At 41.2% G+C, this 144,179-nt stretch overlaps 6 protein-coding genes across 15 annotated transcripts in view; 2 read left to right on the plus strand and 4 right to left on the minus strand.

The window, feature by feature from the left end:
- The first annotated feature begins 786 nt into the window (after positions 1 to 786).
- Positions 787 to 22,334, plus strand: stk35 (serine/threonine kinase 35). The gene is made up of 3 exons (XM_061792436.1): positions 787 to 1,689; positions 3,903 to 4,719; positions 19,666 to 22,334. The coding sequence occupies exons 1-2, from the start codon at positions 1,164 to 1,166 to the stop codon at positions 4,643 to 4,645; spliced, it is 1,269 nt and encodes a 422-aa protein (XP_061648420.1). The 5' UTR covers positions 787 to 1,163; the 3' UTR covers positions 4,646 to 4,719; positions 19,666 to 22,334.
- A 17,428-nt stretch (positions 22,335 to 39,762) lies between these two features.
- LOC133486811 (mitochondrial carrier homolog 1-like) lies at positions 39,763 to 49,098 on the plus strand. 5 transcript variants are annotated; one of them, XM_061792509.1, is made up of 12 exons: positions 39,763 to 39,981; positions 42,522 to 42,606; positions 42,693 to 42,799; positions 42,895 to 42,957; positions 43,988 to 44,045; positions 44,494 to 44,545; positions 44,771 to 44,830; positions 44,915 to 45,008; positions 47,182 to 47,229; positions 47,305 to 47,372; positions 47,972 to 48,036; positions 48,108 to 49,098. In XM_061792509.1, exons 1-12 carry the CDS (start codon positions 39,826 to 39,828, stop codon positions 48,227 to 48,229), a joined length of 978 nt encoding a protein of 325 aa, XP_061648493.1. In that variant the 5' UTR covers positions 39,763 to 39,825; the 3' UTR covers positions 48,230 to 49,098. The 5 variants fall into 5 exon arrangements, with proteins under 5 accessions (XP_061648493.1, XP_061648484.1, XP_061648510.1 ...); XM_061792500.1 differs by having other exon boundaries at positions 39,767 to 39,981; positions 42,892 to 42,957; XM_061792526.1 differs by having other exon boundaries at positions 39,768 to 39,981; positions 47,961 to 48,036.
- A 747-nt stretch (positions 49,099 to 49,845) lies between these two features.
- On the minus strand, positions 49,846 to 67,522 carry stk38a (serine/threonine kinase 38a). 5 transcript variants are annotated; one of them, XM_061792448.1, is made up of 14 exons: positions 67,374 to 67,522; positions 63,192 to 63,329; positions 62,528 to 62,579; positions 62,307 to 62,429; positions 60,544 to 60,627; positions 60,347 to 60,470; positions 60,104 to 60,258; positions 59,246 to 59,357; positions 58,782 to 58,843; positions 55,250 to 55,367; positions 55,022 to 55,145; positions 53,558 to 53,653; positions 52,871 to 52,965; positions 49,846 to 51,714 (listed from the first exon to the last, which is right to left on the minus strand). In XM_061792448.1, the coding sequence occupies exons 2-14, from the start codon at positions 63,320 to 63,322 to the stop codon at positions 51,578 to 51,580; spliced, it is 1,413 nt and encodes a 470-aa protein (XP_061648432.1). In that variant the 5' UTR covers positions 63,323 to 63,329; positions 67,374 to 67,522; the 3' UTR covers positions 49,846 to 51,577. The 5 variants fall into 5 exon arrangements, with proteins under 5 accessions (XP_061648432.1, XP_061648454.1, XP_061648443.1 ...); XM_061792470.1 differs by lacking the exon at positions 67,374 to 67,522 and adding an exon at positions 67,168 to 67,347; XM_061792459.1 differs by lacking the exon at positions 67,374 to 67,522 and adding an exon at positions 66,965 to 67,113.
- A 1,631-nt stretch (positions 67,523 to 69,153) lies between these two features.
- Positions 69,154 to 106,924, minus strand: dennd2da (DENN/MADD domain containing 2Da). Of its 2 annotated transcripts, XM_061792550.1 has the most exons (15): positions 106,673 to 106,924; positions 102,870 to 102,936; positions 102,683 to 102,769; positions 88,831 to 88,923; positions 82,186 to 82,361; positions 79,242 to 79,354; positions 79,067 to 79,136; positions 78,918 to 78,995; positions 76,889 to 77,029; positions 72,122 to 72,270; positions 70,281 to 70,452; positions 70,097 to 70,147; positions 69,919 to 70,000; positions 69,594 to 69,839; positions 69,154 to 69,420 (listed from the first exon to the last, which is right to left on the minus strand). In XM_061792550.1, exons 1-15 carry the CDS (start codon positions 106,700 to 106,702, stop codon positions 69,353 to 69,355), a joined length of 1,623 nt encoding a protein of 540 aa, XP_061648534.1. In that variant the 5' UTR covers positions 106,703 to 106,924; the 3' UTR covers positions 69,154 to 69,352. The 2 variants fall into 2 exon arrangements, with proteins under 2 accessions (XP_061648534.1, XP_061648543.1); XM_061792559.1 differs by lacking the exons at positions 102,683 to 102,769; positions 102,870 to 102,936; positions 106,673 to 106,924 and adding an exon at positions 99,094 to 99,461.
- A 9,467-nt stretch (positions 106,925 to 116,391) lies between these two features.
- On the minus strand, positions 116,392 to 128,579 carry igf3 (insulin-like growth factor 3). Its single transcript, XM_061792585.1, has 4 exons — positions 123,038 to 128,579; positions 122,084 to 122,216; positions 119,944 to 120,131; positions 116,392 to 118,226 (listed from the first exon to the last, which is right to left on the minus strand). Exons 1-4 carry the CDS (start codon positions 123,080 to 123,082, stop codon positions 118,035 to 118,037), a joined length of 558 nt encoding a protein of 185 aa, XP_061648569.1. The 5' UTR covers positions 123,083 to 128,579; the 3' UTR covers positions 116,392 to 118,034.
- A 7,641-nt stretch (positions 128,580 to 136,220) lies between these two features.
- Positions 136,221 to 144,179, minus strand: part of lrif1 (ligand dependent nuclear receptor interacting factor 1) — an 18,667-nt gene continuing 10,708 nt past the window's right edge. The window contains exons 2-4 of the mRNA XM_061792571.1: positions 141,823 to 143,278; positions 137,854 to 138,169; positions 136,221 to 137,232 (exon numbers count right to left, since the gene is read on the minus strand). Coding sequence (XP_061648555.1) covers positions 136,964 to 137,232; positions 137,854 to 138,169; positions 141,823 to 143,278 — 2,041 coding nt within the window. The 3' untranslated portion in view covers positions 136,221 to 136,963. The remainder of the gene's footprint in view (positions 137,233 to 137,853; positions 138,170 to 141,822; positions 143,279 to 144,179) is intronic.

Here is a 144,179-nt window from a genome sequence, read left to right on the forward strand (position 1 = left end):
TGCTGGAGCCTATCCCAGCTATCATCGGACAGGAGGCGGGGTACACCCTGAACTGGTTGCCAGCCAATCGCAGGGCACATACAAACAAACAAACAACCATTCGCACTCACATTCACACCTACAGGCAATTTAGAGTCTCCAATGCATGCATGTTTTTGGGATGTGGAAGGAAACCGGAGTGCCCGGAGAAAACCCACGCAGGCACGGGGAGAACACGCAAACTCCACACAGGCAGGGCCGTGGATTGAACCCCGGTCCTCGGAACTGAGGCTGACGCTCTAACCAGTTTTTCCACCGTGCCGCCACCAGTAACCCGAGAGAAATAAAATAAGAAGCAACTGAGTGTGCAGGCTTTCATAAATGTTTTGTTTAATCAATGTTTTTTTTTTTTAAGAGTTTTGTTCTGTGATTGCAGCTCATCGTTTGAAGTTGCATTGCAGGTGTGTACGCACACCTTAGACTTAATTATACTGGCTGTGTAGATGGTAGTCCTTACTCTCTTCCTTTTGTCTTTGTTTAGATATATTTTGTTACTTTTTGAAATAATCACACCACTATATTAAATTGTCAAAGTAATCTTCCCAGCAGTGTTCCCACATTTAGTGCTTGTCATGCAGTGTTGTGAGGGGGCGGGGTCATCATGCCTCTGCGCACGTGCAGCCCAACTCTCGTGTTTTCCCACGCGGCCGCGAAGTTACGTGGATAAAAAGGACGACGAGGACTGCGGTGGACACTAGCAACCCCATTTCAGTATCACTTCAGCAAACTTTGATAGCATTTGAACAAAATAATAGCATCGGCCAAGCTCCACCAGGGCTCTATTTTAAAAACAAAACACTCGCCTGTGCTCCTTGCACTGGCGGAAGCGGTGCGAGGTAGTTTGCACTGTGAACCAATCAGCGTTGACGAAGAGTGGCAAACCACGCCCCTTGTTCTCTGCTCGCTGGAACATTTTGTTTTTCGGAAGCCAATTTACTTGCCACACTTGCTCCACTAATGGCAATAAGCTGACTTCGCAAGATTCACTGCACTTTATTGACACGTTGACGTTAAATCTCCTTGGAACGTGACAAGACGGGCGTCACATTTGATGAGTTTGGAGTTAAAGTAATGAAATGTAAACACGCCTACCATCCGTGCTCATTTTGTACCAAAATTAAATCATGGATGTTTGCGACGGGAAAAAGAAGAGAAAGGTAAGCGGCGGCGGAGTGCGCGTTTGCAGGCGGAATGTGGCCGGGAAGTCGAAACGAGAGGCGGCCAAAGTCCTCCGCTCCCTCACGGTGGAGGACAACAACAACTTCCCGGAGCCCATGGAGGAAGCGAACGAAGAAGACTGCTTCTCTATTAGCTTCCTCCGGACAGGTAGGACAGAGCCTGCCGTTCTGGTGCCGCCACGATACACGCTGATCCGGGAGGTTGGCCGGGGGAGCTACGGCGTGGTGTACGAGGCCATTGCCCGGAAAACCGGAGCCAGATTGGCGGTGAAAAGGCTCCAGTGCGACGCCCCGGAGAACGTCGAGCTGGCTTTGGCTGAGTTCTGGGCCCTGACCAGCCTGGAGAACCGACACCAGAATGTGGTCCAACTGGAGGAGTGTGTCCTGCAAAGGAACGGCCTGGCCCAGAAGATGAGTCATGGCAACAAGAGATCCAAACAATACCTGAGGCTGGTCGAGACCTCACTGAAAGGTACAAAAGCTACAGGCATTTGTTGCCTTTTTGACTGTGGGAAACCTTTCAAAACTACTTTTCCTCCTAAGCCATAATCAAATAAATCACAGTACATGAGTACAGTTAATTTCGCATCGAAATTCAGACGAAAAAAGTTAAAATCATATTAAGCCATTGTTGGTCATCTAACCAAACTATATGTTTATGCACAATGCGTGAAGAAGAGTTGCAGTTTTTTCTTTTTTCTTTTTTTTTTTTGTTAAGCTAAATGTCCCATCGAGACATTTCATCATAATGACCACAAAGAGAACAATTTTCCCCCATCTCTTAGAAGAATACGGTGTACTTGCAGCATGTTGACCCACTTTATTTCTAACACTGAACACTTGCTTGACGTGTCATTTTCACATATTAAATAACTTATTCTATTTGGTATAGATTGTATGTATGTTTATGTGGTACAGGTTGTATGTTATCAGCTTTGACCTACTTATCACTGTGCTTTTGGCCTGGCTCAGCAGCCCCGAATCTCTATACATTGGCTTTTCTTTTAATAGCTTAACTCTTATGTAGAATATAAAATGTATCCCAACATGGCATTCTTTGGATGCATCAAGACAAAATGGATTGAATAAAGTAGGATCACTTTGTAATTATTGGATGATTCTTTTAGGTGTATTGTTGCAATAACAATGTGCTACCACTGCTAAAACTTTGCACAATGAACAACCCCTCTGCCAAATTGATATTTGGTGTACATTTTTCAGTATTCTCTGGTAAGGTGTCAGTGTTTTTGGTGCTATTAAAAAAGTAAGTTGGGCTGTTAGGTATATAGCATAGTTCCATGACACTTAGCCAACCCTGGGTTGAAATGGTCAGTGAAATTACTTGTTTTCATGTGCTTATTTTACAAAGAAATACAATGAAACCTCCACCCAAAACATCTAACACAATCCATTCTGAGACATTGGGTGACTTCCAAGTTGTTCTAATTTCAAAACAAATATTCCCAAAGAAAACTAGGGAAAGTGGAGGAATTTGTTCCAGGTTGAAACTCTCACCATCTTAATAGATGTATTTACTCATCATGTAATATTTGGACTAACATTTGAACAACTGAAGTACAAAGAAGCGTTGACTACTTTATAATACAATTAACAGTAAAACTATTGAACTTTTAACTGGGACATATGGAAAATGTACTTTTTTAATTGCTTGTATATAAATTGATGGGTCTCTTGAGTAACTAGGTGAATTTTTTTGTGAGCTGCCTATTTTAAAAATTGTGAACATTTTGGGTGAGCTGTTCTGAATTTTACCATATTATAACCTAACTGTGGCGCTAATGTACATAATACAGCTCCCACACCGAGTTTCTACGACCGTGGCGTGACTTTCCAGCTCGAAAGGAGTGAAAATATAATACATTTTTGAGTAATTGTTTTGGAAGCCTATGTCATATTTTTCTCAGAATTTTTTTTTCCCGGCGATGAACTCCAAATTGTACTTTTGTAGGGGGCATTCCACTATTTTCTTTTGTTTCCCGTTTGTCATTTGGCTACTGTTATTATACGGATGATATTAAAATCTACGTCTCTTTCAAAAAACTAACCACTTGAATCAGCTATCAATGACAGTTTAGCTTCCTTCAAGACTGCATTTCTTCTGATTTCCATTCTAAACACCAATGACATAGCCATCATTGCTGCTACATGACCAAGAACTACAGTATCCAATTGTATTTTGTTTGTTAGCCCACTTTCACTCATTGCTTCATACAGCAAACTTTCTTCCTGTTTACATTTTCGCGCCAACCACAGACCAATTACAGAAGACTGCATCAATACATTGTGTGTTCTGACAGTTTTTGATTCACTTGGAATCTTTACAGTGTGAAAAAAGGAACTGAATGAGGGCGAAATGCTTTGAGTGTACAACCCTCTCAACAAATACAGACTATTGAAAGCATATTCTAGGTGTGAAAGCAAGTTTAGACTTAATGCAAGTCTGACATTTTATTTTTGTTTATAACATCCAGCTCTTAATTTGTGACCCTTGAAGAGTTTGCCATGACTTCTTCACCTGACTCGGTCAATCTTCTCTGAATTGCACAGTTGGTTCAAATTCAGCGTGGTCTCATGACACCATGTACTCTTTTTGTGTTGGGCTATATGAATTATCTTCGAACTCTTCACTGACTTAATATGCTTTATCTTTTTCTGCCTGTACAGGGGAACGCATCATAGCTCAGCCATCGGAACCGTGTTACCTCTGGTTTGTAATGGAGTTTTGTGAAGGTGGAGACCTCAACAAGTACATCTTGTCTCGGCGACCCGACCCTCAGACCAACAGGAGTTTCATGCGCCAGTTGACAAGTGCAGTCGCTTTCCTGCACAGGAACAACATTGTTCACCGGGATCTGAAGCCAGACAACATTCTAATCTCACAGAAATCGGGTGCACCAGTTCTCAAAGTTGCGGACTTTGGCTTAAGTAAAGTTTGTGCTTCCATGAGTTCTAAGAACATTGAGGAGTTGCCCACAGCTGGTGCTGGTGGCAGAGGGAGCAACCAGAACAACATCGTCAACCTTAACAAGTTATGGTTGTCCTCTGCTTGCGGGTCAGACTTCTACATGGCCCCCGAGGTTTGGGAGGGCCACTACACGGCTAAGGCGGACATCTTTGCCTTGGGTATCATTATATGGGCAATGATCGAGCGGATCACTTTCATTGACGCAGAGTCCAAACGAGAGCTGCTGGGCACATACGTACGACAAGGCTCAGAGATTGTGCCTGTTGGCGAGGCATTGTTGGAGAACCCCAAGATGGTCCTCCACATTCCTCAGAAGGCCAGAAGCTCCATGTCAGAAGGGGTGAAGAAACTCCTCCAGGAAATGCTTGCTTTCAACCCTCAGGAGCGACCTGACGCCTGTCAGCTGGAGGTGCTGATGGACCGGGTCACGTGTGCGGCATGAAGGTCCAACCTTCTCAACCCTTCCCCCATTTCCCCCTCAAAATAGTCAAAAGAAGGGACCTCTTTATTTTCCAGGTAAGATCATCTGCCTTAGCAACTTTATATTGTTTCGCATTTAACAATCAAATTGTATTTGTTACCTATGTATGATGGAGTAAACTAATTTGGCTCAAGACAACTAAATCTCCCTTGTTTTTTAACGTGTGTTCTATGCAGTCCATTAAATAATTACATATGAGGCAATATAAAGAATTCAACTATTCGCTTTGAATAATTTGCTCACGGGCCCTTCTGCTTCATGGTTTGGACAACTGCATCTGTTGAATTCATTGGTCTGTGCTGGTTTAAAGCTTCTGGATCAGACAAGCTTTGTTCTGTCAATAAGCTCACCCTCATTGTTGGATCTGTGAGTGTTGGACAACCTCCAATAGCTGCTGAATTAGCTGCAATTCCTCTCATTGGGTCGCCATAAGAGCTGCAGCTGCACTGAGTGAGCAGCTGATACAACACATTTCATTTGTGATTAAGTCTCAAAGTTCAAATATATACTATGCAGTGTTTAGTACCAGTTTCACTGAAAGGATGGTGTTGCTTTTCTAGTATCAGCGTTCTATGGGCTGCCACTAACACTAGACCAGTAACATCAAAAGTTGACCCGACTATAGTCCTGCCAACATTTTTAAAACCTCGCAGTAGATAGATGCTAACCTTCTTTACACAGAGGAGGAGGAGCTAGTGAAATGAGGTGATGCAGTGATTAGTGAGATTTAAAATCTGCACTCTTCTCTCAACACCACTTGCTTAAAGGGAACATTGACCCCTGTTAACCAGTTTTGGAGAACGACTAATCTTCCTTTGAGCTGGCCTCATCAGCATTTCCTTGACAGGCTCCTATAATTCTCTTATTCATAAACCTTTCTCCTTAACTCTGTAATCAAAAATCAATTATTCTTTGCTTGCCAGTACATGGTAAAATCAACTTAAAATGACACAATTACACATGGGCAAAATACTGCATAATCATGCAATCAAAGGAAAAGGGCTACCGGACTGGGAGACGGTCTGATCCTGACAAAATTGGCTGGGTTTTCATCATTTACACTGGCTAATTTGTGTGTTTGTGCATCCATCTGCACGCATGTATGTTATTGTGGATGTGAGGGATTTTAAGTGAAGCTGGGGCTTTTGCCTTGGTCACTACCCTTTACCTGTGGCAGGTAGGCTTCCTTCACAGTGGAATTGCCAAAGTCAAACATTCTGTTCTGCGAATGGTCGACATTGAATTGGCTCTAATTTTAAAGTTATTTTATACACTGTAATTGAGAGTTTTGTTATTGAGTCAGTCTTGAAAACATTTTATTTAGATGTAAAATGAAGTTAATTGCTGTTATAATAACATTGTGAAAAAATAATGTGTATTTACTACTCACGTATGTCTTAATGACACTCTGCGAACATGGAGAAAACTGTGACACCCAAGCTTCATGAATGCATCCGTTGGAATAAGAATGGAGGAGAACAAGGACGTTCTGTATTTACTTCTAGTTGTTGGCCAAGGTATGGAGGCAAATGTTATTTGAGAGGAGACAGAGGGCTGCATGAAAAATATTCTCTGTAACAAAGTGGAAACGGTGGAGTACAAGGTATGTCAGAAATGTTCCAGGACTGGCGTCACAAAACGTACTGTATATTTCAAATCCAAACTACGAGTTTTCCCCTTTAAAGTAATCTCCCTTGAAGTCTAGCGCACTTCCTTAGCCTTCATGATTTTTTTTGTGATGCTCCATACGACTATCAATTATCACAACTATCTTGATATCGTCCTTTTTTGCAAAAAAGGCCCCTATGCTGGATGACCCCCTCGAGCTTGAGAAAGTCACGTCATTCAGCCACTCTTCTGATAGTGGGTGAATGAATAATATCGAAGAACTTTTAGAACCTTGAAGGTAGAAAAGCGCGAAGAAATCCAATAAACACAGCAAAAATACACATGAAGCAGTTTGTGTCAGTTTCTACAAAATGCTGTTGAGAAAGTGGCTGTGCATTTCCATCTGATTTAAAAATCTAAGTGACAGTTTGACATCTGGAAAAGACACTGTAAATGCATTGTTTTTTAAGATGAACCAAACAGTCTGTTTGTTTAAGCATAAACTAGCGTCAAAGGCCAAGCTTAACTATGTGTGGGACAGTTAGCGCTCAGATCACGCCACGATCCCCGATGAGCCCCTTCTTGTAAAAGCCCTTGTTGCATAACACCTCTCATCTCCCAAATATTCGTGTAGTTGGTGATGCACCCTGAGCACGCCATTGTGTGCTAGAAGCTAGCTGCTCCAGATTAGTTCTCTCACAGCATGATGAGAAAGCATGTTATGCAACGGGCCTGCATATATTTATGTCACATGTAGGTTAACTCGGCGTATAGCTGACAACAGCACCATCACCATTCATAGACCAGTAATGGGATTTAACGGAAGTGACAAAGAGATTGCTACAAGATCTGCACTTGCTGGCATAGTTGCTTCATTGCTCAGTAGTAAGGTTTCCGTTATTTTCAAACATCAATAAATGTATATTGTTGGATTTAAGTCAAAATGAATAGACCAACTGGCCTGGCAAGCTTCACGGAAAACAAACATGCTTTACTGACTGTAAGAATAGCAAAGGAAAGACATGACCGGGGCTAATTTTAACTTTTAATTATCCAAGTATCCCTTTTTTTTGGTCTTTTGTCAGCGGTGTCTGATAAGGGAGATTACTGATCTTTGATGCAGACATGATGCTGACTCTCTTCCCCAAAAGCCCATGATTCCTGTAGTTGAAAGATTGTTAGAAAATGTGTTGTGGTTTCATGACAATAAGTAGGATGTTTTTGGCTATAATTCCAATTGCTACTGCACAGTGCCATAAGAACAACACCATAGCCACAGACCGTTAAAGCATGGTGATGGCACTTCGTTCAAGTGGTACAATAGGGTTAACTCACTAGCAGACACAGCCTGTGTGGGAACATTTTGGTTTCAAACCAAATGAACGCGACCATCCCACTAACACCGACGAGCTGGTATGTTGAATTTGTATGAAGTCGCAACTAAGACAACACAACTTAAAACCTCAAAGTGATAAAATCCATTTTAAACACAACCATCCCACCCAATTTCTTCAGCTGGGTGCAAAAAACACAGCGGGACATTTCCCGTTTCCCGTCAGCTTGCAATAATGGAACTCTTTGCCCAGCAATGCAAATACAAACGTGACAGCATATATGGTGCATGTATGCTAACATTATATAAAGTATAGCATTACTAAGTATTCTAAGAGATATAGCCATTGAACATGTTGACAAAGCAACGTTTAAAGAAAGGCTTCAGACTTTTAAAAAGTAGTATAAATCTTAAATCAAAACAGGTTGGTTTGATCTACTTGTTGTGCTGTTATTAATGTTGCTGTACTTTGTATTTTTGCTTACCAGTTGGAAACTTAGTTAGCACACTGTATTGCCGTTTAAGGCATTAATGTGTGTAATCTGTGCCAAATGTTTAATATTTCTTCAAGTGCAGAGCCTGAGTGTGTTTTATTTATATTTTGTATTTATCAAAGAAATTTCTTGTTTTACATTACAATGCCATTGTTCAATACATTCTTCGAGTTAATTGTTCTCAAAAAGGATGTACTTTCATTCGGAGTGGGCGATGTGGGGAAAAATAAAATATAAAATTTTTTGGGTTGTTATTTTATGATGATCTTGATAATATGACGATATGTTGATAATTAGATTAATTTAAAAAATAAATAAATAATTGATAACAATTCTCGCTTTACTTCCCCGGACATTTATGGATAGACACAGCATTTCAGAACAGCAGCTCTTGTTTATTTTTTAAAATGCTTCATATATCTACTGCAAAACATTGCACAAGAATATGACAAAGATGTGAGATGTAGACGTACTAGAGCGGCTCCAACTACCCGAGACAAATTCTTTGTGTGTCTTTGACATACTTGGCAAATAAAGATGATTCTGATTCTGATATTGTATGGCAATATTTAACAATTAATAACTTCAAGTTATGTCCAGGCTGTATACAGAATAAGCCAAATCAGGTTTGCGCAATAGTATTTTAGTTCACCTTCTGTAACAAAACAAAACAAAACAAAAACAATTAAGATGACATCTAAATGTAAACCTAATAAAATATTTTACACCAAATATATTGTTTTTGTCGCTACAGCATACATTGGCATACAAATTTGGCTAGAACACTGCAGAAAGAAATGTAGTTAATGGCGTTTACTTGCTTCGTCATATACTACGTGTTTGCTAAATGACTCGCTGGGGGTTTTCTGAATATGCTGTGCAGATTTACTTTTATTTAGTCGTGCTTGTGGAATCAACATCAACAACAAAAAAAGAAACCTATACATGCGTTCCATTGAGGTTCATAGCGACCATTGACCTACAGTACTTATAAGCTGCTAAACTCCTGAGAAGGTTGCTCAGTGGGGTCACTCGTTTGAGAGCGAGAGTTTGTTTTGCTTTCCACTGAGTCATGTCCGCTGATTTGGCGAATTAGGACTTTCATACGCTTCCTCCTCTCTCTCGTCCTCCTATGCCGTCCATGCCCCCGCTCGGTTGTTTTCTTTTCGCTAATGTAAAAATTGCACATCATTAAAGCAGCCTTGACGATTATATCAAAGGTGATATATATTGGCCACTCCTAACTTGCACTATTATGCTCTAATATCACTATATCAGTGGCATAAAAACATCAACGATACTATCGTTTGTCGTGATAGTTTTGAGGAAAATATATCCTCCTAAAAAAAGTAATTAAAAAACTAAACATATTGAGAGAGAGTGTTGAATAACAAAAATATTGTACAAACAGTATGAAAAATAGAGTAACAACTGCAATAAAAGTCTGCAATATAGTGGGAAAGCAAAGCAAGGACCGTGATATAAATGTATCTGTATACGGTGATGGTAAGTTGCAGGGACTCATTATTCATTGTTTTCAGACATGTGCATCCTGGGACTCTCATAGTTTCAAGTGTAAAATGATCTACAGTATGTTCATGTGCTGTAGATTTCTCCAAAATGGTCTTAAGTGTGTTCAGTGAACACAGATTTCCCTCGGGACATTGTATAGGAAGATCCTGATATTGTTTTTGTTTTTTTTAAATGCCATGGATTGCCATTTGTAAATGCTTTTAAAGGCAACCACTTTTAAATCACGATTACATGTACCTCAGTTCTGTTTGGTGCACTCACTCATCCTCCCTCGCCCCTCTTCCTCGGACAGTGACAGTGCTGCTCATTATTCCAAAGCTTATGGAGGCCTGTGTCTGGAACATTTTGTGCCCTTGGTGCCTGCCAGCCGTGTGCCTTCTCTTTACAAACCAGGCCAGGGCCACATTTAAGCCCAAGCCCTGTCCACGTGCATGGTTGCCGTTAGTTGGGAATCCTCTTTAAATTCTCAGACAGCAGGAAGAGAGTGGCATCTTTACATTAAATGTCCTTTGTATGTATGGCATGAACGCTTGTTTCATCCTTTTGAAGGCATTCTTTCACCATCTGGTCACCATACCACGGAGCAGCATGCATTTAAATAAGGATAGGACAACAGTATTTTTTCCTGTTTTTTTTTTTTTTTTAACTCTACAGGAAATTAAGTTGTTTTGACAACCGTTGGAAGCCAGGATACAGACACGCAACAGTATGTTCTGTAATAGTGCTCTCAGTTGGAGTGGTTGTTAAATGCCTCATAAAAACCCAACTAGATTTACAAGATTTTGAGAGTAGGTGTGATGACTGGAGTGACAGTTATGCAACAATGCAACGTAGATCAGTTGTGAAAGTAGGCCCAATGGTAGCTAACATTTCAAGGATCTAAATATGTTCCTCGGCCGTCAAACTTGAACTTCACGTACAAAATTGTTCCAGAGGGGCACTCTCTGTATTTGTTGTTTATTAACACCAGTAAATTACATTTGAGAAAAGATGACTAAAGTACAAATCAGTTTAGATGATTTGCCATTGTCTCTTGTAAAGCTGTCATTATAGCTTCCAATACCCTGTGATAAAATCACTCTACATCTGTTCCACCTGCCATACACATTCATGGTGGCTGTGCTGGATCTGATAGCCTGTAAGCTCATAACGCTTTACTAATCCCCCTCATGGTCAATGTGTGTAATTGGTGCCCATGTTAACCATGTTCTGTGCCTATGCAGGCAGAATTCATTTTCACATATGAATTATAGGGCGGCACGGTGGACTACTGTTGAGCACATCTGCATCACAGTTCTGAGGACCCGGGTTCAAACACGGCCTCGCCTATGTGGACTTTGCATGTTCTCCCCGTGCCTGGGTGGGTGTTCTCCGGTTTCCTCCCACATCACAAAAACATGCATTGCAGGTTAATTGAAGACTTTGAAATTGCCCATAGTGAGTGTGAGTGTGAATGGTTGTTTATATGTGCCCTGCGATTGGCTGGCGACCGGTTCAGGGTAAGCTTTTTAAATAATTGTATTCCTCCCACACTTTAATTTTTTAAAAACCTATTAAAACACCCTTTTTCAACACACTGTAAATATATTTGAACACACAAAAAAAAAAACACATTTCAACCATGAAATGTGTAGAAAACATTGTACGTATTGCAATGTCTATGTACATGCATGTGTCTTTTGGGGCAGGGCCTTGTTGGGTGGGGTCTGCTCATTATCTGTTTTTATACTGTTCTCTTGGCATTCAATAAATGGTTAATTAGTGCATTGGAGACTGTGGCTCTCCTTTCCCACATGCGAGGGCATTACAGTAAGTTAGTATACTGTAAAATATAAGGGGCAGTTAAAAAGATCAAGATATAGCGGGGGTACAAATTAAGCATATGTGGGTGAACACGAAGGCAAATAGCAATTAATGTGTATAACCCCAATCTTCCAAAGCCATGCATTTACATTTTCAATGGCATGTAAATCAGAGTGATCCTGTTTTTATTGCTTGTCAGTTGAATAATATCTGCAATATCCTGTGATTAACTGGCAATCTGTGCAAGGTGTACCCCGCCTTGGTTTTCATCCTTAGTCAGCTGGGATAGAGTCAAGCTTCTTGGTAACCAGGGTCCGACATTAATGGTGGCCCAGGGCCACTACACCACTGGGTCGAGCCACCACCTACGTATAGACACGGGCCCACTCGGGCCAGTTCAAATTTCTAAGTCAAAATTTTACCCTGCCAAAAATGGCCCAAAACTGCATTTTCAGTTGCGATCTGAAATACGTTTATCACTCAAACATCCTATCCAAGGCAAGATGTTGTGATGACGCAAGGAGAAACCGCAACCACCACCACCTAACTGGATAAATGGGCATGCATTTGGGTTAGCCTCAAGACTATAGCCGAAATGAATCTAACGCTGCTAGCCTCATGCAGCAGCTTGTACTTTGCAGCCTGTGTAATGTTATTCTGCCCTCCCTGACCATGCTTTAAGCTGTTTACTGACACCCCCAATTTGAGTTAACTGTAAAACTAAGCGCACAACAAAAATAAGAACCCTCATTTTATATATAAATACAAGGCACATATCATTTTAGAAATTGCCAGTTTAATGCTAACAGTCAATGGAAAACCCTATTGATGGGCTAGCTAATATTAGCATTTGTGGTCATGGGAGGAATTTACCTTCAAATAATGAATTTTCACACACAAATGGCATAGTAACACATGGACTGGACCACTACAGCCAAGGTGATCAGAGAGACAGGCAGGAGAGTACTTGGTGTATCTTCTGGTATGATAGGGGAAAAGGAAAATTGGTGTTGGAACGTCAAAGTACAGGAAATCATACAAGGAAAGAGGATAGCTCAGAAGTGGGACACTGAGAGGACCGAAGAGAGGAGAAAGGAATACATGGAGATGCGACGTAGGGCAAAGGTAGAGGTGGCAAACAAGAGGCATATGATGACGTGTATGCCATGTTTGACACTAAAGAAGGAGAAAAAGATTTATACAGGTTGGCCAGACAGAGGGATAGAAATGGGAAGGATGTGCAGCAGGTTAGGGTGATTAAGGGTGGAGATGGAAATGTGTTGACTGGTGCCAGCAATGTGCTGGATAGATGGAAAGAATACCTTTAGGATTTGATGAATGAGGAAAATCAGAGAGAAAGTAGAGAAGAAGAGGAAAGTGTGATGGACCAGGAAGTAGCAATGATTAGTAAGGGGGAAGTTAGGCACTAAAGAGGATGAAAAATGGAAAGGTCCAGATGACATACCTGTGGAGGACTGGAAGCATCTAGGACAGGTGGCTGCGGAGTTTTTGACCAGCTTGTTTAACAGAATTCTAAGAATTCTAGTGGCTGAGAAGATGCCTTAGGAATGGAGGAAAAGTATGACGTGGAAAGAGATGTGGAATGTGGGATGAATTTTCAGAGACTGTGGAAGCTTCAATTGGACGGAAGTGGGATTGATGATCTTGGTAATGGGGAAAGAGACCAATGAAACGCGGAGTGAGTTTCCGGGACTCTGTCTCAGGACAGAAGTGAGTATTTGTGAGCAATAGTTTGGTTTCATGCCGAGAAAGAGTACCACAGTTGCATTATATGCCTTGAGGGTGTTCATGGAGAAGTACAGAAAAAGGTGAGAAGGAGATTTGTAGATCCTTTGAAAGAGTACCTGGACAGAAATTGTGGTACTGCATGCGGATGTCTGGAGTGGCAGTATGTTCGAATAGTACCGGACATGAATGAGGGCAGCAGAACAGTGGCGATGTATGCTGTAGGTGTGACAAAGGAATTTAAGGTGGAGGTGGGACTGCATCAGGGATCAGCCCTGAGCCCCTTCCTGTTTCCAGTGGTGATGGATAGGCTGACAGATGAGGTTAGAGTGGAATCCCCATGGACTATGATGTTCGCAGATGATGTTGTGATCTGTAGTGAAAGCAGGAAGCAAGTGGAGGAACATTTAGAAAGGTGGGGGCATGCACTGGAATGAAGATTAGCAAAACAGAATCTACAGTGGGTACGGAAAGTATTCAGACCCTCTTAATTATGTTTTCACTCTTTGTTATATTGCAGCCATTTGCTAAAATCATTTAAGTAATTTTTTTCCTTATTAATGTACACACATATTGACAGAAAAACTTATCACACAGCCGTAAGTATTCTGACCCTTTGCTCAGCATTTAGTAGAAGCACCCTTTTGAGCTAATACAACCATGAGTCTTTTTGGGAATCATGCAACACACCTGGATTTGGGGATCGTCTGCCATTCCTCCTTGCAGTTCCTCTCCACTTCTGTCAGGTTGGATGGTGAACGTTGGTCGACAGCCATTTTCAGGTCTCTCCAGAGATTCTCAATTGGGTTTAAGTCAGGGCTCTGGCTGGGTCATTCAAGAACAGTCACGGAGTTGTTCTGAAGCCACTCTTTTGTTATTTTAGCAGTGTGCTTAGGGTCATTGTCTTGTTGGAAGGTGAACCTTCGGCCCAGTCTGAAGATCCTGAGCACTCTGGAGAAGGTTTTCATCCAGGATATCCCTGTACTTGGCCGCATTCATCTTTCCTTCGATTCCAACCAGTCGTCCTGTCCCTGCAGCTGAAAAACATCCCCACCTGCTGCCACCACCATGCTTCACTGGTGGGACTGTATTGGACAGGTGATTCATAGTACCTGGTTTTCTCCACACATACCGTTTAGAATTAAGGCTAAAAAGTTCTATCTTGGTCTCATCAGACCAGAGAATCTTATTTCTCACCATCTTGGAGTCCTTTGTGTGTGTGTTTTTATTTTTTTTAAGCAATCTCCATGCGGGCTTTCATGTGTCTTGGACTGAGGAGAGGCTTCTGTCGGGCCACTCAGCCATAAAGCCATGACTGGTGGAGGGCTGCAGTGATGGTTGACTTTCTAGAACTTTCTCCCATCTCCCGACTGCGTCTCTCTGGAGCTCAGCCACAGTGATCTTTGGGTTCTTCTTTACCTCTCTCACCTTTCCTCCAATTGCTCAGTTTGGCCGGACAGCCAGCTCTAGGAAGGGTTCTGGTCATCCCAAACGTCTTCCATTTAAGGATTATGGAGGCCACTGTGCGCTCAGGAACCTTAAGTGCAGCAGAAATCTTTTTGTAGCCTTGCCACAATTCTGTCTCTGAGCTCTTCAGGCAGTTCCTTTGACCACATGACACCTGGACTCCAATGAAGGTGTACAACCATCTCAAGGATGATCAGAAGAAATAGAAGAACTGCATCTCTGGAGATCAGCCACAGTGATCTTTGGGTACTTCTTTACCTCTCTCACCAAGGCTCTTCTCCCCCAGTTGCTCAGTTTGGCTGGACGGCCAGCTCTAGGAAGGGTTCTGGTCGTCCCAAACGTCTTCCATTTAAGGATTATGGAGGCCACTGTGCTCTTAGGAACCTTAAGTGCAGCAGAATTTTCTTTGTAACCTTGACCAGATCTGTGCCTTGCCACAATTCTGTCTCTGAGCTCTTCAGGCAGTTCCTTTGACCCCATGATTCTCATTTGCTCTGACCTCGCGATTCTCATTTGCTCTGACATGCACTGTGAGCTGTAAGGTCTTATAGAGACAGGTGTGTGGCTTTCCTAATCAAGTCCAATCAGTATAATCAAACACAGCAGGACTCCAATGAAGGTGTAGAACCATCTCAAGGATGATCAGAAGAAATAGACAGCACCCGAGTTAAATATGAGTGCCACAGCAAAGGGTCTGAATACTTATGGGCGTGTGATATTTCAGTTTTTCTTTTTTAATAAATCTGCAAACATTTCAACAATTCTGTTTTTTTCTGTCAATATGGGGTGCTGTGTGTACATTAATGAGGGGAATATGAACTTAAAGAATTTTAGCAAATGGCTGCAATATAACAAAGAGTGAAAAATGTAAGGGGGTCTGCATACTTTCCGTACCCACTGTATGTTCATGAATGAGAGCAGTAGAGGTGGAAGAGTGAGGCTACAGAGAGAAGAGATGGCAAGGGTGGGGGACTTTAACTACTTGGGGTCAACAGTCCAGAGCAATGGGGAGTGTGATAAGGAAGTGAAGAAACAGGTCCAAGCAGATTGGAACAGGTGAAGGAAGGGGTCATGTGTGTTATGTGACAGGAGAGTATTTGCTAGGATGAAGGACAAAGTTTATAAAACAGTGGTGAGGCCAGCCATGATGGTCGGATTAGAGACGGTGACACTAAAGAGACAACAGGAAGCAGAGCTGGAGGTGGTGGAAATGAAGATGTTGAAGTAGGAATGAGCAGGTTGGATAGGATTAGAAATTAGCTCATCAGCGGGAGAGCCAAGGTTAGATGTTTTAGAGACAAAGTTAGAGAGAGCAGACTTCAATGGTTTGGACATATCCTGAGGAAAGATAGTGAGTATATTGGTAGAAGAATGATGAGAATGGCGCTGCCAGGCAAGAGAGCTAGAGGAAGACCAAAGAGAAGGTTGATGGATGTCGTGAGGGAAGACATTAGGGAAGTTAGTCTTCGAGAGGAGGATGCAGGAGATAGGCTCACATGGAAAAGGATGACACGCTGTGGCGACCTCTAAAGACTTCTTTATACTCGCGCAGGCAGCGACCGCGATGATGTCACTGCGCCTATCCCGCATGCAGTTTGCCTTTATACTTGCGCGCAACCCACCCATGCAGTTTTGAAAATGTACTGCAGTTCCCCTCCAAGCCGGGGTGTCGCTACGGCTGGTATTGGCTAGGACACCACTGGGTGGGATTTCCTCAGCATTTTTTGTCCATTTCCGGTAGCCATTTTTACTTTCCGTAACAAGGAACAAAGCAACCACAATGGCGACTGTGGAACAGTGTCTGCTAGAACAAATGGACCTAGATGACCAGATGATACGTTTAATTATGCTGCAAAATCGTATGTGTATGTATGGTATGTGGAACTCAGGAAGGCTGAGTACGTCATCACAGCATCTTCGTCATCACGACAGATGATCTCCGTGGCATTCTACGCGCAGCAACAATTTTTTCCGTGTGCGCATCAAGTGAAGGCTTGTTTATACTCGCGTGGGCGGTGACCGCGCTGATTTCACTGCGGCTATCCCACGAACAGTTTGACTTTATACTCGAGCACAACCCACTCGGGCAGTTTTGAAAATGTACTGCAGTTCACCTCCAAGTCGGGGGTGTCGCTACGGCTGGTATTGGCTAGGACACCACAGGGTGGAGTTTCCGCTGCATTTTTTTGGCCATTTCCGGTAGCCGTTTTTCCTTTCCTTTCCGTAACAAGGAACAAAGCAACAACAATGGCCGTGGAAATGCCGGAGTAACACATACAGACATGTAATATAACAATACTCACAAGTTTATTAACGTTATTGCGCAACTTTCTTCTTCTACTTTTTAGCTTACATTAAACGAGTAGCTCCATGCATGCACCACACTGCCCCTAAGAGGCCAAGGCGCACACAGCAGGAACAGCAGATACAGTCATTGACTGTGACATGAAATCAAACGAAACTTTTTTTTTTTTTTTTTTTAAAACGTGTCAGATCACATAGCCAATAGCATTCACTATAAATAAATTGAAACATTTACAGCTAATCTTTACAATCGTATCGGCAGATCTCACTCACAAGATTATCGGTACCGGAATTGGCAGCAAAAAAAAAAACCCTGATCGTACCACTCCTAATTATACATAGTGAGCGCAAAATCAAGATAAATAGATAAGGTAAAGTATTGTTGGAATGTCAGTGCTCAGTAAATATTTTAATAATTTTGTAACTTATTTATTCTTTTTCAGCATTATTATTATTTTGTGCACTTGTAATGCCTTGATTTTAGTGAGGTTAGTACAGAGTCCTCTCTTTGGATGCAATTTTAGTAATAATTTCTTAAAGGGGCTTAAACAGTACAGTTATAAAGTAAATAAAAAAATTAAGTCAGTACGAAATAATCACTAAAACTTATTATTATGTCATGACTATACGGGGACAGTACAGGGCCACCACAACTTGGCTCGGGCCACTTTCAAAAAGGCTTAACGTCGGACCCTGGTAACTGTGATCAGGATAAGCGATATAGAAAATGGTTTGCTGTGGAGAGCACAGTGTTGAAGTGGAGTCTAGTTGAAATTGTTTTAAGCACAGCCTTTATTTGGATTGCTGCTGGAAAAAAAACAACTGCCGTTTTTGCAGCAAGAGGAACATGCTGGCACACACCTGCACTTACATAAGAGATAGTTTAAGGAGAAAGGCATCCTTGAGGAATGTGTTTCTTTGCGTGCCACACACCCACAAATGCACCCTGGGCTTGTAAAAATTCAACACTCCATCCAGTAATCACTGAAAGTCACGCTGTGTCTTGGGCCCACAGGAAACCAGCCCCCACCACTTACCCCAAAATACCAGTCACCACTGGTTTAAACAATGTTTACTTGTGGGTTATGCAACAACAAATAGCTGACATTCAACTTCAATTCAGTTCATTCAAATTCAGTTCAATTCAACTCTCTCTTGAGTATAAAGCGTTGAGCTTTGACAGGTTTTAATCTATTTTGAAAATGTAAAGTAGAAAACAAATGATTGACTTAGAAACTGAAGGAAGATTAAAAGTTGTCAAACCATCTCTAAACCCACTACCAGTTTTCAAAACTTTCTTGGGCAACATAAACTTAACGACCTGCTTTCAAAACACCGTTGTGGAACGTGTGTGACAGGACTGGATGTGTATAGCTCATATAGTGTGTTGTGTACTCGAGCTGACCAACATCTCCATGTAATTCTTATGATGGTGAATGACTTGGGAGTTGCGTTATACAAACACTCAATACAACCAGTTGTTGTCCGGCAACAGTGCGGTCTTCAGGTCGCATCCTAATTGACTTTCATTACGTTTTATGTCACATGACACCTCCTATGTCGGGCCTTTGCAGATGTTCAGAATGTGGGTAATCAGGCTCAAATTAGGCCCGAATGTCAATGTGTATGCACCCTGCTTTTGCCAAGATTGTGAATGGTGCATTGTGTTTACAGCATTAAAATGGCTCCACCTCAGCAGTGATGTAACCACTTTCCCCGCACAGTCCATCATCACCAAGATGTGTGTGTGCTGCTAAGCTGACCCACTTGTGTTTATACCATGTGCTGTTGCTGCATTATGCAACCTAAGAGAAGAGTGACAGACTACTCACTCACTGGCAGCCTGAGCTGTGGCCTACTAGCTTCCGGGCTATTCTTAGAGTGCTGAACAGAACACACATCTATCAGTCAGCAACATGGCCACAATTCTTCCATTGCGCACTTATATTGTGATGACACACTATATAGTGGTACCTTGACTTCGACTTTATCGGCTGATATTAGCCCTTTTTCAAATCGAGCAAGCTTCAGATACGCCGCTTGACTGAAGTGAGGAAAAAAATGAGAGCCACAGTCACAGATGCACTTTCTGCTGTTTATTTAATGGGAAAAACAGTCAAACACGCAATGACACAAATGCAAAATGCAAGCAGCTACAGTAACCCAAAACCGGTTTCAACTCGGCATCTTTCGACATCGCTTATGAGGCCACACCCGTTTAGAGGCACACATACTACAAATGTTGTTGTGACTCGGCTTGTCCCAATGTACAGTAATTACACTTTATAAGGCCAATTTATTTCTTTACCTTTTTTTTTAAACTATGTTTTATGTTTTTTTAATGCAATAGAGTGTTATGGTGGCTTGATTGTACTAGTGGCATTTTAAATTCATTTCAATGGGTGAAGTTGATTTGATGGCCACGGAACAATTAAATCTTAAATCCAGGTACCTCTCTACTGGGAAAGAAAGTACCTCTTAATCAATTAAGAATTCAATTTGATGTTGGAGAAGAACACTTACTCTTATTGGTTCATCTCATCAAGAGGTTTTGTACAATTTCATGCTTCAGATTTACTGTGCAGATTATGGTATGACACCCCAGTGCCCCATACTGTAAAAGAAGCATGTTTTTATTTGAACACAACTGTAGCCCCTTATGCTAACCATCATCATATTTTCTGTCTCTGCAGATTTGTTTTTCACCGCAAGGATGTGGACTCGAGACAGAGAAAGGGAATCCGACAATGCAAAACTGTGAAGAACACAACACCTTCATTTGGTATTGATTTGGTCAGCTGCCTTGATTGAGACCAGTATGCAAACAACTTTTCCAGCGCCACCCTTGAACTATGAAACAATCTTTACTCTGTAACTGTTGTTTTCTTCTTTACTTTTTTCATGGTGAATGTGAAATGAAGATGCTTTCGGTTTCCCAACGTTGTGCCTTAAAGACGGTCTTCTAACACTGTAACAATTAGTCACGCTCAGAGTTCTCATCCCCTGGTCTTCCCATGTGACTGTTTGACTGAGGACAGCCACACAGTGGCTAGCGAGTAGAGGGCAAGTGAAGTGAAGTGAAGGGAAGGAAGAACAAGTAGATAAGCATACAAAGACTGTCGAGGCTTTCCAAAAGATTTTGTTTGTAAACACAGAGTGCTCCACCAATCCTTCACTCTCCATTGTGCATCTGACCAAACCATGATGTAGCATTTCATTTGAGTGACTCTGCAGTAGTGGTGGACTTCAAAGTATTACCTTATGTGGTCTGGAGCTACCTCATTATCAACACTCTTTACCTTTACACACTTGTTTAAAAAAATCCTCAGGTTCTTAGCGAGTTATTCAATACGAAATAAGCGTCTGACTCATTTTCTTATGGGTTTTGGACTTAGACATACGTTAGCGTAGGGCTGGGTGATTCATCAAAATGTAATCGTGATTTCGATTTTGGCTTCTCATGATCATAAAAACGTTATTATCGGGGGTAAAAACGATTGTGCCGCGGCGCGGGTTGTGTATGCAAGTTCCAACGTTGTAAATGCACCCTGTGTTGCTTGTAGCAAGCATGTGACACATGTTCCTTGCCCTCCCTGAGCGTGCTTTAAGCTATTTATTGACACCCCAGATGGAGTTTACTCTAAAAACTAAACGCACAACAAAAATAATTGCACACATTGTATATTTCAATACAAGAAACACATCGTTTTAAAACTCGCCAGCTTATGCTAACAATTAATTGAAAACCCTGTAGACGGGCTAGTGAACATTGGCATTACATCACGGGAGGGACTTACCTTCAGATAATGAATATTCACACACAAGTGCCCTTGTAACACATACAGAGAGACAATGAAACGATACTCACAGACAAATATTCTTCATAATCTGTGAAGAACGACTTTTATTGTGACTTTCTTCTGCTCTTTTTTTATTTTTATTTATTTTTTTTTTTTTTAAATAAATAAGCTTACTGTAAATATGCAGCTCCATGCATGTATCGCACCACATTGCCCCTAAGAGGCCAATGCGCACATAGCAGGAACAGCAGACACAGTCATGGCTTTGTATAAGCCTGACATGAAATCAGACAAAATAATTTCCTGTTATAGGTCAATTAGATTACCAAAATTATTTCTATTTGCTAAATGCCATAATATTGAATGATATATTTTTTCCAGAAAAATATATATAACAGACAATACAGTCACCCCAGGCATGCCAATGTTTTTAGCCATGGCTGTATTTATTTATATTGATCGCTTTTATTTCAATTTTTAAATATATTATTTTACTTGACTAATTTATTTATCTGGTTCTTTTTAAGTTATATTTAAATTTGAGTAGTGGTAGTTACATAAATACTAAGTTTCGAATCAATGTAAAATTCTCTTCATTAATCGTGATTTAAATTTCAATCAAAATAATTGGCGAGCGACTCCAACTACCGGAGACAAATTCCTTGTGCGTTTTTGGCATACTGTGCAAATAAAGATGATTCTGTTTCTGATCATCGTGATTATTATTTTTTACATAATCGCCCAGCCCTACTTCACCGCTCATTAACATCTTTCTTGCCCTCAACGTGGTCACCTTATTGTAATCTCCTTCCTAGAATGTGTTGTGATTGTACATTTTAGCCAATGTGAAGACAATCTCCAAAACTAAATGGAAATACAGTATATGGTCTGTTTCATCGACAACCGTTATGCAAATGCATTCCACACACACACAATCCGGATCAACAATGTAATCATGCTCTATTGATTTACAATGGATTATTTCAAAATCATTATATTGTAATAAAACTCAGAAAGCTCCTTAATCCTTGTAGGATTTTTTTCCAAAATTTCAATCTTCCAAATTCAGTGAAAAATTGGCTTTTGCCTCTTGCTGTTTTTATAAAAATGTAGATCAAAACTTCTTCTAAACATTATTCATTGAGGTTTTTTGTTTGTTTTGTTTTACTTTGCTGTGGTTGATGCAGTGCTCAAGTGTAGGTCTTTAAGGATCATAAAAATAATCTTAAATTTGAGTTTAAGCTTGTTGTTTCTATTTTCTTTCAAACTCATCGTTCAGGGTGGTTCCACTTGAAATAAAAAAAACCTTCACACTATGCAAAATGTTTCACTGCCTCACTGGGAACAATTCACAGATGTGTGTGTGTGTGTGTGTGTGTGTAATAAGTCTTATGTATGAAGATGTTCCTCTTAGTGCATTTTCCCCACTGTATACTGAAATGTATTTTATGTACATCAACAAGTCTTTTGTTACTGAAGTTGACGCGAACCATTTACATGTTTATGCTTTTTGTTCTCTTGTAAATATATGACAGTTTCTTGAAATAAATGTTCCAAATCGAGCAGATGTCTTTTATATTCCTATGAAATAGTACACTACATTTTTATTGCTGGGCGGCAACACCAAACCTTCAACCGCTCCTGGTGATCTACCCTAACACTTAAAATGATACATGAGTACTGTAGTAATTCAACATACTGTATGACCTGGCCTCTTCAATTCACCAGCAGGATGTAGAAGGTAGCAACGGTATACATAGAAGAGACTAATCCTAATCCACAGGTTTTTAATCTACTGTGGGAATACACTGTGGGGCGGATCTATTCTACTATGGTAAATTATAGATTTTTTGCTTTATCATCTAGCTCTTTTTTTAAAGAGAAAAATATTTATTATATACAAACTACACAATTGTTTTATATTTTTACCTATACTGATGGATTGATTTTTAAATAAAAGTTAAAGTCAAAGTAGCATTCTTACGTCCTTCCATTTTTCTGTATGCGGCCCTTGGAAGAAAAAGATGGGCCAATTCATACTCAGATTTAGACACCCTGTTCTTCAGACTATTAGAAGAGGCTTCTAATTTTACACACTTAATCCATAGCTGAGTGTCACATTCACAGTTTTCTTAGTTTTTATTAATTTTTGGCTGTGAATGTGCATTGTAATTCGCTAACTACTTAAATTAAATTCAAGAAATGAAATGTCTTATAAGTGGAATGGGTAAATAAAATGCTTAAAAAAAAATATATTCATAACATACAAATACTGATAATAAGAAATATGTTTAAATACATCAGACTAACACAATAACAACATGCAACATTAATGCTTTATGAATGAATAACAATGAAGGTGTATGAAGATAAATATTTGCACTGGTGTGCGTATAGGACAGCACTCAAGACAAGGAACATGATGTCCCAGCCTGCCAGCTGTTTGCAAGCGACTGAGTGCTCAGTAATAAACTAAGCAGTGCTGCCCCCTGCCGAGCGGATTATTATTATTGTTATCCATCCATCCATTTTCCATACTTCTTATCCTTACTAGGGTATGCTGGAACCCATCCCAGCTGACTGTGGGCGAGAGGCAGAGTACACCCTGAACTGGTTGCCAACCAATCGCAGGGACATATAAACAAGTCTTCACACAGATCTTCAATAAATCTGTGGAACTGTGTAAAGTACCATCCTGTTTCAAATGCTCCACCATCATCCCAGTCCCCAAGAAACTAGCAATCTCGGGTCTGAATGACTACAGCCCTGTCGCCCTGACATCTGTTGTCATGAAGTCCGTTGAACGTTTTGTCCTGAACCACCTCAAGAGCGTCACGGGACGCCTGCTAGCCCCCCTGCAGTTTGCCTACCGAGCAAACAGGGCAACATGGGGCTGCACTTCATCCTAGAACACCTTGACAGCGCGGGAACCTACGCGAGGATCCTGTTTATGGACATCAACTCTGCATTCAACACCGTCATCCCCGAACGCCTCTCCTCCAAGCTTCTCCAGCTCCGCGTCTTGCCTGCCATCTGCCAGTGGATTTATAGCTTTCTGATGGACAGGACACAGCAGGTGAGGCTGGGGGACACTACCTCATCCACACGCACCACCAGCACTGGGGCGTGTCCTCTCTCCGCTGCTCTTCTCTCTCTTCACGAACGACTGCACTGCAACACACCCGACTGACAAACTGCTGAAGTTTGCAGACGACACCACAGTCATCGGCCTCATCAAAGACTGGGACGAGTCTGCGTATCGACAGGAAGTGGAGTGGCTGGAGCTGTGGTGTGGCCAGCACAACCTGGAGCTGAACACGCTCAAGACTGTTGAAATGATCATGGACTTCAGAAAGCACCTTTCGCCCACAGCTGCCCCTCAGGCTGTCCAACTGCCCTGTGTCAACCGTCGAGACCTTCAAGTTCCTGGGAATTACAGGCCCTCAGGACCTAAAGTGGGAGACCAACATCAACTCCATCCTCAAAAAGGCCCAGCTTAGGATATACTTCCTGAGGCTTCTGAGAAAGCACGGCCTGCCACCGGAGCTGCTGAGACAGTTCTACACAGCGGTCATCAAATGTGTTAATCAGAATTATCTTTATTTGCCAAGTATGTCCAAAAAACACACAAGGAATTTGTTTCCGGTAATTGGAGCTGCTCTAGTACGACAACAGACAGTCAATTCATTTACAATTCATCTATCACAGTCTGGTTTGGTGCTGGCACAAAGAACAAAAAAGGACAAACTCCGACTGCAACGGACAATCAAAACTTCTGAAAAGATTATCGGTACCCCCTACCCACCCTTGAGGACTTGCTTGGTGCCAGAACTAAGACAAGAGTATGCAAAATCCTCTTGGACCCTCCACATCCTGGTCACCACCTATTCCAGCTACTTCCTTCACGTAGGCCCTATCGAACAATGCAAACTAAAACTAAATTTAAATAATTATTTTTTTTATTGCTGTGCCTGCACCGCAGAGGCTGAAGACCCCACCCAATCGATCGAGAGGCCGGGTCGGGCCCAGGATGGCAGCCCGGCGGATGGGACATGTCCCACACCAAGGGACCCAGGGTGGTCTGCCGGCTCCACCGATGTGTCCCGAAAACCGGCCACCCGGAGGAGGCCACAGGGACCCAATGCAACCCCTCAAGCCAACACTCCCACCACCACCACCACCACCCCACGCCCCGCCTCTCCACGCCCCCAAGAGAGCCTAACAGCCAAACCCTCTCCACTCATGACCCACCACCCCCCGAGATGGGTGTATGTGGTGCATTAAAAGGAAGGGAATGAGTGTGTGTAATGCATTAAAATCCTGGGGGGGAGGCAGGGCGGAGGGGCAGGGTGCCCTGGACCGGGAAACAGCACCGCCGTACTGAAACCCGGTCCGACACCTGCACCCCCCGACCCCGCATTAGCCCCAAGAAACCCGGAATATGTGTATGTGCCCAGATGTGACTAGTGAAGAAGGAGAAACAATTTACAGTGAGTTGTGTAAGAGTGTGCAGAGTGAGTGATTAAGAGGCATGACTCCTGCAGGTTGGACCCATTAGGCAGGACAACCACAGACAGAGAGGGCTGCCCCACGCAGCCCCGCAGCACCGACCCTGGGAATCTGCCCACATTCCAGCCAGCACCCACTACCCACCCTTGAGTGTGGGAAGCCCGACCGCCCCCCACCAGTAGCCAGAGCGGGGGACCAAGGCGGGCGCCAACTGGGCGAGTCCACCACCAATGCCCTCCTCGAGGTCCATCCAGTGTCCCATATAGCATGAAAATAGGTGTTTGGGGTATTTTTGGTGCATTGTGCGGATATATTAGTTGGAGAGAAGCCCATTTTATGCATAGTGTATTGAGTAAAGTGCGTTCTATGAAGCACTTTATATTGTATAGGCTGTAAATTTGAGTTTTTTGTCATTCTAAACGTATTCTTACAAATCTGTGTCCAGTAATTACGGTCAGCGGACATAGAAAGGTCTTCTTCCCATTTAGTGATTGGTAAGTGCATTGATTTAGTGCATGGGATTAATTTATAAACTTTTGAGTTTTTTTTTTTCCTTTGCGGAAGAAGCTTCACTATTTGCTAAAGAAACTCCGGTGGTTCAATGGTGGTCTGGAGTGTTCATATTATTTTTATTATTATTATTATTGCTGCTTTTAATTTATTGTATTGAAGAAGGTTTCTTCCTGTTATTTGGAATTCTTGGAACAGTTCATCATCCATCCATCCATTTTCCAAGCCGCTTCTTCTCACTAGGGTCGCAGGCGTGCTGGAGCCCAACCCAGCTATCTTCGGGCAGGAGGCGGGGTACACCCTGAACTGGTCGCCAGCCAATCGCAGGGCACACATAAACAAAGAACCATTCACACTCACATTCACACCTAGGGGCAATTTAGAGACTTCAATTAACCTAGCATGCATGTTTTTGGGATGTGGGAGGAAACCGGAGTGCTCGGAGAAAACCCACGCAGGCACGGGGAGAACATGCAAACTCCACACAGGCGGGGCCGGGGATTGAACCCCGATCCTCAGAACTGTGAGGCAGACGCTCTAACCAGTCGGTCACAGTGCTGCCACAGTTCATCATGTGTCCTAAAAATATTATTATTAAATAGATGTTGTAGGTGGTCAATTCCATGTTGTTCCCATGTGCTAAAATAAAGGGTAATATAGTTAATTTTGAAATCTTGATTGTGCCAGACTGGGGAGAGCACACTGGAAGCTAATTGATATCCTGAAGCTTCTAAACCTTTCCACCAAGCCGTTAAGGTCGATGTGATTATTGGGTTCTTGAATCATTTATGCCGTTTAAGACTTGTGGAAATAAATGGGCGTTTTGAGAGTTTAGCAGATTCTAAAGACTAGCAGACATTCCAACAGCTTCTTCTCTCTTGTCATTAACTTCTTAAACAGTTAACTTACAATTCCATTGTAACATGCTGCCAATTTTGTTTTGAGATTGTTGGCACATCTCGGGTGAGGCCAATTATACATTATTCATGCACTCACTGTAGTAGTCTTCCCACTCTGCACTATTTGCATGTCTGTTGTTGACCAATACTGGCATCTCATGTGCATGTGAAATATCTGCGCCATTTGCAGAATGGTCACTGTACCAAATTATTTGTCTATTAGTCATTTCAAAATGACTGATAGAGTCTGAGTCTAAATTGCTAGAGGACGCGGCATCATTTGCACAATAGTAAAATAATAATAATAATAATAATTGTATCAGCATTACCATATTACCGGTAACCTTTCATTGTTCAGTAACTCTCTGTGCTGTGTTTTTATGTCTCAAAAGTATTTTCTGTCAAATGAATGTCTGTTGTCGTACTAGAGCGGCTCCAACTACCGGAGACAAATTCATTGTGTGTTTTTGATATATATGGAAAATAAAGATGATTCTGATTCTGACAACCATTTGCACCCACATTCACACCTACGGGCAATTTGGAGTCTTCAATTAACTGACCATGCATGTTTTTGGGATGTGGGAGGAAACCGGAGTACCCGGAGAACGAGGAGAACATGCAAACTCCACACAGGGGAGACGGGACTTGAAACTGGGTACTCAGAACTGTTAGGCAGATGTGCTAACTAGTTATCCATCCATCCATCCATTTTCTGATCCGCTTCTCCTCACTAGGGTCGTGGGCGTGCTGGAGCCTATCCCAGCTATCATCAGGTAGGAGGCGGGGTACACCCTGAACTGGTTGCCAGCCAATCGCAGGGCACATACAAACAAACAACCATTTGCACTCACAGTCACACCTACGGGCAATTTAGAGTCTCCAATTAATGCATGTTTTTGGGATGTGGGAGGAAACCGGAGTGCCCGGAGAAAACCCATGAAGGCACGGAGAGAACATGCAAACGCCACACAGGCGGGGCCGGGGATCGAACCCCGCACCTCAGAACTGTGAGGCTGACGCTCTAACCAGTCGGCCACCGTGCCGCCTAACCAGTTATTATTATTATTATTAGTAGTAGTAGTAGTATTAGTAGTAGTAGCAGTAGCAGTAGTAGTAGTAGTAGTAGTAGTAGTAGCAGTAGTAGCAGTAGTAGTAGTAGCAGTAGTAGTAGTAGTAGTAGCAGTAGTAGTAGTAGTAGTAGCAGTAGTAGCAGTAGTAGTAGTAGTAGTAGTAGTAGTAGTAGCAGTAGCAGTAGCAGTAGTAGTAGTAGTAGTAGTAGTAGTAGTAGTAGTAGCAGTAGCAGTAGCAGTAGCAGTAGTAGTAGTAGTAGTAGTAGTAGTAGTAGTAGCAGTAGTAGTAGTAGTAGTACCAGTAGTAGCAGTAGTAGTAGTAGTAGTAGTAGCAGTAGTAGTAGCAGTAGTAGCAGTAGTAGTAGTAGTAGTAGTAGCAGTAGTAGTAGCAGTAGTAGTAGCAGTAGTAGTAGTAGTAGTACCAGTAGTAGCAGTAGTAGCAGTAGTAGTAGTAGTAGTAGTAGCAGTAGTAGTAGTAGTAGTAGTAGTAGTAGTAGTAGTAGCAGTAGTAGTAGTAGTAGTAGTAGTAGTAGTAGCAGTACCAGTAGCAGCAGCAGCAGTAGTAGTAGTAGTAGTAGTAGTAGTAGTAGTAGTAGTAGTAGTCCTATGGGGGGCACAAGCCAGTGCAAACTATAGGTCGGTCCCAAGCCCGGATAAATGCAGAGGGTTGTGTCAGGAAGGTCATGCGGCTTAAAACTTTGCCAAACAAAAATGAGCGTTCATCCAAAGAATTCCATACCGAATCGGTCGTGGTTAACAACGTCCACCACCGGCGGCGTCAACCTGCAGGGCGCCAGTGGAAATTCAACGACTGTGGGTCAAAGTCAAAGAAGAGGTGGAAAGCGGGTTCTTCGGAAGAAAGAGAAGAGGAAAGCACAGAGCCTAGAACTGAATGTGGGGACTTTGAATGTTGGGACTATGACAGCAAAATCTCAGGAGTTGGTTGACACGATTATTAGGAGAAAGGTTGATATATTGTGTGTCCAGGAGACCAGGTGGAAAGGCAGTAAGGCTAGAACTTTAGGGGCAAGGTTTAAATTATTTTACCATGTTGTAAATGGGAAGAGAAATGGAGTCGGGGATATTTTAAAAGAAGAGTTGGGTAAGAATGTCTTGGAGGTGAAAAGAGTATCAGATCGAGTGATGAGGCTGAAACTTGAAATTGAGGGTGTTATGTATAATGTCATTAGCGGCTATGCCCCACAGGTGGGATGTGACCTAGAGGTGAAAGAGAAATTCTGGAAGGAGCTAGACGAAATAGTTCTGAGCATCCCAGAAAGAGAGAGAGTCATGATTGATGCAGATTGTAATGGACATGTTGGTGAAGGAAATAGGGGTGATGAAGAAGTGATGGGTTAGTATCCAGGAAATGAACTTGGAGGGACAGATGGTGGTAGACTTTGCAAAAAGGATGCAAATGGCTGTAGTGAACACTTTTTCCAAAAGAGGCAAGAACATTGGATGACCTACAAGAGCGGAGGTAGAAGCACGCAGGTGGATTACATCTTGTGCAGACGATGTAATCTGAAGGAGGTTACCGACTGTAAGGTAGTGGTAGGGGAGAGTGTGGCTAGACAGCATAGGATGGTGGTGTGTAAAATGACTCTGGTGGTGGGGAGGATGATTAGGAAGAAAAAGGCAGGGCAGAGAACCACATGCTGTAAACTGAGACAGGACAAGTGTTGTGCAGCTTTTCGGGAAGAGGCGAGACAGGCTCTCGGTGGACAGGAGGAGCTTCCAGAAGACTGGACCACTGCAGCCAAGGTGATCAGAGAGGCAGGCAGGAGAGTACTTGGTGTATCTTCTGGCAGGAAAGGAGAGAAGGAGACTTGGTGGTGGAACCTCACAGTACAGGAAATCATACAAGGAAAAAGGTTAGCTAAGATGAAGCTGAGAGGACACTGAGAGGACTGAGGAGAGGCGAAAGGAATACATTGAGATGCGACATAGGGCAAAAGTAGAGGTGGCAAAGGGCAAACGAGGCATATAATGACATGTATCAGAATCAGAATCATCTTTATTTGCCAAGTATGTCCAAAAAACACACAAGGAATTTGTCTCCAGTATTTGGAGCCGCTCTAGTACGACAACAGACAGTCAATTGACAGAGAACACTTTTGAGACATAAAGACATTGACAAAAAACAGTCACTGAGCAATAAAGGGTTGCGAGTTATCTGGTAATGCCGGTACATTTCCGGCATGCCGGTATGTCTGGTTGGACAGTAAAGAAGGAGAAAAGGATCTATACAGGCTGGCCAGAAAGAGGGATAGAGATGGGAAGGATGTGCAGCAGGTTAGGGTGATTAAGGATAGAGATGGAAATATGTTGACTGGTGCCAGTAGTGTGCTAGATAAATGGAAAGAATACTTTGAGGAGTTGATGAATGAGGAAAATGAGAGAGAAAGGAGAGTAGAAGAGGTGGAAGTGTGGTGGACCAGGAAGTGGCACTGATTAGTAAGGGGGAAGTTAGAAAGGCATTAAAGAGAATGAAAAATGGAAAGGTAGTTGGTCCTGATGACATTCCTGTGGAGGTATGGAAGCATCTAGGAGAGGTGGCTGTGGAGTTTTTGACCAGCTTATTCAATAGAATTGTAGCGTGTGAGAAGATGCCTAAGGAATGGAGGAAAAGTGTGCTGGTGCCCATTTTTAAGAACAAGGGTGATGTGCAGAGCTGTGGGAACTAAAGAGAAATCAAGTTGATGAGCCACACAATGAAGTTATGGGAAAGAGTAGGGAAGGGTAGACTCAGGACAGAAGTGAGTATTTGCGAGCAACAGTATGGTTTCATGCCTAGAAAGAGTACCACAGATGCATTATTTGCCTTGAGGATGTTGATGGAAAAGTACAGAGAAGGTCAGAAGGAGCTACATTGTGTCTTTGTAGATCTAGAGAAAGCTTATGACAGAGTACCCAGAGAGGAACTGTGGTACTGGAGTGGCAGAGAAGTATGTTAGAATAATCCAGGACATGTACGAGGGCAGCAGAACAGCGGTGAGGTGTGCTGTAGGTGTGACAGAGGAATTTAAGGTGGAGATGGGACTGCATCAGGGATCAGCCCTGAGCCCCTTCCTGTTTGCAGTGGTGATGGATAGGTTGACAGATGACGTTAGACTGGAATCCCCGTGGACCATGATGTTTGCAGATGACATTGTGATCTGCAGTGAAAGCAGGGAGCTGGTGGAGGAACAATTAGAAAGATTGAGGCATGCACTGAAAAGCAGAGGAATGAAGATTAGCCGAAGTAAGACAGAATATATGTGCATGAATGAGAGGGGTGGTGGGGGAAGAGTGAGGCTACAGGGAGAAGAGATAGCAAGGGTGGAGGACTTTAAATATTTGGGGTTAACAGTCCAGAGCAATGGTGAGTGTGGTCAGGAAGTGAAGAAACGGGTCCAAGCAGGTTGGAACGGGTGGAGGAAGGTGTCAGGTGTATTATGTGACAGAAGAGTCTCTGCTAGGATGAAGGGCAAAGTTTATAAAACAGTGGTGAGGCCAGCCATGATGGACGGATTAGAGACAGTGGCACTGAAGAGACAACAGGAAGCAGAGCTGGAGGTGGCAGAAATGAAGATGTTGAGGTTCGCTCTCGGAGTGACCAGGTTGGATAAAATTAGAAATGAGCTCACCAGAGGGACAGCTGAGGTTCGATGTTTTGGAGACACAGTTAAAGAGAGCAGACTTCGATGGTTTAGACACATCCAGAGGAGAGATAGTGTGTATATTGTTAGAAGGATGATGACGATGGAGCTGCCAGGCAAGAGAGTTAGAGGAAGACCAAAGAGAAGGTTGATGGATGTCGTGAGGGAAGACATGAGGGCAGTTGGTGTTCGAGAGGAGGATGCAGGAGATAGGCTTACATGAAAAAGGATGACGCACTGTGGCGACCCCTAAAGGGACAAGCCGAAAGGAAAAGAAGAAGTAGTTGTAGTAGTATATAATTAAGATAGTTTCACGATTATCAGTACTGATGAATTCAGTAATTGGAATAATCATAACACATGAAAATATAAACAATTCAATATATTGTCAAGTGCTGACCTTGACCTGACTGAAATTAGTTGTGAAGGCAGCGGTATTGCTTGAGATAGAACCAATCTGCAGGTCTAGGCTTCACCCTTGTGGTGAACCATCGTTATCAACCCACAGAAGAGAAAAAAAAAGAAAAAAAGGGCTCTCCAAATTTGATCGTGTTTGGAAGGTTTGAATGACAAATGGAAATGGCATCAGGAATTTAAAGAACAAACACGTACCAAATGTTATACAGTACTTATCCATCTGTCTAGCTGTTAGACATTTCATAGGGTAAAGCAACAATTGGCTCCTGTCCTCTGCAATCAGTTTCCTACAATGGAAACATACTGCTACTACCAAACCCACGTTTATAAAAGAAGCATATACAACAACGCTTTTCTGCAACTGTGCCACATTGTTAGTGTTCAGTATTTCTACACAATAGATTTTTATTATCATTAGCTTTCTTGTGTTATTGTATTTTCTTGCATGTCTCTTGTGCGTCTTGTTATTTACGCCGAAATGCTTAACAACTGTGGAGCCATGAATATTACAATGCATGCTGGGAACATATATTATAGTACACTTACACTTGTTGTAAATTCTAAATGTATTTATCATATAACATGCCTTAAAATACTGTAAAATGTTTATACTTTAAATAAATAGTGTTTCCACAGCATCATGGGATTTTGGTTGACATCACACACTAAAATCAGAGTTCCTAAATATGTATATTTTTTTAAATCAATGTTTTTATTCATTGTGGTGCTGATGAGTCACACAAGGAAAATGGAAGCTCTTTTGGCTTGCAGAAGACCATAGATAAGGGTAGGAACATAGATCGACTGGTAAATTGAGAGCTTCGCCTTCCACCTCAGCTCCTTCTTCACCGTGACAGACTGATACAGAGTCCATATCACTGCAGACGCTGCACCGATCCGCCTGTGGATCTCCTACTCCATTCTTCACTTACTCATGAACAAGCTTGAACTCCTACACTTGTGGCAGTGCACCCCATACTCCTGTAGTACCCTCCAAAAGTCTCCCCCAGTGACACAGTCAAATGCCTTTTCCAAGTCCACCGACCCTATGTAGACTGGTTGGGCGAAGTCCCATGCACCATCGAGGAACCTGCTGAGGGTATGGAGCTTGTCCACTGTGCCACGGCCAGGACGAAAACCACACTGATCCTCCTAAATCTGAAATTCGACTTCCCAACGGACACTCCTCTACAGAGCCCGGAATAGACCTTACCAAGGAGGCTGAGGAGTGTGATCAACCTGTAGTTGGAACCCACATCCAATCCCCCTTCTTAAAAAGGCCCGGTCTGCCAATCCACGCAATACTGCAGAGGCGTGTCAACCAGGACAGCCCCCCCCCACATCCAGAGCGGCTCTCTTCCACCTACTACGGGGCCCTGCCACGGGGAACTTTGGAACTACTTCGGCGACCTCAACCCCAGAGAGAGGAGCACACGCCTCAGAGTCCCCAGACTCTGCTTCCTCATCGAAAGGCGTAGACTTATTTATTTACATTTAAATCCATGGCAGGCCACATTCGATTTTTAAACGGATATATTGGCCAGGTCATATGTAGATGAGTTTTTAAATGTGTATGTGAAACAGTTTCAAAAATCTTTTTCAAGTTGTATTATTCATAATTCATACAAATACATTGTAATTAATCAACCACATATTTAATAAAATATATTCATACAATTAATTTCAAATGTTTTTAACTAAAGATTTTTTATATTATCAGTCAATATTTTCAATAAATAAATTATCTAACATGATAAATAAATACAAATAAAGTTGAATAAATACATTTTAGTTTTGGGAAGAAATGTGTAAATTAAAGCAGCTAATATAACAGGACTCTTAATGTGAATGAATTAAAGAAAGGTGTACTTTGATCAACCGTGAGTTAAAGAAATTACTAATATTTTACTGTTTGTGAAACCAGATGTCTGTGAAAGATGACATTCTAGTTATAAAAAGCGGCGGAGCGCAATGTAAAACACTTCTACTGTATATGTTTGAATCTATCATACTGTACGTCACACTATCAAACAATGGAGCCTTTGTGTGTGCAGATCAACAAGGCCCTTTCTAAGTGAATATAAATGGAAGATAGGGTGCCTTCCTCTAATCCATCATGCAGTAACCTTCATCCCCTAGCAAATCAAACAATATATTCGATCCACCTGGAGAGTTGGTGAGTCCTTTAGATTTAGGATGTGGCTAATCTGTGCAGCTCTTTAACAGCTCCCAGTTCAGCCTCTGCATTTTCTTTTGGCTGAGGGATCACAAGAGATGAATTGCACATGTGGCTTTTAAATGGATTAGCTTCAAATGGATGTTCTTGAATGTCAGACATTCAGGTCTGACACGTCAGACCAACCAAGTGTCGTATTTGGACTAGTGGAACGCCTTTTGTTGTGATTGCACTGTCTCCATTTAAATCATGGATGCTAAAGCCTTTTTATATACGCATCCTGGTACTGAGGAATATAGCTGTATTAAAGCCAAAAAAAAAACTCGCAGGAGTTGTTGACATCTAAGCTCAAGACATAAAATCACTAGCGACTGGTGATCCCTGTTTGCTTGGGCCATTAAATGGATTGTCTGAATGTCGCTGCTTAGAACAACCAAAAATAAAGCATTTGGAATCCCACGGCCGGACTGGGATTCTGTTTCTGAATCCTGGATCATATGGTGCTGCTGATGTTGTCTCTCCGCTTAACATGTTTGTGACTCCTCCAAGACGAGGGCACCTTGACGAGCCTACGTCCTTGAGCGCGAGGCACTGTTGATTGGACACGACCAGAAGCGAGGCCTCATCAGCCGCTCTGCTGGACATGAGAGGGACATTTTAAAAGGTCTGATAAGACGACATAATTGCAAGAAAAGCATGATGGGGGTGGTGAGATAATTGCAGCTCAGATGATGAAACAAGACTTCCAAGCTTATGATTGAGAGAAACCTGATTACAGAAACAAATTTAAACATGTAATCTATTCTGTGCTGAACAATGAGGACAAATAAGATTTGAATAACAAAGTGATGTCAGTAGTGCGAACATTTGGCTGGTTCCTTGATCCTGTCTGTGTCCTTGAGACAGACACAGGTCTGTCATAGAATGTGATGCAAAATGACACAAGTCATCAGTTACCATAAAACGTCATGCATGTGAGATGAACAACAAAATTTTCAGTGGAGTCAAGATTATTTTCTTGTTTATACTGGGTCAAGGACTTTCCTCTTTTTCTCCATTTTTCCTCTCCATTCATGTGAAATAGCTGTCTTCAATAAAATGGCCAAATGCACTGTTATGTAGGCCTTTACAATGGATATAAAAAGTCTCCACCCCCTGTTCAAGGCCAGGTTTTTGTGACATAAAAAAAAAATAGACCAAGACAAATCATTGCAAAATTCTGTCCACCATAAATGTGACCTAAAACTTCTACAACTCAATTAAAAGGAAAAGTTTTTCGAGAGGGGAAGTAAAAACACACGGCGACAATGTGGTTGCAAAAGTATGTACACCCTCCTACAGGAGTGAGTCTAGGTCGAGTACTTTGGGTGGGAGGAGCCCATGACTTAATTGTGGAAAACGCCCTCCTGAAATTTGATCAAACCTTTTAGACCTTTAAAAAGACCATTTGTTGGACGACCCAAAATATAATCCATCCATTTTCCGTACCGCTTATCCTCACAAGGTTTGCGGGCATGCTGGCACCTATCCCAGCTGATTCTGGGCGAGAGGCGGGGTACAGCCTGAACTGGTAGCCAACCAAACAAACTCATTATCATGCAATGATAATTTTTTTACAGTCTCTCACCTGCTACCTGCCTGACTTCTTTTTTTAAAAAAATAACATATGTCCATCTATTGAAAAGCAGACATTTTCAAACAGTGTTTCATAAGGTGTCCTGTCGTAGACTAGGATTTAACTAGATTCAGCACATGTGGTTATGGCAATGAAAGCGACCTAATACTGCCAGCATTTTTTTTAAACTGAAAATAAACACCCACACTGCAAAAATTCAAAATCTTAAAAAAAGAAGACTCATCAACTTGTTTTTACACATAGACTTGTTTCAAGCTAATTTTTACTTCTTACTACTTACTTCAAATAGATTTTTTTTGTAAATAATAAAATAAACTATAATGAATAATAAAATAAACTACAATTATATTATTATATTTATATTTAGAAATACTTTAATCATGTTATCAAATAATTGGTTAATTAATTCAAATTAAATGAATAATAAAATTTTCAAATTCCAATGACGTATTCTAACCTTAAAATGAACTATTTTACATATTTTGCATAAAAATTAAAATGTTCCCCCTTTATCCATAAATGACCTGACCCGTATGTCGGTTTTAAAAATGAAATGAAAAAAAGTTTGCCCAGCCCTCTGCTCATATTTACATCAAAGCTACACAACTGATGGACCTAAACATACTATGAAAGCAACTAAAGACATTTTGAAGGTTAACAAGTGGAATTTTCTTCAATGGCTTGATATGGTGTGTTTTTCACAAATGGAAGACATAAGTGAAGGCCTTAACAACCACAAACAAGCAGCAAGTAAAGGCCTGAAAAAGACTCTCCAGTGAGGAAACTTGATGATGTCCATGGGCTCCAGACTTCAGGAAGTCATTACCTCCAAAGGGTTTTCATTCAAATAATAATAATAATAACAATCATTTATTTACAATTATGTTAATTACAACAAAATACTTGTAAATGGAGATTGTCTGCATAAAATGGATATAATTCCTAACTAGTAAATGGCATATTTTGTGAAATATCTTCAATTAAAGTCCACAATTCAATTACCTTGATTGTTTGATTTGGGGCGGCACGGTGGCCGACTGGTTAGAGCGTCAGCCTCACAGTTCTGAGGACCCAGGTTCAATCCCCGGCCCCGCCTGTGTGGAGTTTGCATGTTCTACCCGTGCCTGTGTGGGTTTTCTCCGGGCACTCCGGTTTCCTCCCACATCCCAAAAACATGCATTAATTGGAGACGCTAAATTCCCCGTAGGCATGACTGTGAGCGCGAATGGTAGTTTGTTTGTATGTGCCCTGCGATTGGCTGGCAACCAGTTCAGGGTGTACCCCGCCTCCTGCCCGATGACAGCTGGGATAGGCTCCAGCACGCCTGCGACCCTAGTGAGGAGAAGCGGCTCAGAAAATGGATGGATGGATGTTTTATTTGGTGTAAAAATCCATCCATCCATGTTCTGAATCGCCTATCCTCACTCGGGTCGTGGGAGTGCTGGAGCCTATCCCAGCTATCTTCGGGCATGAGGCGGGGTACACCCTGAACTGGAAACAAGGAAACAAGGAAGCCAGGAAACAAGGAAGCTAGGAAACAAGGAAACGAGGAAACAAGGAAATGAGGACGCTAGAGAACAAGGAAACAAAACAAGGAAATTAAACAAGGAAACAAGGAAACAAGGAAACAAGGAAATGAGGAAACAAGGAAACAAGGAAGCTAGGAAACAAGGAAACGAAACAAGGAAAGGAAACAAGGAAGCTAGGGAACAAGGAAACAAAACAAGGAAAGGAAACGAAGAAACAAGAAAAAGAGGAAACAAGGAAACAAGGAAACAAGGAAACGAGGAAACGAGGAAACATGGAAACAAGGAAGCTAGGAAACAAGGAAACGAAAAAAGGAAGCTAGGAAACAAGTAAGCTAGGAAACAAGGAAACGAGGAAACTAGGTAACGAGGAAGCTAGGAAACGAAACAAGGAAGCAAGGAAACAAGGAAACGAGGAAACAAAGAAATGAGTAAACAAGGAAACGCAACAAGGAAACGAAACAAGGAAATGAAACACGGAAACAAGGAAACGAAGCAAGGGTTAACTTTTTTCTACTTTTATGTGCAATACATTTTTATGGTCAGCGGCACGGTGGACTTCCCTCGGAGGGCCGCTACGACACATTGATGAATAACCAGTTTTGAAATCAGAAGCCTATACAAACATATTTTTCAACTATTACATTTCTTTTCAAAGGGGGATTGGTAACAAAAACATGCTTGCAAATATCTCAATGGTATTACACCAGAACATAATGAGCAATTTTGATTTGCTTTCGCGGGCCACATAAAATGATGTGGCGGGCTGGATCTGACGATTTAGCGCATCTTAAGAACCATCCATCCATCCATTTTCTGAGCCGCTTCTCCTCACTAGGGTCGCGGGCGTGCTGGAGCCCAACCTAGTTATCATCGGGCAGGAGGCGGGGTACACCCTGAACTGGTTGCCAGCCAATCGCAGGGCACATACAAACAAACAACCATTCGCACTCACATTCAAACCTACGGGGAATTTAGAGTCGTCACTCAACCTACCGCGCATGTTTTGGGGATGTGGGAGGAAACCGGAGTGCCCACCGTGCCGCAGTTTAAGAACCATTTTCCATATTCCAATAATTCTCATAATTCCCAAATTCCACACTTCACAATAAAATCCCCAAATTAAGAGATAATCACACACATACTCAAATCCTATCCCACCCCAAAAATAAAAAATAAATAGCAGAATACATGTTCATGTATGTGTATATGCGAGCTATATTTTGTACAATTAAAAAGTTCCATAGAGTACAGATGATCATCGGCATGGAGGAGAGATAACGCTGTCGATGGAGCGGAACCAGGAGAGATTTGACTCATTATGATTTAAATAAGAACCCTGATTCACTCTGATTCATTCACTCGTTTCATTTCCTTGTTTTATTTCCTTGTTTCCTTGTTCCCTAGCTTCCTCATTTCCTTGTTTCCTCGTTTCCTAGCTTCCTTGTTTCCGAGCTTCATTGTTTCCTCTTTTCCTTGTTTCCTTGTTTCCTAGCTTCCTCGTTTCCTCGTTTCCTTGCTTCCCTGTTTCCTAGCTTCCTTGTTTCCTCGTTTCCTTGTTTTCTCGTTTACTTGTTTCCTTGCTTCCTTGTTTCCTCATTTCCTTGTTTTTTTGTTTGTTTTTTGTTTCCTCATTTCCTTGTTTCCTTCCTTCCTTGACTTTGGTAAAAACTTTAGCATTTTCGATTTTGTGGCAAAATGTGGAATGAAAAGTTTGAAGGCCCGCCCCTGTCATAGTTCGACGGCTTAAAAAGCTTTTGATAACTTTTAATGTCCCACGTCTTGATATGATACACACGAATCGGGTGAAAGCTGTAGGAGTAGTTAGCAAAAGTATAAACCCTGAAAAAATGCAAACATTTCACATATTTTTCCTTCAAAAGGTCACAGGTCATTTCCTAGACGCGTTACGATATCGCACGCATTGACTTTTTTGTGCGTCTGGGTCCCCTCTATATGCGTACCAATTTTCAGAGCCGTAGATCATACGGATCACCCAGTTGTCCTTTGATGTACTTTCGGCACGGTTCTAGGGGGCGCTGGGGAGCCCTTTTTTGAAAATCACACCCGAAAACATGAAATTATCAATTTTTTCACTAGGCCAGATGTGCGTGCCAAATTTCGTGGGTTTTCGTGCACCTTTAGTGCCTCAAAAATGGCTCCGTTTGTCCATCCATTATCTGTACCGCTTAACCTCACTCGGGTCGTGGACTGCCGGAGCCTATCCCAGCTATCTCCGGGCGGGAGGCAGGGTACACCCTGAACCGGTTTCCAGCCAATCGCAGGGCACATAGAAACAAACAACCATTCGCACTCACATTCACACCTACGGGCAATTTAGAACATAAATGTAATGTGAGCATTAAATAAGGTGCACATTCAATGAACTGTGGGGAACATAAACACACATTATTCATGTTACGTTAATCCTGATCATTCATGAACATTAAGGATTAAGATCTTTATGACTGCAACAGTTCAACCTTTCATTGTCACAAAAGGACCTCGCAGGTCTACCTGCTCGGGCCCTAATAACAATAATCGTGGGTGCAGAAAAACATAATTGAAATATTGGGAAGTGTCAAAGCGGAAGTGATTTCAACTGTGACAGTGAGTGACTGCTTCCGTCCACTGGCACTTCCGTGGCAGGCAAGCTAGCTTAAAGAATGCTTTCGCAAGAGAGCCTTCCCACGGCGCAGACAGGCGATGTGGAGCAGACGCCGGCACCGACAGGCGCTGATATGGACGCCGCGGTCCTGCTGTTGGGAGCTGGGATGACGGCCGCCACGCATCCGCTGCTTTATGTCAAGCTGCTCATCCAGGTAAACCGCAGATACGAAGACAGCTAACTAGCCGGTGGAGCCATGCGAGCCCAGCTGTCACGTGACCGTCCTGCGGTTTTATTCAAATGGAGCCCCACTTTTAATTCCGCGCAAGATGTGACGTTTCCATTTTGGAATTGATAGTAGATCAACTACTATGCGAGCGCTTACGGTTTCATGTGCTTTCACTTTCTTACCATTAGACTAAACCGAGCAGAAAACATTGTTTGGATCAATTTATTTTAATGTGTATTTCTATGTGAATAAACAATATTTTTAAAACTTGCATCTACTCCTTTGAAAACAATTTCATCATTAGGCACGGTTTACATCGTGCCTAATGATGAAATTATTTTCCGTTTTTTTTCAAATTTAATTACACGGTGGGTACGGAAAGTATTCAGACCCCCTTAAAATTTTCACTCTTTATTATATTGCAGGGCGGCACGGTGGCCGACTGGTTAGAGCGTCAGCCTCACAGTTCTGAGGACCCGGGTCAATCCCCGGCCCTGCCTGTGTGGAGTTGGCATGTTCTCCCCGTGCCTGCGTCGGTTTTCTCCGGGCACTCCGGTTTCCTCCTACATCCCAAAAACATGCATTAATTGGAGACTCTAAATTGCCCGTAGGCATGACTGTGAGTGTGAATGGTTGTTTGTTTGTATGTGCCCTGCGATTGGCTGGCAACCAGTTCAGGGTGTACACCGCCTCCTGCCCGATGACAGCTGGGATAGGCTCCAGCACGCCCGCGACCCTAGTGAGGAGAAGCGGCTCAGAAAATGGATGGCTGGATGGATGGATTATATTGCAGGCATTTGCTACATTCATTCAAGTTCATCCCCCCCATTAATGTACACACAGCACTACATATTGACAGAAAAAAACAGAATTGTTGACATTTTTGCAGATTTATTAAAAAAGAAAAACTGAAATATCACACAGCCATAAGTATTCAGACCCTTTGCTTTGACACTCATATTTAATTCGGTTGATGTCTATTTCTTCTGATCATCCTTGAGATGGTTGTACACCTTCATTGGAGTCCAGGTGTCATGTGGTCAAAGGAACTGCCTGAAGAGCTCAGAGACAGAATTGTGGCAAGGCTACAAAAAGATTTCTGCTGCACTTAAGGTTCCTGAGCGCACAGTGGCCTCCATAATCCTTAAATGGAAGACGTTTGGGATGACCAGAACCCTTCCTAGAGCTGGCTGTCTGGCCAAACTGAGCAATTGGAGGAGAGATGAGAGAGGTAAAGAAGAACCCAACGATCACTGTGGCTGAGCTCCAGAGATGCAGTCGGGAGATGGGAGAAAGTTCTAGAAAGTCAACCATCACTGCTGCCCTCCACCAGTCGGGGCTTTATGGCAGAGTGGCCCGACGGAAGCCTCTCCTCAGTGCAAGACACATGAAAGCCCGCATGGAGTTTGCTAAAAAAAAAAAAAAAACACCTGAAGGACTCCAAGATGGTGAGAAATAAGATTCTCTGGTCAGATGAGACCAAGATAGAACTTTTTGGCCTTAATTCTAAGCAGTATGTGTGGAGAAAACCAGGCACTGCTCATCACCTGTCCAATACAGTCCCAACAGTGAAGCATGGTGGTGGCAGCATCATGCTGTGGGGGTGTTTTTCAGCTGCAGGGACATGACGACTGGTTGCGATCGAAAGAAAGATGAATGGGGCCAAGTACAGGGATATCCTGGATGAAAACCTTCTCCAGAGTGTTCAGGACCTCAGAATGGGCCGAAGGTTCGCCTTAAAAAAAGACAATGACCCTAAGCACACAGCTAAAATAACGGAGTGGCTTCAGAACAACCTCCGTGACTGTTCTTGAATAGCCCAGCCAGAGCCCTGACTTAAACCCAATGTATCATCTGTGGAGAGACTTGAAAGTGGCTGTCCACCAACGTTCACCATCCAACCTGACAGAACTGGAGAGGATCTGTAAGGAGGAATGGCAGAGGATCCCCAAATCCAGGTGTGAAAAACTTGTTGCATCATTCCCAAAAAAACTTCAAAAGGGTCCTTCTACTAAATACTTAGCAAAGGGTCTGAAAACTTATGGCTGTGTGATATTTCAGCTTTTCGTTTTTTAATAAATCTGCAAAAATTTCAACAATTTTGTTTTTTGGTCAATATGGGGTGCTATGTGTACATTTAATGAGGGAAAAAATCAATAACTTAAATGATTTTAGCAAATGGCTGCAATATAACAAAGTGAAAAATTTAAGGGGGCCTGAATACTTTCTGTACCCACTGTAGCTCCATTGCTACACTAATGTAGTGTCTGAGATGAGGACTAACTATTATGTCATCCTTGTTCCTCACTCTCCAGGCATAACTAATTGATTCACACTTAATCCAACTAAGTGTGGCTTGATTGGTCACGCCTGGAGAACGAGCTTGTCAACCACTTTACTGGTGACTGGAAGGCTGTTTCCTGCTCTGTTTCCATTACGTATAAATTTACACGTGGCAGGAGCAAGATAAGAGTGCGATTTGAACTCGCACTTATCATCGGGTAGTTTCTTGCATTTTCTTTCAGGTGGGACATGAACCTCTTCCACCAACTGTAGGCACAACTATGTTTGGAAGGAGAGTGTTATATCTGCCTGGCTTCTTCTCTTATGGTGAGTGGACTTGGCCATCAACGTCTCCCGCGTCTTTGTCCGGTAAGTTGACGGCAGCGCAGAATGAATGTGTGATTTGGTTGCAGCACAGCACATTGTTAAGGTGGATGGAAAGAGGGGACTGTTCCGTGGCCTGTCACCACGTATCGCATCTATTGCCATCTCCACTGTAATCAGGACCAAAGCCAAAAAGGTAAAGATGAAGCTGGATCCCCTCTTTTGTCAGAGAAATCCAAAGATCATGCAATTAAAAGAGCATATTGTCTTCACGTTGTTGTTCTTCAGCAGGGGCAGCCTGTATCCAAGAAGGATGACCTCATGCAAACCCCTCTGAGGAAAGTCATGAAAGAGGTACAGTCAGATGTTCTGAGACATTGTGACAAAAGGTTTACATCTCTGCTATACAGTGAACCCTCGTTTATCGCGGGAGTTGGGTACCAGAAGTGGGCGCGATAAGCGAATTTCCGCGAAGTAGAGACACCATATTGATTTCATTATTTAACGTGTATTTTGACCTTTTAAAACCCTCTCTATCATATTATTCATAGGATAATCATATCATAGGGTATCACATTGTTGCACACTACTTAAAATTGAATTGAAATTGAAAATTGAAGCAAAATTTAACACAAAAGATCACAAACACAGCACAGCATAAAGTACAACCACGCGATGTGAAGGCTTGATGCTAAACGAAAGGCGAGACGCCGAGATGGGACAAGGCGAGAGATGCTGGCCAACAGTCGAAGCGCCAATCACAGCCCCGACTAGAAACGTGATGCTGCGATTGGTCGTCTTCTTCCCGTGGACCAATAGCAGCCCGTATACAATGCGCTCTGTCACCAAGATGTGATGCTTTGTGTTATGCAAGACGCTTTCCATTTCCCCCCCCCCCCCGACTATTTTTCATGTTTTTTTGCTATTTTATTTTATGCTTGTTTTGTTATTTTTACATGAGGAAATACTATTTAATATAATAATTAATTTAAGGGAGAAATGTGGGTTTTCACTTATCTCGATTTTTCTAGATTTTTCCAGAACATTTGCGAAATAATTTCCATATAAATAACTGAAAACCCCCACGAAGTCGTGACTCCACGATAGTCTAACTGCAAAGTAGCGAGGGTTCACTGTATTCACAATTTGTGAATTAATAGTTTATTAATCCATTTTGTCAAAATGATGAAAAGGAAAATACAAAATGTAGAGAGCATCATGTCGTTTAAAAACGGAACTTTTTATTATCATCTCAGCACTCCATTTATGTGTAAATAAAGTGTTTGCATTGTGACCTTTTACCACAAATTTGATCTTTCCTTGTAACTGCTTGTTTGAACGTTTGGTTAAAAAGAGCTCTCTTCATGCCGTTTCTCCTGTGTAGACCTCTCACGAGATGGTCATCCAGTGCCTGTCCAAAATAGCTACTCATCCTTTTCACGGTAAGATGTAATGTGTGCCTGGCTAGTTCTCGTGCTGAAACAAGAGTTTAAAGGCTCAAAGACGATGACTTCACAGTCGGATGTGAATATTTTCAAGTCAACTAAAGCAACCCCATCGGGTATGTGAGCAGCACTGTGTTGCTGTGACATTCCAGCAAGGGTCTCTGACACCCACAACGGCTATGTTGACGATCTTTCAGCCATTCAAACGCGTATAGAACGGAAACTATCCACAACAACAAAAAAGATATACAGTATCACAAAACATGAGAAAAGCTTGCACATGCTGTACACTGACTACTTTCCATTGACATATTGCATATATGCAGTATCGTGTACTGTGTATATATGATATTTTTTTGGGGGTAATGGCGACGCATATGTTTCTATTCTTGAGCATCACTTTTATGTGAACGTTTTGATTGACGACTCTCCTTTCCTCCGCCAGTTATGTCAGTGCGTTGTATGGCCCAGTTTGTTGGCAGAGAGGTCAAGTACAGGTAGGACCTTCCACATAATGTATCATATCAAACCTCTGGGATTTCATTTTGTCACTTACAATGACATGAAAGTCGCACAAGCCTAGCATTTGCTCCACAGAAGCCTTCTACCACGTGACAATGTTTAATCAAAATGGGCTACGCTAACACATTGGGAGCTGCTATCAGCTACTAAATAGCCGTGAATTAAAAGCCATTTTTGTGAATTTGCTGTTGTGTTCACAGTGGAATTTTCAGTAGTATCGGCAGGATTTTTAAAGAAGAAGGAGTCGCTGGATTCTACGTGTGAGACATCCTCATTAGATTTCACTACAAGTCTGTGTGGCTTAGCTAGCGAGCGCTGTGAATTGACCGTTGTTGTGTCCGCAGTGGTTTAATGCCTCACATGCTCGGTGAAGTCCTCTTCTTGTGGTGTTGCAATCTACTGGCTCACTTTATTAACACCTACGCTGTAGACGACAGTGTAAGTTCATTCTCTTCACGTGCACTAACAGCAGTTATTCAGGATTGGCTTTGGTTGGGGGGGGAAATATTGGAACAATGCAAGTTAATGTTAGAAAGTCGACCAGAATGGTGCTGCCCAGCATAAATGTTTTATTTATTGATTTTTTTTTCCCAAAATGTGTGTCTGCGGTGTTTATCACAGCTCCCCAAATGTTCTTAAATTTTGTGTCTGAGAGTTTTTAGGTAAAGGGGCACATGGGACTGTCTATGTTGCTGTTTTATAACATTAATAGTGGAGGATGGCATGTTTTAGTTGACTTCACTTGGTTTTAGAGTATACAGTGGGTATGGAAAGTATTCAGACCCCCTTAAAATTTTCACTGTTATATTGCAGCCATTTGCTAAAATCATTTAAGTTAATTTTCCCCCCTCATTAATGTACACACAGCTACGGAGCCCCTAACGGGACATGGGGAAAAAGAAAAAAAAACTTGTTTCTCATTCCAACGAGAAACTTTCTAATTCTAATGAGAAACTTTCTCGTTGGAATGAGAAACGTCTACCTGTCTGTCTACCTGTGAATCCTATCTTATTTACACACACGCACACTAGCAAATATGGCTCAGCTATTCTATAGCCTATACTGCTATATTCGTGTGATGAAAGTTTACATTTATACTCACCTTATCTTCTTTTAGTTGATCGATGACACTATCAGGTATATTCCTTGTTTTGAGGAAAGAGAGCAAGTCCTCTTCTGTTGCCATTCTGTAAATAAATAAGCTACTGTATGGCTACCCGAACGCAGGAAGCTACCCGCTAGCAGGTAAATAAGATACCACTCACAGGTAGACGTTTCTCATTCAAATGAGAAAGTTTCTCGTTCAAACGGGAAACAAGTTTATTTTTTTTTTCTGGGGAGAAGAGCCTTGGTGAGAGAGTAAAGAAGAACCCAAAGATCACTGTTGCTGAGCGCCGGAGATGGGAGAAAGTTCTAGAAAGTCAACCATCACTGCAGCTCTCCATCAGTCGGGGCTTTATGGCAGAGTGCCCCGACGGAAGCCTCTCCCCAGTGCAAGACACATGAAAGCCCGCATGGAGTTTGCTAAAAAAAAAAAAAAAACACCTGAAGGACTCCAAGATGGTGACAAATAAGATTTTCTGGTCTAATGAGACCAAGATAGAACTTCTTGGCCTTAATTCTAAGCGGTGTGTGTAGGGAAAACCAGGCACTGCTCATCACCTGTCCAATACAGTCCCAACGGTGAAGCATGGTGGGGGCAGAGTCATGCTGTGGGGGTGTTTTTCAGCTGCACGGACAGAACGACTGGTTGCATTCGAAGGAAAGATGAATGCGGCCAAGTACAGGGATATCCTGGACGAAAACCTTCTCCAGAATGCTCAGAACCTCAGACTGGGTCGAAGGTTCACCTTCCACAAGACAATGACCCTAAGCACACGGCTAAAATAATGAAGGAGTGGCTTCAGAACAACTCAGTGACTGTTTATGAATGGCCCAGCAAGAGCCCCGACTTCAACCCAATTGAGCATCTCTGGAAAGACCTGAAAACGGCTGCCTACCAACGTTCACCATCCAACCTGACAGAACTGGAGAGGATCTGCAAGGACGAATGGCAGAGGATCCCCAAATCAAGGTGTGAAAAACTTGTTGCATCATTCCCAAAAAGACTCATGGCTGTATTAGCTCAAAAGGGTCCTTCTACTAAATACTGAGCAAAGGGTCTGAATACTTATGGCTGTGATATTTCTGTTTTCCTTTTTTAATAAATCTGCAAAAATTTCAACAATTGTTTTTTTCTGTCAATATGGGGCGATGTGTGTACATTAATGAAGAAAAAAAAAAATGTAAATGAGTTTAGCAAATGGCTGCAATATAACAGAGTGAAAAATGTAAGAGGGTCTGAATACTTTCCCTACCCACTGTAGCACCCTTATGATATATGGTGTATATGTATAGTAGCCTCTCAATGTTTCCAAAGGTCCAGTCAAATTTTCTGTCATACACACATTACATAAATGTTCTGTAATTGAGTCCATCACCCACCCATGCCTCAGGAAAAAGTCTCATACCCCTTTAATATCCTCTGCAATACATATATAAAAAAAGAATGCACATACATTATTGACATTAGTTCTGGTTGTGTTTTTGTTGTTTTGTTTTGTTTCTACAGTTCAGCCAGGCCTCAGCAGTGAGAAGTTACACAAAGTTTGTGATGGGTGTAAGTTCAACGTTCTTACGGTACACACACACACCGGTTCCCCTGTGCCTCAAAGTCAGTAGTTGTTCTCTCTAGTTTGCAGTGAGCATCTTAACTTATCCATTCATGCTGGTGGCTGACGTTATGGCGGTCAACAATTGTGGGTGAGTCACTCCTTGAAACGCATCATATTCTTACTGTACATGAATTTTTTAAAATGTGAAAATTAAGTGTGATCTTCATCCAAGCTAGAACAATAGGCAAACAGTATTTGGAAACTAAAACCACACAAACAAATGGAATGGTGGAAAAAGTCACGTTTCCAAGAGCTAATCAATGTCACAACAGCAACAGGACAACAGTATATTTTGAAGATGTCAAGCTCGCATTTACAGGGTAACGCAGATGTGCGCTTTTATGTTGCATTTACTGACATCTGATACGTTTCAGATATTTACCCACATTTAGAAGTGAAGTTCTCAGATTCTGTGCATTTTCCCGTTTATGCTGTCATGATGCATATTTCAACTGTGCCACTTGAGAGCAAAAAACACAATTGTGTGAAATGACTTGAATTATGTAGTGTAAATACTACATGGTGTTTTTTCGGGGAGCAGCCACTATCTGCTTGTTGATGGCGGTTAAATCATGTTTGGTCAGGTGGACGATCGGTCAATTGTACTTTTTAAAGCCAGGAAGAAGAAACAAAATAATTAAAGCACATTACATTATTTTGATGACCATTTTGTTAGTTTGACTGCAGGTCTTCCTCCTCACTCGCCCATCTTCACATCCTGGCTGCATTGCTGGAATTACCTCAGCCACAAGGTATTCTATTACTCTGTTCTTAAACATGTAGCTAGTGACTCTATTGACTTTAAAGTTAAGTTCCTTGTCAGGGTCTCTTATTTCGAGGATCCAGCTTCTTTTCTCGCCGCGTGCCTGTGACCTCCATCAACAACATCATCATGTACTGGACTGCCATTGTTGTAACTATTTAAGTGACATTCAAAAAGTTTGATAGTTTTATGTAAACAAAATATGTCACAACGAATAGAATAAGAAGACAGTTGATTTAATGATACATTTTTTTCCCCTTTTTAAGGCACAGTGGACAAGTGGCTAGCATGTCTGCCTCACAGTCATGAGGCTGGGAGGTTAAATCTGGCCTCTTGTCTTCCTTTGTGGAGTTTGCATGTTCTCCGTGTACTTGTGTGGGGTTTCTGCGTACTCCAGATTCCTCCCACATTCCCAAAATATACATTTTAGGCTCAGACTGTTAATTGTCTAAAGGTGTAAATGTGAGCATGAATGGTTGTCTAAATGTGCTCTGATTGGCTGGCAACCAGTTAAGGATGTGCACCACCTCGCTCCCAAAGTCAGCTCGGAAAGGTTCCAGCTCACATGAGTGAGGATGGATGAGGAAATGGATGGATGGGTTGTTTTTCCCTTTAAAAAAAAAAAGGTTCACTGGCCTCGTTTAGGCATCAGTTTCAACCAATTTGTTAAGACAAGCATCTCATTAGCACATCCTGTTGAATTTGATGAAATGCTGAAGGCCTCTTCCATCAGTCCGCAGAAAACCGTCCAATTTCAATATTTTGCATCAGAACAGATATGAAATGTGATTAAACTTGGTGACTTTGAACAGTGTGGGCAATGTTGATGAAGACAAAATATGAAAAAAAATGTTTGAGGAGATGGACAAAAACCCTTGTTAGTTAAAACCGTATCATTGAGCATATGGGACTGTGTCGCCTAGTTTCCGTTGAGGATTTCAAAGGGTTTTGTGAGATTGTTTGTTCTGATCAAATGCCATACTGTATGTCAGAATAAAAGTGTCGTTCTGACATTTAAGTCAGAAATTAAATAAAGAGCTCCTGTCCTGAAGTCAAACTTTCTCCTCCTGTTTTACTTTAGAGTCTCCAGCATTCTTTCCCAGTGGATTTCTTTACTGTATTGACCATATAAAACTGGAATACATTGGCTCATTCAGTAGAGTGCAGACCTCTTCTATGGCCGAACTGTTAAAATGAAAACAAAAAATAAAAAAAAATAATTGTACATCTTCGGAGTCATAATTCTTTGTTCATGGAAGACGAACACAGGGCTACGGTGCCATTTTGATTTGGGTGGAGTGGGATTTGGGAGTATTTGCACCTTCCTTGTGTTTTTTGGACATACTTGGCAAATATAGATGATTCTGATTTAGCCAGATCTTCACCTAAATCTAATGGGTTCTTCCATGGTCCATGCACCACCCATCTATGAAATGGTGTGGAAATTGGAAAGTACTTAAGGATTTATTTTTCAAAATGTTTATTCCACAATGTGCAGACTGGGAGCCAGCCCTACTGTGATGCAACACTGCCACCTAGTAGTCATTAGACTGGCTCGGCAAGCAGAGGTGATTATTACTAACTGCAAATCAAATATTTGAACATCCTTGCACAACATGGTGAGTTTTATTTGGTGACATTCTAAACTAACCTATTTTGAGTTGTCTTGGCCTACGGTATAAAAAAAATATTGTGGGAACTTGTGACTTTAGTTCAATCAGTGTGTCCATCTTTCAGAATGTTGGGACCACTATCTCACAGGGAAAGTGGAGTTGATGCAGTTGAGGAGACGGCATGGTTAAGTGCAGAGTACTTCATTGTCAAATAGCAGAGAAAACAACAAAAATCAGCACAAAGTGGTTTAAATAATAATTATAATGTACATCGCACTTCGAGATGATTACAGAAGCAAACATACACACGCGCATCCTTTGTAACAACACATAGATCGTATCACGGCAACATGGACTCTATTGCTTTGAAGGCGACTGAGCACAATTACTCCAGTAACAGATCACTTCCTTAAAAAAAAAAAAAAAAAAAAAAAAAAAGTACCCTGCCAAAAGGAAAATGTCCACTGAAGGCTTTTCTAAAATAATGTGCTCATCATCTTTATCATATATTACAGGTAATAAACTTTCATACAATTAGAAATGGAAGCCAATTTGTCTTATAAAAACAGATTAAATGTTGGATGGCTGATGTAAAAAGGCAATATGATGATACAGTCATAAAACACTTTGCAATGCTACAAAGTGATGTGAGCAAGCTGTTGGGTTTGAAACGTGACAATATGATGTCATCGGAAACAATGCCACAGCTTTGGATAGCATCATTTGCATGTTTGACCAAACTTGACTTTTGGGAGCGCACATAAAACAATTGTATTTCCATTTGTAAAATCGATTAAATCATGGTTATTTTAAACAAAAGATCATCTTAAAAGCAAAGACAATTGTGGACGTCAATTCAATAACTTGGGTGTGATCAAATAGAATTACATTTCCTTCCAAAATAGTATTTTGTGCATTCAAACAATCAGCATTTGGAATTATTGGAGTAAATAAACAGAAGTGTTACACCTTAAGACTTACATTCATTTTAGAAGACAGCATACTGGAAATTGCGGCCATGGGAGCGGTCTAGCCTTCTAATTACAGCTCACGAGTGAAGATTGTGCATGTGGACTGGCCCCGGTTGAGAGCGTGTTTAAAAATAAAGCACATGGCGTGACTCCAGTTTCAACTAAATGCACAAAGGCCTCGCTTACGTCGACGAGAGCAAAGGAGCGTCAGATCGGTTGAGTTCGGACAAGAGACCTCGATGGATGTGCTCCCGTCAACCTTAAAGAGGATTTTTGTGTTAGCGTCCATGGGAATGTTTGTTATTTCACCATTAACTACTGCTTTTGTTCGTGGAGCCCCATCCCAGAAAGAAAACCAGTTGCCAAACGATGAGGCCAGACTAGAACATCACATAAGGTGCTCTGTAACATGTTAAATTCCCTCTTGTCATCATCAAGCAAGTCTTGTATAAAACGACCATTTTAAGTTACTACGCAGGGACATGAAGGAGAGAGGTTCTTGATGCAGTCTTTGGTTGGACACCATTCAGCGCTCGCAGCAAACATATTTGGACAAAATCCCTGAAGAGACCACTCGACGCCTGTCAAGTGTCTAATAAATGTGGAGCATAGAGAAAACAAAGAGGCCGCTGGTTGGAAAGAGGAAAAAGGTGCTGGCTTCGAAAGGGGGAATGTGATGTCGCTGGTATTTGAGTTCAAACCAAATATCCCCCCACCGCTTCGGCTGGCATAAAGGTCAAGAGAAGAGAATCCTTGGAGAGCAGGAAGGTGGCCCTGGTAGCATCAGAAAAAGTGACGATGGAGAGCAATGAAGGCAGCGATTTTTACCGTGCAAAGCGATCGACGGGAGCCCTTTTCCAAACAAATTCCTCATCTCCCCAGTGGGAGACATCAAGTTGTCCGTGCTGGGACAGGTGTTAGGACGAGGACTTGTTGCTGGGCTGCTTCATCTCTTGGTGGACTTCATGTAGGATGGGATAGCTCCTCGAGCGGTGAGGCCTTCGAAGCGTTTGTAGGTGTAGTTGATGAACACCCAGTCCTTATTCTTCAGGTCGGCGTCCGAGTGGTTGGAGACTTGAGTGGCTGGAGGAATACACATTTACGTCAGGTCAGCACGCAACATGTGGTGGTGGATATTTGTAAGAGATTATGACAACAAAACTCTTATTTAAGGAGACAAGCCATGGAAAAGTGACTTTTAGTTGTGTACAAATAGCTTGACTTATGAGTTTATTTTGCACCCTAATCACCCCGTGACAAGCCATCACAATAAATAATACACAAAGGTTTTATTTATTCAGACTTGGAACAGAAAGACAACTGGGTCCTCTTTCAAATAAACTCACAAGGTGAAGTCGAACAGAACCAAGCCTAGGCCTGTCACGATAACATTTTTTAGGATGATATATTTCCCCCAAAAACTATCACGACAATATCGTTGTTTTTTTATGCCTTGGCAATCATGAAAAATAAGGCCCGCCCTCAGGCTGCAGGACTGTGTGGTTGGTCCGCTGGAGACGAGCCCTTCACCTGGCAATCAAATACATTCGCTGTAGTCAAGTACTGGTTGAATAAAAGTGTGCCGCTGAGGTTTTGCTTAATAAACAGTTAACTTTCCTGTGTGTGTGTGTGTGTTAATTGGGGACGAATACACACAACTCGGAACGAGGCACTATACTAACCGCATTGAAAGACGCCAGGAGTAAATAGAGAGGGAAATCACAACTGTCGAGTTCTTTGCAGTTTGTGACCACGCACGACTGACCAACGGTGCAGCAGAACAACGGAGACGTGCCCTTCACTGACAATTCACGATATTGACGACGGGGATTTTCAAATGAAAAGTCGGTGCTTACAGCCTAATGTTATGGTTTAGTTTACGTATAAACTGTATTTGCTTCCATTGAGTTGCACGTCGTGTTTGCACTCTTTAATAGTAGAGTTATTCAGTTAGCCCTTGATAAATATGAAATTCTTTGATAAATTGTATTTTTTTATTATCGAACATTTATTCTTATTTGAAGTTTCATTTTGCACAGAAAACTTAACTTATTGTTTGTTGAAAAGCAGGGCAATACAAATACAGACACTTTCCCCAACATGAGGAATAATCGTGATAATCACGATTACAATATTGATCAAAATAATCGTGATTATCATTTTGGCCCTAATTGTGCAGCCCTAGTGAAAGCCCTAGTGGCTTGTTTCAAATGGACTAAATGTGTGATTGCAATCATACCTGTTGGTGTGAGGATATCGGAATCGGGGAATTCATCAAAGTTTGAGGTGTCGTCGATGCTTTTAATCTCAATGGGGATGGCGGCCGGCCTTTCTCTGCAGATCCAAGCAGGTTGTCATGTTAACTCATTTTGCGTGATCTCATCACTCCTTCAGTGTGTAATTTACAACTACTCGGTATGTATCAACCTACTCCAGGAGTACGACTCTTACATGAGACACAAAGTACGATAGCGTTGTGCGTCTTTGCTCGTTCCTGTGTGGCGTCTTTTTCTCCAAACGTGGTCTTTAAATAGCAGGGACATGCTTTCCACCCGCTGGGTGTGCAAGTCATAAAAGAAGGTGTGGTCACCCGCATTCCCGCCACATTCTGATCTCGACTAAGACGAAAATCACTCACTTGTTTTGATACACTCACTCATGATTTGATCGTGCATCTGGTCAGATTAAAAAGCCACACAGATGTAAAGTAGATTAACCTAGGAACAAACTTTAGCTGTATGTGTTAATAATTTACAGTGAGGATTATTGCTATGCTGCATTAAATAAAACTGGGGATATTGGAAAGTTCAAAACCCTTCTTGTGTTAACCAACCAAACAGCTGATCTTTTCTTCGCATTTGTAGTTTGTGCTTATAATACATTTATGTGCACACTGTTGCTCAAATATGGAATGAACAGTCGCAACCTGATATGGTCGTAGTCCACGCCCTCAAAGAACGGATTAGTCTTGATTTCTTCCACACCAGCAGCACCGGTCCTGTGCTCCTCTTCACAGCAGAACCTGCACCCAAAAAAAAGCCTTAAGGCTTCTTTATGCTCGCGCTGACGTCACTGCGGCTGTCCCGCGCGTAGTTTGCCTTTATATTCGAGCGCAACCCAGGTGCGCTGTTCTGAAAATGTACTGCAGTTCACCTCCAAGTCGGGGGTGTCGCTACGGCTGGTATTGGCTAGGACACCACAGCGTGGAGTTTCCTCGGCATTTTATTGGCCATTTCCGGTAGCCGTTTTTACTTTCCTTTCAGTAACAAGGAACAAAGCAACAAGAATGGCGACCGTGGAACTGTGTCTGCTAGAATAAATGGACCTAGATGACCGGGTGATACGTTTAATTATGCTGCAAAAATCGATCCGAGAAGGCGGCGGCGTAGATGGTATATAGAACCAAGGGGCACGCTGAGTACGTCATCACAGCCTGTGACTAAAACGGACCAATCACGAGAGATGATCTCCGCAGCGTTCGACGCGCAGCAACAATTTTTGCCGTGCGTGTGTCAAGGTACGCAGAGGGGCCGCGCGGGCCAATTCGTCGGTCAGGTGATGCAATGCGGGCGTTGTCGGCCGCACACCCGCAGGAGTATAAATAGGCCTTTAGTTATACTGTTTGTACAATATTTTTGTGTTATCCATTGCTCTCGCTCTCTCTCAATATACGTTACGTCGGTGTTAGTGGGATGGCCGCGTTCATCTGGCTTAAATCCAAAATGTTCCTACATCATCGCGGTGGCGTTCGGCTTTGGAACTCATTCCATTCATGCTGCTCAACTTTCTGGAACTGTCCAGCTACCGGCTCGCCATTAGAAAACTGCATTAAAAGCATGCGCGCACATAGGTACACGCCCACGCGCACATACACAGGCAAGCACACGGCCAATCAGAGGGAGGGGGAGGGTCCTGCCAATCAGAGGGAGGGGGACGGTCCCGCCCTTCACGATCACTGATTGGTTTAGAGACCACAATGGGTTTCAGGTGTCTGCGTTCACGGAAATGTTATTTTCTTCCTCAAATGGCTGGGCGTACAGGTAGACCCTCTTTTTTTTTTTTTTTTTTGAGCCACACCATTCAGAAATTAGTGCACATACAGTATGCAACCAAATTAGCCGCACTCTAGAGTCCTGTATTGTCAAAAAAAAAATAATCATACACCGTATTCGCAGCACCACACCGCAATACTAAACCATAGCATTCCATCCTCAGGCGCGAACTGATTTTACTTTATGCGTCCCTACTCATTTTTGTGTGCATCAGATGCGGGACACACATCAAACGAGACCCCAGAATAACAAATGGCACCAAGCATCTCCGAGCCCCACTAGCTGCCGCATGCAGCATGCCTACGGCCAAAGTGACGACATAAGCCGGGCGCTCCTACCTGAGGATGAGATCTTTGGCCTTTTCTGAAATTGGCACTTCTGGTGGAAAAGTGAGCGTCTCCCGCCAGTTCATCACTTTCCTGTATGTCTCCTGAGGTGTCTCCGAGCAGAATGGCGGATAACCTGAAGAAAGCGAAGAACCCACACACAACATGCACCACTGCTACCTTATCTGGCCTGGTCTCCAACTTGACAACAGAGGGTCAGGTGATGGTGGTGGCTGTTACCTATTAGCATCTCATACATGATGACACCTAGACTCCACCAATCACAAAGCTTGTTGTATCCGTTCTGCATAAAAACCTCAGGAGCGATGTAGTCTGGTGTTCCCACGGTGGAGAAGGCCTGAAATAGGAGAGCTTGGGTGAGTAACAAAATAATGACATGAGCTGGAGTTGAATTTCTTTCTGAAATTTACATTATGAATTACCGTAATTTCCCGTGTATAATGCGCACCCATGTATAATATGCACCCCCAAAGTTGACCTCAAAAGTCTGGATAACCCTTCTATGTATAATGCATTTTTAAAATGCATGATTTTGCTTCTACCCATCTGATCAAAACATTATCTGTATTTTGTTCGTTTTTTCAAAGAATTATTCTGAAGCGCTTATTTTGAACACGTAATAGTTTCTTTTTATTTACTTGCTATTTCAAAATTCACAAAACACAGTATTTCACAAACTCTGCCAGTGTATGTAAACTTATGAGCACAACTGTACATATATGCAGTCATACGTACCCGTCATATTGGAATGAAAGTGTAGGCTACACCTTTTTCGTAACCTCTAGGTGGCGGAGGGATATTAGAATGAAAGTGTACACCTTTCATAACCTCTAGGTGGCGGTAGCATATTGGAATGAAAGTGTACAGCTTTTTCATAAACTCTAGATGGCAGCATACATTTATAAAATGTGAAGGTTTTTTTCCATTTTACCTTATACTCATGTATAATGCGCATTATTGCCTTTTTGTGAAAAAAAATGTGAATTATACACGAGAAATTACAGTAGGTGCTGTATAACTCCAACATCCATAATTGATGAAGATGACATCCAAGTGTTGGCCATATGACAAAGAAGGCAGTAATCGATTCCTTTATGTCTGCTTTCTTTTTTTTTTTTTTTAATGCCCAATGACAGCTTGTATACATGAGTGACACAATAAAGAAACACTTAAATGTCCTTATGATTCAAGGTGGTCAGTACTTGTAGTTTGGTTACAGTGGAACATTCATGTTCCATCAGCTTAAGTTGTGACTGCTTAATATCACATTGTAAATTGTGTTACGATGCCTCATGGTGACATCCTTGTACTTGCTCATTTGAATATTACTTGAGTCCACTTGACACTAAAGTTTGACTTGGTCATGAACGCGCAAAGCTTTGAGATGGGCCAATATAATTAGCCTTATTTCCGTAAAGGAGACATGATGGTTTAATGTTTGTATCCCAAGATACTTGAACTCCTCCACTTGGGGCAGGATCTCATCCCCGACCTGGAGAGGGCACGCCACCCTTTTCCGACTGAGGACCATGGTCTCAGATTTGGAGGTGCTGATTCTCATCCCAGCTGCTTCACACTTGGCAGCGAACTGCTCCAGTGAGAGTTGGAGATCACGGCTTGATGAAGCCAACAGAACCAGATCATCTGCAAAAAGCAGAGATGCAATACTGAGGTCACCAAACCGGACCCCCTCTACGCCTCGGCTGCGCCTAGAAATTCGGTCCATAAAAGTTATGAACAGAATCGGCGACAAAGGGCAGCCTTGGCGGAACCCAACCCTCACTGGAAACAAGTCCGACTTGCTGCCGGATATGCGGACCAATCTCTGATTCCGGTCGTACAGGGACGAAACAGCCTGTATCAGGGGGTTCGGTACCCCATACTCCCAAAGCACCCCCGAGGGACACGGTCGAACGCCTTCTCCAAGTCCACAAAACACATGTAGACTGCTTGAGTGAACTCCCATGCACCCTCGAGGACCCTGCTGAGGGTGTAGAGCTGGTCCACTGTTCCACGGACTGGACGAAAACCACACTGCTCCTCCTGAATCCGAGATTTGACTTCCCGACAGACCCTCTTCTCCAGCACCCCTGAATAGACCTTACCAGGCAGGATGAGGAGTGTGATCCCCATGTAGTTGGAACACACCCTCTGGTCCCCCTTCTTAAAAAGGGGGACCAACACCCCAGTCTGCCTATCCAGATGCACTGTCCCTGATGTCCACGCGATGCAGAGGCGTGTCAACCAGGACAGCCCCACAACATCCAGAGCCTTCAGGAACTCCGGGCGAATCTCATCCACCCCCGGGGCCTTGTCACCGAGGAGCTTTTTAACCACCTAGGTGACCTCAACCCCAGAGATATGAGAGCCCGCCTCAGAGAACCCAGACTCTGCTTCCTAATGGGAAGGCGTGTTGGGGGAATTGAGGAGGTCGTCAAAGTATTCTCCCCACCGACTCACAATGTCCCGAGTCGAGGTCAGCAACGCCCCATCACCGCTATACAGTGTTGATGGTGCACTGCTTCCCCCTCCTGAGACGCCGGATGTGGGCCAGAATTTCCTCAATTTACCGGTCAATCTACGTTCCTACCCTCAACTATGGTCACGAGCTGTGGGTCGTGACAGAAAGAACAAGATCCCGGATACAAGCGGCCGAAATGAGTTTCCTCCGCAAGGTGTCCGGGCTCTGCCTTAGAGTTTGAGTGAAAAGCTCTGTCATCCGGGAGGATCTTAAGACTAGATGGCCAGATGAGGTGGCTGGGGCATCTGATTCGGTTGCCTCCCAGGTGAGGTGTTCCAGGCACGTGCCACCAGGAGGAGACCCCAGGGACGACCCAGGACACGCTGGAGAGACTACGTCTTTCGGCTGGCCTGGGAATGCCTCGGGATCCCCCTGAAAGAGCTGGATGAAGTGGCTGGGGAGAGGGAAGTCTGGTCATCCCTGCTAAAGCTACTGCCCCTGCGACCGGACCTCGGATAAGCGGTAGAAAATGGATGGATGGATGTTTGCATCCAAATAGTTGAGTGTCTGGAGTGCCTGAAATGCTGACTCCACACGTGATAAAAATTCTATGGGTGTTCTCTTTAGGTGTGCGTGTGTGTGTGTGTGTGTGTGTGGTTAAATTGGCCAGTGGTGGCCTAACCCCCATGTAAGCAGATCTGCATTAAGTTTTCTCTGGTTCACGGACTAGTAGCGCTTATGTGATTGCTTGGTAAAGTTATTAGCGGGGTGGCGGGGTGCTTTTGTTTGTGTTAGCGATATGTCCATGTGCTACAAAAATGCTTTCATTGTTATGGTACTTACTTGTTTTGCACACTCTGGGCTCTGCTTCCACTAGTAGAAGCCAGAACACACACATTCTCGCCCGGCCACATCCAGCCCACTGGTTGTCATTCAAAAAAAGCTAGACTATGCAATTTGCCCAGCAGTATACGGGAGGGGACGCATGAGAGGCCCGGCACCTAAACCGGCTTGAGTTTGGCAAAGCAGGAACAATGCTGGAGAAAATCTAATTCATTCTTGATCATTGGGTTAATTTGACAAAATCATGTCATAGATACAGTATGTTATTAAGACACCTAAGAATTGTTTACAAATTTTGGAGGAGGAAAAAAAAAAAAAAAAAGCATAATGTCTCCTTTAAGACCAACAGGCAGCTGCTCTGCCATTTACATTCATTTTATGTATACAAAATAGAAAGTGATTATTGTGTGGTGTGCATGCAGAGTAACTGCGCTTTCTTGTTCGTACCAACTGCCTCCTGTTTCTCTTCCAGGTCTCTGCTTTTCTCTTGGAGTTCATGTTCTGGAAGGCTGTGAGGGGACAATCTGTTAGTATTACAATGCTTTTACACTGGAAAAAAACCCCAAAACAAAACAGGAACTACAGCAGCCTTCCAAATAGACTATGTTCAAACCCTGAGTAGAAACATTATGTAAGATGGATATAAAACAGTTTTTATGATACTGTATAAAGGTTGTTCAACAAAACCATTTGGATTAACTTTTGAATGACTCTGATGCCGTGAGTAAAAAATTGTCATAAAATTGAAGAGTCACAATATTTGGATTTGAGGTCTCGAACTGCTTCAAATACTGTACACATAATTTCAACCGGATTCTAATAAAATTGTCCTGCACAGAAAAATTATGTAATTCCTAATATATACACATGTATTATGTAATTTACATTGTAAAAGGAAGAGGTTGCCTGACTTTGTTTACTGAGGTCACTGGGCAGGCTATGGTTCAGGTTCTTGTAGAATTCTGTCCGATGTGCTCTCTTCAGTCCCGTGCACAGTCCAAAGTCAGACAGCTTCACATGACCCTGAAACGTCAACACATGGAGCCTTCGTTAGCACTTCAGAAACGTTCATGTTTTCATGTTAGGTCTGGACGATTCAATTAATTTGACTTAGTTGCAAATTTTTAAGTGATTAAGTGGCGGCTTCCGTAGCTCAAAACGCTACCTTGTTGATGTGCACTGCTTGCACTAACAACATGGCTGCAAACAGAGAGGAGGTACTGTATAAAATCACATTCATTGCTGAAGGGGGTGTGGCGTTACTTTTCAACAAGACAATCTGCCAAGCCACAGAGTTCATTTTAAATTCAATGTTAATTTATGAAAAATTGTGTTGACATTCACGTTTTGACAAAAGTTGTTTTTCTCCCCTACAAGAGAAAGCCATTTTCTTCACTCTATAATTTCTGTGGAAGTTGATGCTGGGGACAAAACTTTCTAGGAAAAAAATGGCTTCAACGCTTTTTTGATATCAGCAGAAATAAAGCAAATTCCAGAAGGGGGGGGGGGGGGGGGGAGAGAAATCAAACTTATTTTTAATAATGTCATAAATTGTCATTACGTCTTCTATAAGCAAACATCTTTTGCGGTTTTATTTTAAGGCCATATCGCCCACGCACTATTGAGCTCATGTAACTAAATTACTATTTTCTTTTCTTTTTTTAAATTTATTAATTTAAACTTCCAACACCGTAGTAGGTAGCAACAATCTCTATTCCACATGTGTGCTTAAAAGGGCAATTGACAGACTAAAATGCTTCCTAACTCACCCGGGAGTCCAGCAGTAGGTTGTCTGGCTTGATGTCTCTGTGGATGAACCCCAGCTGATGAATGGAATCGATGGCCAGCACTGTCTCTGCGATGTAGAACTGAGTGGCCTCTTCCGTCAGCGTGTCCTTCTTCATCAGGAGGGTCATCATGTCTCCTATAAGGGTGACAAGCAAATGCATACTTACTGTCTTCACTTTCATTTATGATTTTTGGTTCTGTAAACTTGGCGGCAACGCTCGTACCTCCAGGTAGGAACTCCATGATGAGGTAGAGGTTCATCTTATCCTGGAAGCTGTAGAACATCTTGACCACCCACAGGCTGTCTGCCTCCACCAGGATGTCCCGCTCAGCACGTATGTGACCCACCTTACGCAATCAAACCGACCATTAAAAGGAATGACACCAGATAAGGAGCAGTGTTGCCTCACCTTAACCTCACCTGTTCTTTCTCCAGCATGTCAGCTTTGCGAAGGATCTTCATGGCGTAGACGTGCCCAGTGTCCTTCTTCTGCACCAGACGCACCTGCAAGAAAGCGAGACAAAACACTGCTGATACGAGCCACATGAACGCTTTAGCTGATTTTATGTGGCCTCAGTGACTTTGACCATGACGTACTTGCAGATGTCACTAACAATCTGTTTTCTTTGTCAATGTTTTTCCAACTAGAGAAGGCTGAGGACACACTGACCACTATATAGTGGGTACGGAAAGTTTTCAGACCCCCTTAAATTTTTCACTCTTTGTTATATTGCAGCCATTTGTTGAAATCATTTAAGTTATTTTTTTTCCTCATTACTGTACACACAGCACCCATATTGACAGAAGAAAAACATAATTGCTGGTTTATTAGAAATGAAAAACTGAAATATCCCACAGCCGTAAGTATTCAGACCCTTTGCTGTGACACTCATATTTAACTTGGGTGCTGTCCAGTTCTTCTGATCATCCTTAAAATGGTTCTACACCTTCATTGGAGTCCAGCTGTGTTTGACTTGATTAGGAAAGCCACACACCTGTCTATATAAGACCTAACAGCTCACAGTGCATGTCAGAGCAAATGAGAATCATGAGGTCAAAGGAACTGCCTGAAGAGCTCAGAGACAGAATTGTGGCAAGGCACAGATCTGGCCAAGGTTACAAAAAATGTCTGTTGCACTTAAGGTTCCTAAGAGCACAGTGGCGTCCATAATCCTGAAACGGAAGACGTTTGTGACGATCAGAACCCTTCCTAGAGATGGCCGTCCGGGCAAACTGAGCAATTGGGGGAGAACAGCCTTGTTGAGAGAGGTAAAGAAGAACCCAAAGATCACTGTGGCTGAGCTCCAGAGATGCAGTCGGGAGATGGGAGAAAGTTCTAGAAAGTCAAACATCACTGCAGCCCTCCACCAGTCGGGGCTTTATGGCAGAGTGGCCCGACGGAAGCCTCTCCTCAGTGCAAGACACATGAAAGCCCGCATGGAGTTTGCTAAAAAAAACACCTGAAGGAATCCAAGGTGGTGAGAAATAAGATTCTCTGGTCTGATGAGACCAAGACAGAAATTGTTGGCCTAAATTCTAAATGGCATGTGTGGAGAAAACCAGACAGTGCTCATCACCTGCACAATACAGTCCCAACAGTGAAGCATGGTGGTGGCAGCATCATGCTGTGGTGTGTTTTTCAGCTGCAGGGACAGGGAGACTGGTTGCAGATGAATGAAAGATGAATGCGGCCAAGTACGGGGATATCCGAGATGAAAACCTTCTCCAGAGTGCTCAGAACCTCTGACAAGGCCGAAGGTTCACTTTCAAAAAAGACAATGACCCTAAGCACACAGCTAAAATACCCAAGGAGTGGCTTCAGAACATCTCCGTGACTGTTTTGAATGGCCCAGCCAGAGCCCTGACTTAAGCCCAATTGAGCATCTCTGGAAAGACCTGAAAATGGCTGCCCACCAACGTTCACCATCCAACCTGACAGAATTGGAGAGGCTCTATAAGGAGGAATGGCAGATGTTCCCCAAATCCAGGTGTGAAAAACTTAATCTGCAAAAATGTCAACATTACATTAATGTGGGGGGGAAAGGACTTAAATGATTTTAGCAAATGGCTGCAATATAAATAAAGAGTGAAACATTTAAGGGCGTCTGAATACTTTCCGTACCAACTGTATGTAGTTCTACAATGGCATCCAGGATTCAGTATTCGTGAATTAGTGGTTTTACCTCTCCAAAGGCTCCACGGCCGATCACCTTGAGGGACTCAAAGTCTTCCAGACCGAGTCGGGTACGCTTTAGACGAAGAAAGTCGGACTCTTTCCTTGCATGCTCCGTACGCCGGCGACTTTTCTGTAAACACAACATTGTTGCCATTAGAGACATACAGCACAACACCAGACAATAACAGTCTTTTTAATTATATTACTTCAAATCATGTTATCACTCACTTCTTCATCAGCCAAGCCTTCTTGATCCATCACCTTCTCCAGTTTCTTTTGCCTGGGACAACAATTTTACAGTTTACTACTGTTTTGCTGCAGCGACAGTCAATTCTACCAGATACAATATTTGACACTGAATGATACAATGGTGAGGAATTTAATTGTAGGGACAAGAAACTGTATACAAGCATCTCCTCTTAATCTGGAGAGAAATATGTCACTCAACCCGCCGCCCCCCACCTTACCTTTTGTGTCACAGATTTGAAGAAGAATGCATTAAGTCTCTAACCATTAAAATTGGAATTTCTTTGAACAGAATCATACAAACTGTTGCATGAGACGAACAACTTTTTTTTACATTAACTGACATGAAACAGACTTCATGTCTCAGAAAAAAGATTGCCAAGAGGCTCAGCAAGTGTTTTTTTTCCTCTAACACTTAATCACTAGTCTAAGGCTTTTATTTTAAGACCACTCGTCACACTCACTTTTATTCTATCTAAAAGGTTCCCCCACACTTGAGCTCTGTCATGAGTTTATACTTTTACCTGCCTGACCATGAGAGGCAGAGTACAGTTATCTTGGAATTGGATGTTTATATCAGCCCAAACTATTCTGGGATACTGAGTCCAAGCAGTACAAAGAGGCAGTTTAACTTGGTCACTTTTACCTCATCTCTCTTTCCTCGTGCTGGGCAATGAGGTTACTATAGAAGTTCTCGAGGGTCACCTTGGCCATAGTGACACGTTCCTTGGTGTGGTTACTCATGGAGGAGCATGAGCTCTGGCCCGTCATTGCCATGCTTTACCTGAAACAAGACATGCACACATAAACAAGGTGAGGTGGATTTGCATCCCCTGTCACGAATGATGGAGCCCAAAACTAGAGCAGTTCTTACCGCATTGAGTCTGAGAAAACACAAGACTATGATATCATACGAAGATTGATGCATAAAAAGAGGAAGGAAAGCAAGTGGCATTGAGACAGCACAGTTATGAAGAAACAAGAAGGAAATGTAAAAGAACAAGGTGGAGTCACTCTGTGTACATACAGTCCCCTCCAAAAGTATTGGAACGGCAAGGTCAATTCTTTTGTTTTTGTTGTATACTGAAGACATTTGGGCTTCAGATCAAAAGATGAATGAGACAAAAGTTCAGAATGCCAGCTTTCATTTCATAGTCTTTACATCTAGATGTGTTAAACAACTCAAGACGTTTGTTTGAAGCCACCCACTTTTCAAATAAGTAAAAATATTGGAACAGACAAATTAACTTAAAGTGAATAAGATTTAATTCTTGGTGGCATAACCCTTACTAGCAATAACGTCATCAAGCCTGCGACCTATTGACTTCACCACACTGTTGCATTCTTCATTGGAACTCTTTTCCAGGCCTTTACTGCAGTCTCTTTCAGTTCCTGTTTGTTTCTGGGAGTTTCTCCCTTCAATCTCCTCTTCAGGAGCTAAAATGCATGCTCTATTTGGTTAAGAGCCGGTGATTGACTTGGCCAGTCTAAGACCTTCCACTTTTTCCCCCCGTGATGAAGTCCTTTGTTGTGTTGGCAATGTGTTTTTGGGTCAGTGTCCTGTTGCATGATGAAGCTTGTCCTGATTAGTTTGGATGCATGTTTCTGTAAATTGCCAGACAAAATTGTTATGTAGACCAGAATTCATCCTGCTGCTGCCATCATGAGTTACATCATCAATAAACACTAGCGAGCCCATTCCTGAAGCAGCCATGCAAGCCCAAGCCATGACAATACCTCCACCATGCTTCACAGATTAGCTTGTGTTTTGGATCATAAGCAGATCCTTTCTTTCTCCATACTTAGGACTTTCCATCACTTTGGTAGAGGTTAATCTTTGTTTCATCAGTCCATAAAATTTTGTTCCAAAACTTTTGTGGCTATACTTCTTTGCAAAATCCAATCTTCCAATTCTTTTTGCTGATGACTGGTTTGCATCTTGTGGTATGGTCTGGATATTTCTTCTCTCAAAGTCTTCTTTGACAGCGGATTGTAATACCTTCACCCCTGCTCTGTCGAGGTTGGCAGTGATGTCACTGACTGTCGTCTTTGGGTGTTTCTTCACAGTTCTTACAATGTTTCTGTCATCAACAGATGTTGATAGCCTTGGCCGACCTGTTCAATGTCTGTTGCTCAGTACACCAGTTGTTTCTTTTTCAGGACATTCCAAATTGTTGTATTGGCTGTTCCCAGTGTTTGTGCAATACCTCTGATCGATTTTCCCTCTTCTCTCAGCTTCAAAATGGTTTGCTTTTCTCCCATAGACATCTCACTGGTCTTCACAGGTGAAACCTAAAGCCAAAAACAAGCACTATCTAATGTTTAAGCAATCAATCTAAAAGGCAACACCTGAGAAACTAGAAACACCCATTAGTCACCTTTTTTTTTTTTTTTTATAAACCTGTCCTGTTCATCTGAATGGCCTTGCAGAATGGTGGCTCGGTATGCCTTTTGTGCTGAACAGTTTTGCTGTGCAACAGGGGAGTTTAAAATACTCCTGCTTATTTTTTATTTTTTAAATTATTCTGGTGTTTATTGAAAATGCAATTGGACAGAATAGAGTTTAAGGGGACAGACAGAGGGACAGAGTCAAATTGTGTTCTTATTTGTGGATGGGGGGGGGGGGGGGGGGGGGGGGACACCCGGTGAGGACATGCAATAGTTCTAACCAAGAGAACTAGATGAGAGAGGACAGAAAAGGGCAAGACAGGACAGGATGTGTGAAATGAGCAAGGCAGTGTTGCTGACGAGTGCTGTGGTGGGATTTTTTTTTTTTAGTGTCTAAACACCTGTAAGAACCTGTGAGTTGATATGTTAGTATAACCTGTGTTTTCATTTGTGATCCCAGCACAAGCAATTAAAGCCTATAGCGTGTCTATCGAACTTATTAGTGAATGAACACCATATCACGTGCATGTTAGTCGACTGGTGTACGGAGTTGCTTAGGGGGCACAATGACGAAGGGTGGGCCCGGCCCGCTCCGCCCACAAGGGGGGGGCCAAACCAGCGGGCCTGTCCAGCAGGGGATCCAACCAGGGGGACGCCACCCAGCCCCCAGGCCGGCCCAACCGAAGCATGCCGACGAGTCCCAAAGGTCACATGTTCCAATACTCACTTGAAAAGTGGGTGGGTTCAATTAAAGGTGCTCTGTTGTGAGTTGTTTAACACATCTAGATCTAAATACCATGAAATAAAAGCTGGAATTCTGAACATTTGTCTCATATTCATCTTTTGATCTGAAACCCAAAATGTCTTCAGGATACAACAAAAACAAAGGAATTGACATTGCCGTTCCAATACCTTTGGAGAGGACTGTGATTTTAGGTCACAATATGTTTATGAAAGGTACAGAAGTACACATAGAACAGCCTTCAGTTATGTGATCAAATTTGATTCTTTTTACTCTCTCTCTCAATACAGTCAATGTACATTTTGAGGTAATTAAATCAGCGCTACTGTTGAGTGATTGTACACAAGAGAATTAAATAGCTGGGTGTGTCCTGAATCTCCTCAACAGGATTAATAAAGTATCCATCCATCATCAAATGTGTCAAAGAATTTTCACAAACAAGTCACGGACAGGTGAGGCTAGATGAAATCCAGATATTTTCAGTAAACATGTATGTTATGTGAGAATAGAACATTTTGTTCTTGCGTGGCGTAATATTACTTGCTCTGTCCAAATAGTTGACCAACACTATGTGCAAAATGACACTTTTGTTACAGGTTTATCCATCTTCTATAAGGCTCATTCTATTCTGGGTCACGGGGAGCTGAAGCCTTTCCAGGGTGATTATGGGCAAGAGGCAGGGTACACCCTGGGATGTTCCCCAGTCAATTACAGGGTACATGTAGAAAAACAACCGCACACATATATGGGTAGTTTAGATTATTCAAATAACGTATCATGCATGTTTTTGGAATGTTAGAGGAAGCCCGGTAGTGTTTGCTAGTCATATCGACAGCATCAAAACAGTAACGAATGTTAACTGTCACACCAGACTTATAAAAAAAGACCCAAATGCGAATGGATTTTGACATTCAGTTTGTCCCGAAGTCGACTCACATTCGCTTTACAATTAAACCCGTAGTCCAACTCTTATATATCTGGAAACATTTTCAGACATTAGAAAATAGTTTAGATCGAAAAAATATCACGCATTTAAGTTAGTGCCACGTAAAAACGAGATGTGCACGGCATGACATTAGATTTGGATGGAGTCACCGCATGACTAACTCAACTCGCCCAAAATAAAGAGCAGTACGTCGACACGTTAGCGTCACCTCGGAGGCTGTAGTTGGTGGAAAAGAGAAACGTACATATCACGAAAGCACATGATTTAACTTCTTAGCAATTGTAAATTTTAAGCGACTCGGTGCCTGTCTTTGAAGCAACCATTTCGGAGATAAAACTGTTACCTGCTAGCCTTAGCTGCTTAGCTTCTGAAGTTCCAAACTGTGTCAAGTTTGGGAGACAGGACAGTCCATGAAATACAGTAAGCGGTTTTACTGCTCGCTCAGCGACGGCGCAATTGCTTAAAAGTTTCGAAAAATCTTAACATATCCGCCCCCCCCCCCCAAAAAAAATATAAAAAAATTTAAAAAATAAAATAAAAACCCACCTTGATGGCAGTTAGTTAGCTGACCCTCGTTAGCCGCTTATTTGCTAAAGTAGATCGAGAGGTCTGGTGTTACAGAGAGACTTTTAAAACAAACTAGCTTAGCAGGGCGAGACGGAGTGAGCAATAGAATTCGGACATAGCAGCCAAATACCAAGTTATTTGCCTTTGATCGAAAGTTGAAAGGTTGTTCTTTGATCGTCTATTACCTTTATGGAAGGTGTTGTGGTTGTCGCTTCTTCCTCTACTGAACAGCGCCCAATGGCTCATCAACTGTGTGGAGGCAGTGGGACACCTAGTGGTCAAAACGCGAAGCCACTCTGTAGCCTTAAAAATGCCATTCCACCGGTGGGGTTACGATATCTGTTCAAGGACGCAAAAATGACGCTTTCAACGCAAATTTAAATGATCTATTTTTCTGGTTTGTGATTCTGACCAACATGACTACAGTTGCGTTAACAACCTTCCGTTGTATATAGTTTACTTAAATGTGATGTGTAATAAATTTTCATTGAATCCTTATTTGAGTACAGTTGTATTTTCCTATAGTTAAGCGCTATATTAATGTTCAAACTGAGCTGTGAATAATGTTACAATGGCTTCCAATATTATTTTTTCAGAATCATTGGTCATTATTGTGGTACTTGGAGAGGCCAGTATTTTTAAGGTGCTAGGCCTACTTGATGTAAAAAGTTTGAGAACCAGTTTTATCTGATTTGGTGTTTTGGTATGTAATACAATCATCACTTTGCCATGCTATCCTCTATTGAGCAAGTCGTTTTGAATGATCACCATCTTTGGATTGTACCTTTTGTATATACTCTTTAGATTGACTTATTTTACTTACCCTTACAGCATATTGGTCGTTCCAGAATTGGAGGGCATTTTCTGCACCACCCCCCCCCCCCCCCCCCCCCCCCCATTACATTTTAAATAATCCATGCAAATAATACAGAAACGTATACTTTGTGTAAATTCTAGCAGTCCTGAGACAAAATATTAATAACAATAATAATTAAAAAAAATCAATTAACTGGAGCTGTTGGCTCTTGTCCCTCTCCCTTGATGATCAATTTTACAATATCAATAACAGGTGCAATATGTTTCAAATCAAACATTGTTTACCAAAGACATACAGTATTTTGTAGAGTAGTAATTATGATTTGAAGTTGTCTCTCAGCATACACACAACAAAACATTTTCAGCAATCAAGGAGAAGAGGAAAAAAAAGTGAGCTACATAACTCAGCAGAAATGACATCTTCAAGCTACAGCACTGAAGAGTTTCAATGCCTGAAGCCATTATGCACGCAAGGATTTTATACCTGGATTACAGAGAATGCTGTTGTACTTATTTTTCCCCACCTGCCAAATGAGGTGCCTAAAAAACTACATATTCCGTCTTGTGCGCGCACAAATAAACTGTTGAATAAACGGTTGGGCGATGTGTGTCAGAATGCATCTGAGAGTCCCAGATTCAACTCCCCATGACCTGCATAGAGGCTCAGGTGGCTGGAGTGAAAGCGCATCAAGCATCACTAGTGTGTCTTGTGCAACAGTGCACCATTGACAGCATTTTAAGCCACATCCTGTGCACGTGGTATTTGTTATTCCGACGTGTGGTTGTGTGGCTGCAAGCAACACTGCTCTTGCTTCTCACGTTTGATGCTTTCAATAGTCTTTGTTCGTGGTTGTTCTCACCCTTGTGTTTTTGCACTGTTTTATTTAGCCTTACAGACTGAGCCCCTGCCTTCCTCTTGGCATCATCTAGATGGGGTAGTGTGATGAACCTTCATTATCACTAGGATGTAACAGCTAACTTTAAACATTAAATCTGCTGTAGGCTGGTGGTCATCTGAAATGTCAAACCATAAAGTCCCAATTCTGGTTCTGGAGAAAAAATATTCGTCAACAAAGTGAACAAAAAAATAAAAGTAATGCCCAAAAATGACCCATTCTTAATTTCTTTCTATGAGACTACGCAGGTGGATTTAAAAAAAACAAAACTAGTCTTTATTTGATTGAAATTATTTCCAGCTCACCAGCAATAGACTGTAAACCAGTGTTTTGACTAAGTAGCAGCAATATAGTATGTCACTTTGCAGATAAGTATTTAACAGAAAATGACAAATAAAAACAGTGCAACATTCATTATCTACGTACTCAATTATATACAGTCTATGTGAGAACTAGTGTTTCTTGGTCTTTTCCTTTTTCTTCTTATCCTGGTATTCCACAATCTTTTTGTGAAATATTCCTACAGGGAAAAACAACAGAAACTTAAATCAATACACAGAACCAGTAAATATAAAGTACATTGAATGAATTTGAATGGTAACAACCCAAGCTTCTTGAATCATCAATGAACATATACAATATGTTATTGAAATCAAGTTAATGGGAGAGTCCAAGCCTTGTGAAGAGCCTCACCCTGCTGTGGTCCAGTCTGCTGTTGCTCCACCTCCTGGATGAACAGATCAAACATCTGAGTCTGGATAAACTTCTTGACAAAGTGTCGTGTTGTTTTTGACTCGATGGCCTTGTAGAAGCTTCTTTTCTCAAACGTCCTCTGCTCTCCAGCCTGACTGCATTTCACATAGGACATATAATGACCAACTGTTTTCACAAAGAACAGTAGGAAGGCCTCCGACACCAAATGGTTCAGATCTTCTGTCGCTGAAAGAGACGACACAAATGTTGTGATGAATGAATGACGAATGATATTGAACACTTGTAAACACTGCAGTTGACCTACATGATGCTTTCTTTCTCTGACTGAGTGCCTCTCGGATTTCACTTTGCAGTTTTGGGGGAAGAATAGAGCCTTCATCACCGATCTGCAACAGGGTATTTTCTGACCTTTTAATATTTTTTATTTGAACCATGAGCACAATCCTTGCATGCAATAGACAAAAATTTTTTTTGTCTCTTACAGAAACAATGAAGGTTTCCTTTTTGTTCTCTGATAAATCCACTATCAGTAGCTGTGAGAAATAGTAGAAAGGCACAGAGAAAAAGGTAAATGTAGCATCACTTCACTGCCATTTAACAGCACCCCAACAACAACACCGTTGCTTTTGTTTCAGTAGAACAAAACTTAAAATATGTGTAACTCACATCGCTTTGGTCGGTAACCTGGTCAAGCAGGCGTTTCTGTACTCCCAACAGGTATGGGGTGGGTGCCATCACAACATCAATTAGGATCTCTGGAACTATGGAGATAAAGGTGTGCTGCCAGGTAAAAGGATAAAGAAGGGCTGCTACTGCATGAATGACCTGCGATAAAGTGCTGAAGAGAGATAAGATGAGAAAACAGATCATTATCAACCCAAAAAATGTTGAGAGAACAGATGTCATACCCATTTATAAACTATATATCCTGAAATTAGAAAATGCAACAATGTCTTGAAAAAAATACATTTAATTAAAAAAAAAAAAAAAAAAAAAAAAAGAGGCACGTTGGAAGACTGGTTAGCACATCTGCCTCACAGTTCTGAGGACCGGGGTTCAAATTCTCTAAGGACTCTTAAATTGCCCTTAGGTGTGAATGTGTGCGCGAATGGTTGTTTGTTTCTATGTGCCCTGCGATTGGCTGGCGACCAGTTCAGGGTGTACCCCGCCTCTCGCCCGAAGATTGCTGGCGACCCTAGTGAGGATAAGCGGAACGGAAGATGAATGAATGAATGAAAAAAAGAAAAAGGTTAATTAGAGCAAATACTGTTTTAAATTCTATAAAAAAATCTTCAACGCAGGTTTCAACTCTTAAAACATTTACCTAGCAATTATCAATTACATTACACAGTGAATAATGGTAGTAAGCTTTTGCTTATTAACAGTTTAGACAGCATATTTTATTGGTGCACTTCATGAATGTTGGGGGTTGTTCCCTTGTTTCCCCATTGGGAGTTTTCAGACAAATATCAAGCAAAACTAGTTTTTCTGGGGGTTTTTTCTGGTTACTCCAGCGCAGCAAAGCAAACAAACCATTGTGATAAAGTATATATCTGGAAGTTCTGTTAAAATACAAAACTTAGCTTAAAGGAAAGAGTAATTTGATGAATTACATGCTGTATTAGTATTTGAATCACATTTTCAACCGACAGTGCTTCACAAATTTATTAGCTCACCACCATATTATTATTGCCTTAGACCAGGGGTGTCAAACTCTAATTTACAGTGGGCCAAAATAAAAAATTGGGACAACGTCGCGGGCCAAACTCAATATTTAATGAAAAATCACTGCAATGCGCATGTTTCCCTTCTCTGCAGAAATGTAACGTTAAAGTTTATCATATCACAACGCACTTAAATTTAAACACTGAATCTGGAATAAACAAACTTTAATATTATAAACACACGAGAAATCAAATTTGCGATAAAAGACATCAGTGGTATTTGTTTGTTGTTTTGAATTTAAATAGATAACATGAATTGTTCTCTCTCTCTATCTTCTTTTTATCTATCTCCAACTGCCTTTCTCTTTTTATGTAAATATTTAAGTAGTATACAAAATGAATGGTTGGTGGATAGAGAAATGTGCAATACTCCAAATTTTAAGTTTCCTTCTGACCCCATACAACCAATCTCTAATACTAGTCAAATAGAGATTTGTATCGTTCTTTATAATGATATCTTCCTATAAAATATTATTGCCCTTGCATTTTATTAATTTGCGTTACTTACCAGTCAACTGATGGATAAACTTTGGAAATTAAAAGTCAAGAAAAGTGGCAAGCAGACACTTCAGTACACAGCGACTGTACAATTTGTCAATCACACAAAGGGTTTGGTAAGATAAAGACAGCTTGTAAAATATATTATTCAAAGCCAGTTGAACACTGATAATTCTCAGTATCAAGTACAAATCAATTAGGAAGTTTTGCAAGAATTAGTTTGTGTACAAGACCGTATATCATCTAGGCATGTGCAGTTCAGTACGAGGCGATTGCATACATTACCCCAACTCATCAGCGATGAAGATGATCCGTCTCTCAAGGACAGCAGCCGCAAACACTAGTAACACCTCCTCATTTGTGAGGCAGCTGAACAGCACTTCAAAGTTGACATGTTCCAGCCAGGAGTCCAGCGGCCGCGTCAGTCGGATAATCTGGGGAGACAGTTACTGTTACATAAGTGGAGAAAAACTAAACTCCAAATTGACCTCTACAGAGAAAGTCTTTGTAATTTTAACCAAGAGTTAGTCAGGGCTGGACAGCAACACCTTTCTGAAATCATCAGTAAGAACTTCAACAATACTAGCACTCGGTTTGCTGTAGTTGACAAGCTCATAACCCCCCCCCCCCCCTCGAATCAGATAGCTCCGGAACTCATAACAGCAGATAAGTGCAATGAATTTCAGTATTTTTGTGAAAAAATACAATCCATCAGCTTAAATGTCAGCACAATGATAAAATGATACTACATCTGAAGCCAACCAGGGAAATACGCTGTTACCATGTCAGAATTTGATACAGTTGACCAAATAACTGTAGAGAAAACGGTTAAGCAACTGAAACCATCAATGAGCTGTCTTGACTGAATACCATTTGACTTTTTCAAATCTATTGCGAAGTCTGTGCTCGCTGATTTGCAGCAAATAATAAATTACTTACTTGAGTTTCTTATGCAAAATGTGTAAAATAGTTCATTTAAATTTTAAGTCATTCATTGTAATTTTAAAATGTTATTACTCGAGTTACGCGAGTTTTCTAAAGCTCTTAAAGTAGCTGCCTTTAAGCCTCTTCTACAAAAATTTAACGCTGGATGCTTCCATGTTAGCAAGCAATAGACCCATCTCAAATCTCCCTTTCATAACCAAGATTGTTGAGAAAGTTATTTCTAATCAAGTCAGCAATTTCTTTAACTTAAATTGACTTTTTGACAAATTTCAATCAGGTTTCCGAACTCATCACAGTACAGAATCTGCTCTTTTCAAAGTGCCAAATGATATAAGGTTGAATACTGACTCAGGAAAGGTGTCAGTTCTGGTCTTGTTGTACCTCAGTAATGCTTTTGATATGGTAGATCATAATATACTGCTGAGTAGGTTGGAAACGTGGGTAGGACTAAATGGAACAGTCCTTAAATGCTTCAGGTCCTACCTGGAGGAAAGGAGTTATTTTTTTGTAACCATTGGAAGTGTTCAATCTCATCGAATTTCAATGACCTATGGGGTCACTAAAGGGTCAGTTCTTGGACCCCTTCTGTTCAGCCTGTATATGCTATCCTTCGGTCAAATTCTTCAGAACTTTAATTTTGAGTATCATAGCTATGCAGATGACACACAGTTATATCTAGCAGTGTCTCCAGATGACTACAGTTCAATTGAGGTGTTGTATCACTGTCTAAAACAGATAAATAACTGGATGAGCCAAAATCCTCTTTAATTAAACCACAACAAAACTAAGATAATTGTTTTTGGCAATAAAGAGGGTTGCTGTTACTAAATACCTGGAGTCACTCTTTTTAAAAGCCAAAGACCAAGACCGAAACCTTGGTGTGTTGATAGATTCTGAACTGACTTTCAACAGTCATATCAAATCAATCACTAAAACTGCCTTCTACCGTCTGAAGAACATATCCAGAGTGAAGGCTTGCATGTGCCAAGCAGACTAGGAGAAGCTCATCCATGCTTTTATCTCAAGTAGACTTGACTATTGTAATGGTCTTCTGACTGGACTCCCCAAAAAGAGTATTAAACAGCTGCAGCTCATTTAGAATGCTGCAGCTCGGGTTCTGACCAGAACAAAGGGGTCAGAGCATATTATCCCAATTCTAAAGTCGCTACACTGGCTCCCAGTCAGCTTTAGAACAGATTTTAAAGTTCTGCTACTGGTCTATAAATCACTAAATGGTTTAAGTCCTGAATACATGAAAGAAATGCTAATTGAATATAAACCCAATAGGGCTCTGAGATCTACACTCAGGTCAAATAGTGGAACATAGACTCCAGCGCAAACATAGTGAAGCAGCATTTAGCTATTATGCTGCACATAAAGGGAATAAGTTGCCAACAGAAGTGAACTCAGCCCCAAGTGTGAATGTTTTTAAGTCCAGGTTAAAAACTTTTTTTCCTCATGCTTTTTAGAGCATTTCCACTTTTAAATTATATTTCTTGCACTGTACGCTGTTTTCATTTTACTTTTATTTTTCTCTTTGTTTTAAATCTTTATAAGCTGCTTTTTCTTTGTTTTTAAATGCTTTTAATTATGCAAATCACATTAAGTTACCTTGTGTCTGAAATGCACTATATAAATAAATTTGCTTTGCTTCGGTTTAATATGGCACCTAGCTGACAGCGGGTCATCACCCAATTGGCATTTCACTGACTTTCAGTCATCATAGGGCCACTGTGTGCTTTCTTGTGACCGTGTTTATTCTTATGACAGCTACAGGTTATTTCTCCATTATCATGTTTGAGCAACAACACAAACAAGATGCATACAAATGTTTTTGAAGGTCTTCAACCCATAGGGGCTGACTTTCTAAATAATAGCGCAGACATTGGCAAGCATCGCTGAATAACAGCAGTGAATGTGAACTGTTGAAACATGGTATGCGGCCTCATGCTCTGAGGGGTAAGTTGGGAAATGTAAGGCAGGTTGAGACATAACTCCAAACAAACACAAGCACCTTGAAGAATGAGTACTCTCAAGTCATTACAACAGCTTGGCCTTTCGTTTGATGTGATGTATGCATGTATGACGACAAAATGGGTGAAAAAAAAAAAAATAACAAAACAAAAATAATGGGCAAAAGTAACTGTGTGACAGTTTTTTGTGAACTTAACTGAAATTACCTCAGTGCAGCTATACAAATTATATAAAAACTACACACCTCTGCTCAAATAGCAGTTTTTCTTTGGCAATTTAAAAAATATGAACAAGATAAATAAATTCAACAATTTTTCCACTATGAATGTGACTTATAGCCCGTTCAACAAAATCTTTTAGAAAGGATAAGTAAATGTAAACAACAACCAAGATAATGTGGTAGAGATAAGTGTGCACACCCTCTTATAAACTAATAAGAACAAATGATCAAATATACAACTCACCATTACACTGAATGTAGTTGTTGTAATTAGTAGGAGCCCTGCGTTTGTTTCTCTTCAATGCTTTTCTCTTCGCTAGTCCACACTTTGGGTAATCAGTTTTTCGTTTTTCATTTCGTCTATTCCCATTTTTGGAGACCTTCAAACGCGTTTGCTTATTTATTTATTTATTTTTACAAATTTTGCTGAGTTTGTGGGCTTACTTTTATCCCATATTAAGTGAGTGTTTTGACAGATGCAAGCGCGGATGCACCTCATTTTCAAAATAAAAACGTTTTACACACTGATGATCAATCAAATAATTTTGGGTCCGACTGACTGACTGACTCCTGTCACGATGTCGCGCTCCACCTAGTCCCGCACCAAGACCAACATGCCCTGTCCGGTTCAGTTATCATCCTTTGGAGCCCACCACCTCATTGGTGGCTCACCCGCACTCAACCACCAGGGCAAACCCCTGACCAAGGCGGCAACAGAGCTTTCTCCAGCTCTGTCTATCACTCAACTCAAAAAGAGAAAAACAGTTTAAGTGTTTCTGTGCGGCCCAGTGGTTGGCGACCCCTGTCTCACAGGACGTGATATGGTTTGGAGAGAGCTTCTACAGCATCAGCGGGATCTCAATGTTGAAATGTATCAATCAGGAGAAGGGTACAAATGAATTTCCAAGGCATTAAATATACCATGGAAGACAGCGAAGACAATTAACAAGTGGATAAAATATGGCACAACAGTGACATCAAGAACTGAACATCCCTCCAAAATTGATGAAAAGAAAACTGGTTTAGGGGCGGCACGGTTGTCGACTGGTTAGAGCGTCTGCCTCACAGTTCTGAGGACCGGGGTTCAATCCCCAGCCCCACCTGTGTGGAGTTTGTATGTTCTCCCCGTGCCTGCATAGGTTTTCTCCGGGCACTCCGGTTTCCTCCCGCATCCCAAAAACATGCGTGGTAGGTTGATTGACGACTCTAAATTGCCCGTAGGTGTGAATGTGAGTGCGAATGGTTGTTTGTTTGTATGCGAATGGTTGTTTGTTTGTATGTGCCTTGCAATTGGCTGGCAACCAGCTCAGGGTGTACCCCGCCTCCTGCCCGATGATAGCTGGGATAGGCTCCAGCACGCCCGCGACCCTAGTGAGGAGAAGCGGCTCAGAAAATGGATGGATGGATGGATGGAAAACTGGTTAGGGAGAGGGCCAAGCAGATGGCAGCAACATTGAAGGAACTGTAGGAATTTGTAGCATCCTACTAGAAACAGTTGAACTTTATTTGGGCTTAATCGGAGGCAGTTTAAAAAGTGGCAGGTGTGTGCTGACTCATATTTAAGATGAGTTTCAATGTGATTGGTTCATTCAGAACACAGCCACATCCCCCAGTTATACAGGAAGAGGATGTGCACACTTCTGCAACCACCTTATCTCAGTTGGTTATTTTTACTTTTCATATATTGAGTTAAAGGTTATTGGGCACATTAAGGGAGGAAAAAGTTTGGAAATGATTTATCGTGATCTCATTTTTTTATATCACAAAAACCTGGAATTTGAACATGAGTGAATATAAAATATATGCTGTATGATAAATGCATTTTGACAAGACAAATGTAATATTCACACTTCATACAATCAATTTCAAAGACTTTTGATAACTGCTAAGTGGAGGAATGCTATTCCTCTGACCTCAGTGCCCGACTCAGGAATGAAGCTTTTAATCTCCACAGTGTTTCCTGGAGCTGGGAATGGAGCCTCCCGCAATTTCTGCATGAATGGGTAAATCATAGCCATGGAAATCTGCCGCCTCTTCTCAACTTCATCAAAAATCTGCTCACACAGAAAAACAGAAGTCATAAGACAATGTACCAATAGATAGAAGAAAAGCTGGACAGATATTTTAACATGAGTTCTGTGCTCTAACTTTGACTCAAGGCACCCTATCCCAGTTTAGTCACCAGTTCAAGTATTAACTAGCGGTGGGAGTAAGTCACATATGTGTAAGTCACAAGGCGAGTGGAGTCATTACTTGGTTTCAGCAAGTCGCAAGTCAAGTCATACAATCTTGCTATTGGGAGTGGTAATAAAACATTTTTTCACAATTTTGTTCCCCATAAATCATAACACTAAAAAAAAGTATTCACACCTTATACAAGTTAAATGAACAACAACTGAGATCGTAATTGCTTGAATTTATTGCACTGAATTGTTTTAAAGTTGTATTTCAAACTCAATTTAACAGAACTTTATTTCCGAACAAACTATGCTGTGTACTTTTTGGTGGGAGCCTTGTAACGCCAATGGTTCTTAAGAGAACACAATTAAGCAAAAGCTAACCCCTTATTTTTTGTTGATCAAATATAATTAGATGTGTACCTAATGGGCTAAAGGAGAACGAAAGAGATTCACAATTAAAGGAATAATACATGACATAAAAATGTTGCCATCCTTCAATAAAAAATTTGCAGGAATGTCAAAATGTGCATTCCTCCTGTGTCCTCTACTTTAATGAAATCACTCAGTCGGGTTTGTTAATTTATTTTGAAGTACTGACTGGACAATTGTCATTAGATTAAAGCTTATGTTTCATATGCTATGGTCTCAATTTTAAAAACATTGTGCAGACAAGCTTTATCATAGAGCCGACACCACATATGACATTTTGATGATGACACTTCAATAAACGCGCTCAGTTGTATGAAAATTATATTTACAGGTAGCTACTCACAATTTGTACTGTACTTATTAATAGTGGAATACACTTTTGTCGTTGTGATCTGAATGCAAAGTGATCCCATACAGCAGACCTATAACGCAACGCCACTTCACTTCTGCATTCAGTGGTTGGCATTATATTTTAGGGGTTACTTTCTTCTCTAGAGTGCATGAGAGAGAGAGAGAGAGAGAGAGAGAGAGAGAGAGAGAGAGAGAGAGAAGAATGCCTATGAACCGAAATGTAAGGTTTCAACACTTATCATAACGCGTCCCAACCCTAATTACGTTACTTAGCTATAATAAAACGTCCACAATCACAGGATTTTTATTTGTAATCATCCTAAAACAATCTATGAAACTTAATGTTTTACCAGTTAGTTAAACTGTTAAATTAGTTTACCTGTCTGCGAGTTTTGTAGTGACGGACGAAGTTCGACGTCGTTGTTGTCGTGTCTTTAATGTGCGAGTTGCAAAACATGCAGTTTGCCATCCTCTTTTTGCTGACTTTATCGAATATAATCATTGAATCCAAATTACATTATCTTTGGAGCTCCTTTTTAAAAAAAATCTTTGGAGCTCCTTCCTTCATTGTTGTCCTTCATGCAGGTGGCTACGTCACACTGGCAAGCAACAACGCAGACTGTGTTGCCAGATTGGTGCGAATTACCCCCCCCCCCCCCAAAAAAAACATTTCCTACCTTTCAAAAAAAAAAAAAAAAAAAGGCAAACTGTCTCAATTTAAATGCAGATGTCCAACTCTAAACTATGTCATTTAATTCAAGTCATTTAGTTCAAGTGAGTCTTTCTGATTTCTCTCTCTTTCTTTCTTATTTCGCAAGCAAGTCATAAAAGTGCCAATTAAAGTTGACTCGAGTCAAGTCATTTAGCTAGCATTATAAGATACTTGTGTGCCACTTGCAACAGAAAATTGAGGTATATTTGGCATGGAAGTATTGTTCCCACTTAAAAAGATTGTCTTTTGACAAACATTGGTTTTAATCACCTTGGAAAACAGGCCAAAACAAGCCAAGCTGCTGATGATACAGTACGCCTCAGGCGGACGAGCCCCCTTCCCACCAGGCTGCAGGTTGGAGAGTGAAGTGGTTAGGATACATTAGGACTTTTTCCAGTTCACACACTTGATTTGCTAACCAGTAGACGCCTGCAGTATCCATTTCTTCGGCTGCCGTCAATCTCCGTTAACACAAACGAAAAGGTCTCACTGCAAACACATGGGGAATATGATGACTGAGAGACGAGGCACACCAACAAGCCATGAATAAATTTCACCAAATGATCATCAGAACTGATGTGTTTTCAGTTGTACCTGTGATATTCTGTCAAAGGGGCCCATTTGATACCCTCTGGGAAGCAGAAGAGCGTGATTGCTTTTAGTGTCCGCTCCTCTTCTTCCTTTTGATATTTGGCCATCCCATCCCTCTGAATGTACACATCATGCACGAGCACATTAGCACACAAGCAGCCACGCACGCACAAACAATTTAGTTCATGTGTCCGTCTATCAGTTGGAACTCAGTTGGAAGCCCTACCATATCCACACTGTAAAAACTCAAAATCTTACCAAGAATATTTTTTCCTTTTTCTAGTCAAAACAAATCTGATAACAAATAAAGATAAAATAAGCCATCACTTAAAACTTTGTTTTTAGACAATTTTCAGTAAGTCTAAGTTACTCCATTTGCATTTTTTTCCCCCCTTTGTGTTTATTTTCTTTCCGATATGCATTTTATTTGTAACAGAACATTAGTATTGACCGGTCTAAGGCATTGTTATGATAAAGCCCCATGAATTCTCCTTGGTAACGTTGGTGGCCATGTGGCAACCATATGTTGTGATCAGGAATTATCTATTTTATTGTCCTGCAGTACACAGTCAGATAGCTAAAACTACAGCTTCTAAGTCTTATAATTAAGCATATTGGTTGTTTGTTGTCTCTGTGTTAGACAACAATGATGTTAAGGTTATATTATGATAAGGTGGAATGACCAAAGGCCAGACAGACACAAAAAGTGTGTTACATAACTTTATTGCTAATGTAACGGTTTCCTCAATATTTACTTAAGATTGTTTTTCTCCCATATAAATATACAGTAATTACTTGGAACCGGTTGACATAAATCAACACTGATTTGTTTTGAAGAACAGTAAGAGTACTGGTATTATTACATCAACCTTGCAATGGCGGACGCAGGTGCAGCCTTAATCAAAGTATATGAGATTATGACGTGCCATCGTCAAATATATCCGTCTATGGATTAATTCATCTTTACCAAATCTATTTTCAAACTTGGTTAACTATTAAATAAGATTAATTAAAACTCAGCACTATTTTGCGAACAAACAAATACCATTGCTGATAGATTGAATTGGATAGTGTATGTATGGACAATAGTTTAAATTTCAATTTTGTGAATGTCCCCTCCTGGAGCCGTCACCTTATCATGGTTCGAGGGGTTTGTGTGTCCAAATGATCCTAGGAGCTAAGTTGTATGGGGCTTCACGCCCCTGGTAGGGTCACCCATAGCAAACAGGTCCGAGGTGATGGACCAGATAAAGAACGCTCAAAGACCCCTTATGATGACTAAAAATATTGGACCGAATTTTCCCCTCGCCCGGAGACGGGTCACCGGGGCCACCCTCTGGAGCCAGGCCTGGAGGTGGGACTCGAAGGCGAGCGCCCGGTGGCCGGGCTTGCACCCATGTGGCCCGGCCGGGGACAGGCCGAAAGGGTAACGTGGGTCCCCCTTCCAATGGGCACACCACCTGTGAGAGGGGCCGTACGGGTCAGGTGCAGTGTAGGCTGTGTGGTGGCAAAAGGCAGGGACCTTGGTGATCTGATCGGCTACAGAAGATGCTCTAGGGATGTGGAATGTCACGTCTCTGGCAGGGAAGGAACCCGAGCTGGTGTGTGAGGTCGAGAAGATCCGACGAGATATAGTCAGGCTCGCCCCCACACATGGCTTGGGCTCTGGTACCAGTCCACTTGAGAGGGGTTGGACTCTCTTCCACTCTGGAGTTGCCCACGGTGAGAGGCGTCGAGCAGGTGTGGGTATACTTGTTGCCCCCCGGCTCGACGCCTGTACATTGGGGTTCACCCCGGTGGACGAGAGGGTAGCCTCCCTCCCCCTTCGGGTGGGGGGATGTGTCCTGACTGTTGTTTGTGCCTATGCACCAAACAGCAGTTCAGAGTACCCACCGTTTTTCGAGTCCTTGGAGGGGGTGCTGGAGAGCACTCCCGCTGGGTACTCCATACCTGCCAAAGCTACTGCCCCCGCGACCCGACCTCGGCTAAGCGGAAGAAAATGGATGGATGGATGGATTTTGTGAATGCACTTCTATAGATGTCTTCTCTTGCACGCTATTTATATTATATATTTCCTATATCCACTATTTCTACTGAAATGATGGAAATTTCCCCATTGTGGGACTAATACAGTTTATCTTATATTACAAATATTTATTATTAATAATAATATACTTTTAACCTGACCCCGTTCCCAGATGACGTCTCCAGTGACGTATTAATTTATTTTCAGTTCATGATTGTGAGGCCGTGAATTATTTTACATTTATATCTTCAGACGCGTATTAATTGGCTTGTTATTTTGTTTTGCAAACTTGGTTACTCTCTTTTATATCGCGGTTCCAGCCAGACTTGTGTGACTGACAAGTGTAATGTACCACCCAATCAATTAATTTGGTGTTTTGCGACTTCATGACACGATAGCTGGGCAATTGGCAGCAAGCTTTTCCATCTTTTCGTACCCACTCCTCGCTTTCCCTTTGTGATAACGCAAACGATACGTGTAAGAAGTATGGTAAGAAGTGTAGTTTATTCTCTACCATGTAGGCGATGATTAGTGACTTACAATGCGTTGACACTGGACGTAAAGAGAACTTTCGACTCCGCGGCTTGGTAGCTGGGGTCGTAATAAAATAGCGTGCTTTCAATCAGGTTTCCCCATGCAATATCCGGAATGATCGGTGTTCTGGCCGTAACAAGTCAGCATTCAGACATTACCGCAACAAAGTACGGACGTTCCGTAACATTTGACAACTCTGGTATACAAATTAACAGAATATCGAGAAGAGATGGGATTTCATAAGTCTCGACTTCTTCCCACTCCTTTTTGAACATGGAAAACTGTGTGTCTCATTGTCTATTAATTGTTTTTTTGTATTGTTTTCATGTTCAAAATGTACTTTCCAATTGAATGTATATATAACGGTATGATATTGTACAAACCAACCTTAGGGAACTGATAGGTGATCAAAGGTTCGTAGCTGTTGCCATCCTTGTTTTTCTTTAGGCTGACCACCACCAGGTACTCAAAAAAGTACTGACCACTGACAAAACGTCGTTGCGTAGTTGCTTTGTCTTCCCCTATCAGGCCCAATGGCTCTGGAGGATCTTGGTCTTTCAGTCCTTCACAGAAATTTTAAAATGAAATTTTTTATTTTGGGCTACACTGTTAGAACAGTCATAAGCAGAATAGCATCATGGCCAAGTAAAATGTATTTTTAAATTTGATTTGATCTGAAGATAAATCAGCCTTCTCCCATGCTTTTGGACATCTTTTACATGACATGTATCCTACATAATTTACAAAATGAGAAAGCCCATAGGATCAGATATCTTAATTTACTAACTAAACTTCAAGTGGGGCAAGTAGTGTTATGCTTGGGCGGCAGAACTCCTGGAGGCTAAAAATTTGAATTGATGTTGCTTCATTGATAGGTATTGTCAACATTGACTAAGTGAAATGCCCAAAGCAAAATACAAACCCAAATTCCAATGAAGTCGGCACATTGTATAAAATATAAATAAAAACAGAATATAATGATTTGAATGATCAACCTATATTCAATTAAAATCACTACAAAGACAAGATATTTAATGCTTCAAACTGATGAACGTAATTTTTTTGTGTGTGCAAATATTCACTCATTTTGAATATAATTGAATACAAACACATTCCCCAAAATCTGGGACAGGGGCATGTTTACCACTGTGTTACATCACCTTTCCTTTTAACAACACTCAATAAGCATTTGGAAACTGAGGACACTAATTGTTGAAGCTTTATCCGTGGAATTCTTTCCCCATTCTTGCTTGATGTACAACTTCAGTTGCTCAACACTCCAGGGTCTCCGGTGTTGTACAGTATTTTGCGCTTCATAATGCACCACACATTTTAATTGGGAGACAGATCAGGACTGCTGACAGGCCAGTCTCGTACTCGCAGTCTTTTACTACGAAGCCACACTGGTTTAACATGCAGAATGTGGCTTAGCATTGTCTTGCTAAAATAAGCATGGATGTCCCTGAAAAAGAAATTGCTTGGATGGCAGCAACTTTGCCTGTCTTTTGTTTCGTTAGAACGTGTTGCAGACATCAAATTCAAAATAAGAGAATATTTGAGAAAAAAAATAAAATAAAAACTTGCATCACTTTGAACATTAAATCTTTTTTTGTAGTGTATTTAATTGAAAATAAGTTGAAAGGGATTTGCCAATCATTTTATTCTTTTTTTATTTACATTTTCCACAATGTCCCAAATTCATTAGAATTGGAGTAGTTCTCTACGTTGTGTAAATGGGTTTTAGCTGAATAAGAAGTATTATATTGCAGCAAATATATTAAACATCACATTTTACATTTCCGAACGAGAACTGGTACTAATGTGCAAAGTGCATGTGGCATAACGTGAAAAGTTTGCGTGTACACGTTTTACTGTTTTAATGAATTTAACGATAATTTCAAGGCAAATGTCCTTCCCAAACTACAACCCCAATTCCAATGAGGTTGTCACGTTTTGTTAAACATACAACAACTTTATTGTTTTTAGCAAATAATCATGAACTTAGAATTTTATGGCTGCAACACGTTCCAAAAAAGCTGGGACAGGGTCATGTTGACCACTGTGTTACATCACCTTTTCTTTTAACAACATTCAATAAACGTTTGGGAACTGAGGACACTAATTGTTGAAGCTTTGTAGGTGGAATTCTTTCCCATTCTTGCTTGATGTACAGCTTCAGCTGTTCAACAGTCCGGGGTCTCCGTTGTCGTATTTTACGCTTCATAATGCGCCACACATTTTCAATGGGAGACAGGTCTGGACTGCAGGCAGGCCAGTCTATTACCCGCACTCTTTGACTACGAAGCCACGCTGTTGTAACACGTGCAGAATGTGGTTTGGCGTTGTCTTGCTGAAATAAGCAGGGGCGTACATTAAAAAGACGTTGCTTGGATGGCAGCATATGTTTCTCTGAAACCTGTATGTACCTTTCAGCATTAATGGTGCCTTCACAAATGTCCACTTTTCATCAGTCCATCTTAGATGAGCTTGGGCCCAGAGAAGCCGGCGGCGTTTCTGGGTGTTGTTGATAAATGGCTTTTGCTTTGCATTGTAGCGTTTCAAGTTCCACTTTCGGATGTAGCAGCAAACTGTATTTACTGACATTAGTTTTCTAAAGTGTAATGCAGCCCTATGGGGGGCACAAGTCAGTGCAAACTGTAGGCCGGTCCCAAGCCCGGATAAATGCAGAGGGTTGCGTCAGGAAGGGCATCCGGCTTAAAACCTTGCCAACCAAATATGAGCGTTCATCCAAAGAATTCCATACCGGATCGGTCGTGGCCCGGGTTAACAACGTCCGCCACCGGCGCCGTCAACCTGCAGGGTGCTGTTGGAAATTCAGCTACTGTGGGTCGAAGTCGAAGTCAAAGAAGAAGAAGAAGAAGAGGTGGAAAGCGGGTTCTTCGGCAGAAAGAGAAGAGGAAAACACAGAGCCTAGAACTGAATGTGGGGACTTTGAATGTTGGGACTATGACAGGAAAATCTCGGGAGTTGGTTGACATGATGATTAGGAGAAAGGTTGATATATTGTGTGTCCAGGAGACCAGGTGGAAAGGCAGTAAGGCGAGAAGTTTAGGGGGAGGGTTTAAATTATTTTACCATGGTGTAGATGGGAAGAGAAATGGAGTCGGGGTTATTTTAAAAGAAGAGTTGGCTAAGAATGTCTTGGAGGTGAAAAGAGTATCAGATCGAGTGATGAGGCTGAAATTTGAAATTGAGGGTGTTATGTGTAATGTGATTAGTGGCTATGCCCCACAGGTAGGATGTGACCTAGAGGTGAAAGAGAAATTCTGGAAGGAGCTAGATGATGTAGTTCTGAGCATCCCAGACAGAGAGAGAGTCGTAATTGGTGCAGATTGTAATGGACATGTTGGTGAAGGTAATAAGGGTGATGAAGAAGTGATGGGTAAGTACGGTATCCAGGAAAGGAACTTGGAGGGACAGATGGTGGTAGACTTTGCAACAAGGATGCAAATGGCTGTAGTGAACACTTTTTTCCAGAAGAGGCACGAACATAGGGTGACCTACAAGAGCGGAGGTAGAAGCACACAGGTGGATTACATCTTGTGCAGACGATGTAATCTGAAGGAGGTTACCAACTGTAAGGTAGTGGTAGGGGAGAGTGTGGCTAGACAGCATAGGATGGTGGTGTGTAAGATGACTCTGGTGGTGGGGAGGAAAATTAGGAAGACAAAGGCAGAGAAGAGAACCATGTGGTGGAAGCTGAGACAGGACAAGTGTTGTGCAGCTTTTCGGGAAGAGGTGATACAGGCTCTCGGTGGACGGGAAGAGCTTCCAGAAGACTGGACCACTGCAGCCAAGGTGATCAGAGAAGCAGGCAGGAGAGTACTTGGTGTATCTTCTGGCAGGAAAGGAGAGAAGGAGACTTGGTGGTGGAACCTCACAGTACAGGAAATCATACAAGGAAAACGGTTAGCTAAGAAGAAGTGGGACACTGAGAGGACCGAGGAGAGGCGAAAGGAATACATTGAGATGCGACACAGGGCAAAGGTAGAGGTGGCAAAGGCAAAACAAGAGGCATATGATGACATGTATAGCAGGTTGGACACTAAAGAAGGAGAAAAGGATCTATACAGGCTGGCCAGACAGAGGGATAGAGATGGGAAGGATGTGCAGCAGGTTAGGGTGATTAAGGATAGAGATGGAAATATGTTGACTGGTGCCAGCAGTGTGCTAGGTAGATGGAAAGAATACTTCGAGGAGTTGATGAATGAGGAAAATGATAGAGAAGAGGCACGTGTGGTGGACCAGGAAGTGGCAATGATTAGTAAGGGGGAAGTTAGAAAGGCATTAAAGAGAATGAAAAATGGAAAGGCAGTTGGTCCTGATGACATTCCTGTGGAGGTATGGAAGCATCTAGGAGAGGTGGCTGTGGAGTTTTTGACCAGCTTGTTCAATAGAATTCTAGTGCGTGAGAAGATGCCTGAGGAATGGAGGAAAAGTGTACTGGTGCCCATTTTTAAGAACAAGGGTGATGTGCAGAGCTGTGGCAACTATAGAGGAATAAAGTTGATGAGCCACACAATGAAGTTATGGGAAAGAGTAGTGGAGGCTAGACTCAGGACAGAAGTGAGTATTTGCGAGCAACAGTATGGTTTCATGCCTAGAAAGAGTACCACAGATGCATTATTTGCCTTGAGGATGTTGATGGAAAAGTACAGAGAAGGTCAGAAGGAGCTACATTGTGTCTTTGTAGATCTAGAGAAAGCCTATGACAGAGTACCCAGAGAGGAACTGTGGTACTGCATGCGGAAGTCTGGAGTGGCAGAGAAGTATGTTAGAATAATACAGGACATGTACGAGGGCAGCAGAACAGCGGTGAGGTGTGCTGTCGGTGTGACAGAAGAATTTAAGGTGGACGTGGGACTGCATCAGGGATCAGCCCTGAGCCCCTTCCTTTTTGCAGTGGTGATGGATAGGCTGACAGATGAGGTTAGACTGGAATCCCCGTGGACCATGATGTTTGCAGATGACATTGTGATCTGCAGTGAAAGCAGGGAGCAGCTGGAGGAACAGTTAGAAAGATGGAGGCATGCACTGGAAAGAAGAGGAATGAAGATTAGCCGAAGTAAAACAGAATATATCTGCATGAATGAGAGGGGTGGTGGGGGAAGAATGAGGCTACAGGGAGAAGAGATGGCAAGGGTAGAGGACTTTAAATACTTGGGGTCAACCGTCCAGAGCAATGGTGAGTGTGGTCAGGAAGTGAAGAAACGGGTCCAAGCAGGTTGGAACGGGTGGAGGAAGGTGTCAGGTGTGTTATGTGACAGAAGAGTCTCTGCTAGGATGAAGGGCAAAGTTTATAAAACAGTGGTGAGGCCAGCCATGATGTATGGATTAGAGACAGTGGCACTGAAGAGAAAACAGGAAGCAGAGCTGGAGGTGGCGGAAATGAAGATGTTGAGGTTCGCTCTCGGAGTGACCAGGTTGGATAAAATTAGAAATGAGCTCATCAGAGGGACAGCCAAGGTTCGATGTTTTGGAGACAAAGTTAGAGAGAGCAGACTTCAATAGTTTGGACACGTCCAGAGGAGAGAGAGTGAGTATATTGGTAGAAGGATGATGAGGATGGAGCTGCCAGCCAAGAGAGCTAGAGGAAGACCAAAGAGAAGGTTGATGGATGTCGTGAGGGAAGACATGATGGCAGTTGGTGTTCGAGAGGAGGATGCAGGAGATAGGCTCTCATGGAAAAGGATGACGCGCTGTGGCGACCCCTAACGGGACAAGCCGAAAGGAAAAGAAGAAGAAGTTTTCTAAAGTGTCCCTGAGCCCATGTGGTGATATCCTTTACACATTGATGTCGGTTTTTGATGCAGTGGCGCCTGAGGGATCGAAGGTCACGGGTATTCAATGTTGGTTTTCGGCCTTGCCGCTTATATGCAGTGATTTCTCCAGATTCTCTGAACCTTTTGATAATATTATTGTCATGGGTGTGTGTTCCGGTTTTTGTCTTCCCCGTTTCATACACTCCTGCTCGTGAGAGCATCTTCACCACCTGTGCCTCGTTCACCCTTATTACACCTTGCATTTAACCCCGTGTCTCATTCTTTCTCGTCGCCAGTTCGTTGTACCTTGTCGTCGCGTTCCAGCATTCCTTGTTTCCACGTCAAAGACTCACAGTAAGACTAGACCCTGTTCCGATTACTGACCTTGCCTTTTTGCCTCATGTTTTTGGATACTGTTGCCTTTTTTGGATTGCCTGCCTGTGTACCGACCTCTGCCCGTATATTAAACCTCTCTTTTTTGAAACTGTCCATTTGTTTTGGAGTCGTGCATTTTTGGGTCCTATCCTCTGTTCCGTTCATGACAATTATGGACCGGAGATGATGAAATCCCTAAATTCCTTGCAATTGTACATTGAGGAACATGTCCTTAAACGTTTCGACAATTTTCTCACGCACTTGTTCACAAAGAGGTGAACCTCGCCCGATATTTGCTTGTGAATGACTGAGCAATTCAGGGAAGCTCCTTTTGTACCCAATCATGACACCCACCTGTTCCCAATTAGCCTGTGGGATGTTCCAAACAGGTGTTTGATGAGCATTCCTCAACTTTCTCAGTCTTTTTTGCCACCTGTCCCAGCTTTTTTGGAACGTGTTGCAGCCATAAAATTGAAAGGTAATGATTATTTGCTAAAAAAGTTGATCAGTTTGAACATTAAATATCTTGTCTTTGTAGTGTATTCAATTAAATATAGGTTGAAAACGATTTGTAAATCATTGTATTCTGTTTTTATTTATGTTTAACACAACGTGCCACCTTCATTGGAATTGGTGTTGTATTAAATATTGATAATACTGTTGATTGTGTTATATTATACTGTAAAGAGGAGTTGTGTTATAATATATTATACAGAGGTCAAAGAGGAAGACCAAAAAGGAGATTTATGGATGTGGTAAGGAGACTTTGGAAAAATGGAAAGATAATTCGCTTTGGAGACCCATGAATGGGGTTACGCAAAAAGAGAAAGAAGATTTTAACTGATGTTATTACTGTATATTATGTAAAACTCACTATCTCTTTTGCCCTTGCGGAAAGAAGACCACATGGCACTTAGCCTCTTGAGTGCTTTTGGTCGTCCACCCCCATCGTCAACTGGGATGGTACCTGTTGCGAAATAATGTCAGTTACACTCAGTATTGAAATACTTACACATCAGTATGAGTTTATTCACAATTCTGTAAGGCTATGTCCGTTGATGTGCTATTCATTTTTCAGTGGAAACTCATATGGTATTATTGCGGAAGACATAATATTCCTTGATATTAAAGACCACATTAAAGGAAAAAGTTAAATGCTAATACATGTATAGGAATTTTCTCCAGCACACCCGCAACCCTTGTGAGTTTAAGCTTAAGTTCAGAAAATGGATCGATTGATGAAATATTCACATTTTATATATTTGCTATTAAGCACCATACATGCAATAATCACTGTACATTTTATTTTTTGCTTTTACTTTAAGCAGACATGACCTTTCAGAAAAGATGAAACCAAGTTATGATTTACATGTTTCCACAGAGACCAGCATTGTTTACAAAAGGGGAAGAGATAACAAAATAATTGACACAGTGATCACACATTCACAACAACGGACAATGTGTTCAATTAACCCGACATTCATGATTTTGGAATGTGGGAGGAAGCCGGAGTACCTGGAGAAAACCCACGTGAGCATGAGTAGAACAAGCAAAGTCCACAGAAGAAGGCCAAAGCCAAGATTGGAACCCCAAATCTCAGAACGATGTTGCCCCATGATAACAATAATAATGAATTTTTAAAACAAATCTTCATTCAAACAAACAAGTAAATTAAGAATTACTTTTGTGATTTTGTGTTGCATTACAGATTAAATGAGTTATGCTTAGGATGGTGAAAGGGTTAGCACATCTGGCTCACAATCAAGAGGTTCAAATCTGGGCCCTGGCCCAGGAGTTTGCATTTTCTCCCCATACTTGCGTGGGCTTTTGCAGAGTACTACGGCTTCCAACCACATTCCAAAAGCATTCATGTTAGGTTCACTGAAGACTATAAATTTTCCATAGGTATGATGTGTTTTTCTACAACCCCAATTCCAATGAAGTTGGGACGACACCACTGGAATAGGGGTTGTATATCCTGCTGGTGACATTGTCCGGCTTGTACGAAGCCTCTAGCCCAAAGTCAGTCCGTTATACTTTTATGCGCAACCTAATTCCGCATTCGGCAAAACGGGTATAAGCACTTCCTCTTGTTTCGGGTGAATAGTGACCCTTGTGACAAAGCAACCTTTGGGACTCTACAATGTCTATGTTTAACACAAGATGTCACCATAGAGCCACCAAAGATAACAATCGATGTTTATACTTTGTTTGTGTTTACATATATCATATTTGTATAAATAAATTATATACATGTATTTAACTTTTGTACAAAGACACCAGCCATATGAAAACACAATTTTAGCAAGTTTGGCTTAAAACAAAAACTGTAGTCATCCTCGTTAGCATAGCATACACAGGAAGTCAGCTACTCTGTTTTCTGGGTTTGGTCACGTGACGTTCCGCATATAGCGGGTTGAATAGGCTCCGGCTCACCTGTGACCCAAAATGAGGACAATCGCTATAAGAAAATAGATTGATTGTCTATATGTGCCCTTTCCCAAAGTCAACTGTGAGAGGCTACAGTTGACAGTAGATTTATCTTTCATACAGCGCATAGGCCGTTTTGTGGTTTTTCAAGCTGCAAGGCTGGATGACCAATTTCCCAGCAACATCCAAGATCAAGCTACTTTTGGCCTCTTCACCTACAAAACAAAAATTTGGTGTTTATAGATTTTAAAATAGTTATTCTCCCTTAATTATCAGAGTACAACCATGGATCAGATGTTAAGTATTAGTAAACATTATGAACGGACAACAGAGCAGTAATTTGTTTCCAGAGACCATCCCAAATCTTTCCTGACAAAAAAAAAAAAAAAAAAAAATATTGATAATACTGTTAGAATCATTTAATTTACATGGCACCAAATTTTATAAAAAGTCCTAGGGTCACAGGACATAACGACATTCAACAGATAAGCACGGCTCAACAGAAGCAAAACTCACTGTAAGGTTGAGTTGGTTTGATTTCAGGTACTTTTAAGGACTGTGGCTCAGCCAACACTGTCAATAATATTGATAATTCTGAGCCAAAATGTGGTAGAACACATACAAACTGTTGAAGTTTGTTCTGAAAGGTTAATGGGATAAAAGCACAGCAGCTTTCGCCAAGGTCTGTGTGTTTTAAAACACTGTGAAAAGATTTATGCTTGTGAACAGCAGAAGGTGATTCATTTTACTAATGACTATAAAATCCGCAGCAGTAAATTAGCTCATGAAGGCACTACTGAATGGGATAGTAGCTTTGCAATATGGCAACGTTACTCGAGAGATTTGTAGTGTCTCAATGAAAGAAGTCTATCTTGGCCTGTAGTGGGTCTTTCAATATATTTTCCCTTCTGACTAAAGTCACTTCAAACATATGCAGTAAGTGTGTATGCCCATAAAGAGGAGGAATTTCCAGCATTGCTGATTGTTAAGGTTTACGTCTTTCATTCTAGTCTTTTACATTTGCTTAGCTGATGGGATTTTATTATGTTTTTTTGTGTCCTGGCAACGTAGTACTTCACTAGTCTGTCCTAATAATTCTTAGTGTGCTACAGCGCTGGCAGGCTGCTGAAACATTTGTTTACTTCAGACTCCAGGGAAAGAATTTTCATACTTGTGCTGCATTCACATCTCATAGGGTTATAAACAACTTCCAATTAAGAACTTTCTCAAAGTCATACTTTAAATGGCAATGGTCAATGTTATTTTAAAGAGAAGCAAACCAATTAATTTAGCTTCATAGCAAGCAATGGCTTAAGAGCCTTCACTTAACTTAAAAAAAACATGTTTTTGGAATTTGGGAGGAAACCAGAGTACCTGGAGAAAAACCCACACATGCACAGGGAGAACAAACTCCACACACAGAGGCTTGAGCCGAGACTCAAATTCAAATGTATTTTTTTTGTTTTTTGCTAATAAAATGATAACTGCAGTTATTAAAATGTTATCTTTCTGTAACACTTCACAAATCGAAATGTTTACAACTTTAACCAACAACTGCCTATGGTGGGTAGCGGTAGTTGTACAAAAAAACAAAACTGTCCACAAGAACAGCATTCAGAGTTGATATATAAGAAAAATGTTTTGCTGTGATTGAACTTAAAAGTCAATACCACAAGACTGAAGGAGAACTATTTCAATAAGTGTGTTGAAATTTAATATTACAGTAAAACCAGTTGGGTAATCACATCCTCCCTGAGGGTATTACTTAAAATCCCACATTAAGTACTGGGAAAGTAAAGGTTGTCACATACAAAAACCTGAACCTGTACTCCACAAGTATGTTGGCGACTACTAGTTATGTACAAATGGTTATTGTTGACAATGTGCTGATTCAGTGCAGGGCTTCCCAATGTATTAAGTGAGCCTGTTCACATGAAGTGGGTGGTGATGGCAAAAGATGACTCATTTCAAACAAGAGTCATCAAGAGCAAACCAAAATCCGAAACAAATGTTAGCAATTGACCTATAATTAAACATTTAATATACCGTAATTTCTCGTGTATAATGCGCATTTCCACCCAGCCCCCAAAATAATTGTCAAGTCAATAGTGCGCATTATAGATAGGTATAGGGAAAATGGAAAAAGACCGTTCACATTTTATAAATGTATGCGCCATCTAGTGGTTATAAAAAGCTGTACACTTTCATTCCAAAACGGCACCGCCCCCTAGAGGTTATGAGAAAGGTCTACACTTTGATTCTAATATGCAACCGCCACCTAGTGGTTATAAAAAAAGGTGTAGCCTACACTTTCATTCCAATACACAGTTGTTCTTATAAGTTTACATACCCTGGCAGAACTTGTGAAATGTTTTATTTATTTATTTATTCATTCATTTTTTAAATATGACTGATGACTGAACAACAACCATCATTAATTTCTTTATGGTTATGTTTTGTGTAATGATAATGCTTTTCTGAAATGCTTGACCGTTTAATTTGAATCCCATTAAAATAAAATTAAATGTATCTCGCCTGGTCCTTCATGTTTTCTACGTTTAATTGTACCCATCTTACAAATTCTGCATGGGTAATCAAACATATGAGCACAACTGTGGGTTTTCTAATATACTAAATAAAAGTAGGGCTGTGAATTTCAAAATAAGAGCAAGTAAATTGAAAAAAGGATTATGTGCTCAAATAAAGTGCTTAACTTCAGAATAATTCCCTGAAAAAAAATAACAAAATACAGATAATACTTTGTTTTGGTCATTTGGGTAGAAGCAAAATCATGCATTGTAAAAATGCATTATACATGGGTAGAACGGTTTTCCAGAATTTTAAGGTCAACTTTGGGGCTGCGTATTATACATGGATGCACATTATACACGAGAAATTGCGGTAGGTCAAAAGTCACAGTTCCCACAGATAAAACCACAATAGTAAATAGTGAACAATTAAGTTATATTGGCCTACTAGCTTTAAATACAAAATATGACATGATCATCAAATTGGTACAGCACTCACTTCCTTATACAGTATACAGGCACCTGATTGGACATGTAACCCATGTGACCACATCTCAAGAAATACAGTGAGGATTGGCTGATTGGGCCACATGACCGAAATCCTGCGTTTGGATTCAGAAGTACTGAAAAAATAAAATACGACCACTCCATACAGTCACCATACACCTTACGGCCACAACTCCGGCCGGCTGCCTCAACGATGGCGGCATGGAACATGGCCCACTGGGATGTGGTCGAATTTCTGTTGGAGGTGGAAGTTGAAGTTCCTTCTGACAGGGGACTCTGCCAGATGTTCTCCGCAAACCCTAACAATACATTTGGGTCTTCTAAGTCTGACCGGCATCTTACCCACATCGAGCCCCACACACCAAGAGGTGTGTGCCCCTCTCTTGTTGATAATAGAACTATGGCCTAGGGTGTCCTGATGCAAAGTGCACGTTATGACACAATTATGTTTGAATATAGTGTTCATTTGTAAAATCAACAACAGCTGTGCTGACGAACGTTGATTGGTTGACAGACCTCTGTAGGAGTTTACATTTGCATTCACAGAACCGCTAAGACTGAATGCAGCGTTATGCAAGGCTCGAAATAAGAGGATTAAAATACACTGAAAAGTAAAATTTCGAATCACCGATCGAACGTGGCCGACCCCACCATAGGCTTGCTGCGAGATCTGCTGCTGCCTGACTCGGATCAGCTAAGGGGCGGAGGTCTGAGTCCAAGCGGGCATGTGCGTCTTCCTCGGCCAAGGGGCGTGAGGCTTCTAAACACTGATCTTTATGTATTCCCGCTGTGCTGCACTTGGTGAACAAAGAACAGGCTGGACAAACCCTGTGCTCGCCGAACTTACATCGCCGGGCCGAAGTCGGGCTCGGCGGAGAGCCGCGGCGGTTGACCAGATGGCGAAGTCCGCCGCCGGGAGGGAAGTCCGCTGACAACTTGGCCAACTCAGTCTCGCTAAGGAGCGGAGATCCGAGCCCAAGCGGGCGTGTGCGTCTTCCTCGGCCGAGGCTGAGTGGTGTGAGGCTTCCAAAAACCGATCTTTCCGTTTTCCCACTGAGCCGCACTTGGTGGACAAGGAGCAGGCTGGACAAACTCTGTGCTCGCCGAGTGGACTTGGTGGTGAAAAAAACAAGGGCTCAGCAGCAAGATTCGCTGTTGCCTCGGCGGTAAGGTCCACCACTGGCTGACTCTGTCCCGCTAAGAAACAAAGCTCAAAGTCCAAGCGGGCGTGTGCGTCTTCCTCAGCCGGGCCATTGGAGACTAACACGAGCGTGAGGCTGGCCGGCGGGGACGCTCTGATGGACCAATCCAGTCAGTTGCGGTGGAAAAAATAAAAAATAATTTCAAAAAAAAAAAAACCCTTCCATTCACAAATAAATATTTGCAATTTACAGTCTGTTTTTTTATGCAAACACATTTACTGATACCAAATACTGCTGTATTTAAAAACTGACTAAGAGCTGTCCAAATTCATTTATTAATTTAACCTTATCCAGATAAGGTATTTGCAATGCCAACCTGGCTGCAGACAGCAGAGTAAAACAAAGCAAAATAGAAGCAAGTAGATATACAAACTGTATACAAACTGCAGGGTCACATTAAATCAATCAAAATATGGTACTTTCAAAACAATATGTTAATCTTCAATACTTGGTTGGGAATTCCTTTGCTTTAATCACTGCCTCGATGCACCGTGGCATTGAGGAAATCAGCCTGTGGCATTTCCTGGGAGTTATGGAAGCCCAGATTTCCTTGATGCTTGCTGTCAGTTCTTCTTTGTTTTGGGGTCTGGTGCCCCTCATTTTCCTCTTGATAATACCCCATCGATTCTCAATGGGGTTCCGATCCGGCGAGTTGACTGGCCAGTCAAGCACTGGGATGGCATGGGCATCAAACCAGGTTTTGGTGCTAATGGCGGTGTGGGCCGGGGCCAGGTCCTGCTGGAAGATGAAATTTGCATCTCCATAGAGATCCTCAGCGGAAGGAATCATGAAGTCCTGTAAAACATTCTGGTAGACTGTTGCGGTTACCTTGAATTTAAGAAAGCAGAGTTTACCAACACCTGCACTGAACATTGCACCCCAAATTATGACTGACTGTGGATATTTCACACTGGACCTGAAGCAGCTTGGCTTCTGTTCGTCACCAGTTTTCCTCCAAATCCTTGTACCTTGGTTCCCGAATGAAAAGCACACTTTACGTTCATCGTAAAAGAGGACCTTGGACCATTGTCCAACAGTCCAGTCCTTCTTCTCCTTGGCCCAGTTGAGACGCTTCCTACGTCGGCTCAGGCTCAGAAGTGGCTTGACCCGAGGAACCCAACAGTTGTAGCCCATCTCCCGGATCCGTCTGAATGTGGTGGTTTTTGAAACTGTGACTCCCGCCTCATTCCACTCTTATTGGATCTCTGCTAGATTCTTGAATCATCTCTGTTTGATAATCCGCTGAAGCCCACACTCATCTCTTTTGCTGGTGCATCTTCTCCTGCCACATTTTGTCCTTCCATTGATATGCTTGGACACAGCAATGTGAACAGGCAGCCTCCTTAGCTCTGAACTTTTGTGGCTTACCCATCCTATGGAGGGTATCAATGATGGTCTTCTGGCCAGTTGTCAAGTCTGCAGTCTTCCCCATATTGAACCCAACTGAGACAATTGAACCAAACTGAAGCAATTTAATGACACCTGGGGGAACCCGTGCAGGTGCTTTGAGTTTAGTAGATGATTAGTGTGTGACACTCAGTTTAAAACATTTATGGCCTGCAAGATTTGGGCTGATTTCTTCCCATATTCACATTTTTTGAATTCCTGATTTTGTGGGCTTTATGAGCTGGAAGCCCAAATGATGTAAATATAAACAAATAAATACTTGAAATTGTGGGCCCTGAATCTATAATCTCTGAAAGTTAAATTTTTTGAATGGAATTATGGAAACAAATAAACTTTTCCATGATATTCTATTTTTTGGAAACGGTCTGCATATGTACAACTACATTGAAGTAGTATGTAGCATTCTATATTGTTCCTGACACACAGGTCCAAATACATATAGCATTTCTAAACTGGGTTATTGCTAGTTGTATATCTGGAAAAAAAAAAAAAAAGTCCTGTTTAACAGCCCCACGCCCAGAGGCTCTTGAACAAGTCACAACAGCATGCTGTTGATTCAAAAGTCAAGGGAATGGTGCAGTCCAGGGAACATCTGTCAAAAAGGGACCCAAATCCATGGATATGGCATTACCTGTATTTAATTACAATTGAACTCAAGAAAATAACATCTTTGTAATCAATATAGCAAATAACGAAACTACAATCGGAGCTTTTCATAATTTTCCTTCATCACGTTTCCTTTTCCATGTCAACAACCACATTCCACAGTTTAGATGGAGTCAGTCATGAAGAATCTCATCTGGTTTTTGCAGAGCAAAAAAAAGCCCCATTGAAGGAGGTGAGGAGAGGACGACTAACAGAGTTTAACTGCTTTCGGTTTAAGGCAGCAATGTTAGCAAAAATCTAAAAAACTTATAATGTGCACTAAAGACCAAAAAGGATTTTGGGTTTTCATATGAAGCTGTGTAATGGCATTAAAATACCTGTCAAATAACACGTGTCAATTGCTTTACAAGTTTAACAATGTCAACTCAAAGACTAAAATCAAGAGTGGTTTATAAAGAGACTATTTTCTAAACCCACTCTCTGATTCTGAAATATTTAAATATTAAACATTTTAATAAAGTGAGATTGTAAAGAAAAAAGCAGTGACACAGCATTGTTTTCTTGACTCACCATAAGATCTTAGCACTTACTAATTCTCCTATCAGATTGCTCTGATGTCACATCTTTGCTGCTGATATTTGCGTTTGGGGATGTACAGACTAGTCGGCACGACTGCACAATGACGTTTAGCGCTTGACGTCAATTAGTTGCTTCTCACGTGCTTTTGTCCTGCTTGAGGAGGAGGCAGAGCAGCTTTCAGCAATGTTAGTGGGGCTGAGTGAAATTAGTCAGTCACCTTCATTGATTTAAACTCTCTTCTATTTCTGAATGTGCAGCTTTGGTAAAGTGAGGGAGAACCATAGAAGGGGAAAAACACCAGGCTCCAGCAAGATTTTCAACAATTTTTCATCCTGCCATATATGCTGTGGTGGGTCAGAATGAGGACAGGTCGCACCGTTTGGCCCAGTTGGGCAAACGTTACCAAGCTGTCAGTGCGGAAAGCACAGAGCGAGAGGATTTTTTTTCTCTGGCTGGAAATAGTTCTAATGTGTATGTTCTGCATACAGTCAGTATATGAGCTGTCCATTGTTGGTGAATAGATTATTGCGAAGCATTACCCCCACCTGTGAATTTTTTAATTATACAGCTGTACTGAAAAACATCAGACGTTATCAGCGACTAGTCGACGGCAACAACTTTCATCACATTCGTGTCAACTTGAAAAAAAACTTGAAAAAAAAAAAAGTTGTGCAACAGCTAATTGAATATGATATGCTGCAACGTCTCAACAAGTGATCTTTTTGCACGGCAAAATTTCTTAGTGTTCATATTACAGTATATTGTAGGTATCTTACTAAATTCTGAAATATCGCCACCAAATGAGATCGCTCGAGCGGACGCCGCCATTGAAAAATCTGAAAATGGCCTGCATTTTTAACGAATAAGACTAACATACGGGCATTTTTCCTCCCAAAGAGTCAAAATGTCGGTCACAAATTTCCTTATGATTTACACTGATTTCTGGACAAGAAAATATGGGCCGATTTGTGACAGAAAAAGTGCCACAAGATCCTTAATCCTTCCAATACTTACAAAGTAGGCCTCATTTTATTCATGTTTCTATCCTCGATCAAATGATGTCTATTTTCTTGTTTAGGTGGTCTGAAATTTTTAGTAACATACCTATGTAAAGTATATAAAGATTTCCGTGGCCAGGAGCGCATCCCACGTCATTTCCTTTTGCAAAACAAATTAAAAAAATAATAATAATTTTAAAAAAAGGAATTGCACAATTCCTGTTACAGGAAACAATTTCGATGTTCTTGTTTTGTTAATTATATTTTATTCACTTCATGGCTTGCTTGCTTTTTTATTTGTTGTTGTTTCAAACTGGGGACCAAGGGCGTATGTCGTCACGAAACGCAGCAATTAACAGAACACGCTCAGTTACTGCCAGAGAAGTGTGTTTTATTTAGCTTAATTATGACTTCACTACTGCCTCGGCGTAGGTTATTGATAAGATTACGGTGCGGTCCGATTTAAGTACAAATTCCAGTTGCATCGCCGCTAGAACAGACCTCCGTCGTAAACCCCCCTCCCCCCTCTCTTCTTGCATTTCGTTGAGTTACAGTTTCAGGCTTCATAATAGCCTACAGTATACTCATCAATAATACACAATGGAGACCAAAAGACGTAATGTCAGGGCTGTCAACTTGATGTGTGTGTAAAACCCCCAAAAGTCATTATAGCTATAGAACACCTGACAGCAAGAGAAACTCAGTTGAACACGGTGAACTCGAAGGCATCAACAGGTACATAAACAGCTTTTTGTCGACGTGCATAATGGCGTTCAGCTACATCTTTCTTTTTGGGGCTTAGTGTGGCCTGAGTTTCTAGCAATGATTCTGTGAAACAAAAGAAAGTAAACATCGATAGTATCAATTGGCAACAACTTACTCCATCTGCTTCTCAAGTCCGTCCGGCGGCGTTCCGCATGTCTTCTCTTTACCGTCTCACTCATCGCTGCCTTAGTCCTTAAAATCCAATTTTGAGCTGTATTTCCGCGGAGAAGAGACTAAACCACAAGAGATACCGCATGATTTGCATTCCGGCCCACGACAAAGTCCACCATCATCGTGTATACGCGTGTGTGTGCCCGAGCCTCGTGTTGTACTCCGGTCTCGAAAAGTGCTGCTGCCTTCACTTCACTTCACCGCTGTGCGATTTCTCAATGACAGCTACCGACTGCAGTCACTCCATTCGTACAGTTTGAAAACGACACTGCCGCTGTAGTTGCTTCCGTTGACTAAGCACAGCTAAAACAGTGAAGGGAAATATCAAGCACCTGCATTGCAGTGGTGGGAAGTTCAACTCATGAAGTAAAAATAAAAAAATACTTTGTACTTTTGCATGCACAAGTAGATTTCCAGATATCTGTACTATACTTGAGCATTTATTTTTCGGGTGACTTTCTACTTAAACTCCTTACATTTGAAAACTTTGTATTCCTTACTTTGTCAAAATAGGCATTTTTCTTTTTTGTAAACTAGCAATTGCAGATGACGACTCCACAAAAAAAAAAAAAAAAAAAAAAAAGGTAACTAGAGACAGGTAAATGCAACAGCAGTTTGGATAATGATTCATTGAGATCTTGGGGTCTTATAACATGGAAAGAATAGGCATGTAAGTGACTTGGAGGAACGTGAACAAAGGAGAATTAATGATCACAGCAACAGATTCTGAGAAGCAAGATATTCCCCATTCATGGCCTTATTTAAGAGAGCTATTGGATGTTGACTACAAGAGGGATTCGTGGAGAACCCGTTGTGCCTTGTGCCAGCCTAAAAAACAAAACAAAAACACATGCAAGTAAGGTATATTTTTTTAATTTGTTATCATTACCTATTTTAGCATTTTTGTTTGTCAGTTTGCAATGTTAGCAAAGCTATGGGAACACATTGTATAGCATAAAAGTCAAGCCAAAGCTAGCTAACATGTTACATGATTATTAGAATTTGTCTTCTTCTCAGTATGAGCAATATGCAGCACAGGAAACTATTTTGTGTGCAGATATTAGTTGTTGACTTGTCTTTCTCAAAATGGGTATTGTATATAATCTTTACTTTTTACTTTTGTACTTAAGTAAGTTTTTACTTTTACCTAAGCACAGGAGTTGGATGAGTACTTCTCCTTACACCGGTCTTTTTAAAAAATAAATTTTTACCGAGTCTTTGAAGTATCAGTACAAGTACGTGTAAATTGGAGTATTTTTGCCCTCTGCTGCATTGTACAAAGTGCACTGGAGGTTGAAGTCGAGAAATGATTGTGTAGTCTTTTCAAAGTGAGTTTAAATGTAGTGTTCCTTCACAGTGGTTTCAGTTGAACCCAGATTCTGGGTTCAAATATTATCTGAGGCCATTCTGTATGGCGTTTGCATGTTTTCCATGTGCTTGTGATGGTTCTGTCCAGGTACTCTGGCTTATTCCCTATCCATACACCGAAGACGAAATCACAGGTGTCAAACTCAAGGCCCTCAGGCCAGATCTGCCCATTCACATCATTTTATGTGGCCTGCAAAACCTTGCCACAATTTCTTTCAAAACGGGCCATAAAAATGACAATAACCAAAGCAGGGGTAAGTACAGTATGTAATATGATGGGCCGATTATTAGGGTAAGAGTGTCACTGTCTCATGCTATAGCAACTCGTCTAATCTGGATACAAACACAGTGCAGCTAAGCTTCTGGCTAGTGGACATAAAGGCTAACAATATGCTTTTGGCAGAATGTCAATCTCATTTGAAATGGCATCACTTGAACGTGGTGATCAGTGCAGCACGAGGATAAAGTAACGCGGTACAAAAGCAACTTCTACGTTGCATTTAACTGACCTCTCGTGGGCTAGTCAATAAAGCAAAGACAATAATAAATGCCATTATTTTAGTTTTTTTAATAACATAATTCAAAATGGTGAAACTGTTACTGTTGCACTTGCTTGAATCCTTCATTACCTAAAAAGAAGACAAACTATTGATGTTGCACTTTCTCTCAAAGAAAATATTGAAGCTGTTGATGTTTCATTTTCAATGTTAATAAATGTGTTTCACACGTGGTTTGTTTTGCCTTTTGTTCCCTTTGCAGTGATTTCCAACAAGTGTGCCACCGCAGATTAGTGTACCATGCAACGCTATCCAATTCCACTTAATTGGTCCAAAAACTATTATTTAAATAAAGTGTCTATGTTCATCTATCAATGCCAACATCGTATAGTGACAGGCAGGACAATTAAATGCTCTTCCGCTATTCAGAAGGTAGATAATTAAGTTAACCTGTGTATTGCTGTTTTTTTGACAGTTTTGTTTGGTGCTGTGGCATGTGATTTTTTCGAGTGTAAAAGATGTGCCGTGGCTCAATAAGGGTTGGGAAACACTACGATACCCAATGTGAACAGAACTGAGACCTTAAACTCAAAGTACGTACCAAACAGCGATTTTTGGAGTACCGTTGCACCCCTAGCGATGACACATTCATGTAGTTTTACCATTATAACATTATAACCGGCAACCATAACTATGTGGCCCACAATGAAAACAGGTTTGACACGCTTGCAGTCTAAATTGTCCGTAGGTGTGATTGTGTGTGTGAATTGTTTCCTGAGTATGATTCCTGGGATCAACTAGTGATCAGTCCAGGGTGTGCCCCACCTCTCACCCTAAATTATGAATGATAGGATCCACCTCCCAATAACAGTGAACAGGATTAGTGGTATATGAAATGGATGGATATGGAATTTTCCATTGCGGGACAATTGAAAAGAACCCTGTTTGTTCAAATTATTATTATTATTTTTTTGACTGCAAAACATTTTTTTAATAGTAGAGTATCTGTTTGAACTGTTCAATTCGTATATTTAACGTTCATAGTATGTAATGTGACTATTGATTGAAGGCTACTCTTATTATTCATTGAGAATAATTTAATTTTGAAAAGTGACAATGTAATGTGTACGTACTGTAGATGAATTTGTGAATTGCAATGTACTGTATGCTCCACAAAGTAGCCACACTGCAGCTTCCAGGAAAACTGGCGCAAAGAGCCATAACAGCCGAGCTGGCATTTGTTTGCCTTAAGGAAAGAACTCGCCAAAGTGCGACTGTGCGCGATCACAACGCCGCTGTGGCCTCAAGCATTTACATAATTAAACAACAGCGACAATTGTTTTCCACACAACTGGTGATGGGCAGTGAGTCTCAGGTGTTTCCACACCGGCAGCGTTACGCCCCTTTTATGCGTCTGATCCTACCTCAGATAATACCTTGAAGGCAGTAAATTGGCAGGTTGACATCAACTCACCTTTGTGCATCAAGACATCGCACAGAACGCAGATGTGATTAGGGGCTGAGCACCTCTAAAGTTCGCCCTTGTTGTCAGCTATCCATCCATCCATATACTGTATCCTGTTCATTGTTATGGGTGAGCTGGAGCCTATCCCAGCTTTCAGTTCTTATTATTTGGTGTTGTAGAATGCAGATAATAATTACATTTACCCCGTCTTGAAAACTCTCTAGCTGATGAAAAGGACCATGCGCTTCTGTGCCGAGCAAATCCATCCTCTTCAATATTGGTGTTCCTTTCTGCAAGAAGAGTTACCATCAGATGAAAGTGGATTTTGTAGATGTGCGTCTACATTGAGTTCAGTGGCCTGTATAGTCAGTGGTTCCCTCACAAACTCACTTTTAATGCGTAAAGATGAAAAGCTGAGGCTCCTTCTCCAGTTTCGGGATGGCGGCTGCCCTGTGAGCTATGAGAACATGGGGCAATGAAAATTATATATATATATATATATATATATATATATATATATATATATATATATATATATATATATATACCCGTTCATAAAGGCGAGCGATACGACCGTATCGGTAGCAGACTCCATAATCGGTATAAAATACGGCAGAAATCCTTAGATACATCGGTTTTAGGGCTGTGGACCGGATATCGTGAGGCTCGGAATCGGTTCTCTGGGGCTTTACAGTTGCAAGAGCTCTCGCGCTGTGCGCCACGGCCGTAACGCTATGCTTACAACCAAAAACCGCAGTGGTGGGGCCTGGCTACACTACTAGTTAAACTACATTTTCCGTAGCGTCGCTATTTCAACATCAAATAGCCTTTCAGTGGTTAAGCTATTTTCGTGTTCACAGCGATAGCAAAGTAGCATTCATAGATGCTACACTTGTGTTTGCCCAGCAGTTGTAAACAGTGAATGCAACATCACGTTGCATACCTTGTCTCAAATCCCCCATCGACACTGGGGCCGGCGAAATGTGTGCCGCAGAGTGTAAACATGCGGACAATGTGGCAAAGGTGGGTACATCTCGGCAATTCCCACGTGCTATATACAGTGGGTACAGAAAATATTCAGAGCGCCTTACATTTTTCTCTCTTTTTATATTGCAGCCATTTGCTAAAATCATTTAAGTTCATTTTTTCCCACATTAATGGACACACAGCACCCCATATTGACAGAAAAAAAAAGATTTATTAAAAAAGAAAAACTGAACTATCACACAGCCATAAGTATTCAGACCCTCAGTATTTAGTAGAAGCACCCTTTTAAGCTAATACAGCCATGACTCTTTTTGGGAATGATGCGATTGGGGATCCTCTGCCATTCCTCCTTGCAGATCCTCTCCACTTCTGTCAGGTTGGATGGTGAACGTTGGTGGGCAGCCATTTTCAGGTCTTTCCAGAGATGCTCAATTGGGTTGAAGTCAGGGCTCTGGCTGGGCAATTCAAAAACAGTCACGGAGTTGTTCTGAAGCCCCTCCTTCGGTATTTTAGCTGTGTGCTTAGGGTCATTGGCTTTTTTAAGGCGAACCTTCGGCCCAGTCTGAGGTCCCGTAGCACTCTGGAGAAGGTTTTCGTCCAGGATATCCCCGTACTTGGCCGCATTCATCTTTCCTTCGATTCCAACCAGTCGTCCTGTCCCTGCAGCGGAAAAACACCCCCACAGCATGATGCTGCCACCACCATGCTTCACTGTTGGGACTGTATTGGACAGGTGATGAGCAGTGCCTGGTTTTCTCTACACACACCGCTTAGAATTAAGGCCAACAATTTCTATCTTGGTCTCACCAGACCAGAGAATCAGGTCCAATCAGTGTAATCAAACACAGCTGGACTCCAATGAAGGTGTAGAACCATCTCAAGGATTATCAGAAGAAATGGACAGCACCGGAGTTAAAAATATATGAGTGTCACAGCAAAGGGTCTGAATACTTATGGCTGTGTGATATATCATTTTTCTTTTTTAATAAATCAGCAACAAATTCAACAATTAAGTTTTTCTTCTGTCAATATGGGATGCGGTGTGTTCATTAATGAGGAAAACAATTTACTTAAATTATTTTAACAAAGGCGGCACGGTGGCCGACTGGTTAGAGCGTCAGCCTCACAGTTCTGAGGAGCGGGGTTCAATCCCCGGTCCCGCCTGTGTGGAGTTTGCATGTTCTCCACGTGCCTGCGTGGGTTTTCTCCGGGCACTCCGGTTTCTTCCCACATCCCAAAAACATGCATTAATTGGGGACTCTAAATTGCCCGTAGGTGTGAATGTGAGTGCGAATGTTGTTTGTTTGTATGTGCCCTGCGATTGGCTGGCAACCAGTTCAGGGTGTACCCCGCCTCCTGCCCGATGATAGCTGGGATAGGCTCCAGCACGCCCGCGACCCTCGTGAGGAGAAGCGGCTCAGAAAATGGATGGATGGATATTTTAACAAATAGCTGCAATATAACAAAGAATTAAAAATTTAAGGGGTCTTAAAACTTTCCGTACCCACTGTACCTCAGCAAACTAATGCTTCTTCTTGAGCCCATTCAGTCCACTAATAATTTCCAGTGTTGGTACTTTGCGACCCCAAAAAGAAACTGCAGAGAGGACACACAGCCAGATACAGTTCTTCAAATACTTGATTTTAGTGCCATGCAATAATTTTTTTTATTACTATCTATTATATTAATTTCATTTATCCATCTATCCACCTGTGTGGCAGATGTGCTCACCACTCGATCACCATGCAGCTGATTTAATTAGATTTATCCATCCATCCATTTTATGTGGCGCTGGTCCTCAGGTTTGCGGGTGAGCCCATTGCAGCTAACTTTGGGTGAGAGGTGGGGTACACCCTGGACTGGTCACTGGCCAATCATAGGGCAACACACAGGTATATACAAACAACCATTCACAGTCACTTTCACGCCTATGGACAATTAATTGTCATCATCTAAAATGCACGGTTGTTGTTTTTTTGAAAGGGAAGAACATGTAAACTCCACGCAGGTACGAAGGAGGTGAAATTGTATTCCCTACCCTCAGAACTGAGAAAGCAGATGTGCTGTACACTTGCGCAATGTGCTGCCCTAATTTAATTTTAATTTTATTTGATTCAATTTAAATTGAATTTAACTATCCCTCAAGGGGCTATTCAACATACATTCTGTCCGAAATTTTAGTTGTTTTGCACACCATATACACTGAAGTAACATTAGGGGCTTTCCCACCGCAGGAACTTCCCTAGTTCCCCTGGTAGCTTGAGTTCCCCCTGTGTCCCCACTGAAAAAAACTACCAGGATACGGAAGGTACCCCCTGGATTATTTCTTTCCTCCTGGTGGGCAGGGTCTTTCTAGAGCTACCAGGAACTCTTCGAGGGCTGCGCTGATGAACGCTGATTGGTTGACAGACCTCTTTAGGGCGTTTACTTTTTCATTTACAGAGCTGCCATTATACGGCATCGCCTGAATGCCAAGACATTACAAAAAGTTGTCATTTTGAATCAATAAATCAATATATAAATAAATGTAGAAGCCTGCAGATGTCTAGAGATGTAATTTATTCTTCTCAAATTTGTAGTGGAATTGTGTCATGTCCCTATTGCATTTTCCAGCTGAGAAATCACATCTCTAGTCATCTGCAAGCTTCTGTTGCACAATCTATTTAGGTATGTCATCTCAATAAAATAGAATAAATATATTCTAATTTATTCAAATGTACCTGTATAAAATAAAACTCCCTACTTCAAAGACTGTGTGCAACCAGATCGGCATTGCAAATGAGAATCAGTTCTGAATTGCCTCACTTGGATAAAGAGGTTAGGTTTTAAAGGTATCAAAACTATTTGAAATTTATATTAGGATATAAAATAAGACATTGAAAGCTTGAAATACCAGCATTTTTTAGTAGGTGTCAGTAACGTACAACATCAGCCTCATTTGCGACCCTAGTGAGGATAAGCGGTACAGAAAATGGATGGATGGATCATTTGTGTGGGTTTTTTCTTTCAGAATGTTGGATTTCATTGGCACAGACAGTTTTACGTTCCTCCCAGTTGCAACACACAGGAAATGTCAAGGTTTCAAATGTTAATACCAATATACTGCAATGGTAATGTTCAGTCCTATAATCTCATAAATTTAGAAGAGATGAGACAAAACTAAACTACAATGTAAATAGGAACATTTGTAAAGGACCAACACTTACCTCCTGTGTGCACTCTGATGTTGTTTCCATGTCTGAGCCACTTGAAGAAAGTATTGATCACGTGGATCCAATGTAACGTAATGTCATACGCTTGAGTTTATTCTTCGCTAAAGAACCGGATTACATTCTTCTTTCCAACAGCATGCAGGCATTGGTGTGGCTGCTATAAAGCACTTATATGAGGAAGTGCACTTGTTGAAGTGTTGTCAGACCAGTGTCAAGCTGGGATTTCCTCTTTCACTGTGAAGTCAAAGTACAGTGATATCATGATGTAGCTGTTTTCTGAAATGGGCCTGTAGTAGAGGCAGGGCCAGTCAGGGGAGGTGTGGCAAGAAGAAAGACAAGAATCAGATAAATATTGCTGTCCAACTGGTTTAACTGACTGAGGTGGCATAATGAACTGGCCACATGGAACTACAGTATATGAAAACTCTTGGGTACAGTTGGTGTTTCCTCCCTGCCTTGGTCACACCTGCAGAAGTGCATCTAAAGAGAAAAAGGCAGCTCTAATACAGCACAAGTATGGCAGGGAGGTGGTGAAGCACAAATGGAAGGCCAGGAGTTGTGGGCCTGGGGGCCACAAACCCAACAAGGGCTACTTTGGTTTCACATAACTCTTGTAAACAATGACCAATAACAAAGAGGACTATCAGTGCTCACTGTCTCCCCAGTAAACCAAGTGTGCCAGAGGAGACAAATCCTGATATTGAGTCTGACTCGTTTTGCTAGGCAACTGTTGGAAGCGGAAAAAGGCAGAAAACTTTGTTTTTGGGATGAGTGACTGCGCAAGTTCATCGAGCTGAAGTATTTCAAGGAGACAAATTCAATGAACTGCAAATTCTACTGTTGAGACACACAACAAGCGGGCAACACGAAATTTGCTGATGACACTGGCACTACATTAACTTTACATTTTGTTTGTATTTAAGCTGTATACTGACTTATTATGTTTATGTTGTGTCAAAACTTGCACAATAATACAAGAATTTAAAAGTTTCTACATTTGTTGCCAAAGTATTGTGAATACAATATTTAGTCAATGTGGACCCTAAAATTTCTGCTTGCCCTCTTATAAATGTAGGTTAGGTGCTCTATGACCATCTGGTTAGCACTTTTGCTTCACAGTTCTGAGGGCGCAGGTTCAAATCCGGCCTTGTCTGTGTGGAGTTCGCATGTTCTCCGGTTTCCGCCCACATCCCCAAAACATGCATGGTAGGTTAATCGAAAACTCTAAATTGCCTGTAGGTGTGAATGTGAGTGCGAATAGTTTTTTGTTTATATGTGCCCTGCGATTGATTGGCTGACGACCAGTTCAGGGTGTACCCCGCCTCTCGCCCAGAGTCAGCTGGCATGGGCTCCAGCTCGCCCGCAACCCTAGTGAAGATAAGCGGTACGGAAAATAGATATATGGGCTATATGCTCCTAGTAAAAAAAAAAAAAAAAAAGTTAGTCTGGAGCCCTGTATAGCATCAGTGATATAAGTAGATCGATACAATCGATTAAGCACATTTTCCAGTAACAATTTAATATAAATGAATAAAATGTACATCTTGGTTTGATTATATCTATTAAAAGTAAATCAAGTGGAGAAGTGTCACATTTCAGTTTTGTCCAGCACAGGGCAGCATAGAGCTACCTTTAAAAGCAATAGACCGCCATAAGTTTTCATGACATCAACTTGAAGTAATTAGCATTGGCTGCCATCCATCCATCCATCCATCCATTTTCTATAGAACTTATCCTGAGCTGGAGTCTGTCCCAGCTGACTTGAGGCGAGAGGAAGGGTACACCCTGGACTGTAATATTAATTTCTGGCACCTGAAAATGATATGGTTTGTTTACAAAGTTTTGCAATGACAACTGATGGTGGAGTGGTACATTTGCCTGATTTGGGTGCAGGCAGCGTGGGTTCAGTTCCTACTCAGTGACAGTATGAATGTGAATGTAAGTGTGAATGGTTGTCTGTGTCTACAGTGTATGTGCCCTGTGACTGACTGGCAACCAGTTCAGGGTGTAGTACGCCTTTTGCCCGAAGTCAGCTGGGATAGGCTCCAGGATCCCTGAACAGGATGTGTGGTATTGACAATGGATGGATGGATGGACTATACTGTACAAGTCTTACACAAACAAGTTATTTATTTAACTTTACTTATTTATTTAATTATTTATTTTAAACTTTCATTTAAGTGACTTGATTTATAGCTGTGTTATTGGCTGGGTCTTGGCATGCATGCATGCCTATAGGGTTTCTGAACCATTTCTATCAATAATCTGACAAAGATAATAATGATCACTTACGACTGACACTGGCAGGGAGAGCTGAATGCTACACATGTTGTACTTTTTCATAGTGTTCCCATACTTTGTATAATACACCTTAGACAACCACTTATGTTTGGACAATTCCATGCCTGTGAAACCAGTTTGGGGAAGGCCCTTTTCTGTCTTTCCCTGTACACAAAGCATGGTCCCTAAAGGCATCCTCAGGTGAAAGAACTTGACTGGCTCTGACCATCAAACACAGATGCAATAAACGCTCTGTTGTCTGTTGCTCAGTCTTTTCTATCATACAGCAACATGGATGGGCCTATTGGGTGCAGTAGCCTGGGAGGGAGCCACACAATCTGGACCTCCGAGAAACGGGTCACAAACAACACGCAACCGAAGCTGGCATCTAATCACAAAGTCCTTGTCCCACATGTTCAATTTATCTGTGATGTGCACATTCTTGTTGTGATTTTAGACAAATGATGAAACACTGTTTGTCACATAATGTTTAAATTCAAACATGACATTGCAGAGAGCTCATTAACACTCAAATTCAGTTGTCAACTCAACATGGGAAATTATCAACAAGACATCGTTTTTGGGTAACTCCGATGCAAACATTTCAAACTGTTAGAATGTTGTTTGCGAGTTTACTGGGCCTCAGCTATACAAGATGGTTCATATGAACTTGTTTGAAGTCAGTCATGGTCCAATCATGCCAAAATTCAAGTGACCCAGTGTGACATGTTGGAGGTGGATCTTGAAGAGATGCAGTTTGCTTCTTGAGCAAGGCAAGATGGCCTCAATTGCTGGCATGGCGCTCCGAACATACTCACCATTTTAATTTCCCACATGAGTTATTGTTAAGCGTACTTGGGTCCCTTGAAAGGCACGATATTAATGCAAACTATTATTATTATTAGGGTGCAACGTTGTGCCTTACAGTCTCATGCTCCCTTACTGCATATATTGTAGGAACTTGATTGAGCATGGCTGTGTGTGTGTGTGTGTGTGTGTGTGTGTAGCATGTGAAATAGAATCAGACTTTCAGGTTGACATGGGTTAACGTGCAAACTTCATACAGAAATGACCGGGTTGAGATTCAAACCTGGATCCTTTTTGTTGACATGCGACCCAAATGCGCCACTGTGTTTTAATTATGAAAAGTGTGTTTCATTAAAACTATACACTCAGTGAAATAAAATGAACTATCCACAGTGCTATTAACAATTGTTTTTTTTTTTGGGTGCCATTTCAAGAACGGGATTACTTAACATTCACACTCGATTTCGAAGCAAACTGTAATTTCCAGTTCTGTAAGGGATTGCTACACGCAACTAACAACATATTGCTATGAGATGCATGATGTAGTAACCATTGTTAGAGTCTGCAAATGAATTTTTGAACAGAAAAATATATACCACTACAATAAATACTGATAATCATCTTTGCATCTTTTACTATTATTATACTCTTTCATGACAGTGTGCAAATGGAAATAAAGAATAACCAGTGTTGGGGAGTAACTAATTACATATAGCCGGATGAAAAAAATGGATTGAAAAATGTATGCACTTGTAATCCATTACATTACTGGGTGAAAATGTGTAAATAAATTACAGTTGCTTACAATTTTAGTTACATTTGAAAAATAGTCATAAAAGCTCAGATGTTTATTTATTTTGCATCACTTCCTCCTTCTACTGTGACGTAATTTTCCAAATTTGACCTTGAAGCGCCACCTTGAGGTGAAATCTATTCATTTTTTCTGAGATTTTGAAAAGGTTAGACTCATAGTTGGACTTTTGAACAGTTTCATCTTTAGAATTTTGGACTTTTTCTCGGGAATAGTCACTTATCTGGGTTGTCATATGAAATAATGTCTAAATTGTGCACATTGATCATTAGGTCAACATGATATGATGGTTTTCCAGACGCTGTACACATATAATGCAACACACATTTTTTTAATTATGTATTTACATTTAATCATGATTGTAATCAGTTTGTTATTGGTGTAAAGAACAAATATGTGGTGAATTCCAAAATAATGATGTCTGGTTTTAATCCACATTTTTTAGAAGAAACATCCAAGGGTCCTGGTGATGCATTCATTCAAAAGTGTTAAAAGTATTTAAAATGTAACCAAATGTAATTAGTTAGATTACTTTGAAAAAGTAATTGAAATAGCTAGACTATTATTACATTTTTAACAGGGTAACTTGAAATTGTAACCAACTACATTTCCAAAGCGATGTTCCCAAGACTGAGAATAACATAAAGCACAAATTGATATCACAAAGAATTGCTGAAGAACTACAAGTAAAACGACACATGCAAAACATACAGTATAAGCAGAAATATGCTTGCTAACCATGGTGAATATTTTTTTTAAATATATTTACTGGTTTTTGCTCCCCCACCCCATATTCTTAATTACATTGCAACACAAAAACCCCATGAACAACCTCTACTCTTTTAAATGATCTATCTATGACAAGTGTGTCAAACTCATTTTGTCGCGGGCCACATTGTTGTCACGGTTTCCCTCAGAGGGCCGTTGACTGTGAAACCATATAAATGTTTAGTCACCTCATAATATTGTTACATACGCACAACAAATTGATGGATACCTAGTTTTGAAAGCAGAAGTCAAGGATAATAGTTTGTTCAATTATTGCTCAAGTTACTGTAAACAGAAAATGCTTGCAATGTCTCACTGATACTATTTATTGTTATTATTTTATGAGAATTTGAGCAAGAATCATGGGAGTTGACACAGATGATTTGCTGTCGCGGGCCACATGAAATGACTTGGCGGGCCAGATTTGGCCCCCGGGCCTCGCGTTTGACGGCCGTGAGCTATGATATTAGTGTTTCGCTCTCGCCACAGTAGTGGAACCAAACTCACAGGAACAAAATGAAACCCTAGCCTGATACATTATGTCAGGACACCATTTAGCAAACGTACTTTCCGTCAAGTGAAAGAAGTTTGCCTCAACCTCTTCATTCACTTGCATGTGTGAACACGGAGCGGATCTTCAGGAGGGAAACTCGCAAAAATGACAAACTGACACGAAATACCCTGAAATGACACGTGAGATTTGAAATAGGCTGACCTCTTTTCATGGCTGAAGGAACAAACACAATGAAAACTTCGACAGACAACAGGTGCAGTAAATCACTTGAAACAAACACAAACTGTTCCCTGATATTACAGTGGCATGAAGACACACAGACATCATGTCCTGATGAACACTTTACCCACTGCCTGGGTGTGTTTGGTGGGCTAAACTCATCTGTTTTTACATTGTTGAAACAAAAGTGAGCAGGTGGTTGGAGGATGGTTTTTCCCACTGCCTGAATCATTTGTGTATCCTGCAGATAAGAAATCTCTGCGCTAACCACAGACACGACATAGCTGGATGAGTACACTCTCGTCTCACTGTGAGGGACAAAATGTGAAAGCATGTAAGTTAAATGGCTGGCTTTGTGACTGTTATTAATGTATGCCAGAATCTGTCCTTGATGCTATGCAGATACTATAGACACCCACAGAGTGCAGGAAAAAGCCTCTTTAACTCACCAGAATCGTGTTTTCTGTTCATGAATGTTTCAATGAGCTCCATGTTAAAGTGTTAACTGTTCGTGTTTTTTTTTATTTTATTTTATTTATTTTTTTTAAATCACATTGGCACACATTGGTCACTGATGGTATATTGGTACACTCGCCTGACTTTGCTACAGGCAGCGTGGGTTCAGTTCCCGCTCAGTGACGGTGACCGGGAAATGGTTTTCCGTGTCTATATGTGCCCTGTGACTGACTGCCGTCCAGTTCAGGGTGTAGCACGCCCTTTGCCCGAAGTCAGCTGGGATAGGCTCCAGCGCCCTCCAACGCAAACCAGGATAAGCGGTGTTGAGAATGGGTGGGTGTCACACATCGAAGCATTCGGATCGCTAATCAGATCTAACGTGAACACACACATCATGCAAAAGCATGACATATTATTTTTGGTGTGGATATTTTGCTGTGGCACTGTGTCCACGTGTTAAGTCTGCTGCCCCTGAACGTGCATCTTTCTTCAAGCTATTTATTTGTCATAAATGTTCATTCAAAGCACTTTTCACCTAGCACAACTGCCATTATCATTAACCTAACATAAGTCTGCTTAATGTAATGCTAACATACATACATACTCGCATGCATATATGCGCTCTAGTCTGTCGTTTTTAGTGTAGTTTGCTATCTACTTCTTTTTGACATCGTCAGTCATCTCTGCCCGTGTCACTCTACTGCCATCGTCAAGCGGCGCAGTCTAAAAAAGGTCCGTTTGGCGCAGCATATACACTGGTGTTTCGCCTCATTATCAACCCAGCCTAGCTGAATCCACAGAACGCCCTAAGTGAGATTCAAAGTTGAATGGAACTGATGTGAGGAGAGAATGTCTACCACTCCCATCATGCTGCCAGGCTGATGACGATGAGACTATACAGTAAGATGTCAAGAACAATGGAGGAATTTTTCCATTGCATAGACATGACATATACTGTATATACAGTAGATGTTACGTGTACATTCAGAATGTCATTTGTAATTTGCATACAAATGAAATGGAGCAGCCATATTTACAGAGGCAAATAACATTGTCTGTCTTGATGCAAGCAACAGAGCTCCCGTGTGGCTTTCACAAACCAGCAGTAAACGTCTGTTTCTTTTATCGTGGACTTAGGAGGCCAGAAACACTTTCTTGTCTGAACAGAGGTTTTTCTAATCCTAAATTTAAATCTGATCACACACAAGCCCTGCTTATGAATGTTTTAGACGTGCATGATAAGTCCGTCTTCTAATTCTTGTACATACATACAGTTGATGTTGTTCCATGATATTACCTCTAAACCTCTGAACCAAGCAGTTAGATCAAAGTTTGTGCACTTTTAAAATGTTGACAGAGCACAAGACATGATACACAGATAGGCCTTGAAAATGGATAGAAATGAATATGCACCATCTTATTCTGACACACATTTTGCTTAAACTGCAAATAGTACAATTTTAGGGGCATTCAACTTTACATTATTAAACACCGACACCATTTGTGACCTTGAGAGAGAAGGCAGGAGACAACTTCATTTTGAATGCCTCTCAAGACAAGGCCAGGGATGGTTGCACAGAGAACTGACCTTAGGCAGCCTTGGAACCTCTCTTTCTCTTGGTATAATTTTTCATAATTCTGAGTATGCATCCATCCATTCATTTTCTATAGTGCATGCCTTGTAGCGGATGAGCTATGGACTACTTATGAAATATTTAGTCCTCAAATTAACGAACGTAACACATGCGTGTTTTTAAAATGTGGGGGGAAGCTGGAGTACTAACGGAAAACCTTTGCAACTGAGATTCATATCCCAAATCCCATAAACTGTGAAGCAGTTTTACAATCCTGAGTTTAGGCATGTAACGCTCATTGTAGCTATAGTTAGTGAAAGTAGCTGAAGATTCTACATTCTTATATCGTTGACAGGTTATTGTGATGCATATCACACCACTTTAGGAATTGCACCGAGTAGATATGCCTAAAGTTTCCTATTCCATGTTTCTAATCTCTTACATGGAGGGGTCACCTTTACAGTATGTGTTATGATTTTGTTTGGTTTTGCCGTAAAAGATGGCATGGCTCACAGTTAACTTTGCGGATTCAACCTTTGTGTTGCATGCTGTCCAAATGCAATATACTCCTCAGTTATTTATTTGAAGTGTAGCTGTGGAGTTTTATGGAAACTCTTGTCTGTGCAATTCCAACACTCCCTTCTTATGCCTTGTTGTATGGGTTGAATGCTGACATCAATTTTCTATGCTAACTGTCTTCATTGGGGTCACGGGTTATCTATCCCAACTTACAAGTACTTTGGGCGAGAGGTGGCGTACAGCCTGGAATGGTCACCAGGCAATTGCAGGGCACATATGAATGAATGAAGTAGTTTATTTTATAGACAAAATACCAAATTAGATAGACAAAACACATTTTTGAAAGTAGCAGTGTTCAAAAAGGAGTAGGAGGGAGTAAAATGTATATATCCCTCCCCTTAAAAAGTTATTCCATCCATCCATTTTCAACACCGCTTATCCTGGTTAGGGTCACGGGGCGCTGGAGTCTATCTCTGCTGACTTCGGGCAAAAGGTGGACTACACCCTGAACTGGTCGCCAGACAGTCGCAGGGCACATATAGGCACGGACAACCATTTGCTCCGTCACTGAGTGGGAACTGAACCCACGCTGCCTGCACCAAAGTCAGGCGAGTGCATCAGTGACTTAAAACGATATTCCATTCTTGACAATTATTTGCTCCACAAATGCTTCCCCAATTGTTTCAACTCACCACCCAGCCAATTCCACAACTCCACCCCAGACACAGAAATACATTAACCTTTTTGTTGTTGTTTTTTTTTTTCAAACTTTGAACTTTTGTCTCTTAACTCATAAGCCCCTTCCTTCCCTGTCACAAAACATTTATTTGAATGTTGCGCAGAAGTGAATTAGTTCTTGCTTTAAATGTGATTATTGCAGTCTTGAATTTGACCAGATCTAAAAATATCAATGCATGTGACCTTAAAAACAATGTGTTCGTATGTTCCCTAAAGCCCACCATGCGCATGATCAGTTTTGCAGTATGTACAATGGTTGCAAGTTGCTTTGGTAACTGTTTCCCGACACTTCCACACAATAATTTAGATATGGTAGTATAACTGACAAATGCAAAATGTGCTATGATTTGTAGTCAAGCATGTGTTTTTCTTTCTCTAGAACAGCGATGCTCTTTGTCAGTTTCGAACAGAGATAATTATGTGCAGTTTCCAGCAGATTTTGTGGTCTAACATCACGCCCCAAAAATGTGCTTTCGTGTACTCGTTCAATATTGACATTGCCAATCATCAACTCAGCTGGTTGCTCTACGTTACGGTTTCCAAACAGCAAGAGTTTAATTCAGCTTAAATTTAGTGATAATATATTTAAGCTAAACCAATGTTTAGTGGAGTCATTTCTGATGTGACCTCCTCCAAAATTTGCTGCAGATTTAAATAAAACAAACTTTAATGTTTTCAATACCATACATATATAATTTATATGAGATATAAAATAAACAATTTACGACCTAATACTGAACCCTGTGGCACCCCCACAGTTGTATTACGACATAGTGATGTGTAGTCCCCTAGCTGCACAATCTGTTGTCTGTCTCTCAAGTAGCATTTTACACAGTTCAACAACTATTTTTTTCCAACTTTTGAAGTAACATGTCGTTGTTTAAAGTATCAAATGCTTTCTTTAGGTCTATAAAATCTCCTACTGCCAACTTCTTTTTTTCAATGCAACTTGGGATTTCTACTGTTAATTGCATTGATGACCTATACTGTAGGTAAACAACTATTCACACTCACATTCACACGTATGGAAAATTCTAAGTCTTTAATGAACCTAATGTGCACATTTTTGGAATATAGATATACCTATATAGAACATGCCGACTCCATACAGGATGGCTGGAGCCAAGATTCAAACTTGTTTGATCTGAACTGTGATGGAATCTTGTCCATGCAACACTCCTTTCTTAGGTCCGGAAAGTTCTTACCGTGAGTTGCTATAGAGGCTGAATCTCGACTGCAACTCATTTACCTTTAAATACAGAAAAGGGAATCGCAATTCTGTAATTTTGCAAGCCCTATTAGGTTCTTTGCTGCAATGGCCTTCTCAACAGTTGGGAAGGCACTAGATAACTTCAGTCTTGTTATAAAATGATCAGCTGTTTTCCGTGTCACTGAGGCTCAATGTCAAAACATAAGGTCAAGTTATGGTAAACAATATATTGTTATGAATTGGCAGTGAAGTAAAAACCATAATCTGTAATGCTGGAAGTTGTTGAAAAACAAATCTCTCAATCATGTTTTCATCCAGCTATTCATTCTTAGATCAATACATAACCAACTTTAACATATTTCAATCTGAACAGTCGTACTGTATGTTGTCTTAGAGAAATAAATAATCCTTTTAAATATTACACAGATAATAACATATGATAGGGTCTACTAAATAGAGAAGAAATGGCTCCATACACACAATACAATAAGATAAAAACATGAGATCATTTACAAATAAGAAAATGTTATCAAAGTGCATGTAATAATAATAAACAAATGCAACTTATTTGAAAGACAGCTATACTGTAAAAGTGCCATAAATAAACAGTAAAGGATTTGAATACAAATAGACCAGCAGCTGGAGAAGTATTCATAACATAATATTAGCAAACTAATGACAACTATACCCACAATAAATACAAGAAGCCAAAGACCATGTAGGGCCACTAAAATGTGGCAGGTGTCGGCAAAGTTTGCACAACATATTGCTGTAGCTATTAGCAGTAGGGATTCAAACGGGTGAAAACATTCTGGAAAGTTTCTGTTAAATTTCCATGGGAATTTACACTGGGCAAAGTTTGAAAATATTCCAAATTGTAAACCTTTTATGGGCATTAAGAGAATTAACTGGAAATAAAAGGGGAAAACAGGTTAAATGTAGCAGACAGAATTCATGGTACCACTGTACGTTTTGAAATATAGTTGTTTTAGTCAGGATTATGCAAAAAAAAAAAAAAAAAAAAAAAAGAAGAAATATAGGCCCCCAACTATATTCAAGCTCCCTACAGAGCCAACCTTAATTTTGCAAATTCCTAGTTAGTTCCTGTTTATTTGCATAAATTCTCTGTAATTCCCATGGAAGGTTTCCAACTGTAATTAGTAGAATATCTTTGATCGTACAATTGCGCCCATAAAAAAGGTTGAACTCTGCAGCCTGAGTTGAGGAGACACTTAATATGCAGCTTCAGTATGGCAAAAGTTATTTGTTAGTGCTTTACTGCATTTAACACTCATTCAGTTGAAGTAATTATTAGTAACTTAAGTATGAAAATATGAAACCAACGTCAGCATTTTCCCAAAAGTACAAGAACCATCCACTGGTGAGAGTCAGGCCAGTCCTACAAGGAGGGTCCATGAGACGGTCTCACTCAAAGGGTGAAAGAACCCCATTTGAAGAGGTCATCCGATTAAAAGGATGGCCATCGAGGGGGCCTCACTTGTTGTGTTCTGTCGGTTCATCTTTCTGCGTGATGTCGTTTTCTTTGGGAATGAACGTTTTGTTTTGTTCCTATAAGCCTCTCTCTTTGGAGTGTTGGGTGGCCCCAGGTGCTGCAAAAGTCTTTTCTGAAATACTGCTTGGAACTGATAGGCCTGGAAGACAACGATAAGCAAAAGCAAAGCGTTTCAAGGACTTGGCAAGCAGTGGCTTCTCTGCATCAGATGACCTTGGTTCTTTGTTTGACCTGAACTGATTTGATGGGTTGGCACTGACTTGTTATGGTTCAGTATCAGTATTATTTGCTACATGCATTTATTTACATTCTTTTATCTAGTAAATGATTATCTTCCATCAACATGACCATTTCAACATACAGACGTCATTAAGATGTGTTTTGCCCACCTATTTAGTGGGAGGGTTTTGATCAGTGAGTGTAAATCATCATCCTTTTACTTTCTTTGCTACAACAAAGTTTCAAATAAACAGAGTGCATTCAGACATTTGCTTAACGAGTGAAAGATTCACAGTTTCTAAATGTATCGATTAACCTATGACAGGTGAGACACACCAACATTCTGATTAAAGATTATTCAAGAAATGCCTCACAATAATAATGGAGGTCACTGTAAAATTTACTTCCATCCATCCATTTTCTGTATCGCTTCTCCTCACTAGGGTCGCGGGCGTGCTGAAGCCTATCCCAGTTATCTTCAGGCGAGAGGCAGGGTAAACCCTGAACCGGTCGCCAGCCAATCGCAGGGCACATAGAAACAAACAACCATTCGCACTCACATTCACACCTACGGGCAATTTAGAGTCTTCATTCAACCTACCACGCATGTTTTTGGGATGTGGGAGGAAACCGGAGTGCTTGTAGAAAACCCACCCAGGCACGGGGAGAACATGCAAACTCCACACGGGCGGGGCCGGGATTTTACTTTTGTTTCTTTATTAGCCTCACACAATGTGGTACATCTTCATCCATCCATCCATCCATCCATCCATTTTCAGTACCGCTTATCCTCACTAGGGTCGCGGGCTTATCCCAGCTGACTCATGGTGAGAGGCGGGTTACACGCTGCACTAATCGCAGGGCACAGATACAAACAAACAACCATTCACACTCACATTCACACCTACGGGAAATTTAGAGTCTTCAGTTAAGCTACCATGCATCTTTTTGGGATGTGGAAGGAAACGGGAGTACCCGGAGAAAACCCACGCAGGCACGGGGAGAACGACCAGTTCAGGGTGTACCCCGCCTCTCGGCTGGGATAGGCTCCAGCACGCCCGCGACCCTAATGAGGGTAAGCGGTATGGAAAATGGATGGATGGATGTATAAGTCAGGCATGGAGTGTCTCTGTCACCGAAAACGCACAAGCGCAGTCAATGAATGTGGCTATCGTTGCCAACAGCCACTAAAATATCCACACTCCACACTCTCTCTTTGTATTATTACAATAATCGGCTTCTACTTTGACAATCACGCCATGTTGTTTGTGGTTCAATAAAATATGTGGAGCCTCAAAATTTTGTTAGACAATAAGGACACCAGGAGTCGCATTTTTTCTGTTGCAGCAAGTTGATATGTGCGCTAGGATCAATTGCCAAGTATGAGGGTGTAAGTCGCCGAGTGTCATTTGTTTGCGATTGTCCAGTTCAGTCGCCCTCAGCCGCGTTGCTCAGTGTGCGGTGGGCCTAATGTACATGGTTTAGGAATATGTGAGGAAGCCCGAGTACCTGAGAAAACCTACAAAAGCACTGGGAGAATATGCAAACTCAAAAAAAACCTCAAAATATGCAAACCCCAAACCTCAGAATGTTGTCTTGTTAAGCATGTTTTTACAGTCAATAAATGCAGTTCTTACCACATCTGTTTGTCTTGTGGTGAGGGGTTCTGTGCTTGTGCTTGGCCACGCTGTAGCCTGTTGTTGCTTCTCTGCCTTAGCACAGTACATCTCCAGATGATAAAGGTCACAGCCATTTGACCGGCAGCATTTGTCCACGATCCCCTTCCCTCTGGGTCGAGAACCATAACCAGACCAGGTACCTTTACCTTTCATAAGAAAGATACAATCCTGTTTTGAATGCTACATGGCATCAATATCATTGGAGTCGTTGTTGTCTTATTGAACTGGACTCATTTAGAGGTAGTCGTGAGTAGCACAATCAAAGCAGCACAGTTAAATATCTTTGTGGTGCAAGATATTGGCTTGGTTTACATGCATAGCTGTGTTCCTATCGTAACTCAATATCCTGAACAGGACAATGCCAAGGCAAAATGATCACCCTCATCCAAGTAATTAGCAAGAAAAGGATTGAGACGTGGTGACATTATTTTATTGATTAATCATCCCCTCCGATATGATAAAGTTTAGTCATTTCAGTAAGCTATCTTAATTTTCTGTATTGTAAATGTCTTTCTGCTCTTTGTTTTAAATGCTTTTAATCATGTAATCATGGGGCGGCTCTGGCTCAGTAGGTAAGTCCAGTGACCGAAGGGTAGCTGGTTCGAATCCCGACTCCGACTGTCCGCATGTCGAAGTATCCTTTGGGCAAGGCACGGAACCCTAATTTTCTCCCAGTGGGGCTGGCAGTGCCTTGTGTGGCAGCACCCGCCCATTAGTGTATGAATGTGTGTGTGTGTGTGTGTGTGTGTGAATGGGAAATGTGAGGCTTTGTAAAGCGCTTTGGGCACTGTGATAGTGTCGATAAAGCGCCATATAAGTGCAGTCCATTTACCATGTAAAGCACATTGAGTTACAGTACCTTGTGTATGAAATGCGCGATAGAAATAAATTTGCCTTGCCTTGTTATAATGTTCATTAACATGCAAAATGGACTGAATTAAATATTCAACAAGCAACCAAAAACATAGTCCAATTTAAATAGGCCGTATAGTCGGGTTAATGCTGTCCAGGCACTGTTAGTGTGAGCCAGCACTGTTCTCTCTCTCTTTTTTTCCCTGTACCTTTCTATGAAAACAAAGCTGCTCTCAGATAGCAAGTGCTGCAACAATAATGCTATCACACAATGTGCCACTGTGTTCTGGTGGGTATGCTCCCATTTGAAGTGTTGCTACCACTTTTGATACCAGATGGAGACAGCGGCCTCGGTCAGAACAGGAGAAAGGTAATCAGGTGAAAGGGCCCGCGGGTGGCTTCCAGTATGCACGTGTGCAATTAACAAGGGATACGATTAAATACGTACTCAACATTGAAAATCCAGTAAGTAAATACACCTTGAGGCACTATTATGTAAAACCCGACACACAAACACTAAAATGAATTGTGCCTTTTAACTCGCTGCGAAGACCTTACATACCTGTGCAGATTATTGCTATGTAAACCATCAAAGAATGCTCTGACAGAGGGGAGTCAAACATACAGCCTTTCGGCTAAAACTGGCACGCGAAGGGGTACAAGGCACCCAGAAGGATGAATTTGAAAGTGGAAAAAAAAACTGTGTCCATTGTGGTGGTGGATAATTTTGAGAATTATGTTCATGTAGAAAATAGAATGGTAATGATTTCTGGGTCTTCAGAAGTTGATTTAATTTTGAAGTGCAATGCTATATTTTTCAGTACCTTTTTCGGCCCCTTTGACTTCATATTAGGCTCCATGTGGCTCCTGAACTACAATGACTTTGACACCCCTGCTCTAACATGATAACTATATTGTTGTTATCCTCTTTAGTATTGCAATCATAAACACAATGTGCGGAAAAAGAGTGACACGAGAGAGTCCTATCATATTTACACCTCACCCCATTGTCTCAAAAAAAGGTATGAAATACTCGATGTGCAAACAAGACTTCATCAGGTGTTTGTAGACGTGCATCAAAAATGTGCCACAATGTTAGCAGATAGTGAACGCGTTTTAGGCATGGTTCTATGTAAATAACAAACACATTGGTCCATAAATAGCAAAACTCCACACCATTTCAAAACAGTCCCCGAGAAAGTATTCAGTATCAACTATGCAACACAAACCATGAAGACGCACGTACCTAAGTAGAGCCCACGATCACCACACACAAACAGGAGGTCATTGAGAAGTTCCGAGCCACAGCGAAGCTTGGCTGCCTCTGAGCAGATAGGCCCGCTGACCAGGCACATGGTTGAGTAGAACATGCACAACACCTGAGTACAAGAGGAAAATGTGTTGAAATGAAACCAGTTTTCTCTGAGTGGGATCTAAACCAGTGGTGATCCTGTCTCATAATAATAGTATTTAGCAATAGTGTTTTGGACGTTGCATGAATGATATTTCAGTACTATGAATCCCACATTATTTGTGCTGTCTTTATAATTTGTAAAATTGCAGTTGAAAATTTGGGGAATCTTAAACTGCACAACAGACTAATGGTTATTTTCATGTAAAAACACAACTGAACCCAAATTATCCTACATGCACATGGGGTACCATATTAGTGCATGCACTTCCAGTATATGTGCAAATACAAAGTGCCAGTGAGAATACGTCCACCAATGACATTAACAATCTTAATGAATACTATTAAAGTAGTATATCAACTAAATGACAAGGATTCTAAGGATTCCCTAATCTTTGGATTGTTTGCATGACTTTAAACTTTTGCATGAGTATAAATAACACAGTGACTCCTAGATAAGTCAATATTAGACCATAGTCAACAATTTGTAAAGATTTTAGAGCAAAAAGACAACGCATTGATTACATTTATGCCCTTTAAACATTCAGATGTTTAAATTTAGTGTCAAGTTTTGGGATTTCATTTTTTGGTTTACACACGATAATCTAATAGTTCAACCTTGAGTTCAAGCACTTTTCATTGATAATGATATTGTCACATTCAATTCTAAGTTGAAAGTGCACAAAAAACAGATCTATATTGTCTAAATGCACGCCATCACTACCGACAACTACAAAATACTAATTACTTATTGACATTTATATTTAGCAAACAAACAATAACTCTTACCTTTAATGGCAGTGGTCTCCCAGAAGGGCACCGTGAAGAGTTCATCCTGCCTGTGCAAGGGGACTTTAGCACACCTTCGGTATTATAGTCTAGCTGTAGGAGAGGAGGAAGGACCACAGCACAGAGAGATGGCCTCTCTCCACTTGTTTGCAAATTCGTTTTCAAATCTCATCTGATTCTCATATCAGATGACTCAACATTCTGTGAGAGGGACTGAACTTGTTCTAAAACATTCCTTACTATCATGTGATACAATGGATATAAAAAGTTAACACGCCTCTGTTAAATTGGTTTCGAGACACCAGTGACACAAAGCTTAATCATGTTGAAGCGCTTTCTAAGTTCAGTTGCATCATTTGAGTGTTTTTCTGAATTGAACAACTTGAAGACAGTTGGTTTGTAGATGTTCTACTGCAATATCGATCACCTTGACTAAAACTCAAAACCATGATTCTGGCCATCTCCTTGGCTATGATGTTGTGCTGTGTTCTTTTTGTGTCAAACAAACTGTATTCCTACTGCTCTTTAATGATGCTGAAAGCCTTTTGGCAGCCTCCCTCACCTGTTATGTTATTGTCCTTTCATCAGTTGTCGATGGATATCATCCATCCATTTTCTATACTGCTTATCCTGTTGAGAGTTGCAGGGGGCCGGAGCCTGTCCCAGCTGACTTCGGGCACCAACTTAAACATTTTCACTGAGGGGTCTATTCAAATTTGTTTCCAGTGGTTTGACATTAATGGCTGTTTGTTGAGTTATTTTGAGGAGACAGTAAATTTTACTGTTACACAAGCTGATCAATGACTACTTTAGATTGTAGCAAAGTGTCATTTCTTCAGTCTCTACATGCTGCCTGCACAGAAGTCAGGCGAATGGTAAACAACTGGGTAAATGTCAGAAAAACTGCTATATCAGCTCAGATATCACAAGTTATGTTTCTGCTTTTCAAGCAGCAGCCGATGCCATGTTATGCATCTATGTCTTTCAATTAGGCTAAGTTCTATGTGGGAAACCTATACAGTAAACCTCTAGTGGCACTGCATAATTAGTTCACATCACTCCAATCATTGCATCTAGTAAAAGGATGGCACTTGTACAGTGCTGTGAAAAAGTATTGCCCCCCTTCTTAAATTCTTACATTTAAAAAAATGTCCCCCACTTTAATGTTTAAGATAATCAAAAATTGTGAACATCAGACAAGGGTAACCCAAGTAAACTTAAAATGCTGTTTTTAAATGGTCATTTTCTTTATTAAGAAAAAATGGCTACCTGGCCCTGTGTGGAAAGGTAATTGCCCCCCTTGTTAAATCATGAATTAACTGTGGATAATCACATTTTTCTGGGTTCATTTTCACTGACCGCCACCAACCCTGGATATCGCTCGACCTGTTCAATCAAGAAATCACTTAAATAGAACCTGTTTGACAAAATAAAGGCAGCCAAAAGATCCCAAAAAGCTGCATCAAAATGCCACGATCCAAAGAAATTCAAGAACAGATGAGAAATAAAATAATTGAAATCAGTCTGGAAAGGGTTACCAAAGCCATTTCCCAGGCTTTAGGACTCCAGTGAACCACGGTGAGAGCCATTATCCATAAATGGAGAAATCATTGAACTGTGGTGAACCTTTCAACTACGAGCACAGCAATGACTCATCCAGAAGGTCACAAAGGAATCCAGGACAACATGTGAAGAACTGAATGCCTCCCTTGCCTCAGTTAATGTCAGTGTTCATGACTCAACAATTAGAAGAGACTGGGCAAAAAAACAAAACAATATTGACCAAAAAGAACATAAAAGCTTGTCTTACTTTTGGAAAAAAACAAAACAAAACAAAAAAACATCTGAGTGATTCCCAAGACTTCTCGGGGGAATATTCTACGGACTGACAAAACGGAAATGTAACATTTGGACGGTGAGTGTCTCGTTAAATCTCGCGTAAATGTAAAAAAAGAACACCATCCCAACAGTCAAACATGGTGGTTTTAGTGTGATGGTCTGGGGCTGCTTGGCTTCTTCAGGACCTGGACAACTTGCTGTGATTGATGGAACCATGAATTCTGCTCTTTACCAGAAAATCCTGAAGGAGAATGTTCGGTCATCAGGGCGTGACCTCAAGCTGAAGCGCACTTGGGTTCTGCAGCATGACAATGATCCTAAACACACTAGCAACTCAACTTCTGAATAGCATACAAAAATAAAAAAATAAAAAATAAATTTAAAAAAATGAAGGTTTTGGAGTGGCCTAGTCAAAGTCTGGACTTGAATCTAATTGAAATCCTGTGGCATGACCTTAAAAGGGCCAATCATACTAAAAAACCCTCCAGTGTGGCTGAATTAAAACAATACTGCAAGGAAGAGTGTGCCAAAATATCTCCACAGGGAAGGGAAAGACTCATTGCCAATTATATAAAAAGCTTAATTTCTGTTGTTGATGTTAAGGGTGGCCCAACCAGTTATTAGGTTTAGTGAGCCCTTACAGTTTCACTCAAGGCCAGGTAGCTTTGATTTTTCCCCCCCTTAATAAATAAAATCACCATTTAAAAACAGCATTTTATATTTACTTGGGCTATTTTTGTCTATTTACGTTTGTTTGATGATCTTAAACAAAGTGGGGAAACTATGCAAAAAAATAATAATAATTTGAGAAGGGAGCCAATACTTTTTCAGAGCACTGTAGGTGTGCCGTCATGAGCACCATTTAAACAACCTCTTCTCCCTCTGGGTGGAGTCAAAGCAATAATGAATGCCAAAATTTGGTCTTTTTATAGCATTATAATTGAGACTGTTTATTCATTTTCCATACCGCTTATCCTGTTCCGGGTCACGGGTGAGGTGGAGCCTATCCTGGATTAATTTAGGTGAAAGGTGGCCTATATCCTGGACTGGTCACCAGTCAATCACAGGGCACCTTATTGATACTGTTCAAACTGTTACTGTTGTCTGCATCGTTCATATCCTAAAAGGAAGAGAAACTATTGATGTTGCATTTTCATAAAAATAAAAGATATGTCATTAAATCTGCACCTGTTTACAAAAAACCTAAGCAGTTTGTTTTGCATTCTTTCCCTACTGTAAGCATTGCGACTGAAACGTGACTTTAAAATTAAGGTACGTACATATAAAAAGATTACACACCCCTGTTAAAATTTCAGGTTTTTGTGATATAAAACAATGATACCAAGATACATCATTTGAAAACTTTTTCCACCATTAACCTGACCTACAGTATATCCTGTACAACTCAAATTAATTTTATAAAATCTTTTCGAGGTGAAATAAAATAACAACTGAAATAATATGGTTGCACAAGTATGCACACCTTTTTATAATTTTATAAGCTTTTCCTGACAATTTTTAATCTTTCTAGCAGAAGTCTGAAGGTTTTGTGCTAACTTTGACTGCTGTGTCTTTTGGAAATATGGCCAAAAAGTTCAAACTTGGTTTCATCTGACCATAAAACAGTTTTACACATGTGAGGAAGATTATTATTATTATTTGGTGCAATGAGACCAAGGTTAAACTACAGTTTGAACAGTTCAAAATTAGGGTCAGTGTTACCACAAAAACATCTGCGAAAAAAAATCCACCCCAAAAAATGTCAGGAAAAGCCTACTAGTACATCTGAGATTTATTTGGTTTTATTTAAAGGCACTTTAATTGGTGGCAGGTATTTGCTGAGTCCCATTAAACACATGCAACTCAGTTGTTTATTTTTACTTCCTGTCTCAAAAAGATTTGAAAAAAAAATATGTTGTGTTGTTCTGGTCATAGGTCACACTAATGATGGAAAACGTTTTGAAATGATTAATTTCGGTCAAATTTTTGATAACACAAAAACCTGGCTTTTGAACAGGGGTGTGTAGACTTCTTATATCCACTGTACTTACCAAACCGTGATTTTTGGCATACTGTTACACCCCTAGTGATTATAGATTTACTGCATGCGGATTCACTGGTGTGGCCTGTGATGACAACAAGTTCGACACCCCTGCATAGGGTGTAGAATCTGCAAAGAAACAACCCATTTTAGCCTATGTTGTTGAACACCATAGAGTTCATTCTGATTCTTTGAAAGAAATAAATCACATAGGTTAGTTTTACAGACAATGCTGCAGACCTCAAAACAGTAGACCGTGACAGGCCATGTCACCATTGCTAAGCACAGAAGAAAAACCAGCAGAACAAAAAATTTCATTAAAAGAAGACGATGCTAGGTGATTTTGTGAATTTGGAGAAAAGGGCAGGTTCATATTGTATTGTCTTCCTTCCTTCTCATCTCTGACGGTTATTCGATTGTTTACAGTCTTAGCAGCATGAGATCTGCACCAAAGTGACACTTAGATTGGACCAAATGCATTTCAACCAAAAATACAAACAATACGAGCCCATGTGCAAGTTTTAATTCTGCTTGGCTCAAATGATGATGACGATGATCAACATTCAAGCATTAAATTAACTTGTCAAATTTGGGATCTTGATTAATTCAATTAGTCTCAAGATAGATGTCCTGCTTGTAATTGAATTAAAGATATATTTATAATACGCCCTTAGCTGATTTGAACAAACAAAATGTACTGTTTTGGAAGCCGTTAAACCAACGTGAACGATATTGAATTTTTGACAGCTTAAGTGCCTCCCCTAAAAATGACCAAAATGAAGTTAAGCACCAATAGAAAGATGTATGTGGTACAGTGTATTTTCTATGGCAAAGGGAGACCCCAGTGACTGAAGGCATGGAAGCGAATACTATGTATGTGTATTATCTCATAGGACTGTAGATCTACACGTGGCTCTCAACTGTTGGAGACCCATATTTTCCTGTCGCCAGGTCGTGACCAGAGGTAGGTAGAGTAGCCAAATATTGTACTCAAGTAAGAGTACTGTTGTTTGAAAATAATATTACTCAATAAAAGTAAAAAGTAGTCCTCCAAAAAAATTACCTGAGTAAGAGTAAGAAAAGTAACCAATAAAAAAAACACTCACTGAGTAAATGGTGAGTAACTTCTGATGTATTTTCGTCACAAGAGCATGAATGTAAAATAAAATAAAAATAACTAAATCAAAAGTGAATGTGCAAATTTTGATATTGCTGTGTGCGTGCATACTTGAGTGCGTGCGTGCATGCATGCGTGTGAGCAAGATTAGCACGTACCCCAAACGATGCATGTTATACAGTTACTTACGACCATAAAATAGGGTTAATGTGTTTTCTCAAGTTAGAAGGGGGTTGGAATATCCCACGTTTGTGCAAAAAGTTCCAGACAAATACAACAATGCATGCAGTTGTTTTTCGTCATCTGAAATGTAAACAGTTGTGCACCGTTATCTTGAATGGGAACGACAATCTTCCCAACATGGCTGTCATATAGGCACGTATTAGCCGGCCTGGCGTATCTAGTGTTCATATCTATGCCTGCGAAGCCCAGTAGAAGACATTGTGTGCGGTCATGTGTGCCCTTTGATTGGTGAACTAGAGTCAAAGGTCACTCGTGGTTACGTTGGATGGAAGCAACAGCCCCTAATGCAGAAGTCATAGTCTAAACAGCTAGATTGCACACGAAAAAAGGGATGAGCAATAATTGACAAATAAAAGTATCGGGCAGCATGTAGATCATTGAAACTGCCCACCTCTGGTCGCGACCCACTTTTCTAAAAATGAAGAACAATAGAATTGAATTGTTCAAAAATAGCCTTTAATAACACAGTATGAGTAACATACACTATATTGCCAAAAGTATTTGTTCACCTGCCTTGACTCAGAGATGGATGTAAGTGACATCCCATTCTTGATCTATAGGGTTTTATATGACATCAGTCCACCCTGTGCAATTATAACAGTTTAAACTCTTCTGGGAAGGTTTTCCACAAGGTTTATGAGTGTGTTTATGGGAATTGATGGCCATTTTTCCAGAAGCGCATTTATGAGGTTACACACTGATGTTGGACGAGAAGGCCTGGCTCTCGGTCTCCGCTCTAATTCATCCAAAAGTGTTCTGTAGGATTGAGGTCGGGATTGTGCAGGCCAGTCAAGTTCATCCACATTAAACTCTCTCATCCGTGTCTTTATGAACCTTGATCTGTGCACTGATACATAGTCATGTTGTAACAGGAAGGGGTCATCTCTAAACTGTTCCCACAAAGTTGGAAATGTCCAAAATATTAGCCCCTGAGCTCCAGTGAAAGGAACTGTGAATGCTTCAGCATACCAAAAGACAGTCAAACAGTTTGGGCTTACCCCTTCCTGTTCCAACATGTCTGTGCACCAGTGCACAAAGCAAGGTCCATAAAGAAATTCATCCATCCATTTTCCGTACCCCTTAATCTCACGAGGGTCTTGGGCGTGCTGGAGACTATCCCAGGTGACTCTGGGCGAGAGGCATGGTACACCCAGAACTGGTCGCCAGCCGGTTGTTGGGCACATATAAACAAACAACCATTCACATCTATGGACAATTGAGAATTTTCAATTAATGTTTTTGGGATGTGGGAGGAAACCGGAGTACGCGGAGAAAACCCGCGGAGGCACGGGCAGAACATGCAAACTCCACACAGGCGAGGCCGGATTTGAACCCGGGTCCTCAGAACTGTGAGGCAGATGTGCTAAACCAGGTGTGTCAAACTCATTATTGGCGCGGGCCACATTGTAGTCACAGTTTCCCTCAAAGGGCCGTTGACTGTGAAACCATATAAATGTTGAGTCACCTCATATTATTGTTACATACACATAACAAATTGATGGATACCTAGTTTTGAAATCAGAAGTCAAGGATAATACTTTGTTCAACTATTGTTCGTTACTGTAAACAGAAAATGCTTGCAATGTCTCAACGATACTATTTATTGTTATTATTTTATGAGAATTTGAGCAAGAATCATGGAAGTTGACACAGATGATTTGCTTTCGCGGGACACATGAAATTACTTGGCGGGCCAGATTTGGCCCCCGGGCCTTGAGTTTGACACCTGTGTGCTAAAGAGTCGTCCACTGTGCCGCCCGCATAAAGCCATGGATGAAAGAATTTGATATGGATGAACGTGACCGGCCTACACAGAATCCTGCCCTCAACCTGATATAACACCTTTGGGATGAATTAGAGCAGAGACGGAGAGCTAGGCCTTCTCATCCAACATCAGTGTGTGACCTCACAAATGTGCTTTTGGAAGAATGGGCAAAAATTCCCATTAACTCACTGCTAAATCTTGTTGAAAGCCTTCCCACAAGAGTTGAAGCTGTTCCAGCTGCAAAGGGTAGAGCAGCATCATATTAAACCATATGGATTAAGAATGGGATATCACTTAAAAATCATATGAAAGTCAAGGAAGGTGAGCGAATACTTTGGGCAATACAGTGCGTATTTAAACACATCACATTCTTACATGTACAAAGTGCCTTTCAGAGAGCCTTGCAAAGAAACTGAGGATGAACAAAAATTAGGTACAAAAATGAAAAAAAGAAAATTAGCTATTGCAATTGCACCAAACAGGGCCACACAATTTCACTCACTTGGCATTGAGCTCTTCTTTTTAGGAAAGTCATCCATCCATTTTCTGAGCCGCTTTCAGAGGGTCCTCAGTTCCATTCTGAGGGTCCTCAGTTTACGGCACAGTTCCATTCCCAAGGCACCACTGAATTTTAATTCATCACTAACCTTTGCTAGGCAGCAGTAAAGTCATCCATCCATCCATCCATTTTATGAGCCACTTCTCCTCACTCGGGTCGCGGGCGCGCTGGAGCCTATCCCAGCTCTCATCGGGCAGGAGGCGGGGTACACCCTGAACTGGTTGCCAGCCAATCGCAGGGCACATAGAAACAAACAACCATTCGCACTCACAGTCATGCCTACGGGCAATTTAGAATCTTCAATTAATGCATGTTTTTGGGATGTGGGAGGAAACCGGAGTGCCCGGAGAAAACCCACGCAGGCACGGGGAGAACATGCAAACTCCACACAGGCGGGGCCGGGGATTGAACCCGGGTCCTCAGAACTGTGAGGCTGGCGCTCTAACCAGTCGCCCACCGTGCCGCTCTTAGGAAAGTCAAAATAATGTTATTTTCCAAATAAAAGTATAGTCTGACCAGGGATAGAATTTGAATATTTCAGTGTACAGGGGGTCCTGAGTTTTTTTTTTGCTCACATACAGAATTTCCATGTAAGTTGGCCGTGTGCCACAGTCTACTACTAAACTAACACAGTTGTAAAGTCATAATTACTTTAGCTATTTGTATGAAAAACACTTGATAAATAAGAATCCAATGGAAAACAAAAAGTACAGCATTAACTGAGAGTGCCTTCTTGTGCAAAGTGACCACATATTCTTACACCACTGCGCAAACTAATTCATTGCGCGCTATTGGTAACCTCAAAACATTATGTCAATTCCGTTGAGGACCCACTGCAATTTTTTACTACTGTACCTGTCCGCGAGTCCACCCAGTATGTGTCCGCGACCCACTTTTGCATCCCGACCAGTTGAGAATCTGAGAGTCTGCCATTTAGAAAATACATTTTGAGTTGCAATACGAGACAATTGTCCTCACTCTCTATCATGATTAACATTACACTAAGTTTTGATTATTTTTTATAGTAGTAGTATGTGCTGAAAAGATTTAAATCATAAATGACTTTGAAGTACAAAGGATCTCAAATCTTAAAACAGTCTCATGTGCAGCTTAATCATGAACTGAATGGAAAAACTGCTGCTTTTGAGTCACTTGACAGGAATTAATAAGTCTATCTACCTATTTGTCTGCCATAACTGAGATCTCAGAGACCCGCTTGGAGATATTTTAGAGGGGACATTTCAGTATTGGGGAACCAAGAACGTCACGTCAACAGTTTCAAAACAAAGCAGTGTGAATACTGAACATTTGAACAGTGCATTGTCATTGTTTTACAACACAAACATTGATTTCAATCATTAACCCCTTATAACACTATCACCCACTATCCAAATGCTGTTGTTTGGGTCGACACTTTCCAGACTCCACTGACTAAAGGACTGTAAATTTGACCTATGCACTTGTTTTTTTTTTTTTTTGTGTGTGTTTGTTTGTGTTTTGTAACTGTAGCGTGAGGTAGGCTACTTTCCCCACCTTGTGGATTGTTTCGGTACTTCTTCTGTTACCATGCCCTGGGATTGCACTTTGAAGCTCACACCAGTGCGGCCTTTAAATTCGTATGTATCCATTCGGGGTTCAAGCCTCACTTCCCGTTTAAGGGTACCTATCGGACAGGGTTGGACAAAAATACAAGAACACATTGTCATGGTCTGCTGATGACAACTCTTTTATACAGCAACTGATAATAGCAGTTCTTTCTGATGAAATATCTATATCGTGTGTGAATAGGTTGTTAAGAAGTTGGTACTATAATAACAAAAAATGGTCTTTTGCGCTTGTCCTTCATTGAGAAGTGAGCTATCACTCCTGTTCACAAAGAATGGCACAGAAATAAAACAGGACCATAGTGTAAAACTACTCCGTCTGACTTCATGTGAGAAACTGACATGATTTTTTATTATTTATTTTGCTTCTAAATCAGTGTTGTTGTTATAATTATTATAATATCCTTTCTTGTTTCTCTCTTAAACTGTTCTTCTTTACTCTGTGATATGGATCCCCCTGGGTGTGAAATAAAGAGTAAAAAGCTGCAAGACTGGCCTGGTTCACATTAAATCAACGGTGATTGGTTCACATTTCACATCTCGTGTGCGTGGGCGCTCTTGGTTTTAACTACAAGTTATTTCTATCAAGTGTTTTTTTTTATGTAAACGTTTTTTTTTTAATATAAACGTATAAAAACAATCTCAACTACTGTGCTCAATAGACATCTTGATAAATGACGTGACATTCACAACGAAGTGTGTATGTCACACAGCTGTAGTGCACATCATGTATACACTCGATCGGAATAGATCACGTCACATGTAAACAGTTCACCAGAGATTTTCAATCGGAATGACAAATAAAGGTCTCCATGTAAATTTGGCTGCTGTGTGGTTGGTTCGCTGAAAACTAGCCCTTCACCTGTCAATCAAATATAGCTTGACGTTCAATGGGATTAACTACTTGCTGAATAATGTGTGCAACTGAGGTAATACTTGATAAACAGTTAACGTTCCCGTGTTTGTGTACTACTCTGGACTAACATCGGCCAGAGTTGTCAAAGGGGATTAGAAAGACAATCATAGACAAGCACAGTTCGGCGCTACTATGCAAAGCAAACGGCATTTATCAACAACACCCAGAAATGCCACCGGCTTCTCTGGGCCTGAGCTCATCTAAGATGGACTGATGCAAAGTGGAAAAGTGTTCTGTGGTCAGACGAGTCCACATTTCAAATTATTTTGGGAAATTGTGGACGTTGTGTCCTCCGGGCCATAGAGGAAAAGAATCATCCGGACTATTATGGAAGCAAAGGTCGAAAGCCAGCATCTGTGATGGTATGGTGCTGTGTTAGTGTCTGATTCTGATGGCATGGGTAACTTACACATCCGTGAAGGCACCATTAATGCTGAAAGGTACATACAGGTTTTGGAGAAACATATGCTGCCATCCAAGCAACGTCTTTTTCATGGACACCCCTGCTTATTTCAGCAAGACAGTGCCAAACCACATTCTGCACGTGTTATAACAGCGGGGCTTCGTAGTAAGAGAGTGCGGGTACTAGTCTGGCCTGCCTGCAGTCCAGACCTGTCTCCCATTGAAAATGTGTGGCGCATTGCAAAATTGTCAAAAAAAATTAATAAATGTACCGGCATTACCAGATAACTAGCAACTTTTTGTTTTTTTTGTCAATGTCTTTATGTCTCAAAAGTGTTCTCTGTCAATTGACTGTTGTCGTACTACAGCAGCTCCAACTACCGGAGACAAATTCCTTGTGTGTTTTTTGGACATACTTGGCAAATAAAGATGATTCTGATTCTGATTATGAAGCGTAAAATACGACAACGGAGATCCCGGACTGTTGAACAGCCGAAGCTGTACATCAAGCAAGGATGGGAAAGAATTCCACCTACAAAGCTTCAACAATTAGTGTCCTCAGTTCCCAAACGTTTATTGAATGTTGTTAAAAGAAAAGGTGATGTAACACAGTGGTAAACATGACCCTGTCCCAGCTTTTTGGGAACGTGTTGCAGCCATAAAATTCTAAGTTAATGATTATTTGCTAAAAACAACAAAGTTGATCAGTTTGAACATTAAATATCCTGTCTTTGTAATGTATTCAATTACATATAGGTTGAACATGATTTGCAAACATTGTATTCTGTTTTTATTTATGTTTAACACAACATCCCAACTTCATTGGAATTGGGGTTGTACATCAGTGTCAGATCGCACCACCTGTCTTTGTTTGAGCCAAAGTGGACTTCACGGGAGACGACCGAGGAAGACACCACTGTTGAAAATAAGTCATAAAAAAGCCAGACTGGAATTTGCCAAAGCGTAAGTAGTAAAAATGTTCCTGTGCACGTGCAGAGTGGTTGACCATCAGCCTACTTCAAAGTTGTTTCTGGAAACGAAACGACCTGCCTTCCGAGCACAAGACGACTAAATAAAGCTAATAAAAGATGATTTTCCATCGGGTTGGCTTGCCAAAAGTTTTGCTTTCACCATCCATAACATGAGAAAAACCTTTATTATTGTCAGCGGATCGGGAAAGCAGCCTTTTTCAGTCTCTTCCTCTTTCAGATTTGGCAGACTTGCAGAGCCGGCCTGAAGCATAAGCGAACTAAGTATTATAAGTCAAGCATGTACGGCCATTACTTGTGGCCTCCCCAAAGGTTGGTATTGGGGCCCAATATCAGTGATATTTGTGATGACAGACACCACATGCAGTTTTTCTTCATAGTGTTTTTTTCCTTCTTCTAAACACCAATTTCTCAATTTAATAAGGCGATTGATTGGAATAAACTTCAGAGATTTTTAAAGACAACAAGTGAAGATTAATATGGAACACTAGAATCGTGTTTTATTATGTTGATTTAATTACATTTTGACACTATACAGTCAAGCCACATAATTTAAAATACCTACAGCCACGACAACACGAAGTTAAAAGCAAGAAAAGGGGTAAAGCACTGACCCTTGTTCTAGTAACATTTCACATATGAACTGAATCGCTTTGTCAAGAACGGTCTTCTAAAACCCTTGCTTATCTTGAATAATGCAAGTTAAAAAAAATTATTTGCATAAAACCTATTAACGTTAATAAATGTGCCTCTCAGTCTGCCTCTCAGTTTGTTTTTGTTAATCACAGCAGCTTACATTCAAAACGAATTCAGAGGGTCCTCAGTTTACGGCACAGTTCCATTCCCAAGGCACCACTGAATTTTAATTCATCACTAACCTTTGCTAGGCAGCAGTAAAGTCATCCATCCATCCATCCATTTTATGAGCCACTTCTCCTCACTCGGGTCGCAGGCGCGCTGGAGCCTATCCCAGCTATCATCGGGCAGGAGGTAGGGTACACCTTGAACTGGTTGCCTGCCAATTGCAGAGCACATACAAACAAACAACCATTCGCACTCACATTCACACCTATGGGCAATTTAGAGTTGTCAATTAACCTAGCATGCATGTTTTCTCCGGAGTGCCCGGAGAAAACCCACGCAGGCACGGGGAGAACATGCGAACTCCACACAGGCGGTACCGGGGATTGAACCCCGGTCTTCAGAACTGTGAGGCAGACCCTCTAACCAGCCGGTCATCGTGCCACTCAATAAAGTCATAATTATAGTAAATATTTTTATGAAAAACAAGTTGACACCATAACTATAAAACAAATAAACATATGGGGGAAAAAAAATAAGTATGAAAGTAACTGCTGCGCAAAGTAGTTAATTGATTGCCAATTGTAACCTCGCACATGTCGGGAGGACCCCCTGTAATCAAAAAGCCCTTGTGGTCGTGCAATTGTTTTATTATGACCCTCATCTATTCAAATATGTCGTTTCCTGAGCGGTTGTACAGAAAATAACATTTTAACAGTGAACCCACGTATTTGTTTTGAATCATAAATACATTTTAGTTTAGTGTCTATTGCTTCAGACTCAAACGCTGTGTAATCGCAGTATACTAAACTAAAGAACAAAACAAATAGCCATTGCAACACTGACATCAATATGAAGGCATCAAAAGGTCCTATTGGTTGATTTTCACTCAATGTAAAAAGAAAACTCCAGTCATTATATTTTATTCCTTAATAATTGGTCTGGTATGCAATACAATATTGAACAAATTTAAACAAGTCAAGCCAATGGATGTTAATGCTAAACAATAACAAAATCGTGCTATAACATCTTGTCTTGAAATAAACAAGTCAGTTGACATGATTTTGTAACTCTTATTCTAACGTTAAAAACATGTAGGTTATTTGAAGAAAATGCCATCATTAAACTGAAGATGAGATCAAAAATATCTTAGAAAAAACTTATAAATATGGACAATCATATAAAAATAGAATGAGGTGCAAATATTTAACGAGTTATATCAATTTTGAGTAGCTGCATGAGAATGTACTACTGAAATTGATGGAAAATGGGAGGCAGATTCAGGGCTACAATATAAGTACACTAAAAGACAAAACAAATACACTGAAATAAAATTGTTCTTATGGTCCACAAATTGGATGACTACAACTAGTACTACTATGACCGTTACTACCCTGCTTAATTTCAGTGCAATTACTGCTGTATGTTTGCTCAACATTGAAAGACATTGTCAGTGTTTGTGTAAATCAGACTTTAACCAAATACAAACGCTACAGGAAAAGTAACATTTAGAATTTCAAATGTTTTGTTATTAGCTTACACACATTTCTATATTCGCTCCTGTTTTTCTCTTTGCTGGTTCCTGTGAGTCCATGCAGACAGGTTGGTCCCGCTAAAGTCGTACATTCACCTTTTTTATTAGAATTTTTGTCAACGTCCACCCCTTTTACTCGTGTGGTCTCTTGTCCATGTCAACCTCTCTGACTCTACTGCCCTGGTCCTGGACTTCCTGGTCAGACCCAGGGTACCAGGGACGCAACATGGACACATTGTGCGTTTCCTTGGCCTTCCCATTCTACTTGTATTTGGACGAGCACTATTCAGGCTCCGGCCAGCTGAGTCCTGGGAGTCAGGAGTGTAATTTTCATCGATGCTGGCGATATCATCATCGATTGGCTCCACATAGCCAACCATTATCCCTGTGTCCAGATCACAGAATACTGTTTTAGTAGAAGTTCTGCCAGATGCACACTTTGTTTTCCAAGACCCCTATCTCATTGGCGGAGACGTCACTGACACTGATCAGTCGCAGTGACTCGGGGACCTCGGAGACCAAAATATTGCTTGCGCTCTCACCAGAGACACGTCTCCAGGCAACGTGACAACCAGTTTACCTGGTAGTCGCTCATATATCGGCCTATATGCAACATATATATTCTTTAAATAAATTTGTCCTCTAATGAGGAAAATGGTTCAACTTCAATAAAATCCAAAATATTGGGGTGATAGTTCTGATATTTTCAGAGGTTGAAGTGGGCAAAGGTAGCGATGTCCATATACATTTTGGTGACGACTGAAGTTTTGTGACATTAAGCCACGTAAATGTTTTTCTCTAGCAAGAGCATATTGATGTGTCGCCAAAAGGTCGCAAATAAAATCAAACGTTTTCACTGAGACTCCTTGGTGACCCGGCTACTTTCCAGGAGATGTCGCTTAGACTCAATTTGCCATCAGGTCGCCAACTAGTCTCCAGGCCAGTGCGCTAGGGGTCTTAGCTTTTGTGTTCCAGTTTAAAAGACAACACTTTATCGATCTGTTACCTGCAAGAGGACTGGTAGTAACAGTTTCTCCTGACAAATTCTGTACATCTGATAGCTTTGCTCTTTTGACGTTGACTGGACTACTGCTGCGGTGAGGGTCTTGTGGATTGTAACTGTACTGCATGAAAAGTTCCCTCTCTTTTAATAGGTTTGTGGTTTCCTGAATGTCCTCTGTGGGCACAGACTCTTTGAGTCCAGTCCCAGCTGATCCTGGATTAATTCTCTGCAGGCAAATTCTGACATCAGATGTAACCCCAAAAATTTGCCTTAGAAGGTGGTCAGATGATCTATAAACTGGAGAAGCAGTTGAGGAACTCTGCAAGTAAAAAAAAAATAATAAAAAAAAATAAAAATAAAAATAAAAAAAAAAGAATTACAAGTCTCAGTTGAATATTCCATCAATAACATCAATTGAAAAGAAAGAAGAGCATCTCTTTTACCATCTGGTTAACTGATACTGGGTCACCCATGTAGGATACTTGTGAACGTTAAGCGGCTTTTGATGTCATCTGTCCATCCATAGTAGTGATGCACCACAAATATTCGGTGGTTGAAAAATTTCAGCCGAAAAAGGCCTCAAATTTCATTTTCAGATTTCAACCAAATTACTTTTGTCACCGAAATAAAACAGCCTAAACAGGATGTTATTATGATACTAGCAAAAACTGCAACCAGCGTGCAGTTGTGTGTGGTGTACACTATTTTACGCTGTTCAGATACTACTGGTGAATGCTTGTTACATTTTGAGCTGCCCCAGCTACCTAAGCGCTACAGCAAATGCGTCTAAATGCGATGCCAAGCCACGGAGGCTAAAGTTTGCTTCGCGTCCTGTGTCAATGCAGCATAAGTTACTCATCATCGTTTCGCCAAGTATCGTTATCATGTAGGGAGAACAAGGAGTAATAGATGGGAAAAAGATGAAGACCCATTGCTAATTGCTAAGCTATCGTGACATGAAGTCGCAAAAACACCAAAGTAAGTGATTGGGTGTTACAGTTCACTTGTCACAGATCTGTTTGGAATCACGTTTTTGCAGAGGGTGACCAACTTTGAAGAGCAAAATAGCTTGCAAAATAGTAAGTGTCTGGAGATAAAATAATACAACAACAACACTACAACCACGCACGAACCGGAAACAGAAACCTGAAATGAATTATTACATCACCGCTACCTCACCTGAGAAAAGGGGCCTATAAGTTTAAAAGTACATTCATATAATAATTTATAATGCACAGTGCCGTGAAAAACTCTTGACCCCCTTCTTAAATTCCTATATTTTTGCAATGTTTCTCCACTTTGTTTAAGATCATCAAACAAATGTAAATTGACAAATATAACCCAAGTGAACTTAAAATGCTGTTTTTAAATGGTGATTTCATTTATCAAGGAAAAGAAAATTCAGTTTGTTGTTGTTAATCACAATCTGTGATTAATATTCACTGATCACACCCAAGGCTGATTTCCTCTGGACCTGTTCAATCAAGAAATCACTAAACAGAATGTGTCCCGACAAAATCAAGTCAGACAAAATATCTAAAAAAAACTGCAACAAAAGGACACAATCCAAAGAACTTCCAGAACAGTTGAGAAATAAAGTAACTGACATCTATCAGTCTGGAAAGCGTTATAAAAGCCATTCAAGCGAACCATAAGGAGAGCCATTATCCTCAGATGGAGAAAACATGGAACAGTGGTGAACCTTTTCAGGAGTGACCGGCCTACAAAGATTACCCCAAGAGAACTGCAATGACTCATCCAGGAGGCCACGAAGGAACTCAGGACTACTTCTAAAGAACTGCAGGCCTCCCTTGCGTCAGTTAAGGTCAGTGTTCATGACACAACAATAAGGGAAGAGACTGGGTAAAAATGGCATCCATGGCAGAGTTCCAAGGCGAAAACCACCGCTGACCAAAAAGAACAAAGGCTCGTCCTAATTTTGCAAAAAATAATCTTAATGATTCCGAAGACTTTGGGGAGAATATTATATGGACTGAGGAAATGAAAGTTGAGATTTTTGGAAGGTGTGTGTCTCATACATTAGTGTAAATGTAACACAGCATTTCAGAAAAAGAACATCATACCAACAATCAAACATACAGTAGTGGTGGTAGTGTGATGGTCCTGGGCTGTATTGCTCCTTCAGGACCTGGACAACTTGCTGTGATTGATGGAACCATGAATTCTGCTCTTTAACAGAAAATCCTAAAGGAGAATGTTCAGCCATCAGTTTGTGACCTCAAGCTGAAGCGCACTTGGGTTCCTTAGCAGGATAACGATCCAAAACACACCAGCAAGTCAACTTCTGAATAGCTTATAAAAAAACAAAATGAAGGTTTTGGAGTGGCCTAGTCAAAGTCCAGACTTTAAGCCGATGGAAATGCAGTAGCATGACCTTAAAAAGGCCATTCATGCTCAAAAACCTTCAACTTTCACTGAACTCAAACAATTCTGCAAGGAAGAGTGGGCCAAAATATCTCCAGAAATGTGAAAGACTCACTGCCAGTTATAGAAAACGCTTGATTCCAGTTGCTGGGAAAATTATTAAGTGGGGAAATTATGCAAAAATATATGAATTTAAGAAGGCCAATACTTTTTCACGGCACTCTAACATTCATTAGTAGCACAATGCGGAAATTTGCATTGTTTCAGCAGCAGTAGTGGATAAAGCAAGTACAAAAATAGCATGCAAGAGAAAACATTTGGCTGCAAACGCGTCCGCCATTACAAGACTGATGCAACAATTACATGAAATAACATATTGAAGCTATAATTTATTAATAATTACAAATATAGTGTGATGATTATGTTGTGCAATTAAACAGTACACAAAATTATTTGTATCCTATAACATACCGCAATAACTGTCCCATGGTAATGTTCTTGACAGTTTCAAAAATATGAAAATTCAGACAAATTGCTCTGGAAGTGAAATTCTTGAGGTCGTTAGCTCTGCAGTCATAGCCATAAATGCAATTTTGCTAATAATTGGCAAAGTAGTTTGTTTCGATGTTTTGGCCTCCGGTTTTCTGTCTTGGGTCTCTCTCATTTTTGGTTTCGGCCAAGAATTTTCATTTCTGTGGATCGCTTGTCAATAGCAATTGCTTCAGTCAATGGTTTCAAACTTAAGTGCACCAAAGGCTTCTTTATACTTGCGCAGGCGGCGACCGTGTTGATCTCACTGCGGCTATCCCGCGTGCAGTTTGCCTTCATACTCGAGCGCAACCCACGTGTGCTGTTCTGAAAATGTGCTGCAGTTCTCCTCCAAGTCGGGGACGTCGCTATGGCTGGTACTGGCTAGGACGCCACAGGGTGGAGTTTCCTCTGCCTTTTCTGGCCAATTCTGGTGGCCGTTTTTACTTTCCGGAACAAGGAAAAAGCAATAACAATGGCAACTGTGGAACAGTGCCTGCTAGAACAAATGGGCTTAGATGACCAGATAATGCGTTTAATTATATTGCAAAATCAAGGGGAAAGCTGAATACGTCATCACAGCATGTGACTAAAACTGACCAATCACGCGGCTTCTGCGCGGGGCGACAATTTGTGCCGTGTGCGCGTCAAATGTCGCATAGGGGCCTCATAGGGGCCGTGCGGCCCAATGCGTTGGTCACGTGATGCAATGTAGACGCCGTTGCCCGCGCAAGAGTATAAAAAGGCCTTAATGCCGTCGCTGCTAGTAAGCATTTTTTAAAATAAGCACTCATTAGCGGTGAGGAAAAGCATAAAATAAACATGGGTTATGAACACTGATTAACAACAAATGGCCAATATGACTAAAAAGCTTACATACCTCAAGCAATGGTCTGACAAAAGGAAATATAGTATAAAAGTTTGACAAAGATGGTTGAAAAACAGAGCAATGGTCTGACAAAAGGAAATATTGTATAAATGTTTGACAAAGATGGTTGAAAAGCAGTTATGTACTGTAAGCGTGGTTCCCCAATTTGGCCACAACAGTAGATTCCTCACCTTCACTTTGTCTGTGGATTCTCTACTGTTGAGGCCAGAAGCACTGGGATGTGACAAACTCTCCATTCCTAGGGAAACCTCTATCCTGTCCAGCTGTTGTTTCTGGGTGTTATGTTGACTGCTCATGACCGAGTCACTGTCATCATTTGGAGCTGTGCTCGCCATCATGCTATGCTCTGGTTCCTGGCTTTTATCAACGGAGCATCCATCCATGCTTTCACATGTTAGTTGATCATGGACAGTATTGGAGCAATTGAGGGAAGTCCTCTCACATTCAGTCACATTGTGCATGGTCTTTGTGCTTGTCTGGTTTGTATCAATCTCCAGTGTTTTTCCTACCAGACTTTGCATTGGCACGTATTCAGGTTTTGGTGGAATATATGATACAAATATTACATTATCTTCGTCCAAAGAAGAGCCTGTAGGCATATCATCGGGTATTATTTCACACAGGTCATCTGGATTATCGTCACTGCAAAGGTCAATCACTTCATTTGGCTCCTTTGGTGTGATAATCCTTGAGTCTTGCAAGAGTGACGAAGACGATAGTACTGCAGAGTTTTTGAGATGGCAACGTTTTTCCCTGCTCCCCACTGTCGAAGAAAGGGTATCATTTTTGGCTGCCAAGAAAACCCTGCCATCGCACATGACCGAGGCTTGTTGATTATGAGTTTCACTTGAAGTCAGCCCTGAGAGAGAAACAGGCATCACTTTTTCAAACACTCCAAACGTCTTGCTACTTTCCACGGTTTTGAATGTCTTTGATTGAATAAGAGGAGAATTTGGAAGGTCAACAGCAGATTCAGAATAGACTTCTTCAATCAACCACTTCATTGGGCTGTTGGGCCTCTGGGAAACCTTTGGAATTAATTTCAAGTGTGATTTGGGTGATCTCAGTGGAAGAGAAGTCATAGGTGATGCGGAACAAAAACGTTCAAGTTCTGAAAGACATGTAGAAACATTGCTTTGACAGACAGTTGTCTTAGATGATACATTGGCCACACTGGTCGAGTCTGAACTTGAAAAGCAATCCGTTGATGACATGAAACTCTGTTTATTAATACCTGAAGCAACTTCAGAAGTTGTAACTGTTTGTACTTGATTTTGGGGGGCGCCGAGGAATGTTTGTGGTTTTACAGTTCTAAGTGGATATTTATTTAATGAAATACCTAGCTCATGTCCTTGACCCGCAACACCAAGTTGACAAGGCAAGGCATTCACGAGAGAAACCTGATTTCCCGTAGTTTGTTGTGTAGCTAAGGAAGTCAAGGCTGTCTTTATTCCAAAGGGAACAGGTGCTGATACAACATTTAGCGGTACGGCGTCCTGCGTTTTAGGTTTGTTGATTTGACTTTGGACACATTTCCCATTGACCATCTCAACAGGAATCAGCACCATGATGTTTTTTCCATCGGTTCCAAGGGCGGGCAAAGCCTGGTAGAAAACTCCGGTCCCACTGGGAAAAATAAAATGAGCAAAGAAACAGCACATCAACTAAGAACAGGACACCACCATGGAGGAAAAAAAGCATTCAAAACCACAAGATTTAGCTTCAAAATAAGTTATTGCATTATGAGCAAGCAGAAATTAATTCAGTATTATGTTTGATGTTGCTCTGTATCTCTTCAATTTGTTGGATTTGTCAGTGGATCCAGCTGTAAGGGCTGAAATGTGTCCCAGAAGGAATTGAATTTGAATTATTTGAAACATCCATCCATCCATTTTCTGAGCCGCTTCTCCTCACTCGGGTCGCGGGCGTGCTGGAGCCTATCCCAGCTGTCATCGGGCAGGAGGCGGGGTACACCCTGAACTGGTTGCCAGCCAATCGCAGGGCACAGAAACAAACAACCATTTGCACTCACAGTCATGCCTACGGGCAATTTAGAGTCTCCAATTAATGCATGTTTTTGGGATGTGGGAGGAAACTGGAGTGCCCGGAGAAAACCCACGCAGGCACGGGGAGAACATGCAAACTCCACACAGGCGGGGACGGGGATTGAACCCCGCACCTCAGAACTGTGAGGCTGTTGCTCTAACCAGTCGGCCACCATGCCGCCTTATTTGAAACATTGCATTTAAAAACTGAATCTGAATAGTCCATCCATTTTCTACACAGATTATCCTCACTAGGGTCGCGGGTATGCTGGAGCCTATCCCAGCTAACTGCGGGCAGGAGGCGGGGTACACACAAACACACGTATGTTCCAAAAAATTTGAATAGAGGGATAGTCCATTGATTTCAATACTTTGTTTCAAAAAGTGAAACGTGTATGTCATATGAGTTCACCGCACACAAAGTGAAATATTACAAACCTTTTTTGTTTCAATTTTGATGAATATAGCAGAAAGACAAAAAA

Source organism: Phyllopteryx taeniolatus, chromosome 1 (genome assembly GCF_024500385.1).
Source record: "Phyllopteryx taeniolatus isolate TA_2022b chromosome 1, UOR_Ptae_1.2, whole genome shotgun sequence".
Lineage (NCBI taxonomy): Eukaryota > Metazoa > Chordata > Actinopteri > Syngnathiformes > Syngnathidae > Phyllopteryx > Phyllopteryx taeniolatus.

Bases quoted from the DNA above. Each gene is read 5' to 3' on its own strand.
- dennd2da (XM_061792550.1), bottom strand. From the start codon at position 106,702: ATGGAAACAACATCAGAGTGCACACAGGAG. The intron at 78,996-79,066 runs GTTAGCAAATCA...TCCAACCTGCAG, and splicing joins GATACTGCAGGCGTCTACTG to CCTGGTGGGAAGGGGGCTCG. The intron at 77,030-78,917 runs GTGATTAAAACC...CTGTGTGAGCAG, and splicing joins GTTTTGGCCTGTTTTCCAAG to ATTTTTGATGAAGTTGAGAA.
- stk38a (XM_061792448.1), bottom strand. From the start codon at position 63,322: ATGGCAATGACGGGCCAGAGCTCATGCTCCTCCATGAGTAACCACACC. The intron at 62,580-63,191 runs GTAAAAGTGACC...TTGTTGTCCCAG, and splicing joins CACGAGGAAAGAGAGATGAG to GCAAAAGAAACTGGAGAAGG. The intron at 52,966-53,557 runs GTTGCGACTGTT...TTGGATCTGCAG, and splicing joins GTGGACTACGACCATATCAG to AGAAAGGCCGGCCGCCATCC.
- igf3 (XM_061792585.1), bottom strand. From the start codon at position 123,082: ATGAACTCTTCACGGTGCCCTTCTGGGAGACCACTGCCATTAAAG. The intron at 122,217-123,037 runs GTAAGAGTTATT...TCTTGTACTCAG, and splicing joins GGAGACCACTGCCATTAAAG to GTGTTGTGCATGTTCTACTC. The intron at 120,132-122,083 runs GTACGTGCGTCT...TTCTTATGAAAG, and splicing joins TGATCGTGGGCTCTACTTAG to GTAAAGGTACCTGGTCTGGT.
- stk35 (XM_061792436.1), top strand. From the start codon at position 1,164: ATGGATGTTTGCGACGGGAAAAAGAAGAGAAAGGTAAGCGGCGGCGGA. The intron at 1,690-3,902 runs GTACAAAAGCTA...CTGCCTGTACAG, and splicing joins GGTCGAGACCTCACTGAAAG to GGGAACGCATCATAGCTCAG.
- LOC133486811 (XM_061792500.1), top strand. From the start codon at position 39,826: ATGCTTTCGCAAGAGAGCCTTCCCACGGCGCAGACAGGCGATGTGGAG. The intron at 44,546-44,770 runs GTAGGACCTTCC...TTGTGTTCACAG, and splicing joins GGCAGAGAGGTCAAGTACAG to TGGAATTTTCAGTAGTATCG. The intron at 48,037-48,107 runs GTATTCTATTAC...GTTCCTTGTCAG, and splicing joins GGAATTACCTCAGCCACAAG to GGTCTCTTATTTCGAGGATC.